The 143128-nt window shown below is 42.4% G+C and overlaps 9 protein-coding genes and 2 pseudogenes across 24 annotated transcripts; 7 read left to right on the forward strand and 4 right to left on the reverse strand.

Moving 5' to 3' along the window:
* The first annotated feature begins 571 nt into the window (after window positions 1–571).
* amigo1 (adhesion molecule with Ig-like domain 1) lies at window positions 572–7643 on the forward strand. The gene is made up of 2 exons (XM_056424232.1): window positions 572–902; window positions 2115–7643. Exon 2 carries the CDS (start codon window positions 2219–2221, stop codon window positions 3749–3751), a length of 1533 nt encoding a protein of 510 aa, XP_056280207.1. The 5' UTR covers window positions 572–902; window positions 2115–2218; the 3' UTR covers window positions 3752–7643.
* A 1402-nt stretch (window positions 7644–9045) lies between these two features.
* atxn7l2b (ataxin 7-like 2b) lies at window positions 9046–15859 on the reverse strand. 7 transcript variants are annotated; one of them, XR_008832841.1, is made up of 11 exons: window positions 15748–15844; window positions 15075–15146; window positions 14682–14979; window positions 14045–14289; window positions 13690–13772; window positions 13290–13492; window positions 12648–12825; window positions 12362–12483; window positions 10995–11606; window positions 10742–10811; window positions 9046–10323 (listed from the first exon to the last, which is right to left on the reverse strand). XR_008832841.1 is itself a non-coding variant. In XM_056422997.1 (11 exons), exons 2-11 carry the CDS (start codon window positions 15363–15365, stop codon window positions 10805–10807), a joined length of 1827 nt encoding a protein of 608 aa, XP_056278972.1. In that variant the 5' UTR covers window positions 15366–15492; window positions 15748–15831; the 3' UTR covers window positions 10518–10804. The 7 variants fall into 7 exon arrangements, 5 of the variants coding, with proteins under 5 accessions (XP_056278972.1, XP_056278969.1, XP_056278971.1 ...); XR_008832840.1 differs by having other exon boundaries at window positions 9046–10359; XM_056422997.1 differs by lacking the exon at window positions 9046–10323 and adding an exon at window positions 15359–15492 and having other exon boundaries at window positions 10518–10811; window positions 15748–15831.
* A 1548-nt stretch (window positions 15860–17407) lies between these two features.
* sypl2b (synaptophysin-like 2b) lies at window positions 17408–20691 on the reverse strand. Its single transcript, XM_056423070.1, is given in 7 exon segments — window positions 17408–18557; window positions 18559–18584; window positions 18670–18861; window positions 19363–19567; window positions 19679–19797; window positions 20354–20431; window positions 20559–20691. Coding segments are annotated over 7 exon segments (723 nt in total). The 5' UTR covers window positions 20577–20691; the 3' UTR covers window positions 17408–18472.
* A 6473-nt stretch (window positions 20692–27164) lies between these two features.
* sort1b (sortilin 1b) lies at window positions 27165–40506 on the forward strand. The gene is made up of 20 exons (XM_056422403.1): window positions 27165–27721; window positions 29206–29265; window positions 29454–29527; window positions 29622–29718; window positions 29828–29989; window positions 30341–30414; window positions 31216–31265; window positions 31581–31708; window positions 32332–32476; window positions 32726–32881; window positions 34201–34307; window positions 34456–34558; window positions 34656–34824; window positions 34997–35187; window positions 35326–35515; window positions 36188–36304; window positions 36777–36885; window positions 37017–37129; window positions 37272–37401; window positions 38309–40506. Exons 1-20 carry the CDS (start codon window positions 27449–27451, stop codon window positions 38321–38323), a joined length of 2463 nt encoding a protein of 820 aa, XP_056278378.1. The 5' UTR covers window positions 27165–27448; the 3' UTR covers window positions 38324–40506.
* Window positions 40312–42342, reverse strand: ngrn (neugrin, neurite outgrowth associated). The gene is made up of 3 exons (XM_056422410.1): window positions 41896–42342; window positions 41419–41529; window positions 40312–41327 (listed from the first exon to the last, which is right to left on the reverse strand). The coding sequence occupies exons 1-3, from the start codon at window positions 42162–42164 to the stop codon at window positions 40748–40750; spliced, it is 960 nt and encodes a 319-aa protein (XP_056278385.1). The 5' UTR covers window positions 42165–42342; the 3' UTR covers window positions 40312–40747.
* Window positions 42343–42732: 390 nt separating this feature from the next.
* On the forward strand, window positions 42733–48824 carry nfyal (nuclear transcription factor Y, alpha, like). Of its 6 annotated transcripts, none has more exons than XM_056422406.1 (10): window positions 42733–42824; window positions 43586–43687; window positions 43870–43956; window positions 44819–44965; window positions 45823–45954; window positions 46056–46158; window positions 46274–46419; window positions 47055–47228; window positions 47522–47632; window positions 47833–48824. In XM_056422406.1, the coding sequence occupies exons 2-10, from the start codon at window positions 43607–43609 to the stop codon at window positions 47896–47898; spliced, it is 1047 nt and encodes a 348-aa protein (XP_056278381.1). In that variant the 5' UTR covers window positions 42733–42824; window positions 43586–43606; the 3' UTR covers window positions 47899–48824. The 6 variants fall into 6 exon arrangements, with proteins under 6 accessions (XP_056278381.1, XP_056278379.1, XP_056278382.1 ...); XM_056422404.1 differs by having other exon boundaries at window positions 42736–42824; window positions 47519–47632; XM_056422407.1 differs by having other exon boundaries at window positions 42736–42824; window positions 47519–47632; window positions 47836–48824.
* Window positions 48825–52898: 4074 nt separating this feature from the next.
* On the forward strand, window positions 52899–68164 carry ahcyl1 (adenosylhomocysteinase-like 1). 3 transcript variants are annotated; one of them, XM_056422064.1, is made up of 17 exons: window positions 52899–53597; window positions 60157–60271; window positions 61090–61233; window positions 61975–62075; window positions 62158–62260; window positions 62634–62728; window positions 62867–62973; window positions 63812–63928; window positions 64038–64101; window positions 64211–64299; window positions 64478–64548; window positions 64831–64925; window positions 65576–65674; window positions 66021–66089; window positions 66174–66252; window positions 66457–66577; window positions 66703–68164. In XM_056422064.1, exons 1-17 carry the CDS (start codon window positions 53406–53408, stop codon window positions 66707–66709), a joined length of 1668 nt encoding a protein of 555 aa, XP_056278039.1. In that variant the 5' UTR covers window positions 52899–53405; the 3' UTR covers window positions 66710–68164. The 3 variants fall into 3 exon arrangements, with proteins under 3 accessions (XP_056278039.1, XP_056278040.1, XP_056278041.1); XM_056422066.1 differs by lacking the exon at window positions 52899–53597 and adding an exon at window positions 57627–57697; XM_056422065.1 differs by lacking the exon at window positions 66703–68164 and having other exon boundaries at window positions 66457–66581.
* A 51-nt stretch (window positions 68165–68215) lies between these two features.
* Window positions 68216–69449, forward strand: LOC130198947 (heat shock 70 kDa protein-like; annotated as a pseudogene).
* A 127-nt stretch (window positions 69450–69576) lies between these two features.
* LOC130198948 (heat shock 70 kDa protein-like) lies at window positions 69577–69949 on the forward strand (annotated as a pseudogene).
* Window positions 69950–71479: 1530 nt separating this feature from the next.
* On the forward strand, window positions 71480–92053 carry kcnc4 (potassium voltage-gated channel, Shaw-related subfamily, member 4). 2 transcript variants are annotated; one of them, XM_056422062.1, is made up of 4 exons: window positions 71480–72739; window positions 85123–86065; window positions 86876–87052; window positions 90145–92053. In XM_056422062.1, the coding sequence occupies exons 1-4, from the start codon at window positions 72131–72133 to the stop codon at window positions 90210–90212; spliced, it is 1797 nt and encodes a 598-aa protein (XP_056278037.1). In that variant the 5' UTR covers window positions 71480–72130; the 3' UTR covers window positions 90213–92053. The 2 variants fall into 2 exon arrangements, with proteins under 2 accessions (XP_056278037.1, XP_056278038.1); XM_056422063.1 differs by lacking the exon at window positions 90145–92053 and having other exon boundaries at window positions 85123–86091; window positions 86876–86955.
* Window positions 92054–107920: 15867 nt separating this feature from the next.
* Window positions 107921–120909, reverse strand: slc6a17 (solute carrier family 6 member 17). 2 transcript variants are annotated; one of them, XM_056424051.1, is made up of 11 exons: window positions 120609–120909; window positions 117295–117452; window positions 115659–115785; window positions 113437–113618; window positions 112617–112727; window positions 111685–111926; window positions 111394–111586; window positions 110030–110222; window positions 109782–109941; window positions 109266–109428; window positions 107921–109096 (listed from the first exon to the last, which is right to left on the reverse strand). In XM_056424051.1, exons 1-11 carry the CDS (start codon window positions 120907–120909, stop codon window positions 108734–108736), a joined length of 2193 nt encoding a protein of 730 aa, XP_056280026.1. In that variant the 3' UTR covers window positions 107921–108733. The 2 variants fall into 2 exon arrangements, with proteins under 2 accessions (XP_056280026.1, XP_056280027.1); XM_056424052.1 differs by having other exon boundaries at window positions 107921–109087; window positions 109254–109428.
* Window positions 120910–143128: the final 22219 nt, after the last annotated feature.

Consider the following 143128-nt stretch of genomic DNA (forward strand, 5'->3'; position numbering starts at 1 on the left):
TACCCGATGGACAAGGACATACATCGGTGTGTTTGTTTCCTGGTCAACGAATATATATTATACATTCACAGAAATCATCTTTGTTCCATAACCTTTGGCTGACAATGAGACTGCGTGAAGTCTTAATTAATATTTATAAAGATAACAAGGCATTACAAATATAGGGGAAAGGTGGCAGGGTCACCAACATGATGTATTTTCTATAGGAGTATGACTTCCGTTGTTGTATTGAATGAGCCTCTGCTCCTCGGCAGAGTTGATCATCACACTTCCTAATGATCGTGATGTAAACACAAATGACCCCACTACAGCTATCCAGACATTATGATGGACCATGAATAACATGTTGTCCATCTCAGCCCTCTCGTGGGTTTCCCGCAGCGCATCTCCGATGCGGCTGCACTTTATAACAGCGCCTCCTGAGTGAGAGCGCACAGCCTATGAAACACGCGTCAATCCCCGCAGCACCAGGACAGCCGCCGGCCTGCGAGGAGCCACGGGGCAGCGCGTTGCCAGCCACAGACTGCTCATTATAATGATCTCCGCGGCTGCTGACGATACCAGACAAGAGTCGGATCTGCTCCAGATGCGCCAATCATCCGCAGAGGACGACGTGCGCGCACAGGGCGATGAGCTCAGTTGAGAGCAAAGACAGTTGATTGCCGGTGGCTGTCAGCGTTATTTGCTCTTTCCGTAATCCTTGTTTGCGTAATTTTACAGCGGGTATTGGATGCCGCGTGGACCAGGATTATTTTGGCGAGGATATCTCTCGGGCTCTCCCCGCCTCCCGTGTGTGTCCTCAACATTCAGACGGGGGACTATTTGTCTGGAGCAATATTGTAATTGTAAACAGACGAGGAGCCGTTTTAATGAGATCCACCATCGCTGCGTCCCGGTTGGAGGTAGGTGGCTCTCTCGGTCTTCTTCTCCATCTCTCGCCTCACGTTTGCATGTTGTGCTCGTTTGTTTTCGAGCGGAATGGTGCAATGCAACGTTTGCACAGCTCTTCCACAAATGGATCAGGGCATTTCAGAATGCGGCATAAGCCATATTTGCATGATTTCACATGTGTAAGCACATTTGTTTTTAGTGTCGGCTATAAAACATGTTTAGCGTCTTAAAGAAATAAAGAGAGCGAAGGAGAGAGAGAGAGAGAGAGAGAGAGAGAGAGAGAGAGAGAGAGAGAGAGAGAGAGAGAGAGAGGAAAAAAAGAGAGAGAAAAAGAAAGAGGGGGAAATTAGATGAGGAAGACCAATCAATACATGTCTTCCAGGAGTGTGAATGGGTGAGTACTGGGTGTGTGTGCGTGTTCATTAGTATTAAAGGAAGACGTGCATTGTGCAAAGCGGGGTTTATAAAGTTAGTATTGTACACACTGTGGGCGAGGAGCCTCGAGACAGAGGCCGCTTCAGGTGTTTTACTGCATGTCCACACGGATACAGAGGGGATAAGGAAGGACATTTATCAAGTAGGCTATACTGCGCAGTATGTACAACACGGATACATATACAGTATAATATAACTAATATAAATATCACAATTGTCCTTTTGGTTGAATTTGCATTTGAGAGTTAGATAAGTCCGTCCATGTATTCAGGCTGAGCTGCACTCCTTTATTTGCATATCAAGCTTTTACTACAAAACGATTAATACTCACTTTGAATCATTTAAAAACGATTTGAAGCAGTTGTACCAAGTGAAGCAACATTACAATGCTGGTTTAAAGGGACCATTCTTCTCACATAATACAAATACTTTTAATACTTAAAACAGCTAATGTGTTTTACTTTTTGTTTATTCATGACATAATGCAGGTATATTTATAGTAGAATGATGTAAAAATATCAAGGGATCATATTAAACATCGGTATTATACTTGTGCTTACAGTCATTACTGAAGTAAACAAACAGATCATCTAAAACAGATTTTCATTGTGGAATGTTGGTATTTTTCTCTCTGTGGAATAACACGTGTTAGTTTATACAAAGCATGATATCCCCTTTCATCTATCTAGCTATTCATCTATATATGTATCTATGCAAAGTACAATGTATATTTATGTCTAATAATTACATATGTTTATTGTCTCTGTTTCTGCTTTTTTTAATCCCAGCCTTCACTTTGCGATGCCTGGGAAATTCTCCAGCTGCTCTTCCATGCTGTTCTCTGAAGATGGCATCGTCGTAAACATTTCTTGGATTTAGATCAACAGCTAGCATGTTGCAGCCTATCAACAGAACAAGTGACCGCCTGCTGAAAGCAGTGCCTCATTGGAGAGAGCGTCCGGGATGGGTCCTCTCCCTCTGCCTCGGCATGGCCCTCCTCTGGCTTCCGGGGGCAGCGGCATCGACCCTCAACTGCCACAAGACGTGCATCTGCGCCTCAAACATCGTGAGCTGCTCCAAGATGAATCTGACCACCGTCCCTACAGGCCTGCCGCTCTACACCGCCGTGCTGGATCTCAGCTACAATGAGATAGAGCGTCTGCGATCGGACTGGACCCCGGTCAAGCTCCTGAAGCTGCATAACCTCCTCCTCAGCCATAACGGTCTCCACTTCCTGTCTGCAGAGGCGTTCCAACATGTGAAGCACCTGCGTTACTTGGACCTGTCCTCCAACGACTTGCAACTGCTGGATGAGTTCATCTTTGAGCCTCTGGTCAACCTGGAGGTCCTCTTGCTGTACAATAATCACATTTCCCAGATTGACCGCTCCGCTTTTCTCGGCATGATCAACCTCCAGAAGCTCTACCTAAGTCAGAACCAAATCTCCCGCTTCCCTGTGGAGCTGGTCAAGGAAAAGTCCCGACTGGAGAAACTTAGTCTCTTGGATGTGTCCTCCAACAAGATCAAGATGTTTCCCATCGATGAGCTGCAGGCGCTGCCTGCCTGGATTAAAAACGGCCTCTACTTCCACAATAACCCTCTGCTGTGTCACTGTGGTATTTACACACTCCTTGCCCATTGGTACATTCGAAAGCTCAACTCTGCTGTGGACTTCAAAGACGACTACACCTGCATTCTGCCTGGCCCGCAAAAAAACAGAGTCGGCATTTTTGATCTCAGCGGCGACAGTATGAACTGCAGCACATTCAAGGAGGAAGATGAAGAGGCTTTTTTGGAGCAGAGGCTAATCCTTGGCTGCGACACCAAACACCGGGGGATGTTAAAAACCTGGACGATGCCTGGTAATGTGGGAGTGACAACTGGAAGCAACCAGACAGCCAAAGTCTTGCCAGATGGAAATCTGCAGATTGGTTCAGTGAGGACTGAGGACTCTGGGACCTACACTTGCTTTGCCGTGAGCTCGGCCTTCAACGAGACCATCTATGTGGTGCTGAAGGTTCACAACTTCACCATGCATGAGGACGGCGAGAGCATGAACACAGCCTACACCACCTTGGTGAGCTGTCTGGCCAGTGTGGTGCTTGTGCTCATGTATCTTTACTTGACGCCATGTCGCTGCTTCTGCTGCGCCAACACGGGTAAGGCTCGCGGCGATGACAGCATCCACTCGTCCATGCTCAGCGTGACTCACGAGGACACAGCGCTCAAGGCCGAGCTGAACAGGCACGTGGCCTTCATAGACTCCAAGGACTTGCAGGGCCAGAACGGCAAGCTGAACCCCAATGGGGATGAGGACGATGATGATCTGGATGCAGAGGCTGGTTCTCTTATGAAGGGGAAGAGGAAGAAGTCAGTAGCAAAGTCCATCAGCTCCGTCTTCTCAGACACTCCCATGGTGGTCTGAGAAGAGACTGGATGTACATGGTACGATGAGAGCCATGTTTTAGTTGACGTAAACTGTGACTGTGACTTTGTGGAAGGAAACGGAGGAAGGAAGTTCATCTCAAGAGGTGGGAAAGTGGAAATAAGGATCTCAGAGGGAGTAAAAAAACAAACGGTCTTGTTGCCCACAAAGACAATGAGCAGGACTTTTCCAGCATTTTAATCTGTAGCACTTAATATTCATACTGTGAAGGAATGGCAGTGTACATGAACAGTGGGAACGTAGACAATATATTGTTGATATGAGCACTCAGGAAGGGGTCCATCAATCTGCTAACATTTGGGAAATAGATATCATACAATGCACAGGGTGAAATTAGATGTAAGTAGTGTATATTTAAACCATGGCTGACTCATAATTATATTTATTACACTGACTAGAATAGATTCATCGTACCTAAACATTAGAGCATGTGACCCTCTATCTACACAGGGAACAGGCCGTGAATACATTAGTCGTTAACCTTGAGTCATCTGTAGAGAAACAGCACGCCATAAAAAACCCTCATTAAATGAGGTCTCAGGCTGATCTGTATAAGTGGGATAAAGAGAATGTGCACATTGAGAAAGCACTAACACAAACATATTAAGAGCCAATCGCAGGTCATTTCCATTCTACTTGGCTACACTCAGATTTAGGTCATCGGTCTAATCTTTTAAATATTCATAGTAGTGTATAGCGATATAGGAAAAATCGGTATTCGATAAAGAGGGATGAATTTACACAGAGGTATGGCATGAAATAGTAAACCAGCTTGAGGCAGATCATTTCTTATGAATGGACATCTACACTATAACCCCAAAAGCAACTGTACAGCATTACAAACATGGCACACAGCAAGCAGATACACATTAGAAATTCCCAAGGAATTAATTTGTCTTGAAAGATTAGCAACATATTGTCTCAGATCTGTACACAGACCGGTACCATGGTTCTTACAAGAACTAATAGGAGCTTGACTCTTCCTCTCGACCAAGTTATATTAATTTGTTTCTCTGTCACACGAGCAGGAAGTTAAAGACCAAGCTAAAAGCTGCCAGCTTGAGTTTATTTCATCCATTCTTGTATGTAAAATGAGCACCTTACACAGTATATACACCTTAATGTGTCCATATGTCATAAATGATGTCGTAGATTTAAGTATTTTGCTTGGATGGACAAGTGCATGTGTCACCCTGTTTTGTCCTGTGGTAGGTACACTGTGTACCTATACAGCCGACAGGGTTCCTCCAGAAGATTATGAGTAATGTTGATGGTACATTATTTGACAGGACAGAGATTATTCTACAGTTTGAAGCGACTGTCAGAAAACCTCGTGGAAAACTGGAGACTTCCGAAGATAAGTTGAATTACTTTCCGCGAGAAACACCTTGTATGCTGTGCATATTTCATGAACAAGGTTTAAAACAGGCACGCACCAGATAATAAATGGTGCCTTTTAAACAAGGCGTGCCCGGTGTAAATGCTAATTTCATCTTCTGATGGGATGCAGCGACCCTCTGCTCGGTCTTTGTCTCTCTCGCAGGAGATGTGTGTGTGTGTTATCATGAGCCACAACTACACAAAGCCTTCCTCTCTGGCTCGCTGCACACTGACGGCTTCAATTCAGTCCAGATGTTTGCTTTGTTTTGTGTACCTCTGTCATAACGTAGCTGCTCTCACTTTAGTTCAAAAACAATCAGGCAACCAGGCAATGAATGTGATGCCCTTTTAAGTCGTCTTTAATGTTCGCCACCTTCCTAAAATAATGGTATAAGTCATTTTTAAAGGTTTTTCAAAAAACACAAAAAACAGGGCCACATATTGATCATATGATATTGTGATATATTATACTACAGGGGTAGAATCACATGTGTTGTGTTCAACTGAGGATGTAGGCGATTTTACCAGAGGTGGGCAATATCATGAGGAGATGATTTAGGCAACAAACAAAAAATATTTGTTGTCAAATAATTATATAGGCCAATATTTTAGTAAGGTACTGATATGTTTATGAGGGAAACGCCGGGAGCTTTCATTCAACATTTGCTCTCACACTGGGAACTCTCACTCCCAATTGTGATTTCAAAGTATAATCATAGTATTATTTCAAAGTATAAGTTATTGCTCAATGCTTCTCAGTTTTCCACAACACTACATATAAGAACAGATAGCGTATCAAATCCATTCAGCTAGCAATTTAATGTCAGTACAGCTCTCAAATGTTAAGATGTACACTTTACCGAATGCAATTGGTTTTTACGCAAAATTAATGTTATATTCACAGTTGCAGTGTGCAACGCAGCATCTTCTGTGTGTGGGTGAGAAGAGGAAGTCACACTTAGCAGAGAGGTGGTGTGTGAATCATTCCACTCTCACACACACATAGGAATACCAGTTGGAAAAATGTAAAACCACATTTAGCACTTCTGCTGACGGGGTGCAATTGGTGAAAGATCTATCCCATTTTTAGGGCTCCAGCCTTTAGGTGTTGCGCTCGAGAATTTAAATATATGTGCTGTTCCCTGTTTTCACATCAGGGGATCAATCCAAAACCTCTTGGATTTTAAGCCCTGGTCCCTCAAGGCGGCATGAGAAAAAACGCCTACATGGCAATCAAAGAATCTAATATGGCAAAAAATAACTAAACTCACACAATGATCTGGAAGACTATCATGTGTTTCCCCCCAGTATATGAGTGTCAATTGATCTAAATTGGCACTGGCGAACGATTGGTCTTCTGGGTTGTCACTCAAAATACAAGTTGCATTCTGTACAGAGAAAAAGTGCTTTTGCAAAGCACCTATCATAGAGGAGAAGAGTGGCTTCATGGTCCCCAAAGAATCTGCCTTCCTATATATATCTATATATACAGTATATACAGATGTATTACGACTCTCCTTTCTGTGTTCAGTATTGATTAGTTGCGTACTGCTATGTTCTACCAGTGTACTGACGGTATTCTTGTATGATCGGATGTCATGGCATTACCTCTGCCGCTGTGCTACTGTTAGTCGTTTCAACATTCAAGTCTTGACCATAAATGTTTATTTTTAAACTGGCTGCGGTTACATTTTCTATTTACATAGGATGTATTTTACACTTGACTCTGTTGAACAATATGGTTAAACTGAAAATATGTATTGAAAATGTCTGTAAAACTGCAGAGGAGTGCCAGTTTTTAAATCATCGTCACCTCCTAATGGGCAGTGAGTATGTAGCCAGTAGTTATTCTCAGTCAATATCACAAAGCCATAAGAAATTCGAGGAAAAGCAGAGTGCTTCATCAGATTGGTGGCTATGTCAGGTGATAAATGGAGTTGTAGGTAAGTTCTCAAATAGATACAACGACAACAACAACTGTTCTGTCTAACAAAAATCAAAGAATATTTTTTATAAAAGCTGGGGATGAAAATCAAGAGACCTCTGCGCCAATGAATTCCTGAAAAACAGCATTGTTCTGAATGGATTTGAAGACAGACGGTGAATAAATCTTCTCAGGACTGTCATTTTTAAGTTCTCAATTTAATGCGACGCACAAAGGTTTTCACATTTGCAGCATGGTCTCTGCCCGAGATACATCTAGCTCCGCTCATCTGACTATGTAGTAGCAATTAAGAAACATCCTTGAGGGGGTGGGGCTAAAGTCTCTGCTTTCACAGTGTCCACAGAACAGGAATGCAGCTTTTAACAGCATTGAAAGCAGTTAGTTGACCACGGCCTCAAAAGGTGAGCTGGTTGGTCACTGACATAAAATAAAAGGTCTTGCGGCTGAAGTGGAATGGCTTTGCATGGTTTACTTTAGAGCTTCTCTGACTGCAGAATAGGTGCAAATTAATTTGACTTAATAATAAAGATCAAGATTTTCACTTTGTGCTGACTCGTACTTTACTGTTGTCTCTTACTATTTCCAGAAATCCTCTGTGATATATTCCTGTATTTGTTTTCCTCTAAATCTTTGCGGCTGATATCTTACGGAGTAGTTTAAGGACAAAGTTGTGATATTTTGCCAACGTTACTATGACTAATGTAGAGGCGCTAACACAGTAAATATAGAGTAGCCAACGGGGGATACTTGAGACGCACACCATGTAAGTCCCTGTAGTGACTGTCAAATCTGATCTACATAGATATGTATAGACACCATGGAAGTTATACATGTTCATCATGAACTGATCAAATCAGTTGACCTGTAATATAATCACCTTGCTGACTCACGACTGCAAAACCAGCTACAGCACCAATCACATGGTCAAGTTTGCAGATGACACAACATTGATAGGTCTCATCACCAAGGATGACGAGACCCTCTACAGGAGGGAGGTCAACCTTCTGACCACGTGGTGCAGAGCCAACAACCTCCTGCTCAACAACAGCAAGACCAAAGAGATCGTTGTTGACTTCCGGAAAGGCCACACCCATCACCCACCACTGACCATCAACGGTGCGGACATTGAGCAGGTCAGCAGCACCAAATTCCTGGGGGTGGAAATCAGTGAGGACCTCTCGTGGACAGCAAACACTACATCGCTGGCAAAGAAAGCACAGAGGCGCCTCTACTTCCTCCAGAAACTGAGGAAAGCAGGGAGCCCCCCATCCATCATGTGCACCTTCTACCGCGGCACCATCGAGAGCATCCTGACCAACTGCATCACTGTGTGGGGCGGAAGCTGCACAGACTACAGCAGGAAAGCCCTGCAGCGCATAGTGAAGGCAGCTGGAAGGATCATGGGTGCCTCACTCCCCCCCCTCCCATCCCTGCAGGACATATACAACACCCGCCTCACCCGCAAAGCGACCTCGATTGTGAGTGACCCCTGCCACCCCTCACACGGTCTCTTCAGCCTCCTGCCCTCTGGGAGGAGGTACCGGAGCCTCCGGGCTCACACCACCAGGCTGTCCAACAGCTTCATCAACCAGGCTGTCAGGAAGCTGAACTCTCTCCCCATCCTCCCACTCCGTCCTCTTTCAGACTCACATGTCTGAATGCTGCTAGCACAATTTATGTTGTCTATATGTTTACATGTTTCTTACTATTTTTGCACTTTATGTTGTCTATATGTTCACATGTTTTTTACTATTTTTGCACTCTATGTTGTCTATATGTTGCACAATTCACTTTATGTTGGACAGAAGAGAAACGCAATTTCGATCTTCTGTATGTTTGCACATATGGAAAATTGACAAATAAAACTGACTTTGACTTTGACTTTGACTATAACAGACAAAGTAGGTGTGTATAAAGTGTGTGCTTACATAACTTACTGGAAATGGCAAAAGGTTCTTTATGCTGCTTTTATTCAGAGGAGCAACATTAAGAGCTTAACAACATCTGGTGATAAACTGAGGAAGTGCATCGCTGAATATAAACACTGACATTAACTGGCCACGTCCAAACCATTTGACACCTTTAAACAAACAAAATGTCCCCGTTTTAAATAACTGCACTTTGAGGAGAATAACATTAAAGTAAATGTTTTCAAAATGTCCATATGAAACTACTTTTGATTGAATTTAAACATATTTTTCAGTCCACACAACATCATACATATATACAGCTATAAACACACACAAATAAACATAAATACACATATGTACACTACCGTTCAAAAGTTTGGGATCACCCAGACAATTTCGTGTCTTCCATGAAAAATCACACTTTTATTTATCAAATGAATATAAAATATAGTCAAGACATTGACAAGGTTAGAAATAATGATTAATATTTGAAGTATTAATTTTGTTCTTCAAACTTCAAGCTCAAAGGAAGGCCAGTTGTATCGCTTATATCACCAGCATAACTGTTTTCAGCTGTGCTAACATAATTGCACAAGGGTTTTCTAATCATCCATTAGTCTTCTAAGGCGATTAGCAAACACAATGTACCATTAGAACACTGGAGTGATCGTTGATGGAAATGGGCCTCTATACACCTATGGAGATATTTCATTAGAAACCAGACGTTTCCACCTAGAATAGTCATTTACCACATTAACAATGTAGAGAGTGTATTTCTGATTAATTTAATGTTATCTTTATTGAAAAAAACCGTGCTTTTCTTTGAAAAATAAAGTCATTTCTAAGTGATCCCAAACTTTTGAACGGTAGTGTATATAAATATATAAGCATACACACATATATATGGATAAGAATATATCTATATAAATATGTTTATATATGAATATGTTTCTATATATATATATATATGTCATAATAATAATACATTTTTATTTGTAAAGCACTTTTCATTCAAAAAGAATCTCGGAGTACTACAGAGCAAAGTAGATAGTTAAAAACAAATTAGCATAGAAAATAAAATAGCTGGCGTCTTCCTGAATAAAAAGGTTTTCCGGCCAGTCTTAAAGGAGTCCAGTGCCTGTGCTGCCCTCGCGTGGTCAGGGAGACTGTTCCAGAAGCAAAAGGCCGGACGCCCGTGGCGGAGCTTGGTGTTGCGGACCCGGAGGAGCGAGCTGTTTGTGGATGTGAGGATGCGGGTGGAGGTTTGGGGAGTAATGATGAGTAGTAGGACTTTGTAGCCAACCAGATAGCACCATCTGGTGTTAGAAAATCTAAAGATTATCAAAGCAGCACTTGGGACAATAAGAGAAAAAACATCAAATACGCACGTCAATTTTCCGAATTTCAGAAATGATTAACGAGGAAACTAAACTTATCAACATTGTGGTGTAACCATGTTTAATGCTTTATTGGTACAAAACCACAGTAACAAAAACAGAAGGCACAGGGCGAAATATGAATTGAGGAATTTTTTATTGTTTTGATAATATCACTTTTCATTTTAGCAGCATGATGAGTAGATTGAGGTATTTTAACATTTAGTCACATAGAAAAATTAACTGTAAAAATACATACATATGATAGCATGCAGACAAATATTTATTCCTGATGTCTGTGCATAACAATGTGAAGACCTAAACATGTGTGGACAGAAACATACAGACGCACACATACCATGCAGCTGCAGCAGCAGCAGCAGCACACTTCTTCTCCAAGTGTTTTTTAAGGCTGGATTCTTTATTGACTGTGAAGATAAGAGGTAAACAACTGTCACCTTTAAATGCATACATTGTTGTTAAAACAATCAATCAGGTTAAGGTCAAGAACGTCTTCAGTCACTGCCATTCATGTCATTTCAGACTTTAAGGTCAGAAATCATTGATGGCATGCGACCTGCAGTATTGCATGCCACAGCTAGTCTACTCACTCTTCATGAGTTGGATCTTTTCTCCAGGCCCACAGCATGCGCGACCCCGTTATTCTTTCCAGTCGCTCTCCTCTCTGGGAAGGGGAGGACAAGCGTTGACACTTGGTTCTGGATCGCGAGGCTCTGATGGTCTGAGGCTCATTGCTGCCTTTGCGCTTTTTGGCAGGACCTCTGTGGTCGTAGCCCACCACCTTCTGCTGAATCCCCGGGGGCTTCCCTCTGCTGCGGGGGGAGTGTTTAAGAGGAGGGCATGGCTTCTTTTTGTGTGGAAGGGCGCCGTTTACCGCTCCCTGATTGGAGGGGACATGTGGCTGCTGGCCCTTCTCATTGAGGGGGTCCCTGATGCTTTTGGAGGACTTGTCCTCAGCGCTGTGAGCAGCTTTCTGTGCTGCACTTGCATCCTGCACAAGTCTTGCAGATGTGGTGGAAGACAGCGCTTTGATACTGTGAGCGTTGTGCTGACTGGTTTTGGTTTCCAGTGGTCCCAGTGAGGTAGGCTCGAGGCTGAGGGAGCCAGTGGATTTGGTGGGTCTGGCGGTCCTGACGGGTGATCCTACAGCTGGAGGTGTGACATGACAGGACCTGAGACCTGATGATACTTGAGGCATTTTCCTGTAAATTAGAGGAAAAACATGAAGCAGATTACAAAATAAAAGACAGGTCCGGTCAGCTATTGCTCCTCTCTAAAGCTGATCTGTCTGGCTATCAACAGGAACAAATGGTGTCTTGCTTTAGGACCAAATAGAGCTCAGTAAAAGAGCATTCTCTTATCAAAAGTGAAATCTGAAACCACTGGGGTTATGGATGGAAATAGTATAGTAACTTTTTTTAGTGCTTGTATATCTGGACTGACTACCAACCCACAACCTGTGAAATAGGACAACTGTGTGTGCTGCACAGCGGACTCTTGGATAAATAGCTCAGTTGGGCTAAAAGATACTAATACAAAATAAAACTGGATATTATCACTTATACCCTCATTTCATTATAAGACAGCAAATGCAGTGACTGATCCTCCTGAATGTTCGCTAACATCCCTGTGATGACTGCACAACAGCCAGCTAAAGTTCGGCTCCATTAATGCAATTAAAGCAGGCAAATAAGTGTATGTTTTTTTTAAGTCTCTGTTAATGAAGTAAAAACTTGGCAATCAAACCTTTTCGTCCACTTTAAATCTTTTATTTATTTTTTATAAGAGTATCAAATCAATGTCTGTCCTTTTTCTCATTAGATAATTATCTTCAATTTAAATGGGAATGCACTTTTGATACTGGCTCGGTGACTCCCAACTCACTCAGGGATTCGTTTTCTTCACCTTGACATGATGACATGGTGGCATTTCTATAGTGTAGAGTAGTGACACTCACTTCCACAGGTGTGTGCTCACATGGTGCTCCAGCATGGCACTGAGGGCAAAGCGCAGGTGGTGCCATCGACGGTTGAAGGTGAAGATGCTGCAGCCCAATGTGCGGCATCCAAACGTGCATAGCTGCAGAACAGAAACAGGTTTAGTTGTACAGACACACTCATGTGTCCTTTAATTAAACTTAGCCGTGTGTTTTTCACACTCGAAATTCCAACTGCTTAACTTTTTCTCTCTTAAAACAAGCATACTAAACTACTATTGCATTGTACTACTTTTTCGGCACTCACCCCGAGAGGTTTGGGGTGCCAGGGAGTGGCAGACAGGTCTATGTCTTCCGCCTGCTCATCGTCTTCACTCTCCTCGCCTGAAAACAGGCTTTTGTTGAAGAGAATTTGCGGCTGTGCCTCCACTTCCCCAGTGCTGCCGCTCTGCTCCTCTGGAGTGCTTTCTGATGGGATTCTGGACCTGAAGGTAAAAACAGTTACAAGCTGCATCGGGAAGGGTGTTGATCATATACTTCCTATGTGTAATGTGTGTAACTAGAGGATTCCACAAGAGAGGCCACCGGAGGACTCGGCCGTATAGAAGAGCATATTTGTCAGTGTGCAATGACACATCACACAGATGCCAGTAATTGTCAAGAATGGAAGACTCGGTCTATTAGGTTATTTTCCGACATTTTCCTGCCTACTGACTCCTGACCCTGTGTTATCACCATACTGCCCCTACGGGTCATGTGCATGCACACCCTGCACTCCAAACAGATGCAAGATACACAAGGCAACCATCCTGCAAACAGAAAAAAAGCAGGTATAGCTCTGGCTTAGGTATGTAATGATGTTTAGCGTTCATGTCATTGTGTCCTTGTTCATCTCAACCAGCGATTTAGAGGAATACTTTAGCTCCAGAAAAAAAACCACATTTCATACCTGAGAATGTGACTGTTGCCGTTAAATGTTGTACTGCTCTGCAGTGTTATCTTCTCTTGTTGATGATGTTGCTCTTTGTCTTTTGATTTGACAGGAAGCTGCTCCATATCTTGACCTCCAGAGGCGGTGTTCTGCTCCTCTGTCCATTGATCAGAGGTCTTAGTACTTCCCAAAGCTTTCTGCTGCTGATGGATTGAATCCGTCTGTGTCGACATGAACAGCACAGGGGAGAAACAATGATAATCATGACAATCACATTTTTTAAATGTTCTATGTTCCTTTATCAAGCAACAAATGCAACCGCTACGACCAAAGCCTCATATCTGTCAATAATAAACATCAATAAAGATGATGGTAACAATATTGGGCAAAAGGCCATGACAATAAAATGAAGGTTTACTTTGCATAGAAGCTCCTGGCTGCACAGCTTCTTCCTCTCTGGATCCAGAACCCCATACGGTGTGTTCAGGTCACATTCTTTCTCTATGGGAAAGAAGGAAAACACAGTAGTCAGTGAGCAACCCAGACGGTCAACGTGATTCGCTGCTGGAAGAGAGACTACAGACCACCGAATTGTCATTAATAAGAGGAAACTATTATGCATACAATCTAAATAAACTTGCATGTAAATACTGCTGTTTACAACATTCCATACTCAGGCTAATGCACTCCATGTTTATCCTTGACAGTTCAGCGACATAGTAGAAAAGCAGTCAAGGAGGAAACAACAAATGTTTTATAAACAGAAGACTTACTGTTGATATTTTTGTAAGTCCGGCTGTAGGTTCTCGTTCCCCGGAGAGGACTATGAGACTCACTGGAATGCCCAGCTGTGGGCTTCTGCACTGAGGGTAACTCTGACGTAGACGTGGAGGCGGAACAGGGGCCAGGGGGCAGGGGTCCCGAGTGCCATGGAGGGACCCTGGGTAGAGGCGCGGAGGGGGACGAGTGGTGTGGGAGAGGAGACTTCTCCTGAGGGAAATTCTCCACTGAATGAAAACTGCAGAAGTAGATAAAGTCGATTTAAAAAATGTATGCAATATAGACTTGAAATGTAGACCTAAATCAGGTTGACGCAAGTTTCAAATGACATAAAAACAATTTGTAAGTGGGAGCATATTACAACACATTTTGTATGTTAAACGTAATACTTTGTTCTACTTTGATGTTCTGCATATTGATGAGTTGCTGCATTCAATTTAAGATGTATTTTTAAGACAAATGTTACGCTGCTGTTCCTGCCACATTACTTCTAACAGCTTTAGTTAGATTCAACAAAGCAACAATTACTAAATAAAAGATAATGGGCCACATTCTTCAGTTAAACAACGTCTAAACCTAAATAATTCCCATTCCGTGTGTTGCCATGAATCAAACAATCGTAAACAGTACCTCACTGCCTCCTGCTGGGCCTTGCTCGGCATGTGCTGGTGTACCGGTGATGCTGCTGAGGAGTGGGCACTGGCTTTCTGCTTCTCTCTAGAGGAGGAATGATTTGCTTGAGGGCGTGCAGGGCGAAGTCTGTGCTGTGAAGCCGAAGAAGAAGACTGTCCACACGTCTTAGTGAGAGGACCATGCCGCCTCTCGCAGTGCTTCTCAAAGGCCTGAGGCTTCACCACATGGCCACAGTGGCTGCACACCACCAGAGAGATCTCATCGTGTGCAGGGCATCGACCAAATGTGTGCATATCTATAGAGATGAACAGAAGACTTAGCGTTGACGTGATATTCATGAACTTGAGGCCATGCTGAACGTATTGAGTGTGATTGAGATTCATGTGTCACCTTCTTTCTTGAGGGTCATGGTCTCAGGGGGGGTTCTCACATGCTTGCTGCTGTCGTCAACATTAGACTCAGCTGCATAAAAGGGGGAAAAACAGTCAGCATGAAACATTGTCAGGGGACATTTTTGGAGCATCTTCCAAGAGGCAGTTGTACCAATAAATAGATCCGCTTTGCTGAGGAAACCCCGGAATAGGTCTCAATCAGTCCCAGATTGGAGGTTTTGAACGGATATTACGAATAAATCTAAAAGTTATCCGGATGAAATCCCCTTCTTGGACCCTCACCTATCATACGTGGATGGCCAGCAACTCCCTTGTTGTGTGGTCCAGTCGCAGCTGCTGTTAGCACACAAATCCTCCTTAAGTAGTGCTCTTTAGTGGGACAGTCGCGCGCACACTAACGCGAACGGGACACGCACCTGTCCAACGGGAAGGTGGTCACGTGGGATTTGTAGCGCACGTTAACAAATGCAAAATAAACTATAATTTTAATTAGTTTTTATGTTTGTTGCTAGTTAACATTCCTAGCGAATTGCCACTGCACTAGGACCCAGCAGGTCTTTTGTTTGGGTCTCCCTTCATGCCGCTCTGGGGATGTAAACAACAGATAAATCACAGGACGTAGCCACTGGGACGGGATGAAGACCGGGACCGGGGCAGGGAGGGCGACTCACCGTCAGATGGTAACATATTCACTCTTTCCACCCAACAACTCCAGTTTAATCCGACAAAATCGTCGAGATTAGGATTTTGCCGATCCAAAGCGGCCATTGCTGCTCTTGCGCGTTCCCGAGATGATCGCGTCACAAAGCTCGCGGCCGCGACTGTAAGACTAAAATAGGGAGGGAATAGATATTTGTAAAGTCGTCCTTAATACGTCTGCATTCACAGCGAAAGTCCCCATATTTATGAACCTCTTCGTTTTATAACAGCAGAATAACCACTGATGAAGACATTTCAGATTAAAGATATGTTGATAAAGATTGTACAGACAGGTTATTAATACTTAACTAATAAAACTGTCAACACAATACCTGAACGCAGCCGTTTCGTCAGTTAAATGACATTTTATTTTTATAAATGAATGACAAATAAATATACAGGACTGTCTCAGAAAATTAGAATATTGTGATAAAGTTCTTTATTTTCTGTAATGCAATTAAAAAACAAAAATGTCATGCATTCTGGATTCATTACAAATCAACTGAAATATTGCAAGTCTTTTATTCTTTTAATATTGCTGATTATGGCTTACAGCTTAAGAAAACTCTAAAATCCTATCTCATAAAATTTGAATATTTCCTCAGACCAAGTAAAAAAAAGATTTATAACAGCAAAACAAAATCAAACATTTGAAAATGTGTTTCCAGGTGTTTCGAGTTAATTAGACGATTCAAGTGATTTGTTTAATACCCTACTAGTATACTTTTTCATGATATTCTAATATTTAGAGATAGGATATGAGTTTTCTTAAGCTGTAAGCCATAATCAGCAATATTAAAAGAATAAAAGGCTTGCAATATTTCAGTTGATTTGTAATGAATCCAGAATGCATGACATTTTTTTTTTAATTGCATTACAGAAAATAAAGAACTTTATCACAATATTCTAATTTTCTGAGACAGTCCTGTATATACACACATATATATATACACTACCGTTCAAAAGTTTGGGGTCATCCAGACAATTTCGTGTCTTCCATGAAAACTCACTTTTATTCATCAAATGAATTAAAAATATAGTCAAGACATTGTCAAGGTTAGAAATAATGATTAATATTTGAAGTAATAATTTTGTTCTTCAAACTTCAAGCTCAAAGGAAGGCCAGTTGTATAGCTTATATCACCAGCATAACTGTTTTCAGCTGTGCTAACATAATTGCACAATGGTTTTCTAATCAGATATTAGTCTTCTAAGGCGATTAGCAAACACAATGTACCATTAGAACACTGGAGTGATAGTTGATGGAAATGGGCCTCTATACACCTATGGAGATATTTCATTAGAAACCAGACGTTTCCACCTAAAATAGTCATTTACCACATTAACAATGTATAGAGTGTATTTTTGATTAATGTTATCTTTATTGAAAAAACAGTGCTTTTCTTTGAAAAATAAAGACATTTCTAAGTGACCCCAAACTTTTGAACGGTAGTGTATATATATATATAAATAAAATACATTAATAATCAGTACTACTGAACTGTGACAAACCGTGAATGTGAGAGAGTTGTAAGATCTTATTCATCTGTTCGATAAGAACATTGCATACAGGATAGGAGTGTACTCCTGTCAGTTAAAAAGAATGTGGTGTCAAATCAGACACGCAACAAGTCCAGTTCAGCCTTTTAATGATGCACAGCATTACATGCCAACTTTTTCCTGAAATGAACAGGAACTCCAGTCTCATCTATGTAACAGTTATAAAAACACAATTGCGGCTCAAGTTTGAAACTGTGGATAAAGCAAGACTATATCAAAGTAGAAAATCATAATAATGGCAGGAACAGAGTAAACAGCTCATCATATTCTCACAATAGGGTAGATGCTAGGCAATAGCAAGAAAAACAACATTTAGTAAATTGTTACCAAAACAAGTCTATAGAGTACATAGAACACTAGCTTTGTCAGACGTATCTGGGGTATTAACACAAACATTATAAACGGAAAAGAATTCTGTGTAATAAATGGAATAGTTCAATGTAAAAAATCATAAAAGAGCAAACATGCCGTTAGTCTGAAAATACTGTATTAACTGCGGAATTAAGCCTTCCGTAGTGCGGCGAGAAGGCGCAACGTTACACAAAACCGATTAGAAATAATCAGGATTAATGTTCCAAAGAACAACTATTCAACATTTATTCGATATAACTACATGTTTTGATTCCTATTGTATGTTTTAGGTTTGTACTAAAATGTGATTTAGTCGAAGACTTATATTAATAATAAATGCACTTCAAGTATTTCATATTTGTTATCAATTTTGTATTTCATAAACTCAACCCTGAGGTTTTATTTTTTTAAGAAAATGCTGATGGTACAGAAATGCTGTTGGCAGTTGACAACGTGATGCTTCATTCTGATTGATCACCAACAAGTATGCAGAGTCCTCCTCTCCAGGACCATGTTAAATAAGGGTCACTTGGGGTATTTTTAAACACTCAAACTGAGCCTCGATAAGAAAAACATTTGAATGCTACAATTTCCTGTATTAGTTTGAAAAACTCAAGTTCTAATTCATTTTCTAATGGTGTTGAGACAACAAAACTCTAAATATAAAATGAATACTTAGCAAAAGAAAAAGGAGCTATCAGATTTGGATACGTATACCGTGTAATCTACAGCATTTTGACAGTACCGAAATGACTCATTACATTTTGAAATGAGGAAGCTGCGTGCTTACGATGGCCTGACTCCTTCCTGCACATCTGCAGGCGGGTTGGCTGATTTGTGAAAAGGTGTTTCCTTGTAAATGAACCAGCAGCAGGATGAGGTTGAGAAAACCAGAAATCTGCCAAAGAACAAGACATAAATCAAATAGCCCAGGCTGTTGTGCACACAATGTCTGAAAAAGATAAAAGTCCAATGCTACTTACCACGGAGGCATTCAGTCGGCCCATGTGAGGCATCGCACCTGGGGTGCACTTGTTCTTTACATCCTTGCACACATCGAGAAAAGTTACAATGTTTGCAGGACTGGTGGCCCACTTCACATCAGCCAAGCCTTTAGCCCAAGCAGAGGATGAAGCCAGCCACAAGATGGCCAAGGCGGCAGTCACCAACAGGTCCTGAGAGAAGAAAGATAATCAGTTTAAAACCAATAAACCGACCACAATGGTGGCTTCACTCAAGCAGCTTTCTTGGACGTGGACTACATAGTGCAGTATGCTCCCTAGTTGCTTAGGAACTACAGCCCTGCCCTCTTTTTCATTTACACAACTCTGTTAAATGCACTTTCTCTGACCTCCAGTCGGATTCCAGGACGAGGTGGACTCATTGAAGTCCAGCAGCTGGCGTTAGATGCAAAATGTTACACACAAAGCAATATACATATTGTAAATATGACCTGCAAAAATAAAACTACATTTATCTGTGGTTTCACTACTGAATTTGCACAACAGCTCAAACGAAATGCACACAAAACTCCTGCTTCAACACCAGCTCTTGTAAATCCACACTGTGTAATTTCATCTCACTCCATATCTAAGCTAGTTATACATGGACGAGGACTTGGCTAAGCATAAACATTCGCCAAAACTGCAACATATAGAGAAGTCAGACAAACATACCACAGTGGGACCACGACTGGATTCTCTATATACATGCTGGTAGCCCAAGTAGAGGACGAGTGTGGCAGTGGCGTAGAGAAAGGACAACACGCCAATGCAGACGTAAAACTGGGCCGAGGATGTGTGGTCTCCAGTCAGGAAGTACTCGGCAGCGGTAGTTTGATTGATTTTGCAGTCGGGAACATGATATGGATGCTGCATCAACCTGTGTAAACACATACCAGTTGAAAAGTATGACAATCTCAAGCTGGTTCTCCACTGTAAAGGAGTGTAAGACTGTTTGCTCACTCTCTCTCTCACACACACACACACACACCTGAATGGGTAGTTAAAATCAGCCTGTATCTCTTGACTGGCACTCCCTTGGCACTGGATGTTGATGCTGGTGGTGCCGCTGTAACCTCCAGTTGTAGCAAAGGCAAAGATGGCGAACACCTGCAGCCACAAGATGAGAGGAAACACTTTGGCTTAAGAGGGCTGATCCAACTGGCTCTCTCTCACACACACACACACACACAGTTCCCCTTTATTTGTATGCAACACACTTTTCAGGAAACAGTCTTAATCACCGGAGCAGAAAGTCCTCATCTAAAAGGCAAAGCTACAACTAGTAACGTAAGCACGGAGACGTTTCATCTGGGAAGTGGAAGCACGCACACCACAAGCAAAAGCCACATTTGGTATTATTAAGGTAGCCATATTGTCGACCTGGACAGTAGCGTCACACATCATTGCTACAGGTGCTACACTGGTCACGTGAGCATAGTTTATGGTTAATAGACGGTTGTCACGTTGACACAGACGCCCTCCTGCACAGCTCTAAAAAGATGGGCGTCACGGGCTCACCGGCTGCGTGCAGTGGGTCACAAGACCAACAACATAATTGATTCGCATTGAATTCCACCTCCCATGGATATGGAGCATATGGACCGTGCTGCAGACACACAGCTGGACCGAGGCCATATGGGCGAAAAGGTGCGGAAGAACTCACCCATTGGAGCAGCCGGATGAAGGCCAGCGGTTCCTTCAGAGGTCCAAAGTCAAACACGAATCCCGCAGACAGCACTTTCTAAGAGGGCACAAACACGCAACGTGAGCAAGAAGCTGCTACATCGCAGAGGAAGTCACGCGAAAATACATGAAACATACACAAGAATGCGCCATGAGGCGTTCAAGCTTTCTGTCAGCGGGACTACCTGGGCGACGGCTTCCATTGTGTCCGGAGATATGTACTATATAAGAATATATAAGAAAATATCATATGGCTCCTTCCCTCGATCTGCAGTCTCTCTCTCTCCCTCTCTTCAGACTTGTCAAACTTTTCTCCAACTTCAGCGAATCGCAGATCACGTGATCACTGACGTGCACGCGTCGAAAGGGGCGCTGCTGGGAAAGTGGTTCAGTAGATATGTGTGTGGTCATCGCATGTACGATAGGGATTAACGTGCATATTTATTACAAATACTTAATTTCATGTATACATAAAAATAATCAATACATTTCATTATTATTAATAGTGGTACAGACTACACCTTAGTGACATGTAGTGGTAATTTAGAGTAATTATATTCCATGCTACTTTATACAAATTAGGCAAATAATCTGCTTTTTATTCCACTACATGACAACTTTAGTTACTGGTTACTTTACAGAATGTACATAGATTATATAATATTAATACATAATGATACACTATGATAGGTGAAGCTAATATAATATAAAGCAAATTTGCCTCACCTTTAGCAACTGAAACATAACAATAATAATAATAATAATAATAATAACAATTACTATTATTATTATTACAATAATTATAATCCAGGAATATAATAACCATCTGATCTACGCTGACAATTTAGTGGTCCTGTCTCCTGAGCAATTCCTCAGAGTCTGCTCAAGGTATGGTGTGCACTGTGCACTATGATATTAAATTCAACTCTAAAAAGAGTGTCATCATGGTAGCTAAAACCAAGTAGGATCAGAAGCTACATTATCCTTCATTTTCTTTAGGGAGACCAGGAGCTAAATGTGGTGCACAAAGTCAGATATTTGGGTCACATCAGGAATAACCTCAGTGATGATGACGACGTGCAGCAGCAGTGTTGCAAATATGCAAAAGCCAATATGCTGGCGCGTACATTTTATATGTGTACAGAAGATGATAAAAATGCTCCTTTTAGAGCCGACTGTACTCCTCTCTACACAGCCCACCTGTGGTGCAGTTAAAGTAAAGGAAACACGATAAATATTCAGGTGGCATTTAATGATGCTTTCAGAATCTTGCTCAAGCTTCCCAGATGGACAAGTGCAATTAATGTTTGTGACTCATGCTGTGTTGAGGAATTTGATATTCAAATTTAAATGTTGATTAATAATTAGAATTATAAAAGCCTTAAGTGAGCCAACACAGATACGAGGTATTGTTCTTGGAACAAGTGTTTGTATGTTTGTAACCACGAGTGACTTTTTAACTGCAATGATGTTACCTGTGTCCTCGTATTGTATTGTATTGTATATATTGTTGTTGTATTTGTGTTTAAAACCATCAGCAGATTGACCTACTTTTTTTACATCTAACCTATTATACACTAAGGAAAAGCTTTTTAATGAAAATAATCACATCACCAAATACCCTTTGTACAGGAGGACTTGTGGGCTCTTTGATGCACATGTTTTGGTTTTGTAAAGATGTAACCCCTTTCTGGAAAATGGGTTATTTCTTTTTGACAAAGATCTTGAACTATGTAATTCCATGCACTCCTGCTGTGATGCTTCTAAATGATTTCTCCACACTGGAATTATCACAAACCCCAAAACGCATTATTTTAACCGGCCTGACCACCGCAGAGAAAATGCTAGCAATGCACTGGAGTCCCCCACATACTCTCACGAAACCCCAGTGGTTATCTAGCTATCAAGGAACTTTCAATAACTAAAATACACGGTGCTAAAGAAAGATTTACCATATCCTGGTCCTTGGCTTAAAGCAAAATCAAACAATCTATGTAATTGTATCATAATATAACACATTCCCTTGTATGCCGAGAGGGTTATTGGCTGCAATCTGCCATCTCTCCAGGTCCTGTTCACTTCTAGGTCACTGAAGCGGGCCAGAAAGATTGTCACTGACCCCTCCCACCCTGGACACTCCCTGTTCGAGTCCCTCCCCTCTGGTAGGAGGCTGCGGTCCATCAGGACAAAGACCTCCCGCCACACCAAAAGTTTTTTCCCGTCGACAGTCGGGCTCATCAATGGAGCCCGGGTCCCCCACTGACTGACTCTGTCACCCCCAGGACTACCTCCTCCTCTTCTTCCTCCTTCCTCTCTCCTCCTTCTTCTTCTGCTTCTTCTTCTTCTTCCAACTCCTCCCTCCTCCTTCTTCTTCCCTCCTGGAGGCCTTCTCCACACACATGTCACTTTAACATGCACTTTAACTTAAACACACGTCACATGTAACATACACTTTAACTTAAACACACATGTCTCTTGAAACACACACCTAAACACTTTAACGTTATTTGTTGTCCGAGCACTTTATCTTATCTTATGTTAATACACACATTGCACTGTTGCTGTCGCGTTGATTGTTGTTTGTCATGTCTAATGTTGCACCTTCCGCCAAATTCCTCGTTTGTGTAAACATTCCTGGCAATAAACGGTTTCTGATTCTGATTGATTCTGATTCTGATAATATCTGGAGATGTTTGAAAAAGCAAAGGGTCTTTGAGGGGAAATAGTTGCAACAGTATTCTCCCCTGGCATGTAACACTGTGGGGACTTTGACTAAACACGTGTTTTATTCAAGTAATTCTTCTTCTTCATTTGGGGAAAAAAGTATTACAAAATGTAAATATTACATTGAGTATCTGAATTTGACTCTTTTTGTCTGTAAAATATCATTGAAGGAAAGAAAAAACATTAACATACCAGGTAACGCAACACTTTTGAACAGCAGTGTATATCATTGATGATAATCTCATTTTAGATCAGAAAGTTAATACTTGCATTAGCATTTGCTAAAATGTTAAAAATGCTCAGAAGTACATCGTAAATGCACTGTAATGGTAATTACTTTTGACTAGAAGTTGCCATTTCCACAGGCACTATACCTGGACATTACTAAACTAACCCTTTTTACACAAAGCAAGCCATGACTCTTATAAGTGTGGGCTGAACTCATAGACACACAGACCGTCCATGTAATTCCCTCCTTTGGGTCAAATTAAATGCTTGGTAACAAAGAATTTGTTCCCTCCTTCAATGTTCCCACTGTCTCTCAACACACGGTGCAACCAAAATGGTGAATACGCAGAAAGACACTGTTCTCATCCTCACATTACATCTCAAAGGCATAAGCGTGGCTTTGTTCTCCACCTTTTAATAGTTGACTGAGCTGCGATGGGGGAGGGGCAGCAGCTCCATTGTACAGTCTTTTTGTGGAGGAATGCTACTCCCCAGATCAGATTGTTTGGCTTTCTGAGTGAATCTGGGAATCAAGAATTACAGAAGCAAGACTTGGTACATGCAAAGAGTTTTCCCGATGTTCCAATGCATGTTTGTGTGTAGCTATAAGTTGTGGGTTCAACTTAAAGATTTCAGGTTGTCGTCAGGATCATTTAAACTTGTTCAACAACTTTTTTTATTTTCAGCTGTGAAGAGATGACACACTTGTGTTGTGGTTGGAACCTTGGGGACTTGTCGAACAGGTTGTGCACACTAGAGGAAAAACATGTGCATATAGTTAAATACTCACCATGCCTGTCCAATTCTTCCACCTTCGACTAACAGAGAGTTAGTTTCAGTTATATTACTGGTATGACTTGGCAATTAAATCCCCTCCTGTCCAACTGGAAAATTTAAATGGAAACTTAAAACAGCATTCTTTGTTATGTTAGGATTGTAGTTGGTGGTCTGTATGAATCTGTTCAGTGAGGCTCATTGTGGCTATGAGTACAGGATTCAATTTCTCTGCATCACATGACCAGTTGTCATGGGTTTGTTAGGACCCGCTGTCTCATCACATGCGCCAATGTAATCAAGAACACATGTGGACTCATTGCAACCAACAACATTATAAATGTAAGAATAGAGCAGGTTACACAAAACCAGCCACTTTCATGTATTTACAGTTTTGCATATCATATGATAAAAAGATAAGTTTCTGTTTGACTATGATGAGCAAGCTCAAGCTATCTTAAACATTTTTGAGACGGCGGTGGCCGGAGCAGTTCACCCATTACCACAAGGTTGGCAGTTCAATTAGTCAAGTCAAGTCAAGTCAAGTCTTTTATTGTCAGATACACAGAATGACACAGGGTCAGACTGGGCACTGAAATTCTTAGGACAAGGCACCACACAACAACTACCATAGCCTAACATAATATAACATAACATAACATGACATACACACTGTACAAGAACTCTGAACATAATACTAACATATATACATATAATACACATAATAACTAGACTACAGACAAATGGGAGTAGCAGGAAGTGAAAGCAGGTTGTGCAATAGAAAGTGTAAGTGTAAGTACAAGGCTGAAAGTGACAGTGTATGTAAAGTGACGAGTGTAAAGTGTCGAGTGCAAAAGTGTCGATCGTGTGTCAGTGTCCATTGAGCAGCCTGATGGCTCTCGGGAAGAAACTGTTCTCCAGTCTCTGTGTGCGAGACCGGATGCTACGGTACCGCCTTCCAGAAGGCAGCGGGGTGAACAGGCTGAAGGCTGGATGATGGCAGTCCTTTAGGATCCTGCCAGTCTTCCTGAGGCATCGTGTGCGGTATGTGTCCTGCAGGGCTGGGAGCTCCGTACCGATGATGAACTCCGCAGTCCTGACCACACGACGTAGGGCCTTGCGGTCCTTGGCTGTGCAGCTCCCATACCACACTGTGATGCACCCAGTCAGGATGCTTTCTATTGTGCATCTGTAGAAATTGGTGAGGATGACTGAATCCATGCCAAACTTCTTCAGTCTCCTCAGGAAGAAGAGGCGCCTCCGGGCCGCTTTGACCACCTTGTCTGTGTGAGCAGACCAGGTGAGGTCGTTGCTGATGTTGACCCCGAGGAACCTGAAGCAGCTGACCATTTCCACTGCAGAACCGTTGATATGCAGGGGTGCGTGCTCCTCCACCTGCCGTCTCCTGAAGTCCACAATCATCTCCTTTGTCTTGCTGATGTTGAGAGAGGCTATTTTCCTGACACCATGTAGTCAGGGTAGCAACCTCCTCTCTGTAGGCTGACTCATCATTGCCAGTGATGAGGCCCACAATGGTTGTGTCATCAGCAAACTTGACAATGAGGTTGGAGCTGTGCGTAGCTACACAGTCATGTGTGAACAAGGAGAACAGGAGGGGGCTGAGCACACAGCCCTGGGGGGTGCCTGTGTTGGTGATGACTGTAGATGAGGTGCGGTCACCGATTCTCACCACCTGTGGCCTCCCCGTCAGGAAGTCGAAGACCCATTTGCATAGGGAGGTGCTTAGTCCCAGGTCCACGAGCTTCGAGACGAGTCTGGAGGGGATGATGGTATTGAATGCTGAACTGTAGTCAATGAACAGCATTCTCACATATGTATTCCCTTTACTGGGTTACTGTCGCTGTGTTGGAGTGTCTTTATGCAAAACAATGAACCCCAAGTTGCTCCCCAGACACTTTACAGTAGCCCACTGATCCTAAATGCTTGAAATGTATTAAATGCAGGTACATTTCATGTATGTACTTTTATGTATATAATAAGTGAAACTGAAATAAAGTTTTAGAACAGGGACATAAATGAGTTACAGTATTCAAGAAAATGTGTTTGTGTTAATGCCAATGAATTTATTTATTTTTTCTCCAAAAATATCTGCCAATAAAATGGACCACTAATTAGTTAACTAGTTACAGCTCATTTTCTCCAGTTGTTTTCAGGACTGTCCCACTGGTGGAGAGATCACTGAGATCCATCATAAGGTCATCTCTTCTTGGCTTTTCTTTTTTTTAAGTAACCTTTTTGTCCTATTAATTTGATATGTTGGTCTTAGATTGGATGGAGTATATACAGGACTGTCTCAGAAAATTAGAATATTGTGATGAAGTTCTTTATTTTCTGTAATGCAATTAAAAAAACAAAAATGTCATGCATTCTGGATTCATTACAAATCAACTGAAATATTGCAAGCCTTTTATTCTTTTAATATTGCTGATTATGGCTTACAGCTTAAGAAAACTCAAATATCCTATCTCTAAATATTAGAATATCATGAAAAAGTATACTAGTAGGGTATTAAACAAATCACTTGAATTGTCTAATTAACTCGAAACACCTGCAAGGGTTTCCTGAGCCTTGACAAACACTCAGCTGTTATAAATCTTTTTTTTTACTTGGTCTGAGGAAATATTAAAATTTTATGAGATAGGATTTTAGAGTTTTCTTAAGCTGTAAGCCATAATCAGCAATATTAAAGAATAAAAGGCTTGCAATATTTCAGTTGATTTGTAATGAATCCAGAATGCATGACATTTTTGTTTTTTTAATTGCATTACAGAAAATAAAGAACTTTATCACAATATTCTAATTTTCTGAGACAGTCCTGTATATATGATAGTATTGCTCAACCTAGCTTGGCAGGCTTTGACAGCAAGGTAATATGCAACTCCTCCATCTGACACCGCCTTTTCAGAATGTAACCAATCAAAACAGCGGATGGGTGGAGCAGGAATAAAACATCAGCCAATCACAGCGGCTCTTCACTGCACAGAGCATTGCAGCCCACAGAAACAATTTGTGTGATCCTGACAGTGTACATGTTGGCTGAGGAGTTGCAGCGCGAATGATTGGTGTCAAAGATTCCGATTAATTTCGCAAAATTGCATTTTTTTATCGGTTTTGTTATTTGTTGCTGCGAAATAATCGGAGCATTGAGGGCGCTCCGGATTTTGAAAGCCCGAAATAATCGCTGTCAGTCGGACTGCTGTGTTGATGTCATCCTCGGCAGAGCTGTAGCGACCTTCAATTTGTAGGCAAGACCGGCATAAACAAAGACTGGCTTTGGGGTGTTTCTTCTGTCTTTGTTTTGTTTTCTTTGCCACTGAACACAGAAACGATGATGGGACTTTTGCTGCACTCTCTCCTGCTGTTATCTCTCTCCACGTTCACAGCCGGTGTCGATTTTCAGCTGGAATCAAAACCCTTCGCACAGTCGTTCTTGAGACATTTAAACATTGAAGAGAGAGCCGTGAGCATCATAAGGAGAGCTCTGCCTGCATGGCTGTCTGCATCGCCCAACCACAAGAGAACACGAAGAAACGCCGAGCTGGGCGAAAACTGCAAAGCTCTTCAAGGATATGACACCAAGTTAGCAGACAACACGCACCGTGTAAGTTACCAACTGAGGTCCTGTTACTCTTCACACGTCTGGCAATTAAATGAGCCTCGACACGACGATGCGCAGGTGCTAACCAGGTGCACGTAGAGGCCTAATCAGCTATGCTCTGCGCCTAGAAACCTGCTACCAATGAAGGCCGAGATGACAGTTAGATACATTGCACTGTATATTTATGTATGTATATATATGTTGTAGGCTACAACAACAACACACAATTCAGGAATCACCATGACTGGCGGGGTCCAAGCTTCTTTACACCTGCACCTGTCTTTCTGTTGGCTATCAGTTTGGCCCTGCCATGTTTTTCGCTTCTTTCACATTTGGTGCAGTGACATACAGTGTAGTGAAACAGTAACAACGCCTATTTCCCTCATGCTTTAAGACCTACGTAGGCTCCACTGAGCTCTCAAGCTCCACCAGACCGGTTTACCTATCAAATGTTCCAGTAATGGCCATGACCTATATCTCATTCTTCTCCAGGATGCAGCTGCAGTCAGTGAGGACGCCACTTGTCTGCCTCACTGAGAGTGCATCTGTTTACTGGGGAATTGGCCCAGTGGGATCCATGTGACTGGCTGTGTGGTAGTTATTTTGTAATAAGCCTAATTAAAAGTCGTGTATGTGTGGTGGTGAAAGCAGTGAGCATTGACAAGCAGGCACTCTGTTAGGACACAGAGAGACTTCAGTATTGTTTGGAAAGATCAGAAGGCTATATTTGGTCTCTGTTATGGCACAGGAAGTAAAAAATATCCAAATTAACGCAGTTTATAAAAGATGCATCTAACTATGCAGAGCTCTGTGCAGCTTATTTGCCTAGCTCTTCATTGCCACGTGATCAACTTTGCATTGCAGTCTTTGTATGCGTGTCCTCAGTAATCTAAAGTCAACAGAATTCCTGGAGGCTCAGCTTTGTCTTTCCCCTTGAGGTTTCTGTGGCAGGTCCCATCGCTACTGGAGCTGCTTACAGCATGAGCGACTGAAAGAGACCTGCCTGAAACAGTTTGTGAATGTTCACATGGCTGGAGAATATTCAGCCACTGAATTAGTTTCAGGAATAAATACTTTTATATCAGAACAACACTGCTTAATTTACCTGATTTGCACAAACCTACGGCCAGAGTAAAGTCTGATCCCAGGTTGTTGGTATTCAGTAGCTGTATTCAGAAGTATTGTGCCTGATGGGATTCTTGCCTGGTCGGATAAGCGGTTCACTTTTTACACTTTGTCATGTACGCCCGACCGCATGGTGAGGGGGAACACGGTGCCAGGCACAGCGATAATTCAGCCTGGAGCCAAAATTCACAAATAGGTTTTGACTTGTGTGGTCAGTTCATCTCTTCTTGTCAGCTAGACTCCAAATCCTCACTTAATTTAGAAACGCAGCTATTTTAGTGACATGGCTATTTTGACCTCATGCTCAACATGAGCTGTGGTTTTCAACATGTTTATTTTGAATGTGTTTTACATTTCCTCAGTATAACTTCAATGACCTGAGTGGGTCGGTGTCGCTGGCCTGGGTTGGAGATGGCACAGGGGTGAGTGTTATATTCTCCTCTCACACGCTCTGCTGTTCCTCTGTGACATGAGTGAATTCAGTGAACGGTATGGAAGTGACAGGGTAGTAAACAACCTGCTAGATTACACAAGACTCGCATCAGGGTCTCATGCACGTTAATAAATGATGCTCCACTTTCCTCAAGCTGAGCCTCCTTTGTTTCGGCAGGTCATCCTGGCTTTGACAACTTTTCAGGTGCCCTTCTTCATGTTACGGCTCGGGCAGTCTAAACTCTATCGAAGGTGAGTCTCACGATTTCACCTGTTTTAACCTGTGAAAACAACATAGTTTGTATTTGTTTTACATCTAATTTGACTGGAACTATTTGTCTGCCAGTGAGAACTACGGGAAGTCATTCGAGGATGTGACCAATCTAATCAACAACACCTTCATCAGATCAGAGTTTGGCATTGCAATTGGTAGCTCTGGGAAAGTAAGTCATCTCCTCATCAAGAAATGTAATGTGGTTTCTGTGAGGAACCTTTAATGTCTTACCATCTTCTATGGTTTCATCAGTCTGAATGTTGGGCTCTGGCTTACAGGTGATCCTGACGGGAGAGGTGTCCGGAGGTTATGGGTCTCGGGTCTTTGTCTCCAATGACTTTGGGAAGAGTTTCACCCCTCGGGACCTGCCCTTCATCCCCCTGATGCAGATCACGTACAACCCAGATAATTCCAATGTGCTGCTGGCCCTCAGCAACAGCGTGAGTAGTGCATGTGGAAAAGCTATACTTTTAAGAAAGTAACTAGTTTGAATGCAAGCTAGTCTATATGAACTTGAAAGCTCAGAATAGTAATTAGTAAGAGTACATATGTCGTTATTTTAAAGAGGGCAAGTGACCTTTTTTATGGCAGGTTGTAAAACCCGCCATAAACAACTCCATCATCTTCCCCCTCATGGCCAAGGAGACCCCTGTTGATCAATCCTTTGTTTGCACAGAGTATTTATTAACATGGCTATCTTTGTTTAAGGGTAGCTCTAGTTGAGAAAGTTATGAGTGAGCCATGTAAACCAGAAGTTCATCATTGAACAAATCTATTTATTATCTTCTCAGAATGAACTCTGGCTGTCTGAAGATGTTGGCAACAACTGGAAAAAGATCCACGACATGGTGTGTCTTGTAAAATGGTGAGAGACACAAACTGATGATATTATCATCTTTGTCAGGTGATCGATGAACAGACAGGGATGTTATTTAATACCCCGAGGGAAATATTTCTAGTGACAGACTGATAATAAAAGTACACATTTGACTCCTTCACAATAATGCCACTTTGCTCTCCCTTACTGATCATTTTAGTCACCTGAGGTCAACTTGTGGGGAGCTTTTCTCCCAAGAGTATTATTGTTGCTCCACCTTTGCAAAATAGCCAGTAGAACTGCATTGCAGTCTAGCCAGAGGCTGTTTAACTAGCTGTGGTGTGGCCAAGCCCTCACCGCATTCTTGTTGTTTTTTAGAGGAACTTCCTGGTACGTATAGCTTATTAACCTTGACAGCTCTAGAGATCTGTTCAGTCACATTTAATGTTTTCAAGGTCTGAGAGACCTGAGAGAAATAGTCTTTATTACTAAGCCAAAGACGGTGATCTGAACAAGCTCCTGGAATATAGGTTATTCCAAACTGGGGCAGACAACACTCAAAAGACAGACAATATTTAGGAAGGGCATGGCTTTATGCTGGTTGTATTCGATAAGCCATGTCATGTGATGCTTACTTTCACAATGAAGCAAAGAGATTGAGAACACATAAAGAATCCAGTATGAGAGCTGATTTCTTCCATCCTGATTTGTTCTTTATTGATATAAAACCTCACGAGAGCTGTCGCACGCAGCCTTATCAACAAATATTTTGCTCACATCTCCTTTAGTCTACTGACTCAGTTGTGTCTGTTTATATGACATTTACGATACTTTCCACTCTGGTTCTAGGGGAAGAAAAGATACCATCTTCTTTACAGCCAATCACAACGGATCCTGCAGTAAGTGTTTCCCTCTTTCTAGCAAAACCTGAAATGAAAGCTTGGTATGTGCAACTGTGGTGTCCGTGTACTGAGGAGCAGCACACACAATATGATGTATCTTAAACATTCTCGAGGCAGTTCCCAAGATGAGCATCATTACATGTTTTTATTGAATTCTCTGTTTACCATTGATTTACCGGATTTGGATTGGATTATCATTATTCAAGATTTTCATATTCCTCTTCAATGCTATATGCAATTCATATTTAAACTTAGGAATCTGAATGATTTGGTTGCCCTTTCATTTCTAAATTGTCTTGTATTATTTTTTAGGTAATCGGGGAATGCTGGAACTGAAAAGGTCGACAGACTTGGGTAAAAACATCAAGACTATCGCCGGTAAGATCTACTCCTTCGGCCAGGGTGGACGCTTCCTGTTTGCCTCTGTTATGACAGGCAAGGTCAGTCTACAGTTGATCCACATCTCCCACATATACAGAAACATGATCAGGCATCCAGAGCCAAAATATTGTTTTTGTTTAGACATTTGTGTTTGTAAGAAAAAGCTTCAGTCTACTACTACATTTGAAATATGTGTTATGCTGTTGTGAGGTGAGACGCATTTGCTGTCCCTGTAGATCCTTGTTATGACATAGGGCACTTCAAATCAAGCATTAGGAAACTATTTTTGTCGAATTGGTATAATAAGATTAGGCATTTTTCCTATCTCCATGTTTGTTTTAAAGGTGAAGTCATTTGGCTGAACCGCTCATGAGTAAATATAAGGAAGTTTTGCTTCTTTTAATTGTCAGATGGAGAAATGTTCATAGAAAACAACAACTGACCATATTAACTTCAATGGTCAGAGTTGGATGAATAGTTTGCTGTGCTCCATGGCAAGCTGATGTAGATAGTGTTACACTCAAAATACATACATAGCTCTCATGACACATATTGTGGGCTGTTTCTTTCCCTCTGCCTTTTAGCACGAGGTAAATACTCTCCAAACGGATCTAATTATTTCCTCTTTCTTTCTGTCTTGCGCCCTGTTTTTTTTCTTTCTTTTCTGCCTCTTTCTCTGCAGGGCACTCTGAGGATGATCCATGTGTCAGTGGACCAGGGTGAGACGTGGAACATGGCCCAGCTGCCCCCTGTTGGTCACGAGCAGTTCTACTCCATCCTGGCAGCAAACGATGACATGGTCTTCATGCATGTGGACGAGCCAGGAGGTCAGGCCATACATGCATAAAGCTCACCTGTTTACTCCTCCTATTGTATAGAAATGCAGTAACATTATTTAAGAGTTTAGAGAATGCAATGTAAAAAAGGGGAATCATATGTACCTATGGTCATGTAGAGAACTCTCACCATATTAACTCAATATTTTATTATTTCAAATGACCAGCTGAATCTTAATTTTCTTTCAAGCAGGTGTGAACTAATTTGTGATTTTTTTTCTATTCTATTTCTGTTCACAGATACAGGATTTGGCACCATCTATGTGTCAGATGACCGTGGCACTGTGTACTCCAAGTCATTGGAGCGCCACCTTTACACCACCACAGGGGGGGATACAGACTTCACTAACGTCACCTCTCTGCGAGGAGTTTTCCTCACCAGTGTCCTGGCAGAAGGTAGCTAAAGGAATAAGGAACAGCAACATATGCCTCGACTCAAATTCTTCTCAGAAAAACATCCACATATGACTTCTCCATTACATACCAGAGGGAGGGTATTAAGTAAATATTTAATTAGATGTTCAGTGTTAGATGTGTCTATCTGATGCGGCTGGCTGACAATTCAGTAGAAATACAACATCACCAGTTAAAATCATGACTCCGTCATGTCTGCTGCTCGCTGTGTTTTCTGAACAATCTCCTCTGTCTTTCTCCGTGTGTATAACATTTTACTGTCACACGAAACAACAACAAAACTACTTAAAGCAGGATTTTGTTGCTGGCTGTAAATTTGTGATAGGAGAGATTTCAAAAAGGACATTTATCAGGACAACTTTTACATTTATCAGCAAAATCCAGTCAAACTATCTTAAATCTGAAACCGGGATGCACGACCATTATTATTATTATTATTATTATTAGTAGTATTATTATGTTGCATTATTATTGCCTACTCTTGCTTATTTGTAATTTTGGGCCAGTAGAAGTGAGAGAGGTGGCAGATTGTAACCATCTGAAACTTCTCCCATGTGTCCAGAACAGGGTTTCTTCCACTTGTCACTAGCGAGTTACAAGTGGCTCGCCACCTGTTTCTGAGTGCAATATGTACATACATCTGATAACTCCAAATCACTTTCTATCCCTGATTAAACTTCTATCCAATCATATGGCCCCTTAGGACACAAAATATGAATTGGCAATAAGCTGTCAATTAGACAAGTTAAAGAAGTTTGTTTACATACGGGAAGCCTGAACATTCGACGACGGGAGCAGACTAGAAAAAACGCACACCGGCTCTTATAATGAGAGCAGATAAAAAGCCCACACATAACTATTTGAATGAGTAATGGGTATTTCACATACTTGTAATGGCGCGTTCCAGCTGGTAGCACAAGTAACAGAACAGAAGATAAGAGCTGAAAACAAAGCTGAAAACGACCAAACTGACTGCCAAAGTAGCAACAGATGCTTCACTTAGGGGGCACATCGATCACGCGGATGGGCGTGTGATTAAAGGACCATAAAAATAAGACAGAATAGATGTCTGCTATTGGCGATGTACAATGTGGTGCTATTAGTGCTAATATCGGACTGTAGATATAATAGTTCCTCCTAAGGTAACAAAAACCAAACACTTAATTATTCACTGAATAAAAACATACCTTGCCTAAATAGATCCTCCGGAATGCTACACATTAGCCTGTTGAGCTTTATCTGCACACATTGTTTGTGGATATCTCGGTGCTTGGTGTGATGGCTGTGTCTTCCTGTTCCAGATAAGTCTGTGCATTCTGTGGTGTCCTTCGATCAGGGAGGGGAGTGGGTTCCCCTGAGGAAACCTGCCAACAGCAAGTGTGACGCTACAGCCAAAGACCCAGCCAAGGTAAAGAGAGAAACGGTGATCAATATAAAGTTGATCAGTCTTGATCAATGTGCTTTGTATCATGATTTATTGTTCATGGTATTTTTTTGACTTTCACAGTGTTTGTACGATGAACAATACCAAATGCTTCTTGTGTTGGCTCCTATAGTGCAGTCTCCACATCCACGCGGCCTACAGTACTGCCATGCGGCTGAACTTCCCCATGCTCCCTCTCACTGAAACAAACGCCGTGGGTCTCATCTTGGCTCATGGTAATTATTCCGGGTTTTTTTAAAAGATGAATTGGAAGTTATTAATTTGATACACTCGAGATTTTTGCCTTATCACCATTTCTGTGTACCTCCTCAGGGAGTGTTGGTGATTCGATCTCCGTGATGAAGCCTGATGTCTATGTGTCTGATGATGGGGGGTACACCTGGATTAAGGCGCTGATTGGGCCCCATCACTATGCTATTCTGGACTCTGGAGGGCTGCTGGTTGCGGTGGAGCACAGCACTCGACCTATCAACACGATCAAGTGAGTTCCAGTTGGAAGGAACGGATGAGTTTGTAACATTCGGAGTCTGTTTGTCTTTATCTTTATGTGATTTACATATAATCCGATTGCAAGCTATACAACTTCCTCACAAATGTTATTGCTTTACTTTGAAAATTTGCTAATGTTTGGACATCCTTTGATATCCCGACAGATTTTCTACTGACGAAGGACAGTGCTGGGGTGTTTACAACTTCACCAAAGACCCCATCTACTTTACTGGGCTGGCATCAGAGCCGGGAGCTCTCTCCATGAACGTCAGTATCTGGGGCTACAGAGACTCCCTCCTCAGCCAGTACTGGATCTGCACCACAATTGACTTCAGAGCGCTTCTCACCAGAGACTGTAAGTGGCATGACAATTTGTTTAATATAACAAACTGACTTTTGACACACTTGTGTGAATCTAAAGTTAATTTGTCACTTGTTTGTGATTTGTTCGAGGTTATATGTAAACAGATTAAAAAAATATGAATGATCATAGGTGGCGACCAGGATTACGTGCAGTGGTTGGCCCACTCGAATGACATCAGTGACCCCAAAGATGGTTGCATACTGGGCTACAAAGAGAAGTTCCTCCGTCTCAAGAAGGACTCTGTTTGCTGGAACGGACGAGATTACCAGGTCAACACCCTGCCAACCCCGTGTCTGTGCACCCTGGATGACTTCCTGTGGTAAGACTTGAGCTGGTTCCCAAATCCCCACTTGATACCAATTCTGTACAGAATATTCAACATACCAATTCCTATCATTTATTATTTTTGCACTTAGTACACCAAAGAAATTGACCTATGCAATAAAAACAGGAAGTGACGCAATCAATCAATTCATCATGCGATGTCAGGTGTGCATCACATTGTAGTTTTGAAAGGTTACCACAAGTTAAACTTCATAAACAGGAAGTACAATGTCTTTCTTAATTTAATAATTCTTTGAAACTGTTTGACCACAATACACACTTTATTATTTTGTTCCGCTCTGAGCGGATGGCCTTTGCACATTGCATTGTGGGAGAAAAGTATCCATTTAGCATGTCATTTTATCTCGTACACTTCTCTTCTGCCTAAACATCCTGTTGAGATAGAAGTGTTGCTAACGGGCTGTGATTGCTTTTAATGAAAGTAAGATTACTGGTGTAAAGGTTGTACTCAAATATGATTAACTTCCTTCTCCGACACTGACACTGCTCATTCTGAATGGATGTACTTTGACACATCAAACAGTCATTTGAGGAAGAGTTGACATTGAACATGGCCAATTGGTATTGAATAGCAGTGTAAAAGTTTCCTGGAGTAGAAATTAATTGTGGCTCGGGATATTAATTCCATCCTTCCTTGTCTTTGCAGTGACTTTGGATACTACCGTCAGGAGAACAGCTCAGAGTGTGTGGAGCAGCCGGAACTGAAGGGCAAGGTGCTGGAGTTCTGCCTCCACGGCAAAGAGGAGCAACTGCAGACCAGTGGGTCAGTGAACATGTGGACTCTCTTGAGTCATCAATGTCACATGATTAGCTGCAACTTGTCTGTAATTGTCTATTCTGCTTGATCATTTCTTTTGTTATTGTGTCTTGTATTGCCAAGAGTCTTATCAAAGCACTGAAAGCAGGGACTTCCAATATAAACATAATATTAATATTCAAACAGATACTGTGTATATTATAAATTGTGCAAAGCCATCCCCACTGCCGTATGTCATACTTTAGAAAGTGATGAGGAAGTTAGTGTCATGCAGAGATCAGTCAGAGGAAGCAGATGAGTGTTCAGGGAGGAAGACTGAATGCTGACTGTAAAAGCACATTCCTGGTGAAGGCTGCTTCACCGCACACAGTTTGACGAACATAAAATAAATACTGAAACTCTAAATTTCCATCAATTGCAATCAGTCGCAAACCTCCAACTAACTATCATAAACTCTTGATGTGTCTTCGGTCCACAGCTATAGGAAAATCCCTGGAGATAAATGCGAGGGAGGAAAGATGCCCGAGCGTAAAGAGATCGAGCTCAGCATGAAGTGTGTGAGTGACCTGGTGGCCCCTCAATTTCTGGTCAGTACCTGCCTACTTCTGGAGCGTGTCATGAACATAGGTTCATTCATGCGATGTATGGACTGTATGTTTTGCCGATAGTATGTTCCTGCACGACCGCTTTAACACACGGCCTGCTGTTATTTTTATAGATAGACACCCACTCCTCCAAGTTTGTAGGCATCACGGTGACAGTCATCATCATCATGCTGCTGAGCGTTGCAGCAGGAGTTGTCTTCGTCAAGAAGTATGTCTGTGGTGGCAGGTCAGTGTTTCTTTTCACACAGATCAAAAGTCTAGTAAAAAAACCAAAACCTGTCCAGAGTATCAAAGTGTATTTGTGTCCTTCATGTATGTTTCCGAGATGATTTTAAGTGGCCAGATAATATTTTGGATGTGCCCTTCAGGTTCTTGGTTCACAGGTACTCGGTGCTGCAGCAGCATGTCGAGGACAATGCTGTTGATGTGATAGACGACCCCCTGGAGACCAACCACACTCAAAATGGCAAGATAGAGTTCCACGACGACTCAGATGAGGTACAGTGGATACCGTTTCCTCGCTCATTCACGGGCTAAGATAGAAACATGGGTACCAGGACTGGGCCATTGTTTAGCAATATGGCATAAGTCTGTATCTTTAAAGCTTGCTTGATGTCATGTAGAAATGTAGAGAACTTAAATAGGTGCATAGAAACATAGAAAGACTTAGAAAACAACCAACCCGACCAAAAAGAATCTTCTACACACCTTAAAGCTGAAGATAAATAACTTGAATCAATGTTGTCAAAAACACCAGGGAATAACTGTTAAATCAACACGAACGGGGGCTATGCGTGGGTTTATGGATGGAGGAACAAAGCCTTTCCATGTCATGAGCCTCGTTTTCACTGAATGAAACACGAAGGACCCTGGTGATGAGGCCATGCTGTCCCACGGTGCATTCCTCCTGTACAGAGCCACGGCCTGCTGTGGCAGCTGAAACGGTCTTATAGAAGTAGTGCAGGTGTAGAAGGAAACAGTTTCTAAATGACCTCAAACTTTGGCATTGCTGAACTGCAATTTTTATTGTCAGCCGACATGTACGTGATTATCTATCGTTGGCTGATACCTCGGCCGGGTCGGGATAGGTCAAGTTCAAGACTGCTAAAAAGGAACAAACATGCGTTGCACATTATTGTCAACCTACCGCTTGTCACGTCATTTTCTGAGAGGTGAAACTTTGAGACAACAGTAATTGGTCCAAGAGTAAGTCAGAGTTTTGAAGCTCAAAGCCTGGTTTAAGTTATCGCTCCTCGGCCACGACATTATCATCCATTCCCCTACGACCAGGCGACCTGAGTAACCGAGTTAGGTGCGTGTGTGAACAGAGCCATAATGGTTTCTTGTTTGCTCACCTGTGCTGGTTCTGGCTTCATCGGTATGCCGTGTTCTTGTCTTTCCACAGGACATGCTTGAATAGCAGGTACAACAGGTTTCCAGTTCCCCCGAGGCCGGCGGCTGCTCCTGTCACTCTCTTGTCTCCAGCTACTTCTTCCTTTCACTTTCTATGATGAACTTTGGCTTCAGCTACCAGACATAGAGTGTGCGTCACTCTGCTGTCATCTATAAAGTATAATGAATGTACGTAGGCTTTCTGGGACGAATGCAGAAGAAGGAGCTGTTGTAGTTATTGATTCTGTTTGAGTCTCCGAGTTATTTATTCTAGGGAACAAAGAATTTGTGAAGTAATTTGAACTGCTGATAGAGCCAGAGCAATGGGTTTTGAAGCAACGCTGGATGTATAAATCCACCACCATTGCATTACGGGTCCTGCCTCTCCCGTCACCTGGGAGCGTTCCTGGAAATACTTCATACTTCTGTTGGAGATCTGTGTCCTTTTTCTTATGCAATTGTCCATAAACCTGCTTTTCTTTTTACAATTTTTGACATGGTATGAATTTGCTAGGTGTAAAAAAAGGTTGCTGTTGGTTAATAACTCTCCCAAAACCATTCGAGTCTTAATCCCTACTTTGAACAAAGAAGTCGTTTGTCAAAAAGTGTCCGCCATACGGCCCGGAGGATGTCAATGTGGGGTTTTCAGCCTGCTCCTCTCTGGGCACTGGTCTGTGAGGTCCCCTGTTGTCGTCTGTATTTGGAATACAAGCCAGCGTACTTTTACTCCATGGCATTTAGAACCACGGTTGAAGTAATAAGACAAACGTGCAAATGTCCCTTTGCATATGTTTAATAGCAATAACAATGTTTAGATTCAGTAAATTGTCCATGCAAGTTAAATAATCCTCATGGCATGTCTGGTGAATGGAGACGTCATTGTGTGAAACACCTCAATGTATCGGGGGTAAAGTGTGTCTGTTTCAAGACGGGAGTTCAAAGATTCATGTCTGCAGTTGTAACTGCCCAAAGCACAAGGTCATTCGTATGCTTACAGTTTGTAGATTAACATTTTTCCTAAATGTGACCTAATGATTAACGCGATAAGACTGTAATAATCACTGTCGTCATATACGAGTTGTGTTTATAATCATTTGAGCAGTTTTTGTACTAACAAACTTTTGAACTTGTGTAACACAATGTGGTTTGAAGATGTTCAGAAATGACAGAAATAAGTATAGTTTGATAGTAAATATCTGTCTATTTTTACAAAGGATTCAGATAACTGATTTACTGATTTGGAGACGGAAGCATAGGAGCAATAAGAAAAAAAAACTAAAATTGTGTAAATGGTGTATAGCATAATTAAAAGTGTCGTAGCCTTTTAGAGTTAAGACATGGTTGTTGGGACTGTTTTTAAATTGGTATTTGCATCTGAGGTGGAGAAAACTCGCACAACAAACAGGGTTGTTGGAAGTTTTTCGTTTCAGTGAACTGCTGTTTTTCTTTTTAATCCTGATACTGCTGTAATTTTAAACTGGATTGATCAATGCCTCAAAAGATCCGTCTCGCCATCACGCCAAGTCTTTTTTTTCTTTGAAACATTTGTTGCACAACTATTTCAGTCTTGTGTTAAATATGTTGCTTTCCTGGAGCTTTTATTTATTCATGATTTGCAGATTCACAGTGCAGTAAATTGGATGTGGTTATACAAGTGCCTGTTTTGAGGATATGATGCGAGGCCCTGCCGAGGTGTGGCCAGCATCTCTTTACTATAATTTATATCAACTAATGTGTAACCAGTTCCACCTAGTTTGTTAGTGACACCCTGAAGTTGCACTTGTTGCCTAAATTATATCCTTGATCAGTGACGTCCATGTGTTTCAGACGAGCTCCCATTGAACTGCATGTTAACTCTCACTCTTATTCCACAGAGCTTTGTAAAGATAAATAGCCCACAATAACCCGGTTATTATCTCTTTCATGTCTTGGTATGATACATAATTCTAACATTTTGACGATTTAAAAAACAGTGGATACAGGGTTATTATGTAGCTGCTATACACTGGGAGACACTTGGCAAGTTGTCGTATAATGGTTTATTGCATTAAGTGAAAGTAACACATTTCTTACAGTTTAAAACTGCTGTATAAAAGAATAAGTTATTATGTCTGTAAATATACAAGGTTTCATCTTTGTATCTGCTGTTTCTCTCTTGTAAATTTGAGGCAATTTTCTTTGGGTTTGACAATAAATTCATTAGTTCCTCTATTTTTGTCAGCAAACTTCTTTTAAAGCAACAAAAGAATGTTAACAAAACATTCTAGTTGTGAGATGACTACTTCGAGCAGGTTGAAATACTTTTAAAGTACAACTGCAGTTTCAATAGAGTGGAAAAATGCATAACATTTGTACTTAATTTTCCCTATTTAGTAACGGTTTAGAAGTTCACTGAGCATCATTGTCATAATGCCAACCTTGAATATCACACACGGTTAGGGACAGGAAGTCCTCAGATTCTATACAAAAAGTTGCCATCTCCGTCAAAGAATTCATTGCCAACTTCCACCACAGGGAGAGGCTTTTCTACTTCCAGAAACTCTTCAACTTCTTCATCCGTCAACAGCTGTCCATCCCAGCTTTCCTCCTCCTCAATGTCATCATTTGGAGGATTTGAGTTAGAAGTGCTGTCCTCTTCTTCTGATCTGGTCACAGGAACATCTTTACTATCAGCTCTGAACTGAGTGGCCTGAAGAGCAGCAGGGGCAGGAATCTTTGCCACGGATCCTTCACCTCGAAGGATCACCAGCTGGTCAGCCACAGGCACCACTGCACACTCTCTACTTCCAGGTGGGAGTGCAGCTGATGTGTGGTTTCCAGGCAGCTTCCGCCTATTTGGCTCCGTCCCAGCACCTGAACGCAGCGCCTGCTGACCGAGTCCAGACAGTACTTTGGCATCCTGCTTCGTTTTTCTATCAGGAGTGGAGACATGCTTGCTCCGGAGCACTCTCAGGATGACATCAGGGGTGACAGAGTAGCCCTCAGCCAGACGCTCTACTGTCCACTCATCGGGTTGCTCTTGCTTCAGATATCTACAAATGGAGTACAATGTGAAGCCTCATTGAAGACAGAACCGCTATGTCTTGGGTGAGTGGTTGAAGTGAGATAACAAAAGCAGCTCACCTGATCTGCTCCATAGCATCCCAGGTGAGCTTTCTCTGTGGAGCTCCAAGTGGAGTCATCTGCCTTCTCAGTATGTGATATTTGACATTCCTTTGACCCTTTCGCTCCTCCCTGAAAAATATGGAGGACTTAAAATGACTTAAGTATAAATGAATAAATGCCTAAATAAATGTATATATAAATAATTACAAGAATACATGTATAAATAAATACAGAAAATAAATATAAGTTATAAATAAACAGGACATCATTAAATAAATGTATTTCTACATTTCTTAATTTATTTATATCTCTATGTGTCCACACGTATTTTTGCATTTATTTATGTGTGACATTTATGTGTCCTTGTATGAGCTGAGGCGGTCCGAACCTCATTGTTAGAAAAACACGGGATGTATTTTAAAGTAACAAGACGGCACACATAAGAAGCATCCCACATTTAGTTAAGTTAGTAATACTAGAATAATGTCAACTTACTCAGCCAAGGCCTGTAGCTTGTCTTCTACATCCTCCAGTCCAAGTTCATGAACTGACATCTCCTGGCGGTGTCTCGGAGCTCCGTCTGACCCTCTGTCTGACCCTCTCTCTCTGTCTGACCCTCTGTCTCTGTGCACATGGGCCGGTCCCATCCTCGCCCTGCTGGCTCCTCCGCTCGCAGATCGACACGCGTTGACGGAAGCGGAGGGCATCGCGCACAGAGCACCGAGCCTGGAGAGGAGCGAGAGCACCTGCGGAGGTCGGGCCATATTCTCAGTGTGTTCTCTCGTCGCTTTTAGAGCTAGTTGTCCTCAAACAGTCGGGCACAAGTACCCTGACACTGACGCACTTCTAATAGTCTTTGTTTACCCAGAGTCCGGTCCCTTGCTTGCTGTGCTCACTCGAGTTGATCAGTTTACATGCACTTATTACAGACTGACCCTTCAACAAAAATAGACATTTCTGAAACGCGTGGAGGTACTTCCGTATACGTCAATTCGCGTCACAGCAACGCGCGGCACTGCCACCTACCGGTCCGGAATGGAGGTGCAGTTATGAGCTGGACCTCGACTAGAAGAAGAGTAGAAAATAAGTAAACAAGAGCACTTGTACAAAACTAATCGCAGTATTATCCATTGCACGACTAAACAGCTGATGGTGCCATTTCAATGCCAACCAATACGACGGAGGCCATCATGTGGCCCAGAGGGAGCTGTCAAAGAAAACCGAAAACACCAAAATGGCAACATCTGCCGGTCGCCCCCGGCTCTGCAGCCTGCTTCGTCCCGCGTGCATGTGTCACGCAGCTGCGCACCTCCTCCCAGGCGCCGTTTGTTTCATTTGCGCCATTTTGTCCGCTGACTTTGTTGATTGGGCTTTAGCGAGCTGTACTAGAGCCAATCAGAGGGAAACCGGACAGCGAAGACACGGTAAGGGAGAAGCGACTGAAGGCATTGGTAGTTGTCAGCACGGATTGGTTTGCCACGAGCCAACCAAATTACCAACCCGGATAAATGTAAAAACAAACGAATGGCAGTTTGGTTCCGACCGTTGCGTCCTCGGGCTGGTCGGGCTGCAAACACCGTCCGGTTCTCACCGTTGGCTCCTGGAAACATGATCCCTGTGGTCCACGAGCCTCGGACAACGTTAGCGGAGATATAGACTCTCACGGCGGGATGGGGGTGCGAGCCTCTGTCCTCCCGTCAGTACAACGTTGCCTCGTTCATGATCACGAACGTTCTCATCACAACGCAGCATAAAGACGCACAGTACATGTTCACTGCTTACCTGGTAACTGTTTACCTGCTAAGTGGCCTCCCGCCTCTGCTTGGTAACGTTCACCACGCGTAGTACGGAGCTAGCTAGCCCGACTAGCTCCCAGCTAAATACCCAGTAAAGACGAGCGTGAACCCGCTGTGTGGTTCTCCTATCGAGGGCATATTTCCGACGTAGCATTTTATATCTTAATGGCACACACGTTCGTTTGCGGGATGAGTTGAAATGGGGACAAGGCCCGACTTGAATATCGTTCATGCCAAACAATGAGCTGGCTGCAGTCACGTCAGACAGCGGTTGAAAATACCTTGTTTTTTTCTGGACGATCAATAAGGTTGCATGTACATTTACAATATATTTCCAAGAAACGTAGCGTTACATCTGTTGTCTCATACTGTACGTGTCTTGTTTCTAGAGGTTGTGACAATAACACGCTATGGAGCAGTACACCACTGCCACCACTTCTACTGGGGAGCAGATAGTTGTGCAGACATCCAATGGACAGATCCAACAGCAGGTGAGAAACAGGGTTTAATCTCCTTATTTTTTTCATAAATAAATCGCTTTTTAACACCAACAAATTAACAGCCATAAGGAAACAGGTACCCAGAATGACAGCGTTCCAGTAGATTACAGATCTGATCTTTTTGCTCCTGTTAATTCCTTGTCTGAGATTGTATTATCCTGCATTACCTTTAGACACAGGGCACAGTGACTGCTGTGCAGCTGCAAACAGAGGCTCCAGTGGTGACGGCCTCAGGCCAGCAGGTGCAGACACTCCAGGTAGTGGTGTCACCGCCGCCGCCCTGCGTCAGTCATGACAGTGTTGCGGCCTACGAGATTGCATGCTCCAACCAGGGCTGTTTTTCATGACCCTTCTTTGTGCCGTTTGGTTCATCCTCCCTCTCCGGCATGCCTTACAGCTGCCTGAACTGCATGTTCCTCAGCACAGTGTGTTGTGTGTTGGCCTCGGGTTCCCGCTTGAGCTCTCATGACTACTGTTAGTCTGAGCTGTGTTTGCAAGTTAAGCAAATGTAACGTTCTTCCCAATGAGAATGAAAGTTATCTGAATCATGAGTCATCTGGATGTGTTTTGCTGTCTGCTGAAGAACCAGGACTGAACAGCAAGGATCCATTTTCATTATTGGCTGTCACCTCATCATCCAGCTATACTTTTTTTTATTGTCGAGTGGCAAAATGTCAGTGGATTGTTCCCCTATGGTACAACTGCTGCCATAGGCTTTCAGTTGTCCATTGTGGTCACCTTCATAATGAATGGATGTCAATTGCACAATTTGTACATGTTAAGTTGCATAGTGAATGCAAATTAATTGACATCTTTTAGGCAAATGAAGTTGAAAATAAGCAGTATTTTTTGTTTTGTAATTGTAGCCTAATTGAATGAAAACCAATATTATAGAATATACTGTGCATAGGCTAGATTGGATTTACTATGGAGCCATGTAGTTTCATGTTTGTATCCCAAAACAGAAAGGATGGTAAATCATCATATGTTGTCCATGATGTGGTGTCTTGGATGTTCCGAATTTGATATCATTTGCTTGCGGTCTGTGAGTCACCCATAAGAGATATTGAGGGAACAAACACTGGCAGTGGCGCTGTAATGGCTTTCTGTTTCTCTCTGTAGGTCCAGGGACAGCCTCTGATGGTCCAGGTGAGCGGTGGGCAGCTCATCACATCATCAGGGCAACCCATAATGGTGCAGGCCATGTCGGGGGGTCAGGGTCAAACCATAATGCAGGTCCCTGTATCTGGAGCTCAAGGATTACAGCAGGTAAGAGATGAGGCTCAGTTACTGGATGAAGTTCCGTTTTCACATTATCTTGAATAAGGACATGTGTTCTCCGTGTAATACTATCGGCACATGTGAAAGGTGGGTGTCATATTTTAGGAAGAGTAGCATACTGTGATTGGGCTTTTGTTTAATTAGTCATCAGTTGCTGTACATGTTGCTGTTGCCAAATGCTGACTACTTTGGGAGGTTGTCAAATTGAAAGTTACCACAAGGAATTTCAAACTAGTTCATTTTAAAAACAATCAGTTTAAATGTAATACTAATGCCTCTAGATGACTTAAATACTTAGTAAATGGGACCATCAGCGAGACGATTGGCTATTACTATATAGTAACTTTGAAATGCCCGTCATAGGTGTCAGCAGACCGGATTCTGCATAAAATCAGAAGAACTCATGCAGGTTCACCAGAAACCCTTTCAGCTCAGACTCCAACACGGCCTCCGGCAGCAACCAGCCCACTCAGGACTGGTCCAGATTTGGCTTTACTGCCGCATCCAACCCACAGTCTGAGCTCCTGTGGGAGGTGAAGAGCTCCATGTGCCAACCGCATGCTGCTGGAGGCTCTCACCGTACAGCTGGGCTCACTGGTAGACCCAGGACTGTGCAGGAAGGACTGTTGGACTATGCTCCAGTAAAATAAGGGATTCTGGTGCCCAGAAACATTCCCACGTTTGTCCTCTGTAGCGGCCAAAATCAACGTAAAATTAAAGTTCCTTGATTTAACTTTAAAGTCCTCAGAATTGGTGTTTTCATCTCACTTAATTTGTGTAGATGTTTGAGCTAAATGTAAATTGGATGTTCTTGAATCTAGAGATGGTACTTTGTCTTTGTGTAGATCCAGCTGGTGCAGCCAGGTCAGATCCAGCTGCAGAGCGGACAGACTCTCCAGCTCCAGGGTCAGCATGGTCAGCCCCAGCAGATCATCATCCAGCAGCCTCAGACAGCCATCACCGCTGGACAGAACCAGGTGTTAAACTCCGACCAGTTGAACTGCAAATCCCATTAATCAAATTATTATTACATGATTAATGAGTGTCTTCTCTTCTTTCTTGTGGTCTACTTACACAGGGACAGCAGATCAGTGTCCAGGGCCAACAGGTGGCACAGACGGCTGATGGACAGACCATTGTCTACCAGCCGGTCAATGCCGATGGCACCGTCCTGCAGCAGGGTAAACTCAAAGTTCTCCTACATTTCTGTTTACCTTCTGCTTTGAAGACTTTATAAAGAGGAGTATTTTTGAGTTGTCATTTTGCATAAGAACTGTGATATTTATCTTTTTTCAGGAATGATCACAATTCCAGCTTCTAGCTTAGCAGGTGCCCAGATTGTACAGGCAGGCAGTACCAACACTACAAGCAACAGCCAAGGCACTGTGACCGTCACCCTGCCCGTCTCTGGTAACATGGTCAATGCAGGTGGAATGGTCATGGTAAGACCCTGTGCAGAGGTATCCAGCATCTTATTACCTTATCTTACCTATCTCCACTCGCACAGTGTGGTGGAGGTCCCTTTTTTAAGAGCACTAAATACAGTTTTGATTTATAATTTTTGTGACAACCATCACTGCCTTTCTCTATCCATTGTGAAACTGTCTTCATGTATTTATATTGTTTTAGTAGAATCATATTGGGTTGATATGATTACTTAATTATTTGGTGACGCATCACTATTTTTCTTTTTTTAAAGTGCTGTATTTGATGAAAAAGCTGTCAAAATAAAATGATTGGACTTTTCTTTCGTTAAATTGAGTGAATATTACTATTGAACACCCCTTGTCCTCCCACATAGGTAGTTTCACTCTCCTTAGGACTGTACTGGCGTTTACAGACTATGGTTGATTGACATCTCCCTCGCCTCTTCTGCACTTGATAGGGCCTTTTAAGTTCTTTATTTGTTAAGGACATTTGTTGACCTCATGCAATTCCCAGAATAACTCCACCCAATGTCCGCCGAATAGAGAAGTGGTATTTGCACAGTAACTACTTGTTTATTTCAGCATGCTGCTATACATGTGTCCTTTCCATGCCAGCGGCTCTAAACACTGTCTCTGTGTCTCTTTATCAGATGGTGCCTGGAGGTGGGTCAGTTCCCACAATGCAGCGTATCCCCCTGCCAGGGGCTGAGATGCTGGAGGAGGAGCCTCTGTACGTTAACGCCAAACAGTACCACCGCATCTTGAAGCGAAGACAGGCTCGTGCCAAGCTGGAGGCTGAGGGCAAGATCCCCAAGGAAAGGAGGGTAAGACACTGATTAACGTCCCTCACACGGGCACATTGAAGCTCCGTGTTTCTCAATGCCTGCTAAGTGCACATGTTTTGTCTATCAACCGCTTCATACAGGGCTCATTCTGTATTTGTTATTACGCTGTGATGGTGTCTGTCTTGTGATATTTAGCCAGGTAATCTCCGAGACGACAGGCAAGTGCGAAAAATGTATTGCGTATTTAACCAGTACTGTTGCAGAGGTGGCACAAAGTACTCTCAAGATGTTAAAATGCTCACGACCCGATACATCTGCTTCATCCTTAGCAGAAATACCTTCACGAATCTCGCCACCGTCACGCGATGCAGCGGAAGCGAGGCGATGGAGGACGATTCTTTTCACCTAAAGACAAGGAGGAAATGGCTTTGGCCTTGGCACAGGTGAGAACAGTGTGCAGATGTCGCAACAAGAAATATACTGATTCAAGCTAATATAGTAAATATGTTCTAAATTGTCAACAAAGCACTTCAGCAATTTCCTAGGAGCAAGGTGTCTTTTTGTTTGAATAGGAGAGAGCTCATTTTGTAATGAAACTCCTCATAATTTATGATGATGAGCTCACTGATCATTTGTCCTCCAGCAGCAGCAGGAGGTCGCCCAGGCAGCAGCAGATGAGACCGTGGCCCAGATGATCCGGGTCTCATAGCACTGTCGCCCACATCATCTCTTCTGTCTGTGAACTCTGCCCTGCCCGAGACTCTTCATCCCATCTGACCTGCTCTGCTGCACCATCTACTCTCCCTTTTACTCTCTCCTGCCATGGTGTCTTGCACCAATTCACAGCGCCGCCACTGGGTTTCTTCTGTTATCTCCCCAGCCCGACACTGGTCTTCCAGGGAGCCGGCCGTGTGGCTGCTGAGCCCGTTGACGGTTCTGGTCGTCTTCTCTGAAATTGACGATGCTTCCACCGTCGGCTTATTTGGTCACGCGTTTACAACCAGCTTTTAATTTCCATTAGAAGTTGTTGAGACAACAATGATGCATGCAGTTCTAGGTAACCTAGGCAAGTCACTCACATCAAATAACAGCTGATATCACATCCCGGTCTTTAAAAAGAGATTTTGTCACCAGTGAATGCTTTAAATATCTTTTGTAAATGGTAATTTTTTCAGAAACACTCGTTATGTATTTGTGTCTTGTATCTTGATGTCCTTTATTTTGACTTAGCATTTTTTTTTCAACCCATGTACTGTGGGGGCTGGGCATAAGTCCAACCTGCATCCACTGAGCAACAACTAATGTGAAGATATTGTACAGACATTCTTCTCTTCCCCAATGTTTAATCGTTGTAATTTCTAATTGGCCCAATTTTGTGGATGCATTTTATACAATTTTGTTGTTAGACATAGTGTTTGTAGGAAAACAAAGACTTGGTGTTTAATCACATTATTCTATCCATGTAGTTGCCTCTTCATCAGTCAGTCCACTTAAGTGTTTAGTTTTTTTCATTGTCGATAATAGATTTTTTTTTTTTACGTATAAGATGCTTCAATGCAATGTTTTTGTTTTTTATTATGTGAAAAGGTTGGACATTCTTGAGACCTGGCGATTAAATTTTATTATGTCATACAAGGTTGTTTGTGGTTACTTCTTCACACCCAGTTGTGGTTAGGTTAGTTATTAATTTAAGATGTTACATGAGTCTTTTCCATTAGCTTTTTAGCTATACTTTATGGAAGTTGTAGTTGTGCTTTTGGGTAGTTAAATTAACACAAATATAGCATTCTATATAAAATATGAATGCAAAATATTAAATAAATGTAAATTACATGATTTAAATTTGTAATATTATCGAAGTAAGAAGTAGCATAAAATAAAAATGCTCAAGTACAGGAACAAATGGAGGTACTTTGTTATCAAGCTCCTCTTTTATGGAACCAGCTTCCACTTTCAGTCTGGGGTCCGACAGTCACCTCATTTAGGAGTAGACATACGACTATTCTCTTTGATGACGCTTATAGTTATAGTGCTGGCTCAGTTTTGCCCTGGTCCAGCCCCTAGATATTCTGCTATAGGCTGCTGGAGACATCTTGGGATACACTGAGCACCTCTCTTCTCTCTCTCTCCTTTTTTGACAAATTCACATTTCTTTATTGCACATGACTAATTTGACTTCTTTCCCGAAGTCTTTATGCCTTCTTGCCTCACATAGTCCATTGGACCTGGCTCTGTTCGGAGCCGTTCCTGGACCCTGCCCTCTGAACCCTTGCTCCTGCATCCTGCCCCTTGGGCTGAGCCTGGCCTCCTGCCTCATTGGCCGTGCCCCCTTTGCCTTGCCTCCTGCCTCAAGGGCCTGGCCTCATACGCCATGCCCCCTGTCTCATTGGCCGGCCTCATGCCTCCTTGGCCTTGCCTCCTGCCATAGCCCTTCTTCTCTAAAGCCTTCTGTTTACATGGAGTGTGGAGGTCTGGATCATAGTCCATGCCTACTACTCATTATTCATAATTTCATATTCATTGAATGTGTTGTAACTGTGTAACGCTGTTCATTCTGTACACATGACATATATTGACTATTACTGGTGACTTTAACCACACCACATTGGATAAAGCTCTGCCAACCTTCCATCAGTATATAGACTTCCCAACAAGGAACAATAAAACTCTGGACTTGCTGTATGCTAATACAAAGGATGCATACAGTGCCACTGCCCTTCCCCCCCTCGGCAGGTCTGATCATGACCTGGTCCGGCTGACACCCAGGTATGTTCCTCTGGTGAAGAGGCTGCCTGTGACCACCAGGACTGTGAGGAGGTGGTCTCTGGAGGCTGACGACGCTCTACAGGACTGCTTCGAGTCAACGGACTGGGATGTGCTGTGTGGACCGCATGGGGAGGACATCAACAGTATGACCGACTGCATCACGGAATACATCAAGTTCTGTGAACACACCACCATCCCATCACGGACTGTGCGCTGCTTCCCCAACAACAAGCCCTGGATCACCAGAGACCTGAAGGCGCTTCTTATAATGAAGAAAGCTGCTTTTAGGTCTGGGGACAGGGAGGAGCTGAGGAGAGTCCAGCGCAACCTGAAGGTGAAGCTCAGGGAGGGCAAGGACTCCTACAGGAGGAAGCTGGAGGCCAAACTCCAGCTGAACAACACAAGGGAGGTGTGGTCTGGGATGAAGCAGATAACTGGCTTCAAGGTGGGAGGGAGACAGCCAGGGGGCTCCCTGGAGAGGGCCAACGAGCTGAACTGTTTCTTCAATAGGTTTAGTTCACAGCCCTCCCCCGTCTCCTCCACACATCACACCTCCCAAACACCTCCACCCTCCCCCCTGTTGAGCTGCACATTCACCGAGCCCTCAACATCAATGGGCTCCTCCACCCTCCCCCTCTCTCTGTGACTCCTGACCAGGTGAGAAGACAGCTGGAGAAACGACACCAGCGCAGGGCGGAAGGTCCTGATGGCATCAGCCCCAGGGTCCTAAAGACCTGCGTCACCCAGCTGTCTGGTGTCCTGCAGCACCTCTTCTACCTCAGCCTGAGGCTGGGGGAGGTCCCGGTGCTGTGGAAGACGTCGTGCCTGGTCCCTGTCCCAAAGAAGTCAACACCATCTGGCCTCAACGACTACCGACCGGTCGCCCTCACCTCCCATGTGATGAAGGTGCTGGAGAGGCTGGTCTTGGCCCACCTCCGGCCGCAGGTGAATTCATCGCTGGACCCTCTGCAATTTGCTTACCAGCCTCATGTGGGAGTGGACGGCGCCATCATCTACCTGCTGCAACGAGCTCAGTCGCACCTGGATGGAACCGGTGTCTCTGTGAGAGTCACTTTCTTTGACTTCTCCAGTGCATTTAACACCATCCAGCCACTGCTGCTGAGTGAGAAGCTGCGGGTGGTCGGTGTGGACGCGTCCACCATCTCCTGGATCACTGACTACCTCACAGGCAGACCACAGTTTGTCAGAATGGGGCGTGTGCTGTCTGGAACGGTGGTCAGTGATGTTGGAGCCCCACAGGAACTGTTCTGTCTCCTTCCTCTTCACCCTGTACACCAGTGACTTCCAGTACAACACAGAGTCATGCCATCTGCAGAAGTACTCTGATGACTCTACAGTGGTCGGGTGTATTAGGGATGGACGGGAGGAGGAGTACAGGGCAGTGGTGAGCGGCTTTGTAAAGTGGGCGATGAGAACCACCTGCGGCTGAACGTGGCCAAGACCAGAGAGATGGTGGTGGACTTCAGGAGGAAGGCGACAGCTCCTCCACCTCTGAGTGTCCTGGGCGTGGACGTGGACATGGTGGAGGAGTACAAGTACCTGGGCGTCTCCATCGACAGCCGACTGAACTGGAAGGCCAACATCAACGCTGTGTACAAGAAGGAGATGAGTCGACTCTTTTTCCTGAGGAAGCTTCGATCCTTCAACGTGTGCAGCAAGATGCTGGAGTTATTCTACCAGTCGGTTGTGGCCAGTGTACTGCACTTTGCCATTGTCTGCTGGGGGAGCAGCATCGGAGCCGGTGACACCAGCCGTCTTAACAAACTGGTTAGGAAGGCTGGCTCCATCATCGGCTGCCAGCTGGAGCACCTGGAACAGGTGGTGGAGAGGAGGACGTTGAAGAAACTGCTGTCCATATTGGACAACCCGGACCACCCTCTCCACCACCTCCTACAGGGACAGAGGAGTACTTTCTCCAGACGTCTCCTCACTCTCCGCTGCCACAAGGACAGATACAGGAGAACATTCCTGCCGACGGCTATGAGGCTCTACAACAGATCACCTCTTGCCAGATCGTAGTGCAATAACTGCAATAATAACTCCATATACACTATGTTGATCTGCACTTCACACATTTCATTTTCATTTACACTACACACATACACACACATTTCATTTTCATTTACACTACACACATACACACACATTTCATTTTCACTACACACATACACATACTTTGCATTTTGCACACTGTCTATATTTAATATTTTTATATTTAATTTAATTTGTCATTAGTATTGTATTGTGTATTGTGTATGCATATATGTTGTCTATATACATATATATTTTATTTTATATTTTACTTTGTATACTTCTTGTATACATCTATATCTTTCATCCCTGTTTTTTATATTTTATATTTTATTTTTTATTCTCGTGTGTTTTGTTTATTGGTGCTGCTACTGCTACGACAAATTTCCCCTTGGGGATTAATAAAGTATTTATCTATCTATCTATCTATCATATTGCTTCTATCCATCTGAGTAGAGGGATCCTCTGTTGCTCTCCTGAAGTATATGTGTACAGATTGTAAAGCCCTTTGAGGCAAATTTGTGATTACTGGCTATACAAAATAAACTGAATTGAATTTTATTGAATCCATTTAAAATGAATATGCTATCCAAGTAAGTGACCCTAAGACTATTTAAATTATAAAGCTTCATGTTTATCCATTTGAATAAATGTATATACAAATGCAACGCAATACATTCATTTAAATTGATGTATTTTAGATAAGGGATTAAAATGGCATGGTCTTTTCCGTGTGTTACACCTCCTAGGTCAAAGGGTCAAGCACTGTCCCGAGCAGGGTTAGTTAGGGTCAGGCCAATCAGACGCGGTAGAATACTGACGTTCGTAACACGGTCAGCCAATCATAGCGAAGAGGGCGGGACATGTCCTCAGCCTCCTGTGACGCTGAAGGGCCATTGAAATACGGCTTCTATTGAAACGGGACATCTAGGTTACACTCGCGTCGACTCACAAGTAGCAAACTGGTACGAACTGGTGAACGTAACCCAAACTCGCGCTACTCTTAATTAGAGGACCCGGACCGAGCCGGTGCTTCTCCGTATTCCTCCGCACCGGCTCTGGCTGGATGACCGCCGCCAACGTCACTCGTCCAGGTGACAGCCTCGTCTAACTGCCCCCTCCCCTCCGGGGATGCTGCCGCCTGCGGATGACAGCAGCTTCGAGGACCGAAACAAGTGTCTGTGCCGCTCTTCATAAAGTATTGAAGATATTGAACAGGTTCACCTCTTTTTAAATCAGGCTGTTTTCTGCTTCGCGCCGGGGTCTAGTGGAAGAAGAGCTTCCGCCACGGTGCGGTCATTTTAAGCCACGAAGCTTAACGGCGCTCGCTGAAAACGGTCCGATCTGAACTCTGCGTCTCTCTTCAGCCGACAAGTCTCAACATCTCCTGGATGCGATATGTCCGACTCGGTTGTGGACAGCAAGGCGGAGGTGAAACAAGCCACGAAATATGTCAAAGAGACCGAAAACGTCGCGGAGAAATATTCGGCGATGACCGTCAGCAAGAACAGCAGCGACGTGAACATGAACGTCGGGGAAATGCCTTCCGCCGCGTTCACCGCAGTGCCCACGCTGAAATCCGTCAAGAAGGTAAGAAACGCGACGCTCGCCATCACTCAGTGACACCGGCGGTACCGTCTGCACACATAGTTCTGCAGAGAAGCACCCGCGCACCGGGCCCGTGGATGGACCGTGTCTTCATACGCCACCGGCGGCAGCCTGATGGCGTGCTGCGTGTGATGCTGCAGGGGCACACTCTCCATCCCGAGCAGAGCTGCGACGTGAAGACGTTATATTATAATAACATTTGTGCTGTTCATACCCGACTGAGTTAGGCCACCAGGAAAGGCCGTCACGTGTGCTGTTTCTCTCCTCGATGCTTTTAGTGTGTTATTACTGAGGCTACAGCAGGTTGTGTAAAAAGGGATTTCATCCAGATTGGATTATTGTTAAAAACCTGCCTTCATGCAGCCTTCCTGTTTATGTCAGTCACAATGTCGACATCATGTCACATCCTGTCTGCAGGAAACAAGTAAAAGCCAAGTTGAGCTCTTAAACCTCGGATTTAAGGCCTCTGGAAAGTGAAGTAATACATGGCCTATAGCTGAACTTAGAGAGGGCGCCCGCACATGAGGTGTTCATTGAGGGGTTGGCTTTGCCTTCTGAAGGACTGGAGGATTTCAATCGGCCATCTATAGAACTTCGACTGTGTTGAAGGTGTAGGGGTCAGGGAAATTTCATTTGTAAAAATTAATCGTTCCTATATTTAGTTTTATATACTATATTGTTGTGTGTGTGTGTGTGTGTGTGTGAGGCGGGGGGGGGGGGGGGGGCACAACAGTCATTAGTAATATGAAGAGCATGATAGAAAGGTATTCGCAGCACAAGGCCCTGTGAGAAAATGCCTTAAACATCTTGGCGGTCGCAGAGCGGCACAGAGCAATCATCAGAATTAAAGAGTCCCTTGAGATGGCTGCTCATACAGATCCACCCCCATTTGTTCAGGCTGGCAACAGGCAGCAGATTAACATGGAACAGACGGGATTAAAGTGGATTTTATTTTTCATTTTCATTTCCCATCTCATTTGAGAAGCAGTTTTCTTTCCCTGAAGGTGACCTTTAACACCGGTCCTTCTTACCGACACACTTTGTTTGTGTTTGACACACACCTGAAGCAATATTATGCCATGTCTAGATATTAAGGTGTGTCAGCAGATTTCCTAAGTGGTCATTCATTTACACTTCTGCTTTTAGTTATGTGGGTATTTAAATGTGCTTTAATTCCATTGAAGCTGTACAAAATGTATTGTTATCTTTGCTACCACGACACTCTTAATACCAGCCTCACAATGTCGGTATCAGTTGGGTTCTACGTGACACATTACGTAATTACACGGTGCTTGTAGCTGCTATTCTGGGACCGAATACTGAACATTTTAAATGTCGAGTGGTCGCTACACCTCTTGATGCTGTGTGCTTTATGTTGGTCATGATTCCTTTGCTTTATTACACACTTTTTGTCAGGGCTAACGCCACAGGTAGCAAGGTGCAGGAGCTCATGCGCAGAGGAATTGAGGACTTAGTGTAGATTAACACAAAGATGCTCTTTAATGAGTCAAAAGTTTCCACACAAAGAAAAAGGGGCAGGCAGGGTCGAAGCAGGCAGGATCAGATACGACAGACAGGACGATGGAAAAAAGACAACAATCCAGCCACAGACAAGGGAAAGAGTGGCACAATATATAGGGGGGAAAACAGGTGTACGACATGGAAACAGGTGTATGACATGAGACATTCACGAGACGAGAGTGGCTGAGGGCAGGTGCAGGGAATGACACAATCAAGGAGACAGAGGAGACACAGAGAAGACACAGTAGACGCCGAGGAGACACAGAGTACACACAGAACAGAACCTTACACTTTTGGATGTTTGTGACGTCTTTGTACTTCTGCATTGTTGCTTTAAAAGCAACAGTATAGTTGTGAGAATTATTTGAGCATATAATTCAGTCACAAGCATTGCACAGTTATGAAATGTGGTAATAATAATAATAATAATCATTTATTTTATATAGCGCTTCTCAAGGCACCCGAAGTCGCTTTACAGAGTACAGAGTCCAGTAGTCACACACACACACCATCCCTGTGGTGGTAAGCTACATCAGTAGCCACAGCTGCCCTTGGGAGTCACAATGACATGTACCCAGCACAGGAACATTGCAGTGGCAGAGGAAGTCAATTAATCACAAGCAGACTGTCCCATTGAAGCAAAATGCTGAGTAATCAACAATGAGGCCTGTAAACTAGCTTTCCTTATATGCTTTATTGCTTGTCCTGTTTAACAATATTTATGTGGTATGGTCCCTGTTAGATAAACGAACAAACAAATAAACACAGCTCTAAGTAAACTTCTCTAACAGTATCAAATAGAACAAAATACAAAATGTGAGCTTCATCAAAATGGCTTTTATTAGTGCGGTAATATTTTACTTTGTAATCTAAGAGGTACAGGTATTGTTACAAGTCAGGAGTGTACATAAAAAAATATGTGCATTTGTGATTTGTTTGATTCAAAGTGGAAGTAGACCGATGTCCGAGAGGTGGACAAAAATAATCTATATTCCCAGCAGCGGGGTTTACAGACTTCAGAATATTAGCTCAGACCCCCTGTCTGACGAGGCAATAACGTGTGGACTGCGAGTCGCCTCTGGGAGCCCGATTGAAAACATATTGGATGGTAGGAATGTGCACTCAGCTTATGAAAACAGAGCAGTGTGTTATGAATAAATGTGAGAGCCTGGTGTCAAACGGAGCCACCTGTTTGCATGGAAACAATGAATAAATAAAACAAATGATTGGGGGAAAAAAACATACAACTTACTGAAATCCTTGTGTGTGTGTGTGTGTCAAAGAACACAACTACTCTGCATGCGTGCAAGCTCTCTCTCTCTCACTCTCGCTCTCTTTCTCTCTCTCTCTCTCTCAATCCATCCAGCAGTTACACAATCCTCTCCCCTGGGAACTGGACTTACTCACTGTGAATGTGTTCACGTATCATCATGCTTCTTATCTGATCCCTGTGGGCTGTGTTACATAGAGAAATAAAGAAAGGATTGTACCTTATTTTTGCTATCTCATCTTGTTAGTCTGTGAACATTATGGCAGAGTTTTGTGAAGGTCTCATTACATCTTTATTTTCCCCTGGCAGGTTTAAAGTGGGGAAATAAACAGTAGATGATGTGGCTCAACATTTTCCACACACGTACAGTACTGTGTGATATATATTAACATAGAGGGAAAAGTCACCATCAGATGAGAAATATAACACATCCATGCTGACTTGTTTCATCATTTCCCGGTTAGATAGCAGGGTTTTTCCTGGGTCAAAATGGGTCTTCGGTGTTCCCCCAAAAAACGTGAAAATATTGACTTTGACTTGTTGAACGAGTCCTCTGTGGTCAGGATACAAAGATCTGTGTGGATTAGACTGCACGTCTTCCCTGGTAGATGGTGCTGTCGAGCTCCAATGCTGTCTGGCGAAGTAGTTCATGTCCCCTTATGCCAGCTCCATATTGAACTCTTTACACGGCCGACTGACAGTCGCACCACAGATTAAGTCTGTGACCCGGCCGGCTATCTAAGAGAGAAAGGGTATTTTTAGCCGTAGGATGGGCTGCTTATTGATGCCGCTAATGGCAACAGGGTTTAATTCCTCCCGTCAATCCCTTTTCATTTAGCAGTCCAAATCAGGAGTACAGCCTGAAATGTAAAGCTCCAGCAGATGTTTTTGTTTGTTTGGTGTGTATGCGATTTTTATTTGTTTTCCTCCTATTTCTTGTTTGTGTCTACGGACAAATCTGAATCTTCCTACATTTGCTCTCTCGGCACTTAAAAAGCAAAAATCATGAAATACAACATATTACGACTTTAGCAGCTGGTTGTCAGGGGCAGAGGGAGGGAGAGAGAGAGAGAGAGAGCCTCTCTCTCCCTCTCTCTCTCCAGGTTGTCCATTAGAAATCGCGATAATAGGTGGAAACCTCCCCCTGGCTGTGCCTGGGAGTGTTCCGGGATAATCGCATCAGGGACACCTCGTGCCATCACACAGAGGACACGGGCACAGCAAGGCAGGCGGGACGACTGGGGAGTGACCGGCAGCCATGGCACACAAACATGGGCACGGGAGGGAAAGGGTGAGTCGCTACGAATGCAGCACCGGGAACTCATCCAGCACACCTTTTTTTAAAGATATTGTATATCCCGCACACAGATGGACCACATTTACTTTTGTCATGTCAGAAGTTTTCTTGTTTTGGCAGTTATGTAAAATGAGTCTGTTACTTATGCAACCATGCAGACCACACGCATGTGGTTCTCTTTTTTTTTTGCAACCCAATATTTGAGCTGAAATGCAGGTAGAAGTTAATCTTCTCCTCAAAAGGCCAAGGTTATTCATAAAGCTCACTTCTTGTAGTTTACTGTGTAAGAGTAGCCCAAACAGAAGCTGTCTTAAGTAACACTTCATCATTAATCAGATTAACCTCTTGTTTCCCGAATGCTTTAACCACAAAAGAAGCAGTCTCTGATTTTGAGAGACTGTGCAAAAACTAATGCAAAGCGAAGACAACATCACTATTTCACAAGTGTATGAGAGAGAGCACAATCTCAATTGTAGAGACGGAGACGTGTAGAGATCTCAGTTCACGCCGTCTCACAAGCGTCTCGAGTTCCCTTATACTGACACAGGAGAGATTGAAGGTATCATAGTTTTATCCATTAATGCGAGTACTTTCATTTTCAAATGTCAGGTGAAAACGTACCGATTTTGTCTCGCAAGGCAGAAGGAGTGTGGTGTGTCAAGCTATTTTTCTTAGCGATCACACATGATGTTGGGCTGGCCATACGAACTGGCCGCTACGTTTGTGTGGTGACTTCCAGGAAACTGAGTCACGCAGCGAGCTTACACTCACAATATCATGTCTGACAGAGCAAGTCGTATCTTTACATTTCACATTGCCGAAATGTCATTTCTCTTTAGTGTCATAGTCACTCGCACTAAGCGTCAGGCACTATAAGACTTTAAGTCACGCCTGTGGGCTGGTGGCATCTTACTCAAATGTTACCCAACTCACTGTTGCTAGTCTGGCATTTATGTGTTCCCGGATTTATCCTCTGTGTGTTGTGTCAACTCTGCTGGCATGCACGTTAGTTTTATGTCCAAACACATGGACATTTACAATAAGAGATCAAGGAAAACCCACAGCATTGTCACAATGCAAGAACATTCAATGGAGTTATCACGGAGGAGAACAAGGCTGTGAGGAAATGTAAAGGTAGTGCAGACAGTTGACGATAACGTCTGACCTCGACCATCAAAGACACAGAATTGTTCTGTCAATGATCCGGAATGAGAAAGTGGAAGCACCAAGAAGGCCTTTGAATGGGTTTCAGATGCTCCACCCATTGAAGCACAAGTTACCCATCAATAGACATGTATACATATTATGACAGCAACAAGACATTTTCACCCAGCAGCCATGACAAGGAAATAATGAAGGAAAACAGATGGAAATTCAAGAAAGGAATGTGCAGGTTAAAAGTCGAACCCTCTTCAGTGCATGACGTTATCCGATGTTGTGACATGAAACAGAGCTGGCGGAAAGTTTGAGCCCGGCTCGGTCTCTTCAGGCTTTTAGCAACGTCAAGGTAGCATTGGTGAAACGTTTTATTCATGCAGGAGTTTCATGTGAGTTTATCTGTTGCCGGCAGCGGTCAGAAAGCACTCGTGTGTCCGTGTTTACCAGATGTGATGTGAAGCTCAATTCAAGTCAAAGCTAAAACTAAAATAACTTTCATGAGGTCCAGACCTGAAACCCACCTGCAGGCTTCCTCTGTCAGCAACATGCTGAGGACTTCATCTCCTGATGTCTCACAGGACGATTTATGGAAGCAAAGTAGAAGCTGCAGCCCAACTGGACTTCTACATGTGTAAAAAGAAAGTATTTCTGCACTTAGTTTGGGACGTGCCATTTGTCGTCAGTGAGGATCAATGGAGTCGGTTCACTCCGAAGGTTTCTAGTGTTGCCAGCTGACGTGTGGTCTGCTCGTTACGGCCTCCGGGTGTTGAAAGTCAAACCCACAGAGGCATCGGTTTTTATTGAACACTGAATGATAACACTTTAAAAAAATCTTTTTTTGGTCGATAAACCCCGAAAACTGGACAGCCGAGACTTTAAAATAGCCGCGCTCCCCGTGTGCTGATCCACTCGGCGTGTTTCCGGGTCTTTGATCTTGGGCCCTTTTGAAGGGTCGGGGCGACACGGTGCGCCACACCAACAACTGAAGCCGATGTGTTTGAACAAAGCATACATCGCACAGCAGGAGGGCAGCATCTAAAACATGTGCTCCCGACTTCCTGACGCACCTGTGATTTACTGAAACACACTCGGGTGACTCCAAATATAAACCAGTGTGAACAAATAACCTGAAGCATAGAAAGGAGTGTGTTCAGCTGTGATGATGATGATGATCCTTTTTTTCTTTGCTCCTCGCTCTTCCTTGCTTTCATGCTTTTATTTTTGACACTTAATATCTAGATGTTGTGTGTCTTTTATGTTTACCCTGTGCACCATTTTGTTCTGGTTCTTCCCAGATTCAGTTTGCGAACACTGAGGACAAACAAGAGTTCAGCAAGTACCCCACCAAAGCCGGTCGCCGCTCCCTCTCTCGCTCCATCTCGCAGTCCTCCACAGACAGCTACAGCTCAGGTAGGTTCATTTCTATTTCCTATTCCACCAGACGTTAAATCAGCCGCTGCATTCGTTGCAGACAGACGATGCTTGTAAACGATTGTTGTTGATATGGAAGATTTATGCAAAACTTATTGTGTTTTTAAATTACATTTTACATACATACATACATACATATATACACTACCGTTCAAAAGTTTGGGGTCACTTAGAAATGTCTTTATTTTTCAAAGAAAAGCACTGTTTTATCAATAAAGATAACATGAATCAAAAATACACACTATACATTGTTAATGTGGTAAATGACTATTCTAGGTGGAAACGTCTGGTTTCTAATGAAATATCTCCATAGGTGTATAGAGGCCCATTTCCATCAACTATCACTCCAGTGTTCTAATGGTACATTGTGTTTGCTAATCGCCTTAGAAGACTAATATCTGATTACAAAACCCTTGTGCAATTATGTTAGCACAGCTGAAAACAGTTATGCTGGTGATATAAGCTATACAACTGGCCTTCCTTTGAGCTTGAAGTTTGAAGAACAAAATTAATACTTCAAATATTAATCATTATTTCTAACCTTGTCAATGTCTTGACTATATTTTCTATTCAATTCATTTGATAAATAAAAGTGAGTTTTCATGGAAGACACAATTGTCTGGATGACCCCAAACTTTTGAACGGTCGTGTACATACATACATATTTATATACATACATACAAAATGCACATGCAAGCTCCGCCCTACACACAATGAATTTGAAGTATATATTTCATAATTGTCTTTCTAGTATGATATTCCACAATAAGGGGCCTTTGGTGTTCTCCTGTTCACAGCCGCGTCCTACACCGACAGCTCCGATGATGAGACCTCCCCCCGGGACAACGCCCAGGTCAACACCCACGGCAGCAGCGACTTCTGTGTGAAGAACAGCAAGCAGGCCGAGTTCGGCCGCCGTGAAATACAAATTGCAGAACAAGGTATATCCGATCCAACGGGTGTTTCAAAGAGCATTTACTTTTTTATTTTGTTCCTATTTCTAAAATTGTAGCTGAGCATCTCTGTCGTGTTTCTTATGCAATCCCTTTCACTCATGTCCATGTAAAAATGGTTTTACATTTTAGTTGCGATTTTATTTGACATAGTCGGATCGGAGACTTTCTATGATTACATTGACACAAACAGAGCTTTGTGCTCCCTGTTACGACTCAGTTATGTATCGCATGGCATCTGTTTTGCTGCTGACACACTATTTGATAACAGCCCTCTCCTCCTGATTTCAAAATAGTTCATGACTAAAGGCTGAGGCGGTGTCAATATTATTCTTGAAACATGATCGTCGCTCTTTCTCTCAGTTCTATTCATCACTTCTTACTCATTTTCTTCTCTTACCTCTTCCCCCATCTCATCTGTCTGGTTTGGTTAATCCAAGGCTGCAAGTCTGTCTCCCTGGTTGTTTACATTTCCCGTGTGAGTGATCTGTAGGCGGCGTGCGTCCCCGTCGAGTGTTCTTCAGGCCTAAAGCCGGGGCGGCGACAGCTGTTGACGACGTTATTGTCTAATCAGTCTCCATTTATAGCCATTCCCTGCACATCCACCTCGTAGAAAGGGCTTGTTTTTACATTCAAAACTACCCATCATTCTTTTCTCTCCCAAAACAAAACCTGAACTTTACGTCCTCTCAGCTTCCACTAGCGTGTGCTCAATCCGTTCCTCCCCAGACATGTCAGCCCTGATCTCCTTGCGGAAGAGAGCCCAGGGGGAGAAGCCGCTGGCTGGGGCGAAGATCGTCGGCTGCACCCACATCACCGCTCAGACCGCGGTACGCCCTCTCATTCTGCGGGTTCTTTCCTTCACCTCTGCGACCGGTTCACGTCGCTGGATATTTTGTCGTTCCCTCTCAGGTCCTGATTGAGACCCTGGTCGCCCTCGGGGCCCAGTGTCGCTGGACCGCCTGCAACATCTACTCCACTCAGAATGAAGTGGCTGCTGCTCTCGCTGAAACGGGTCAGAGCCTCTCCTCTCTGGCATCACTTCTGAAACCTTTCCTTGCCACTTGGTTTGCGGCTAGCTACGTCTCATCCAGCCAGAACACATCCCCGGGATTAGTTATTCTAAGGATAGTCATGGTTTGTAGATTAACAAATACAATCTATATATTTCGGACGATTACAAAACTATTAATAACATGGCCAGGTCTACGCATTAACATAAATTTTTTTTGCATTTACTTTTGATTTTGAATGAAATATCTTGTGTTAATGTAAATGATGAATCTGGTGCATGTGTAATATTCCCGTGATCGACCTGTTGCTCGTGCATCTGGCTCTTCTCCGCTGTCTCTCGTTGCCATCAGGTGTGTCTGTTTTCCTTCCTGCAGGGGTGCCTGTGTTTGCATGGAAGGGCGAGTCAGAGGACGACTTCTGGTGGTGCATCGATCGCTGCGTCAACACGGAGGGCTGGCAAGCTAATATGGTATCCGCCGGTCAACCCCATGATGGCTGCAGCACCAATCTGAGACCGTTATCGGTTCTATGCCCGGGTTCTAGCACGCTGTCCAGCTGGTGTGGTGGTTGTGGTTCGTGTCGTGAACCCCGCTGTGTTCTTTCTTAGATCTTGGATGACGGTGGAGACTTAACCCACTGGGTGTACAAGAAGTATCCGAGTGTCTTCAAGAAGGTTCGGGGCATCGTGGAGGAGAGCGTGACCGGAGTGCACAGGTGGGATGGGGCTGAGATCTAATGACTTTGGGGCAGGAAGGAAGGAACTGTGGGTTTACACCATTGAGGCTCGGGGCTCTCTTTGATGAGTAAAGTGTGGAAGGTGGACAAAACTATCACCGTCAGAATAATAAAATGTATCTTTCTGCCCCCAGTAAGTTGTGGCACAGCTTATGACAACTCGTTATTGACTATACCTCATGGAGTATTGATCAAACACCAGGATTTACTTTATGGATATTTCCTGTGACATTAACACTGAACTGAAAACTGAATGAAAGAAAGTAAACAAAACAAAGTAAACACATCACAAATAAGGATGTGGTATTTAGAGTTGCAAACAAGGGTGGATCATGTTAGGTTTCATGCCATTTAATAGTATTTTCTAACCTCTTTCATAAAATATATATCCAAATTATTGTCAGATAGTTTGACCACGTGACTTCTGTCCCTCTTCTGTCAGTTCAGTTTGTGTTTAGCATACACAATATAATTTATTATCCTTGGAATTCTGATTATTGTTAAATTAGATATTATTGTATATATTGGCTAATTTGATAGCCATATAAGACTCACTGTTGTTGCACTGTTTTTAACCGTATTATAAATACATTCTGACACTATAGATTGAAAAGGTCACTGGCCTGATTGGACTGGAGCCTATTTGAGAAAAGCCACAGAGCTGGACTGCATGTTCGACTATCGATGGAATGAATTAGCCAGAAGGTCGCGCTCAGCTCAGCTTGTTTGTGTGTGGCGTGTGGCGTGTGGCGTGTGTCGTGTGGCGTGTGGCGTGTGTCGTGTGTGCCTGAACATGTTTCCTCATGTGTCCTCTCAGATTGTACCAGTTGTCTAAGGCGGGCAAGCTGTGTGTCCCCGCCATGAATGTCAACGACTCCGTCACCAAGCAGAAGTTTGACAACCTTTACTGCTGCCGCGAATCCATCCTGGACGGGTGAGGACTATTAAATCGTCCAGAGAGCCAGTCGTTATCTGCTAACTTTGGTTCCCTGCGTTTCAGTCGTGCATATGGATTAAAGTGTGTGTCATCTTGTCTCTGTCAGTTTGAAGAGAACCACAGATATAATGTTCGGAGGCAAGCAAGTTGTTGTTTGTGGTTATGGAGAGGTAAACGCATTCTTTGATTTGACTTTTAATGCAACGACTTGGCCGCAGACCTCTGAACATGAATTGTAGATTTCTGTTTCCAACTGTTGCCTCGCCCCGTGGTGCGTAGGTGGGGAAAGGCTGCTGCACGGCTCTAAAGGCCCTCGGAGCCATTGTGTGCATCACAGAGATCGACCCCATCTGTGCCCTGCAGGCCTGGTGAGCCACGAACAGTCAGCGCCGCTGCTCCACCTTGTGCTCCACGAGCTCCATGTTGTGCCTTCGATTACCTGTGGTTCCAAAAAGACAATGTATTTACCTTCATGTGCTTTGAGTTGTGGTAACAGTGTTCGTGCAGCTTCAACTAATGATAGTACCTCTGTGCGTTTCCACACAGCATGGACGGCTTCCGAGTGGTCAAGCTGAGTGAGGTCATCCGGCAGATGGACGTGGTGATAACTTGCACTGGTACTGCGCCCCATGCAGTGGCATCCATTACTTCTAATTTGGATATCACACTGTTTCCAGCAAACACAAGTGTGCCCCATTTAAATATCACAGTTTAGGTTTCGGGGTCAAATACAGACTTTACATCTGAATACTAAAATGCTTTTTGAGTCTGTTATCACAATTTAGCTGTAGCTGTACATCTATTAATATAACAGAAACTAGTGCAGTAATGACTCACGCTCACTCGTGCTCTCACAGTGAATCTGTTTACAAATCTCATTTTATTTTTATTTTTTCTAGGTAACAAAAATGTCGTCACTCGGGAACAGCTGGACCGAATGAAGAATGGCTGCATCGTCTGCAATATGGGACACTCCAACACTGAGATTGATGTGGTAATGTGTCTTCTTCATTGCACCAGTGTGCAGACCAATGCAACTTCATTAAATATGTTGCACAACTTCTTTTTAATCCTCCTTGCCGAGCGCTTTTGGCTTCCTTGCTTTCATCACGGTGGCGTCTGAGGCCGTTTCCGGTTTCCTTATCCACAGAATTGATCAGTCATGTGATCTAGAGATAACCATGAATTATTCTCATCCATTGCGAAATGCTATAGATTAAAAACAAACATTCTTCTGTATTTTTTCAGCCTAATGTTTCAAAAACAATTTTCAAAACAGAGTATGTTTAAATATCTTCCATCTGTTAATATTGTGTCACGTCAGTCGGTGGCTCATCTTAACACATTCAATGGACATCATTAAATCCTGTTCTGACCAATTCTAATCACTAGTTATCATGCCTTATTCCTCACAATACCATCTCAGGTTTTAGGTGCCACATTAGGAGAGACAGAATAAGAAATGTCTACATCTTAACCCGTCTTTGACAATATATGTGAGACTGTTCTATGTTCTGCTCTGCTTTGTTTTCACTGTTTGAATGTGAACACATCGATGACACCCCTTGTGTGACATTATCTGACCTTTGTTCTATCTCTACGTGAAACACAGTTGCAGGACTGACCTGTGTTTTATGTGCTCAGGCGAGTCTGCGCAGCCCTGAGCTGACCTGGGATAGGGTGCGCTCTCAGGTGGACCACATCATCTGGCCCGATGGGAAGAGGGTTGTTCTGCTTGCTGAGGTAATGCACCTCGACAGTGCTACATCTATAATCGAGTGGGTTAAAATCTAAAGATTAGTTATGTCACATCTCTTTTAAACCCACACTCGTACCCTATAAACTAACTAAAATATGTTTAAATATTGATATTCAGAATCTCATGATGACTGCTGGTCATCTCTCATGCGGTTTAAAATCCTGAGTTCTCTCAGTGAGTTTAACCCGAGTTACATTGAATTACTCTAAATCAGCCACCAGCTGCTGTGTGCTCAGTGTCATAAAGCATCTGCATAATTATACCCCTTATTGTGTGTATTTGTTTCAACTTCGACAGCGCAATTCATGTCTGCGCTTTGTTATTTCTCAGGGCCGCCTCTTGAACCTGAGCTGCTCCACAGTGCCGACGTTCGTGTTGTCCGTCACTGCTACAACTCAGGTTGGTAGTTCACACTTCAGACGTGTAGCTTGTCATGGAGGAACTCCTCGTGAGTCCTCACGCTGGGCTCTGTGCCGTCTGTAGGCCCTGGCCCTCATCGAGTTGTTCAACGCTCCAGAGGGGCGTTACAAACAGGATGTCTATCTCCTGCCCAAGAAGATGGGTGAGAAAGAAACCGGCTTGGTTTGATGTGTTTGATCGATAGATTTAGAATACAAATAATCATATACATCAGTTTAAAAGGCATGTTTGTCACCTTGTGACTTGAGCTAGAACTGACACCATCCAGTGAGCCAAAAATGATGTACACAAGAACAAATATCTGTCTAGACCGCTTTGATTCCAATCCGTCTCTTTTCCCCTCCAGATGAGTACGTGGCCAGTTTGCACCTCCCGAACTTTGATGCCCACCTGACGGAGCTCTCTGATGAGCAGGCCAAGTACATGGGTCTCAACAAGAACGGCCCCTTCAAACCCAATTATTACAGGTAGACTTCACCATGTGCATGTATCTTATGATGTATAGTAAGCCTTGGCTGTCTGGCATCTCATATATGTGTATGCTGTATTCACATATGCACATGTGTGCAATAACACTGTATTTGGTTCACAGGTATTAATGACAGCGTCTGATGCTGTGATCCTCAACACACAATGGTCCTGGGATGAACAAAGATATCTATTTTAATCTGTAAATTGCTACAAAATGGGGGAATTATTTTAAGTATGCTGAATGTAACTTATTAATAGCACTTCGGACATAGTGTTAAATATGACGCATAAGACTTGTAGGAAACATACAATGTATAACCAACTAACATTTACATGTCTTGTCACGTGTTTAAAGAAAAGCTGCTTGCATGCTTTCATGTGTACGTGCTTATTGAGTTGATAATGCTTCTGTTGCTAGATCACAAAGTCGTTGATTTCTTTGTTTATCCTATTTATGCACAGTGCAAAAAATGATGGCTGTCAGAATGGAACAGATACCATGTTTTGTCTGTCGAGGACATTAAGATTTTATTAATACATTCCACGGGTTTGGGCTGAACCATAACAAACTCTGTATTCCAATGCACATTATTTTAGAAATTATTGTTTTACATTCGTGAAATAATCTCATTGAATGGTATCTGCATACATGGCCGAAAAGGTATCATCCAGTCACACTTTTTATATTGTCATTTAAGTACAGTGATTCAATATAACACTTGTTGTTTATTATACAAATGCAATAGTCTGTGAAAGGTTGAGTGAAAAGCTTCACCTGAATACATGTAAACCAACGGGATGTTTTATTTGCCGACAGAAGAAGATGTTCTGTTATGTTGAAGGTGACACGCTGTGTGCGTTCTTAAAAACATAGAACTGGAAAGGTTGAGGAGTAAAATATTTTTAAACTAGGACAATTTTCTTTATTTAATTCCAAGTTTTCATTGGCTCACTGAAGTTGCAGCAGGGATTACATTACATTACATTACATGTCATTTGGCTGACGCTTTTATCCAAAGCGACTTACAGTACTGTTACATTCATTCACTGTAGACGCAGCTACAGGGAGCAACTCTGGGTTAAGTGTCTTGCTCAAGGACACATCGACTAGGGCGGGGATTGAACCTCCAACCCCCTGATTGAAAGACGGACCTGCTACCCACTGACCCATAGTCGCCCATAGGGATCTGTTTCTCTGACTGCGACGAGGTCGGTTATGAAGTGTTTTGACTGGATGCTGCCTTTAAGGCCATGGTATGAATGTGCCTTTTAAATAATTTACAACACGTAATAAATATAAGCACTGACCTTAATTAAATGAACATTCCTTTTTTGTAAAACCACATCTATTAGTGCTGCGTTTAATGTCTTCTTTGCACCGCTTCTGGTATTAAAAATAACTCCAAGAGAAAATAATGTATATTAGACTTTTTTGTTTGCCATATGTTCGCTGTCTTAATTTGATCCAATATGGTTCCCTAAAGTAACATTTTATGTCATTAAAAAGCATAAGTGTATACAATGTAAGTAAAATAATGCATTAAATCAGCAATAAAACTACTTCTTTTAACAGAGAAAAGTAACTTAAAACATGTCAGAATGTTTTTTGAACCAATAAAGCTGAATGGTAGTGCATGTGTGAGGTCTGGGAGCTTCTGGAAGCTTGGCGACAACGATCAAAGCAAAGGGCCCGAGTCAGGTCCGGGAACAAGCTGCCACGAGGAAACTCAACAGAGAAGTCATCGCTGAAAGTAAGTAGCAATTGATTTCCATATTTTTGTAAAAGGTATTTATAAGGAAACATCAGTGCAGACTTGCTGTTATGACATATCTGTGATGGTATCCTCAGGTGTTGTTTTAAGCCACTAGTTCCATAACTCAAAAACACCATTACTAATGCATCAATTCTGCTTTATGTATGTCTTTATTAATGGTGGTATGAAGTTAATTTCACAGTGCATTAGAGAAGCAGTTGAATTTAGTACGTATTTATAATAATAATATAATTACTTCGTGTGATATTGGACATTTATTATATATGTTGTCAAATAGAAAGAGGTAGTATAATTGTATTATTACATTTAAATAACTAATTAAATGAGTTCATATTTATATAAATGTATACATTGATGTTATATTTTCATAGAAGAGACATTTATGAGATTATAATGTCAGTCAGTGGCTCTTTAATTTTAACTGCACATTTTACCTTTGTCTGATTACTATTAGATCAGTTTTATAATGTTTAGGAACTCGAAAGCAACAAGCAACATGTCTTCAGCTAGGGGACTATCTATTGGCATTGATCTGGGCACCACCTATTCTCGTGTCAGTGGAGATCATTGCCAACGACCAGGGCAACAGGACCACTCCCAGCCACGGCCTTTACACACCAAGAGGCTCATTGGAGCTGCTGCCAAGAGCCCGGTCCCCATGAACCCCACCAACACAACCTTTGACGTCAAACAGCTAATCGGGAGAAAGTGTAACGACGCCGTCGTCCAGTCTGATATGAAACTCTGGCCTTTCAAGGTGATCAGCGATAACGGAAAACCCAAAGTCCAGTTCGAGTACAAAGAGGAGACCAAGTTCTCTAACCAGAGGAAATCTCCTCCATGGTCCTGGTTCAAATGAAGGAGATCACCGAGGCCTGAGATCACCGAGGCCTACCTGGGACAGAGAGTGTCAAACGCAGTCATCACAGTTCCAGCTTATTTCAATGACTCTCAGAGGCAAGCCACCAGAGACGAAGGCGTGATCTCAGGACTGAATGTTAGGATCATCAACAAACCACGGCAGCCGCCATCGCCGCCCTACGGCCTTGATAAAGATCTGCTGGATCGTGGCTCCCCTGTCTCTGGGCATTGAGACCGCAGGTGGAGTTATGACACCTTTAATAAAATGGAACACCACCATCCCCTCCAAGTAGATCTTCTCCACATATTAGGACAATCAGCCAGGTGTACCAATTCAGGTGTTCAAGGGGGAGGGACCCATGACCGAGGACAACAACCTCTTGGGCCAGTTTGAGCTCACGGGTATCCCTCCTGCTCCCCGAGGAGTGCCACAGGTGGAGGTCACTTTCGACATCGACGCCAACGGCATTCTGAATGTGTCCGCCGTTGAAGCACCGGCAAATAAAACAAAATCACCATCACCAATGACAAGGAGCAAAGTAAAGAGGAGATAGAGCGGATGGTACAAGACTGAGGACGATGTGCAGAGGTAGACTATTGCAGTAAAGAACTCACTTGAGTTATTCGCCTGCCACACAAAGCAGTGTCGAGGATGAGGACGTGAAAGGAAAGGTTAGCGAGGAGGATAAGGAACTGGAGAAGCTGTGCACGCCGGTTGTGGCCAAGTTGTAGGCCTACCAGCGAGCAGCGCCAAAATTATGTGATGCCTTCAATAAATAATAAAAAATAAAAATACTTACGATTATATGACTCTCTTTACTTTGTTCTTGTAACGCACAATTTACGTGTGTTGCACATGTTGACCTATCAAGCTGTTACTTTGCGAATTAAAAGCTCTGCACACCCACACAGGTGTTTTCAATAAGCTGGTTGATTAGACCTCAGGTGTAAATTGGGTGGAGCGATACTGGGAGTTAATGATGCCACACACACAACAGAGGCAAGAGGGAGAGACATGTCAACAAAGAGCTGTTTGTAAGGCCAAGTGAAAACACCATGCAGTGTTTGTGTAGAGGAGCTTAAAGTGTTACACATCATCAGTGGTTGCAGATCAAAAGCTAATATGTCAGACTACCAGCTTCCACTCTGCAATTCATTATTTTACTTTTGGCATACTTTGAGGATTTCTTTCTGATAATATTTACGTTCTCAGAGAGAGAGCACCGACTCATTGCTATTATAACACGATGCACAATTTAAGAAGTACATAAATCCAGAGATCGTCTGTTTTTTTAATTATTTCTTTTTACAACGTTAACATTTCCTCCAAACTTCTCAAAGGACTGAAGTTTAAAATCAGTCAAGTTCCCCTTTTTATTGTGTGTTAGACGTATTATGATACTTTTACTTTCACTTTTTTACTGTGGTATTTCTACTTTTACCTAACTTAATGAATTGGACACTCCCTCCCCTCCTTGTTATCTTGCCTTCTGAATGGTTCAGCCGGTCCCCTGTGTTGTTCACTGAAGTGTCCAGTAGGGGTCGATGTTGGCTCGTGTCAGGAGCATCAGGAGTCTTCTTTACACTGGAGGCCTACCTGTTGGATCTCACTTTTTTAGTTGCTCAATAACAACATTATTTCTAATAATCTTGGGCTACTCATTAAAATCACACCTGTTTCTTTCACCTGAACTGCAGCTGGAAGTTTATGCTAACATTAATCCGAATACAAACAGTGATGAAATGGCTTAATTTAAAAGGATATTTAGCTGTCATGCAGTGAAACATCAGCAAATATTCAGCCCGGTGCAGGCCTATTGAGTCCATAAGTGGGAGCCTCCTAGTCCTTCAGTCAGGTTGTGCACGTATAGCAATAAGCCCTTTTTGACATGCTGGAGTGGACATGCCATTGACAAACTGTACCTGAACTATCCATGCAATAGCAAAAGGTACAATGCAGTACCCCACAATTCCAATATTGTCCACGGTTTGTACTTTTTTAATGCCATTGGCTTTCTTTAGCACATGAATCGTAATTTTAAGATTTGTAGTTTTGTAGTCTCCAAGAAGAGATTACTTGAGGGCCTCTCTCACTTTCTCTCTCTCTCTCTCTCTCTCACACACACACACACACACACACAAACGCACACACTTCATCAGCCCTTCCTCTCGCTGTAATTAGAGGGAGTGGTTCGATAATGCTCCAGCCTTCGCCAGCAGCCAAAGGGTTAAACTGTCGAGCCTGTTGTTGAACGCACAGTCCATCCTACCGGGCTGTCTCGCTAAGGAAGGTTGGCCACTTGTGAAGAAAGCAACAGATCCTCAGCTGGAAAACAACCTCGCCTCTGGCACGCGAGCTGAACTGGAAGAATTGGTGGGAATATGTCAGCGCGCGATTAAATGCGCGGCTGGATCATCGGCAGGCTTCATCATCTTGTATGGAGGAGACACAAGTTGTCCGAAATAATTGTGGATTTTGGCGTTGCAGAGTTTGGATATGATTTGTCTAAAAAGGTCTGAGAAGTGACATGTTTCTTCAGGTTCATCTTATAGGCACGGACTGTAGCCTATACGGCGCGTAATTGGTCAATTATTGTGTCGCCACAGTCTTGTTTTTGTAAGCGGGAAATAAGTTCAACATCTGGAAGTATTAATCGAAGTCACACTGTGTGATCTATTCGACCAAAACATTGAAAATCACATCGAGTTTCGCAACAGGTGGTTTGTGTTGTGCCGCTGTTTAGATTATTAGGCTGTTCCTTTTTGGGAGATGCTGAATGAGGCGCGCAGGTCCGTATGTATGAGGACTGGGCTGAGAAATGAGGGCGCACTTTGAGTTCATTTTCTGATCGTTTTGCGAGTGGACAACCGCTTCTTTTACCGGAGGGCCGAGCAGCCACACGGTCCGTCTCGATGATCAGCTCGGTGTGCGTGTCGTCTTACCGGGGCCGCAAATCGGGCAACAAACCTCCGTCTAAAATATGTCTGAAGGAGGAGATGTACAGAGGGGAAGACAAGGACAAAATTATCATCAACGTGGGCGGAACCCGACATGAAACCTACAAGAGCACCCTCAGGACCCTGCCGGGGACACGCCTGGCATGGCTGGTAGACCCGGACCCGCAGGTCAGCTCGGACTCGGACGCGGCGCCCCCGAGCGCCGAGTTCTTCTTCGACAGACACCCGGGCGTCTTCGCCTACGTGCTGAACTACTACCGGACCGGCAAGCTGCACTGCCCCGCCGACGTCTGCGGTCCGCTGTTCGAGGAGGAGCTGGCGTACTGGGGGATCGACGAGACCGACGTGGAGCCGTGCTGCTGGATGACCTACCGGCAGCACCGGGACGCGGAGGAGGCCCTGGAGACATTCGAACCGCCGGACCCAGAGGCCGAGGATGACCGAGAGATGCCGAGGCGGTTCGGCATCGAGGACTCCCCCAACAGGTCGAGGGGCTGCTGCGAAGTTTGGCTGCCGAAGGTCTGGGCTTTGTTTGAAGACCCGTACTCGTCCAGAGCAGCCAGGGTGAGTCCAACAGGTGTCTTATCCGCGTTAGGGAGCGCGTGTCGGCGGGAGACCATAACACCAGCAAGTGATTTAGTTGTTGATCAACAGGTGTTGTACTACTCAACAGTTGTTGTCCTAGTCAACAGATGTTGTCCTCATCAACAGTTGTTGATCAAAAGATGTTGTCCTAGTCAACAGATGTTTTCCTAGTCAACATGTGTTGTCCTAGTCAACATGTGTTGTCATAGTCAACAGATGTTGTCCTACTCAACAGATGTTGTCCGAGTCAACATCTGTTGTCCTACTCAACAGATGTTGTCTTAGTCAACATGTGTTGTCCTACTCAACAGATGTTGTCCTAGTCAACATGTGTTTTCCTAGTCAACATCTGTTGTCCTAGTCAACATCTGTTGTCCTACATGTGTTGTCCTACTCAACAGATGTTGTCCTAGTCAACATGTGTTTTCCTAGTCAACATCTGTTGTCCTAGTCAACAGGTGTTGTCCTATTCAACATGTGTTGTCCTAATCAACAGGTGTCCCTATAAGTCCAGTTACATGTTCATCCTCAGGTCGGTTTAAGTGTGCTGGATGAATTATCTGCGTTTGTATTTACACTTTTCACGTCACAATTTTTACCATTGACTCCTCTCAATTAGGATTTCTTCACACAGTTGTTTTAGTCCAACTCATAGTTCGTTGTCCACAGGGTCAATTCAATTATATTTAGATGAACTAAAATCAAGACAGGACACAATGGATCACATGACGACATAGCATTACTCCGTATGGTCTACCAGCCCAGTGCACTCGTTTCTATTTACTCCTCAGTGGCCTGAAGGTTACTGCTCAGTTATTTAGTTGTAAAATCATCCAACCTAATAACTCAACTTCACCAATAAGTATAGGAATCGTATTAATTGCTAAATCATTTGAACCTGGCAACAATATCTATGTGACTGTGACTTTTAATTTTTCAAGTTAGAAAGAAGGCTCAAGTTGGTTCTTCTGTATGGAAAGGGTTTTATTCACTTCTGTTTTCTGCATCTTTCATATCATCTCATCTGTTTCATTGACTATTTCCAGGAACAGACATTTAACTTCCCCCACTCATCAACTACGAATTCAATCTGAACATTTGTTCAGATGTTTGATGTTAACAGTCCAACAGAAAATCAAACACCAAACAAATAGGAACAACACAAAAGATGGAGTGCGTTACTGATAAGGGTAAACATGATAAAACAAAGAGAATAAAATGCAGAATACTCTTGTGACCAAACTGCTTATGTTCTAATGCATTAAGATTAAAACACAAAAACACTATATGGCCGTAAAGTACTGCTCCCTATCGACATACTTGTGTGTACTTCTCGTCTGGACAAAGGAAGTCATAAACGATTGCATAAAACATGTTGAACCCTTTGTTTGTGTAAGGACGCTTAACTCGACCCCATCCAACACCCTTGGGTGACCTGGAGCTCCGACTGTGAGCCCGGCTGTATGACCAGCAGCAGACGTGGACCTCAGTGATGCACTTGTTGTTGATTGAGAGCAAATCCCATTTCTACTGGTTCCACATATAGTGGAAATCCTAACCACAATAGCGTATTGATGTTCAGGACAACAATCACATACTTAATGGGTGGATTGTTCAGGTGTGCTGTAAATGTTGGCTTAACTTCCTCATTGTTGGGTTCACTCAGAACCCACTGCTGTATGTGTGTAAAATAATAAGAATTGCGAAATCAACCAATTTGCTTTTCTGAAATTGTTTTGATTTCTTTTAATCTGTGAATTAGTTTTTTTGGGTTTGGGGGAGGGGGGGGGGGTCAGGTAAACCCCGGAGAGGTCTAACTCCCTATTTATTAAACTTACAATTCCCAATTCTCAATTGTGGTGTTGCTGAGGGGTAATGCTGTTTCTAAAGTACTTACAAGACGAGTCACAGAAAAGGAGCACCAATAGATTTGACCTTGTTCTTGGTCCATGCCTTCTGAAACATGTAATCTGTTCAGAAATATGTTAATGAAAAACAAAAAGTATGAAACTTATAACAAATAAAACAATGTAAGGGCTTCTTTGTGAGCTGTTGAAAAGGACTATGGGCCCCCAGGACCCCAAACAGAACATTTAATATAATGCGGTGTATCTTTGTGCTCGTTCAGTTTCTCATCTGTTACTCCACCCGTCTGTTTTTTAATAGTTAGAAGTCATGACACATGTGTTTATTTAGATCCCAGTTGAAGCTGTTGATTATTTATTTGTAAAATGTGTCACTCTCTTCCAAAAACTAAATGTTGCTTTTAGTCATGTAAATATATATATTTTTCAGTTCTTTCTTAAATATGTGTCGACATTTTACCAGAATGCTGAAAATAGAGAAAATGCTGTTTCATGACAAAAACCCTGTGGTGCTGAAGTGTTCCCACACATCCCGTTCAAGGGTCGCTCTCAAAGCTTCTCTAATCACGAAGGTTTGCAAGGCAGCAGGAGTGTGCATCATGTGCAGTAAATCATGCTTTATGTTAAACAGAAGAACGGGGTCTAAAATATATGCATCATCCATTTATTACAACATTAAGAAACTAATCTACAATGTTGAGACACTCAACATTGTAGATTTCATTAAAGATTGCCATCAATTCACAAGATGTACACTCCCCCAAAGATCAATCTCCCTTTATATTTAATTGCGCTGAACACGATACACCTCTGTTTAGTCGTTTGATGAAATAAATGCTTCTATGTTGTAAATAAAAATAAGTTTTGGTCCAATGTCTTCCACAGCCATTTCAAAGCATTTGAAAGTAAGCTCTGCCTAATGGCTTTGCAACAAAAGCAGCAGAGCGCTTAATGAAGTAAACATGAGGGCAAGTATCGAGTGTCACGAGCAGGAGTCGTCGGGCAAAGGGCCAGGAGCTTTCATCGTTAAAAGAAAAGAAAAAATGCTTTTAGTCCAGGAAGAGAGAGGCTGATGCTCACTCTAATCTCTGATTGAATGGTCTATTGAGAGGCTCCCGCCGTGTTGAGAAGGTTCTTACTGCACCCCAGTCACAATACAAGTGGTGTTTATTTTAGCTTGCCGTCCAGGTGGCATTAGCCGGCTGTCACTGGAGAAGTCACAGCGTCCATCTGAAGATGACCGCGCTGCCAGATCATCACGTCTGTCTCTCACCGCTAAAAATGTGTAAATGAGTCCGTCAGGACTGTCGATGTTAATCTGGACCAAAGCAAGGACGAGCGAGGACGGATCCATCTTGACCCGCTCACAATGCTCTTTGTCCATTTCCTCTGCAGCTGATTGTTGCTCGTATGTTTGCTCTGGGTGCATTCGGAGAGGAGTGCATTCTCGACTCACGTTACCTTTATGGCCTATTTATTTCAAAGAGCCTCTGTGCTCAGCTCACTTAATGTGATTCTTGAAAGCAGGAGGGAAGGTAATCATTTCAGCCACATCCTCCTCACTGTTAACCAAGACTGGAGGTGCAGCTCTGGGGAAGTCTACTCATAGAGACAGTTCTGATGAAATTAAAAGACGTGAGAGCATCATGTATACAGCATGTGCTAGAGCAGGGATTGTTTTAAGATGAAAGTGCTCAGCTTTAATTTGAGGGTGTTTACTTTCACATGAGATGAACTTTGTATGATGTGACGTCCTTGTTGGACGTCTTGGGCATCAGGAGATTTTATGGTGATCCCCGACTTTTTTTTGTGTGTGTATGAAATGTCTCCGCAATGAATTGCCGATGCCAGATTTTCACGTTGCTGATCTCCTGACTTTACGAGTGCCATCGACAGGTCAAACTTAATGTTTACAATACTTCTTCTATATGATCAAATATCTGCAAAACTAATAATATTCCCACCAACCTCATGCGTACTTTGTGTTGGCATGCTCCACAGCGCTGCTGCCTGTAATTATCCGTTGCTCTGGTAAAGCGCGATAAGTTGTTATCAGTGGTGAGATATTAAAACTGCCTTTCCCACAGAAAAGAGCAGCGCATTTCATCCCACAGAGAGAGAAATCCATTTGTCTTTGTTGTGAGACCAAGAGATTCACTGATGTGTGATTGTTGAGGTCTGATTCATATTATCTGGAGTCGACATTTCCAATAACCAATCAATTTGAGAATAGAAATCGCTGTTGTGTTTTTGTGTGTTACGATTTTACACTTTCATTTCTTATTGAATGACATTTGCATTCTGATTAAGTAACCGGATTACATATTTTTTTATGGTGATGAGCAGAGAAGGAAGTCACGTGTGTGTGTGTGCAAGTGTGTGTGTGTGTGTGAGAGAATCTGAGTTTGTATTAAGCAACATTAATCATGTTTAGATTAGTTGTAGACGTACAGATTTTAATAATGTTGTATGAGCCAGGATTTTATACTTACAACCGTAGTAAGAAATAAAAATGGCCATTTCACCTTTTGTCTTCAGGGAATCACATCAGTCACCACATCCTCATCAAAAGCTCATTTAGTCTTTCTTGCTAAATACAAAACCTATTCTCACACATCCCATTTCGTCTCCGTGTGACACCCAGTTGATAAATAATAAAGGAGCCTTCCGGGCTCGACATTCACAGCACCGACACCTTTCTCTGCTGCTCTGTGATTGGATCACAGGATTTGATTCTTTAACACATCATCAAAGCAGCGCAGCCTCGTTAGGAAACTGTTCTCACACAGTCTTCAGTGAAAGAGGGATGTAATCCTGTGAGATTATGTCGGCTGTTTATTCTGTCAATTCTAAACCGTTGGCTGAAAATAGTTTGGCCATGTTTTATTGTGAGTTTGGCGTAGAGAAAATCAAATCAATACATACATATAACTGAACATGTAATCTTAAATCAACCAAACCAAAGATTTTGCCTTTTTTAAATCCTACCCTTAAACAGCCTGAGTATTTATCCTTGATTACACAATTATTTTTCAGATTGAGCATTAAGTAACAGCATATTCAAGCAGATTGGTCAGAATAAATATTGTTTTATCAGCTTCAAACCACAGAAGGACTGTAAACAGTGTATTGTATTATTTTATGTTTGAGAAGGAGAGATATGTCAAATAAGTATGAAGTATTTAAATGTGGATCTTTCTCCAGTCGTCCTCTAGCTCCTGGTCACTGGAGGTTGAAGTGAAAGTACAAGTCCAACATTCAAAACATTAGTAGGTAAACGTTCTGATGGTCTATTTGCAAAATGTATGTATAAAATGTGAATATGAAAAATTCAAATAAGTTCTGCGTAGAAATGGGCTTGGTGAGAGATTAGTGGAACTATCTATTGTCAATTTTTTTCTGAAGCTTTCAATCAGATATCATGGTCTTCATCAGCAAATGTAGATTGTTCATCAGCCACTTCAATAGTGATGGAGTGAAATGTATTGGTAATTAAATCAGATCATCAGGCCTACTAAGAGCTGGAACTGTAAAGATAATGTAGCAAAATACACATTTAAATAACGGACATGTAGCATGAAACGGAGAACCTCAAATGTTATTGTACTGAAATAAATGAATCAGCTTTAACCTTCACAAAAACCAGAAGATTGTAGAAGCTACATTTACATTCCCAGGATATTAAAAACAAAAGGCTGCATGTTAACATGTATCACCTTCAGCCGGCTCAGCGAACCTTCATGGAAACACTGGTGGCAAAGAGAGATGATGGCAATCACTCACTCACTGTGACTGTGTTTAAAGCAGTGGTGCCAGGGTTACGGCCCTAGGGCCGGACTCGGCCCCACTGTACGTCACACCCGGTCCGCGGGTGATAAGGGGAGAATATATATTTTCATTTTAATATAATTTTTAAAATTTTCGGTGGAATCTGTCAGTTGGTCTGTTGCTTCTTCCCGCCTCAGCTGAAGCAGCCCCGGTAGTGCTGATCGAGATGTCGTTTTCAAAAAAGAGGAAGGTTGACACTGAAGGTTGCATCTTTCAGGAAAGATGGAAGGAACAGTATTTATTTTGGGAAGTCGGAGGCAAACCCGTGTGTCTTATTTGTTCTCAACAAGTGGCTGTAGCTAAGGAGTATAACATCAAAAGACACTACGAGACTCACGCCGAGAAATACAAGGAGTACACAGGGCAACTTCGGACTCAAAAGCTAAACGAGCTAGCATCATCGCTACAGAAACAGCAAGCAGTATTCTCCAAATGTCGAGATACACACGAAGGTTTGTTTTATTTTTATACATATCTTCTTCAACTATTATTTATTTTTTACTGCACCGTTTCTGAAAGAGGAGTGTCTCAATTTTGTTATACCTATAATGACAATACATTTCATTTCATTTCAAGGGGCAGTGAAGGCAAGCTACATCATCGCTTGGGAAATTGCTAAGGCATCCAAGCCTTTCTCAGAGGGTGCATTTGTCAAGACCTGCATGCTAAAGGCAGCCGAGCTAGTGTGTCCTGACAAGCGACAAGCTTTAGCTAACATAAGCTTATCGAGGCCTACAGTGACGGAGAGAGTTGAAGAACTTTCTGGTGATTTGAAGAGTCAACTAAAAGACAAGTTAAGTCCTTCATTGATTGCATTCTCTATTGCTCTCGACGAGAGCACTGACGTGACTGATGTAGCCCAATTAGCGATATTTATTCGCGGAGTGGATGCTTCCCTGAATGTCACTGAGGAGTTTGTGTCAGTCGTGCCAATGACAGACACCACCACAGCTAACGACTTGTTTGTTAGCCTTGTCGGGGCCCTGGACAAACTGGAGGTGGACTGGAGTCGCGCTGTCAGTGTGGCGACGGCGCGCCTTCTATGATAGGAAGGAAGGCAGGAGTAGTTGTGAAATTGAGAGAAAAGGTAAATGCGGCTAATCCAGAGCAAGTATTCTGGAACTTTCACTGTATACTGCACCAAGAGGCTTTGTGCTGCAAGAGTCTGAAAATGGACCATGTCATGCGTGTTGTTATTGAGACTGTGAATTTTATCAGCCAGAGGACTTAACCATAGGCAATTTGACGCTTTTGTATTGGAAAACGACATTCATCACGGCCTTCCCTATCACACCGATGTGCGTTGGTTGAGCCGAGGCGCAGTGCTCAAACATTTCTACAAACTACACACAGAGATAGTCGAGTTCATGCAGGGTAAAGGGAAGCCTGTGGTGGAATTGGACGACCCAGAATGGACCAGGGATCTTGCCTTTTTAGTGGACATTACGGAACACCGAAATGTGTTGAATGTTTCTATGCAGGGCCGCAACAAACTCGTCACAGAGTATTATGATAGTGTTCGTACTTTTCAAAGTAAACTGGAGTTATGGAAGACGCAGCTCTCCAAGCACAATGCAGCCCACTTCCCCTGTCTAAAATCTCAGCCTGTCAATCACCAGAGTATGGACAAGTACGCAAACTTGCTTTCCGGACTCAGGCATGAGTTTGACAATCGATTCACGGTTTTTACTGAACTGGAAAAGGAGTTTGCGCTTTTTCGCTCTCCATTCACCATTGACGCTTCCGAGGTCCCAGAGGCGATCCAAATGGAACTGATAGAACTGCAGTGTTGCGCACCGTTGAAGGATAACTATGCATCTTTTTCAATCGAATCATTCTATCAATCCTTGCCACCACAGTACCCAAGGATCACGGCTTTTGCAGGTAAAATACTTTGAATGTTTGGGACAACATATTTATGTGAGCAGGCCTTTTCCGTGATGAATATTAACAAATCGAAAGTGCGCAATCGAATGACGCACGGACATCTGAATGATGTTATGAAAATAGCCACTGCCCAGAAACTGTCCCCCGATATGGACAAGCTGGTGAAAGTTAAAAGGTGTCTGGCTTCGACAAGTAGCTGAAGTAGGCTGGTCTCCCCATTTATCATAATCCAGTGTGATATGGGTGGGAGGGAATAAAAGGGGTTGGGTTGACTGATGGCAAGGCTGGTGCCATATAGGCATATGGGTGTGTGTAAATATGAGTTGGGGTTGACTGGTGATGACTGGCAAAGTTAATGTGCCTCATCTGTTGTTGAGCCAATTTAATGTTTTTAGACAGCTGATGATATGAATTGTTATATGAATTTGATGACATCAGTGTGCTTTGTTGATATGAATTGTTATATGAATTTATCTCATGTGAGTGTGGGGGGTTATGATATGTTTGGGATATGTAATCCCAATTTAAACCAATACAAAATAAAGACTAAAAAAATATAATAAAACTGTTTACACTTGTGTTATTTATAGGAAATGTGTTTTGTTGGCACCTAGTCTAATTTGGTGCATTTCTAATTTATATATGTAGGCTACTTGCATGGATAGGAAAATGTTACGTTTTTAGAGGGTAACTGTCTCCTGCTTTAGGCTATGTAATTGTAGGCCTCATTGTGAGGCAATTTTGGTGCCAATGCAATTTCTTAATGATGTGTAGGCCTTCATGAATAATTTCAAATAGCCTACCTATCCATGTGTTGAGTCAGTGTTTGGCCTTTTCAGTCCGAAAGTGTAATCCAGCCTCCTGAGATTTCACTTGAAAAACATCTGGCCCCCTGTCCAATTTCACCCTGGCATCCCTGGTTTAAAGTCTCCACCATTCAGCTGTAAACATTTGGTCACATTGTGGTCTCAGACCTTAAATTAACCATACAGACTTTGCACAATTTACTGAACAAGAAAACCACTTGCATACATGGACTCAAGCAAATAAATATGAAATCAAACAGCTGGAGGGACAAATTCTTCACTACAAACGCCAACATACTTTCAGAAAAAGAACTGGCACCCACTGAAACACACACACACACACACACTGGCTTGTGTGAGGTCAGGCTGTGGTGTTATTGTGATGACTTTCTTGTTCAGCCTTTTATGAGCAGAGCAAGTTGTCCTTGTGTATGCAGGGCCCTCCAGCCTCTTCCCTGCAGTGGTGCCCCTGGCTGCAAATATCGTGCTCTGTTCAGCACTTGAAGAGGCCGTTTTCATTTGACTGTTAAGGCCCGTTGGGCTCATCACAAGCAACTGGTATCAGTTTTTATTTTGGTGGCTACTGATTTATTCTCATATACCGAAGGAGACTTTTTTTGGTGTGATGTGTTTTTGTCAAAGCCCGAAAAGTGTGATGATGTTTATTTATACCCATCGAAATAATGAATGTCACTTGTGATGATTACAGAGATTGAGGAAACAGCTGGACAGATTTTTTTGAAATTACACAATGGACTCATTTATTGAGGCTTTTGTTTTCCAACAAACACAAGCGCCTGTCTTTGCAAGTGTGAAAGTGTCCAGACTTCAACCTCCTGGATGTTTGGTGGGTGGAAGCTGAATCTGATATCATGGAGGTCCCACATGTTGCTTGCTGTAGCTCGTTGCTGGCAGGTGAAAAGAAGTGTCTGCTGACACCACTGTGTCACAGTCCTGTCTGTCTGCTCGGCCCCCAACAGAACTAGCAGAAACAAGGACTGCAGTGCATTGAGGGACGATTTAAAATACTTTAAATTAGTCATGTGACACATTGAAGATGTGAAAAAGAGGTGTGTTTAACCAAACACACAGTATAAATGTATTTGTACATATTGGCACTGATTAAGAAATGTCCAATTCCTTATTGCTCCTGAGCTTGCATCGATTACTCATCATTATATGTCTGACCATCAACTTATTCCTGCAAACTCCTTCTCTAATTTCTTCTTTGGATAGTAACACTGAGCTCCACTATTCAGGTTATTATTCAGCTGCAACAAGTAAAGAAGCCATAGTGGGACTAGTAGTCCAGACATGACTGATGATAAACTTGCTGAATATCTTGAATAATTGACTCCATAATTTGTCTTACTGCGGTGCTTCACCGGAGGCCGAACCCTCCTATTCGCTGGAGCCCACCTTAATCATCTGGCGATGACTGTATACTATAATTGTGCGAATGTAAATGAGTACTCTCATTCATTTTCGCCGAAGAAAGGCTCTTCAAACTAATTCAGTATCGCAAAATCCTTCTACAATCCTTCCAGATTCCTTGTATGTGCAACTCACTCGGCCAAAAGATGATTCTGCTTCTACGTGGTGACGATCCTCATCTTCAGCCGCTGTGAGGTGCTGCATAAGTAACTCATCCAGCTATGTGCTTCTGTTTCTGTTTGCTTGTTGTGATATTCCCTGAGACTCAGCGCCACAGTTGGTGGGTTTAGCGATGCCCAGGGGGGCCGTGTCCATTCAACAGGGGGGACTCTGAGCTCCTCCTTCTTGTCTTGCAGCTCAGTCCTCAGCATCTTGGGGGATCAGAGCTGTGAAGCACCTACGAGCTCTGCAGGAACAGAGTTAAAGAAGCTTGTCATGGTAGAAAGCTGCACATTATCTGGGTGCACACAATAGAGATTCGATCAGACGCGTGCAGACCGTACCGTGTGCAGTCTTACCGTTTTGAAACTGAGCTGGTATTTTTTTTTCAACTCCATAAGCTGTCCCATTCGTATTGATTTTATTTGTTCCACGGTGAGTTAGTATCTCCATTGGACATCGCATGCTTTATTTGTTTTCTCTAACCCAAACACGATAGAGCAGATTGATATGTGAGAGGGCCCTGGGGGGGAAAGGTAGCCGAGTGCACGCAGGGTACAGGTACATATTTATCCAGCTGAAATATTCTAAAGGTTGGAGAGGCGTTGCAATTTGTCACGGCTTTAGTAAACAGTAAAGGCATATCTGGTGTGAGTTGGCACACAATATTAACACAGACGGGCATGGCCATTGGGATCAAGAGGATGCCATGCAGCCACATTGTTCAATGTACTATGACATTTCACCATTTTGTATGGATTTGTACTTTGACAGCGATCATTTGTGTTTTTATATTGTAATTGCGAGAGGCAACACTCAGTGAAATATGTTTGATGAACCTGTCGACAGGACAGTTGACTCCAGAGTCTCTTTTTCCGAGCCGCTCTGTGTAGGCAGGCTGCGCTCATCCCTGCGTGATATATGTGACACACAATTCACACAGAAGCACCATGGTCTGTTTCATAAGTCAGTGTTGGCGCCATGTGAGCGCCTCCTGCTGTCCGAACCCATCTCATGGGGTTCATGCTTCCTCTCAGCATGATTCAGGGGATGTGTTCGTGGCAATAATTGAGTTGAAATTGGTCTGTTTTCTCAAAAGGAAATGATCCTGGCTCCCAAGTCCTTAAAACAAAAAACAAAAAAACTATAGTGGCAGTAGAACATTCCTGGCAGGTAAGAGGATGTCTTGAGGTGGTGTAGTGGCAGTGTAGAAGGACAAAGGTTGATTATGTGTTTTCTTTTTTTGAGGGGGCTGGTCCGTCCAGATGGGCATCATAAAGACAGTACCATGGTTGCCTTTTCTTTTCTTAATTATCAACAACACTCATTTGTTTTGGATTCAGGGAGCAAACAATGTGTGGTGTATTTTTGCATTTTTACATTCATTAATTACTCATACTTTTCTTATTGCTCGTGGCTCATTGAGAGACGGCTTTGTCAGTCGACCAGCTCATTGGTCCAGACTATTTCAAGGACTTTGTTTGCTTGGGATTAATTTCCTCCTCAGTATGAAATGTCATAACTTTGGTGGACACCAGATTTCTCATTTAGCGCCATCATTATGTCAATGTTTCTAATTTTCCAACACTTCGGACACCTTAATGGCAGTCCAATCAATCTCAGCTGTGCTTTATGTGTCGCGCTAACTAGCACATGCCAGCTAACCAGCGAAATGGAAATGGTGAACATTGTAAACACTGTCTGCTGAACACTTTAACACAGATTAAGGTGTATTTTTCTTCCCATTTGGAGAATACTGGCATCTGCTGGCATTTGTAACGGTTGGTAAAGTGTTTCCATGTGTAGCCCTCCACTGCTGTATATTTTGAATATGGTATATTTATATTGAAGTCCTGTTGGTTTCTGCACAGTCAGCATATTTAAAGATATCAGGGGTCAATTTCTACACATCATATGAGTTTAATTTACATTCTTTCATTCTTTTAAGTGAAAAACTAACTTCACATTTAATTATTCATCACAATTAACATGCATCCTTCCTTTGATATTGTCAACGCTCGTGTCTTATCATAATGTCTTTGTGCTTGACGTAAGTGTCCTCATATCAGTGTTTATTCTTTGTTTGCTGTCCATCATCTCACACCAACTGCCTCCGCCTGAAAATAATCCCTCAAAACATGCTGCTTTCACATCAATGTCTTTTCATGGGCGATACTGTAATTGAGATAAAAAGGAGTCTGATAATATAATTACAGAAGGAATGGATGGAATAAAAGTTTTCTGGAATCAAATGCCACGCAGCCAAAGGTTTTCAGCCTTTGCCCAAAACAATATCTGACATAATAAACACACAATTGATTGCATATTAATTTATTGGAAGCATGAAATGTTTTTACTTGTTTGTTTTCCCCGTCTTTTCCAGGGAGTGGCGTTTGCCTCTCTCTTTTTCATCATGCTGTCCATCACCACCTTCTGCATGGAGACCCACGAAGCCTTCAATGAACTGCATAACTGGACGGAGCTGGTTGTCGTGGACAACGTCACACACAGTGAGGAGAAGCATGAGATGGTTACCAACCCCATCCTCACCGTGGTGGAGGGCATCTGTGTGGTCTGGTTCACGTTTGAATTCTTCGTGCGTATCATCTGCTGCCCAAACAAGGTGGTCTTCATCAAGAACACGCTCAACATCATCGACTTTGTGGCCATTCTGCCGTTCTACCTTGAGATGGGCCTGAAGGGTCTGTCGTCCAAAGCGGCCAACAACGTGCTCGGCTTCCTCCGCGTGGTGCGGTTTGTCCGGATCCTCCGGATCTTCAAGCTGACGCGGCACTTTGTCGGCCTGCGCGTGCTTGGCCACACGCTGAGGGCCAGTGTCAATGAATTCCTCCTCCTCATCATCTTCTTGGCACTGGGTGTACTCATCTTCGCCACCATGATCTACTACGCGGAGCGCATCGGCGCCAACCCCAGTGACCCCACGGGCTCAGAACACACACACTTCAAGAACATCCCCATCGGCTTCTGGTGGGCGGTGGTCACCATGACGACGCTGGGCTATGGAGACATGTTCCCAAAGACATGGCTGGGCATGATAGTGGGGGCCCTGTGTGCGCTGGCCGGGGTGTTGACCATTGCCATGCCGGTCCCCGTCATCGTCAATAACTTTGGGATGTACTACTCGCTGGCCATGGCCAAACAGAAGCTGCCGAAAAAGAAGAAGAAGCACAACCCGAGCCCAAACCCAGACGCCCCGACGGACTCGGTCTCGTTTGGGAAGTCGGAAACAAACTCGCACAGAGACAGCACTCAGAGCGACACGTGCCCGCTGGCTGCCGAGGAGAGCGTCGGCAGGAACCGCTCAGGTCAGGCTGCAATGCAATTTTAAAGGGTCAGTTCACCCAAATTATAGAAGGAAAAACAAAATGTTCTCGCTTGCCTTGTGGTACGGAGCCATGCCGTGGTTTTGACTTTGTTTTAATTCTCAATTGTTGTGCACTCACATCATTGATTAATTACCTTTTAATTTAAAGTATAAACGTTGTCCTAGTAACTTAGTGAAAGAATAATCCAAAGACCATCCATAGTCCATACTTTGAATCATGTAAATATTCTCTTTTCAAATTGTTATCCATGTTTTTGCTGGAGAGAGATATTGAAAATGTTTTCGATTTCATATTCATAATTTATATTGTATAATAATTATATATACAAAATGACATTCACCTTCATGGAATTAAAGCAGAAATGTGGGTAAATAAAACCCCAAACTATCTCCATGACTAAATACTACTGGAGGTAATTTACAAAATATTTTCTTTGTAATTTGGATGAAGTGACCCTTTTCCGTCTATAGAATGTATCCATCAAGTTTTTGAATTTCGAAGATTCATTTGTTTATGCTGTTTGTTTCATCAATGATAAATATAGTCTTGAGCTAATTATAACATAGCAGCCACTGTATTTCTCATCTTTTGTTTGTCTGACAGATGAAATGTGCTTATTCATAGAGACAGTCGCACACCACAATCAAGTTACATCTCAGACAAATTGAATTTCATCACAGAGAAATACAGATTTTATGCAATATACCTCTGCCTTTGTCTGCGCACTCGGGGCGGTCTCAGTAAAAGCTTTGGCATTTACGTCTCTGTGTGTTTTTGTCTTCCTGTCAGACTCCAAACAAAACGGGGATGCAAATGTGGCCCTTTCAGAGGAGGAAATCTGCAGCCTGACCCAGCCGCTGTCCCCCAGTGAAAGGTGGTCCCTGCGGTGCACTCGAGGGCGAGACAAGACCAAGATGGAGGCCACCTGCTTCCTCCTAACCCCTGGAGACCCCAACGCCCATACTGGTAAGTTACATACCAGTACACATCTGGATATACACATTTACTGTTGGTACGGTTGCTTTTTTTCTGCACTGTGGTTTCAATGTACTTCTCTGAGAAAATTCAAATGTGGTTATATTAGTGTTTCAGAAGGTGTTTGTGTTGTCCCTCCACTGGTGCTCTCTGGGAATTAAACAGTTTATTCAACAACGTCCTGTTAGTTAGTAAAGATCCTGACAGATTATAGATACTTAAGAGGAGTTGTTCACTTTTTGAAAACCATTCTCACGTCTGTTTTCCAAACATGAACCTCCAGCCAGAGCACAGTTAACCGAGCTTAGACCTGAAGCGGGAAAAACCAGCTAGCCTGGCTCTGTTGAAAGGTATGAAACAATCATCCTACCAGCTTCTCTAAAGTTCACTAATTAATAGTTGTCTCTGCAATATTCAGAGCATTAATATAGCAGCAAATAATCATTTTCTATGTAAATATAAAGTGGGGTAATATTTCCGTACAGAGAATAAAGTCGCTCTCCCTCTGTGTGTGTTGTAATCTGAGCTTCTGCTTGTTTTATTGACACAGCCAAGCCGCCCGCACAAGCTTTTTGTTCATGTGAGAGTTCCCCACTTGTTAGCTCACGGCCGTTGCTCTCACAGCTCTCATACGGCTGTTACAGCTTACAATGACGTCCCAGCAGATAATGGAAGCAAATCATAGGCCTTCTGATCCCCCCTCTGGTAAACACTGTTATTAGCTCCGTTGGCACTTTAGCTATAGTTAGCACTGTTAGAGACCGTAGCACCATTAGCTATGTGCTGTCGGCTGAGCCTCAGTGGCCATAGTGAGAGCCGTGTGGAGGCAATTGACGTGCTCTGAAGGTCAAATGTAGCACCTTTAACATGTTGTATCTTATTACAAATATCAAAGTGCAAAAATGACACATTTGTAGCTTTTACATTTTGATACCAAACAACCTGTTGTGTCTAAATGTAAGAAAAGCCCTATTTAGTCAAGCATATGCTTTGAAGTTCATGTACAGGTATCTGTAACACAGGTTGGATTATCCTGGTCATCCTGTAGACATTCAGATTGCATTCTACACTTTTAACCCCCGACTCTCTGTGATTACTTATATAACACCAATATTCTTTAATTTTTGACTATTTGAGGAGCTGTCTGAAGCAGGTAACGTGGGAAAATAAATAAAATAAAGCTGCTGGATCTCACACCCGAGCTTCCTAAAGTATCCAAAAGCCTCTTGTGGGAAGAGGGTCTATATTTGTTGTGGTTTAATTCCTGACATCCTGAGCACACATCCCACCCCGTCAACATCCTGCCTCTCGTCCACAAACGGCACAATGACACTGCAAAACGGCACTTTACAGAGATGCATTTGTTCTCCCAAAGGTCATTAGCACATCACTGTGGAGGAAGAAAACGACACATAAATGGAGCACTTACTGCAGCTTGGCTCCTATAAGATTATAGACTCCTCCCCCTTTTTCGACAACCCATTACAAGGAAATTGTATTTGAACATATTCGTCGAAAGCCTCGCCAATCGCTGAATGTGTTGAGTGTTGGAGATTGGTGTTGGTTCATGGTTCTCACATGCAGATGGAAAAAAACAAAATAGGCTCAGCTATATCAGATTTCTGATAAATGAGAAAAAAGGATGTTTGTCAACATGTTATGATGCTCAGGGGAGGAAATAATTTGTCAATATAAAATTCACTGCCTCAGTCACAGTGGGAAAGACACAAAAACAAAGAAACACAAATCATCACACGCTGACTTCTCTAGTAATACGCTGAAGTATCTCATCAGTTCATGAAATTGCCAAGCAAGCTTTCTTCTGATCGCAGAGACGAAAACAATAAGAAGCTAAGCAAAGCCAGAACACCTCAAAACTAATTTTAGAGAGAGAGAGAGACAGAGAGACAGAGAGGAGGGGGTAATTCAATCCTGAGCCCTATGTCTGGTGACATGTGGATAATGACATCCCCAGTCTATTAGGGGAATATTTTACAGACACAACACATTGTAGTGCACCTGCAAAAAAGGCTCAAGTCGACGTTCACTGCTTCCTAACGGTGTTAAAACTGTTGTGTCAGAGTTCAAAATGGAAATCTCCTTGTTTCTGTCCAACATGCAACAGGCTGCCTTTTGTGATGGCAGCCATTTTGAGCCGGTCGGATTGGAGATGGATTATGACACAGTGGCGCTGCTCTTCAGAGCTATCCCCATAAGGGATGGTGTTAGCTTAATTCCAGGGTTACGGGATATAAGATATGGATCATATTTCACCAGAGCGGTATGGCAGGAAGCGGAGAGACGGACAGATGGATGCAGCAGGTCTGAAGACGCTCAGATGGTTCTCAGTGACAGGAAATGGACGCTCGCCTTGCAGTGGGAACAGAATGCTGGTGAATTTGAAGCGATTAGGGCCGTCACAGAGAATCATGGAGCATTGTTGCAACACTCGCTGTCACAATTTATACGCGCAAGCACCGTCCTGTTGGGGATGTGCATTGCCTTCGCGATGTCACAACCGCCAGCCCGTCTGCTTATGATGCGTGTGTGAAGGTGTGGCAAACCGCTCAAGTGCTGCTAAAAGGAAGCAGCAGACGAGCAGTGCAAAGCCTCCTGAACTCTGATGGGCCGCCATATTCCCGAGTGAATCCTCTGGATGATTGCCCCTAATACGGTTCCATTAACAACATGGGTGGTCAGAGCAAAAGCCTTCTGCTGGCCTCTGAAGCTCAGATCAGTAGCAGTAACGTCTGTGGAGTGAAGGTACAATAACACTCCTTCAACGGGATATTTTAAACAACCATTTTTATCTTCAAATAATCATTCTTTTGTACATTTTATTTCATTGGGTTTTGAACGGCTTTTTTCTATCCACTATTTTATGACATTTTACAGATTAAAAGCATCGATTTGGGTTTTTAAAACTAATAATGAGAGGATTCATTAGTTGACAGGGACACCAGCATGAACTGGGTCAGCGTTTATTTCGCAGAGATATTTCATTACACTACAACAACATTATGTTCTATTGGTCTGTCATGCTCAGATCATAAATCGCCGTGTTTCTTTGCGTTCCTTAACAGAGCCGTGTAAAGACATCCTCGCTGCCACTGGGAGCTACGCTCAGCCGGAGGTCACCACGCTGACCTGATGCTGATTGGCTACGAAAAGGAGAAAGAGCATGAGCTCTCGGAGGAGCACATGCTGTGCGGAGCTCCTTTTTCGTCCTGGATGAAATGCAGAGGGGGTTCTCTTCATTCAAGACAAGGTTTTTTTGTTCAGTTGTATCGGAGATTTACCACATGTGTACACTCATTTGTATGTTTCGGAGCATTTTGCATGTGTTGCGCGATCTATCATTATACAATGTAGTGGTTACCATTTAATGTTCAGCATTTAGTGGACGGGTCTTAACAAAGGGCTTGATTAATCAGCTTCCTGTTGGGTCTGACATGAACACACAGGCTTCTGCCGTCGTTGGAATAGTGTGTAAGTTTGAGGGGGGGGGGGAGGCTCAATTAGAAAAATATGATGTCATGTTTTTCAGTGCACCGATCAGGATTTACAATTGAATTGGATGACAGTTTGTAGGTTGTTTGGTCACTGTCAATCAAATCTGACCAAGTCTTACTCACACAGGGCTGATGAAGAAGATTAATAGTTTTCAGTCGTAAACTTTTAATGTATATCATAAACTTTATTTTCTATTATTGGTCAACTTTGACTGCTACTTATATAGTCATGAATAGTCAATATTGGAGAGGAAGACTTTTCATGGGTTTTAACTGACAGCAAGTCTCCTCTAACCATATGGTAAATTGCTCATGAGATTTGTTTGCGTGATTTTCTCAATCTTTCACCTTTTGGATTCGTACGGTGTGTACAGAAGTGTCAGTTTGAGAACTATAAACAACATACAACATAATCGTCATTTGGATTAATGTCTTTAGTCTATAAATGTTACCTGTCATATAAGAACACCCAAAGACTTGTGAATATGGGTTTGTACAGAAAAGCTGTTCCTGTGAACTCGGATTAGAGGAGAATTTAAAATCACTGTTTGATCCTGAACCAAACAGAGCCAGAGTTCTTCGTTTGTGCCACTGCTTTTTAACACTGACCACTGGGACACAGCAGGTCCCCAGAGGGGTATGAATGCTGCCCAGGCAACACATTGTTTGTAAATCCTTGTACAATAAGAGTTTAACAAACGAAAAGAAAACAATGGAACAGTATTGTTTGTCTGTTACGTTAGCTGTATACAACCGAGGCTTCACTGCTGGTTGAGTCAAGACCAAATGTAGATTCGAATAGATCACATGGTACATTTTTAATTCTATCGTTAGTCCAAAAAAATACAAACAGTGCAATGCCGTCAGTTCCACTCATGTTGAGTAAAAGAGCTTAAATGTGTGCGCTAATGTTATTTGTACCTTAACACTTGTGGTTGTGTCGGATCTTTAGAAACCCTGTTACTCGTTTCAGCAGAGAAGCGGCAGGAGTGGTGTTTCTTTCACTTAATATATTCCTCATGGTCTACCAGAGTGGCCTTATGTTTGATAAACAAAGGGAAAGTTCATTTCATCTTCATTAGACTCCAGCTCCGTTTCTATGCTGACTCAGAGGTCTGTAAGTATGTATAAGCACAGTTGTACGTATGTAGCACAGCATATTCTGGATCCTCCATTTAACTTTTTTCTCTTCTGTATATGACATGTTTATGCACCATGAAATGGCTATTCGCCAATAAGGAAGCATTATTATTTAGATAATTAACCTTTTTTGCCTAATTTCCTGTTTTCCCTGTTGTAACTTAGATGCGATGAAGAAGGACACTCCGTTTCATGTCTCCCCATCATGGACTGTATAGCTGTGATGGAATTTAACCCACTCCAACTGTCAGATGTGTGCGTGTGATGTATCATATATGCATGTGTTTTTTTTTATGCAGGAATATAAATTAAAATCCCCCTTGCGGTGTTGAAGATAAGACCTTGTCGTTTCTGTCCATTTGTATTTCATTCACAGCTTACGTTATGGATTCTGCCTTTTTCCCCAATAACTGCACATCGGCTGTTTGTCTCTCTGCCGCTGTAACACCTACTTTACGGCTATTTATAGTGGTGACACAAGTGTAGGCTGGTGGCCTGTCTTGTGTACCAGCAGTCACAGCCTCCTGCTCGCCTGTGCCTCCATGATTATGTACCAAAGGTGTAGATGGCATACAGAACACATCACCATGGAGATTTGGGATGACAGGCAACACTAATTACTGCTGGGCTGCCTTCGTCTCCCCCTCCCATCTTTCACAGGCAAAGGAACACCACTCTCTCATGCTCACACATACAAACTCAGCTCTGCGTGATCATCCTGACTGTTGCCCATGAAGATCGTTTTGATGTGCAGGGATGAATGTGCGGTGCTCGGTGGCGACGGAGGGAGGGAGGAGGGGGGGGGGGGGGGCGGCAACATGTCACGAGTCAGTCTAAGCCATCATGGCTGCATGAATATGAAAGGAGACACGGTTAACCAAGTTGAATGTGTACTGAGATACTAATTGGTCAAATAGAAGCATGGAGATGACATGGAGATGCTCTTACTCTGTCTGTCAGACACAATATTGGGCTGCACTGATAGTAAGTGATAACTTGGGTCAGGATGTAAACGTGATGAAAAATATACAGCTTTTCTCCATGAATTGGCAAGTTATTGGAGTGTACATGTGACGACATCTTAAGACCTGCACTTAAAGGCAAAAGACATTCAATGTGTTCACTGTTTTCTTTACAGGCTCACGGGGACCACACTATACTTTTGTATGTGGTGTTGAAGAAAATCATATTTTCAGAAGAAACAGTTATGTAACTTGTTATGATACTTTGTTGTGTAACAGATGTTTCCTAGAAATGGGGATGTGGGCAATAATAGAAGGAATAATAACTGCATCATAAACTTCTCACAAATGACAAGCGGGTTCTGAAAAAGGTCATTATTGACCCAACCGGAGTAAATCGTGTGCCAGGTTCTTTTGGTAAGCATGGTCGTGAGGGACACCCCAAAAGAACATAACATCTTTTAACAGCTTAGGGCTCTGCTTACTGACTTCAACCACTGATTTGATTGATGAAAGGTCTGATAGGGCTGCCTTTACACTACAAATATATGCTAAATATTCTAGAAAGATGGATCTGTTTAACTTGTTGCATGTCGCCTTGAGCTCATTAAAATACTTCCCGCTGGGTTGCTTCGCCAAACCAACATCTCTCTGCTCGTCATTTTGCGACAGCAGTGGTTGATAACAGTTTTGCTCATTTAAATGGCTGCTGTACCGTCCGGTACCTTATCAAATAATAAGTTATTTCTCAATACTGTGGGCACCCAAACAAAATGCCATTCCACTCTCTTGCTTTGGGCTGAAAAGAGATGGATATTTAAAAATGCAGACAAGTAAAACAATTGTCTTTAGCATAGCTTGATACCATCAAATGTAAGTGTGAGAAAACATGTTTTTTTTGTACTAACCCTAAAATCCACCGACACTTTGAGTGACTTTTCCTTTGCATAATTAATGAAATCAGATTTTATTTCAGAGTTTGCATCAAGTCCACATCAGCGTCTCACAATGTCCGTCTGCTATCAGATCAACAATCTAAAAACTGTTCTGAGAACACTTGTTGGATGTGTTTATGCTTCAGGTTTCAAATAAAGCAGCAACATCCGTACGAAAGATGTGAAGTTTTCCACAGTGGACTTTGGGTGATGATTGAAGAATGAATGAAGGCGTCATCAAACTGTCATGATGACGTCATCAAATTTGACAGTCATGATCTTACATCACAGGTATCATCACAATCACCTGGCTTTGCATAACCTCACCACTGCAACAGACACACTGGCAATAACAGACAACCCTCATGGTCCTCAGAGGGGAATCCTACACTCTTAAACGTACGTCTCTGAGCTCAGAGGTGATCATTTCCCACCTGGGTCCTTTGATTTGGTTGAATGTCCTATTTTGATGACTATCAACACAAAGCAGCCACCATGCTCGTACCTGTTGGTTTTCCACACTTGAATAACTCCATTACTGAAGCAGCATCTCCCGCTCAAGGGCGATGATTGACAGATTTGCGAAGCTGTGATTCGTGAGACAAGGTGAGCAGAAGAGAACGAGCCGGAGCCGGACGTTCAGAGAGAGAATCCGTCATTTGCGATAACTCCCTTTCATTTTTCCCCTCATTCCTTTTTTTTTCTTTTTTCTTTTCTTCCTTTGTTGAAGGTTGTCATGACAATACTGAACACAGTTTCCATGGAGAAAGGCTGAGCCCGAGCCATTTCACCAGTTCATTGATTGGTGCGGCGCTGTAGGAAAGGGGCCGTCTTTTCGTCTTATTTTGTCTGGTGGAATTACAAACTTTCACAAATGTGTATCACTTCATGAGGATGTCATTTAGAGGGTGGCTCATAACAGGAGTTTAGGGTTTAAGAGCTTCCGTGTAGTATATTAATTATGTATATCATGATTAGATTGTTGTGGCCTGCAAACTCTTATGTGCAAAGTGAGATTGTGATCAGTGTATTGAACTTACTTTGTGCACTTTATAATGAAACAAACACTGTTCATGAATATGTTTGCAACATATTAGAGGTTAGGGGTTTGGGCTTTTGACTCATCTTTTAAAGCAGGAAAATCAGAATCCATCCACGGATAAACCACGAGATGCCATGTCAAACATGTCTGAATCCTGAGCAGCGTGGATCCTGTTTTACTGTATCGAAGGGCTTTTGTAGGTCCAGATACACCAGGCACTTAGAGACAGAAGACACGATGTGATATGCAGATGGGGGTTTGGGGATCTTTCTTTTGTTTTCTTCCCACTGTCTTCTCTCCACTGTCCAAGTTGGACAGTATTCCCCATTAAGCCAACCTTAATGAGACTCCAGAACTTGAGTGGATGTGGAGCCACAGGAGTTCTTCACTGCTGTCATCACGAGGAGCAAGAGATGCTGTGTCATGTTGTTTCTGGACTGAGCTCACACCTCATTCATAATTACGGTTTATGACGCTGACTTCCATAGTCGTAACAATATTGTACTTTCCAAGTTTATTGCAGAGATCTTGTATTTCAGTAATGTTGCTAAAAAAATAATCTGACTGGGTGATACTTTTGAGTCAGAGGATTATATAGAGAAAAGAAAGATAGTTTATCATTTAAGCTTTCTATAACAATTCAAAATAAATCCATCACAGTTAAAACCTTCCATGTTCCACTTTGACCTGACGTGCATGCAAATAGCAAACAATAACATCATTTGAAATGATGGTAAAGAAATCATGAAAATGAAAGACAAGCTGTAATAAACCAGAATATCATTTAAACAAGAACCAGTGTTTGCAACTAAAATGTTGTCAGGGCACCAAATATCAACATTTTCCACAGCTGCTTTGCCCGAGTGCCTCATGATCATGACTGTCCTATAAATTAAAAAACCCACTGACTATAACAACAGAACCCCAAATAATAAGTGAAAGCAATCTGTGAGCGTGTATGAAGACACAATGATCTGTGAAGAGCAGGAGAATTGTTCCTCAGTCAACTATCCTAAAGAGTTTCCTCTCACCACAGAAGCATTATGTGTTCAGCACAAGGCCCGTGTCTTGTAGCCCACTAATGGACAACACCCCCAGCTCTCCTGTGCGCAAGTGTGTGTGTGTGTGTGTTTGTGCACTCAAAGAAATGACTCATTGGATGAACTCAATTAAATTTTTGGCAGGTTTTCCATCCAATAATTATATGCAACTCCAACTCAAATTTAGCACATCAGTGCAATAAAATGTAATTAAGTTAGTCCAACTCATTTGTATCAAATACATCTAAAATAAAATAACGATATTCATTAAATTAAATTAATTTGTGTTTGTCCAACTCAAAATATAAACTAACTAACTAACTAACAAAATATGCAAACTCCACACAGAAAGAACGCCCCGATTGGGAATTGAACCCACAGCCCTCTGGCTGTGAGGCAACAGTGCTAGCCATTACACCACCATACAGCCCTGAAAGTGTCTTCACCTCATGTAAACAACTGATTTTCAGCTGGCGCATGCACAAAGGGTAGTCCTCAATGAAACACATTTATTTTGAGTTGATATGCAGACCATCTAACCTAAATAAATCTAATAAATGAAAGTATTCATACATTTTGTGTTACACCCATAAAATATAAATATCTATTTTTGTAATTGATTTATTTAAATGTATCAAACAATATTTAAATGTGTCACCTCGAAGAAGGGCTTGAATCGTTTTTGTGAGTGTAACCTAAATAAATCTAATAAATGAAAGTATTCATACATTTTGTGTTACACCCATTCAATATAAATATCTTCGTTTTGTAATTGATTTATTTAAATGTATCAAACAATATTTAAATGTGTCACCTCTAAGAAGGGCGTGAATCGTTTTTTTGAGTGTGTGTCAACATTGACCCTTCACATAATGATCACAACATGACACACTGTAATCAGAAACTATCTTTAATCCTGGCTGGTTGATTTTCTAATCTGGTAAAGGGTCCATTCATGTAATAAAGGACTGCCATCATCCAGCCTTCAGCCTGTTCACCCCGCTGCCTTCTGGAAGGTACCGTAACAGAGACTGGAGAACAGTTTCTTCCCGAGAGCCATCAGGCTGCTCAATGGACACTGACACACGATCGACACTTTTGCACTCGACACTTTTGCACTCGACACTTTACACTCGTCACTTTACATACACTGTCACTTTCAGCCTGTACTTACACTACACTTTCTATTGCACTACCTGCTTTCACTACCTGCTACTCCCATTTGTCTGTAGTTTAGTTATGTGTATTATATGTTAGTATTATGTTCAGAGTTCTTGTACAGTGTGTATGTCATGTTAGGTTATGTTATATTATGTTCGGCTATGATAGTTGTTGTGTGGGGCCTTGTCCTAAGAATTTCAGTGCCCAGTCTGACCCTGTGTCATTCTGTGTATCTGACAATAAAAGACTTGACTTGACTAATACTAGATGGCACTTGGAAGTTAGCGATAGCTTCTTTAACCCTTCTTTCACATGTTCTGTCAGAATACACTGTAGATGTTAACCTTCGATATCAGATGAACTATATGTTTGACACATTTTGTGTTGTGTATTTGTGAAATTACAATCTATATGAAAGAAGAAGAACATGCATTGCTACGTCACATAACAGAAACGTATGAGCTAAATAAAATGTGACCCAAAATGTGACCCATGTGAAATTCATATTTGACCTCTCACGTGTCCTGAGTGTTGAGCGTTTGGGTCGTGACGCTGCTCTGGAAGTCACAACAATCAACCTTCACCAAGTGACCCAGATGATTGGATTTGTGCCAGCTGGCGGGAAAAAAACCCAGCTGCTTCTAAGAAGCCGACATTTCTGATGCAGATATCTCCAAGCGGATTGTGTATGTAAACAGTTCGACAATAATAAGGTCCTTTTCCAAGAAACGTTTATGTATCCTGAACAAACTTACAAACAATATCTTCATTCAGCGTGACAAGTAACTCGCTGACTGATAATGTTGCAGTGACATTTTAACTGTGGCTTCACATCTTTGTCCTACTGCAGTCTTGTGTAGGAGCTTGGCCATTATGTCTGAAGACAGGCGGAGAAATACCAACGCCATTAGCCGCCTGTGTGCTCTGAAATACTGGGTTCATTTAGATACCCATGCAGTCAATTCCCACCGAATTCAGTGGCAATAATTAAAAACCTTGGTAAGTGGAAATATGAATGATTATTTATCACTCCTTTGGCTTCCCTCAAAAACGCGTTGTCACTTGCTGTAAAGGCCTCTGTTATTAGACTCTATATTATCTTTGCAGTAACAATACATGGCAAACCTTCAACCATACAGCTGGTCGCCACTTATGCATAATGAAGTATTTACATCGTTCAAAAATCTATGAGGAGTTAGAGGATACGAACATGCCCTCTTTCTCAGCTGCGGTTTAATCAGTGCCTATTGCTCTTCGGCTGTCAAGTCAGAGCTGCACTCCAACAGAATGGTTGAATGGGTGCAATCACCCCTCTTGACGGCCAGCACACACTGAATGGCTAATGCATTAGTGATGAAGCCTCCCCAGGTAGGTGTGGCATCATTTAGACGCCACCATTATTCTGCATGGAATTATAGTGCTCCCTTAATTGAGCCTTTGCTTGCGTCTATGTGAATTATCTGACTTCAAACTGTATTTCAGGAGATTCCCTTGAGGCTTGGACTTTATGGGGCTGTTAGCCATGTTAGTAGCTCAGTGAGGCTGTCGTGCTTTGAGCTAAGTGTTTACATCAGCATGCCAACAATGCTCTCAATGATAATGTAAACATGCAGATGTTTATCAGGTATAATGTTTTATGGTTTACCACAGTTTAGCGTGTTGTCATGCGAAGATCAGCTAATTAGCATTAAACATCAAATACAGCTGAGACTAATGGGAATGACATTTGTTGTTTCAGGTATAAACTCATGAATCAAAATGTTGAATGAATTCTGAAAAGTCAGTCATCAAATTTCTTTTCATGTTGTCCTTTGGATATTTGTTACAAACTTCATGCAGATCAATTCAAGTAGTTGTTGTCACATTGTATTCAAAGCTACGAATGTCAATCTCATGGTGGCACTTCAGGGATTTCCAAATATAATTAGGTTACAACTTTTGGAAAACCGAGTAGAAAGTGGATCACCAGGGCACTTACAAGATATGGCAAGCTCATGTTCTCTCCATTTCTAAGACTCACTCGGAAACCCGATGAGAGCGAGTGCAATGGGACCACAACAAGCACGTCTTACGGTAATATCTATGTGCTAACATTAGCCATCATAAGCTTCTGCTCTGCCGGAACAATTAGCAGACAAAACCCTTAAGTTGACATGGTGACACCACTTAGGCAGGCCTTGCATACCTATGCAACTTGAATAACTAATAGCTCTGGAGAAAAATCAACAACTCCTTAACACAGCTATCACTTCTTCTAGACATGCGAGTGTACCTACACATCCATGTCTGTACACCAGTCATCACCATCTGGGTTATTTATTCACTGATGGTGTTTTCCCTTCCTTCATTCATACCAACCTGTCTGGTGTGAGCAGAAGAGTGGCAGATTCAACAGATGGATTCGGCGTAGACCTGAAACCATAGCAACCAATGAGGATCTCTGTAGGACCAACTTCAATCAAGGCAGGAATAAATTCAACAAATTTGCACCCTCAACCATCTAAAGACTCACAAAAGGGAACCCTCGCTCTCCCACTGTAGGACAATAGTCTCACAGCTGTGGTGATCACTCAAAGATATGGAAAAACATAAATTCTTTGTGGATGGCTCATGTTTGACATGAAGTCCTCATTCAGCTGCAGTGCTGTGTGTATCAGTGTTTTCCAGCACAACCTCAATCCCATTTCATGCAGTAAAATTATATTTCTCATATTTCTAAAGAGGTGCCCTCCAGAAAACCGGAGGTAAAGATCACTCAAGTGGGAAATACAACATGTCTGCCTTTGAAATTGGTGTGAGCCATCAATGTCACACCAAGTGTTCGTATGTTGTATTTTCAGTAAAGGGAAATCAATATCACAACATGGATTCACAAGATTCCCGCCAAGCGCTGCTGAAGAAGAATCTAAGACAATTAACTGATACCAAATATTTCCAGTGAACCAGCGTCTGCTGCCAGATCTTATCCCAGGAAGCTATGTCGATGTTTCCATCTGCTCATCTGTTTCTTACTCTTTATGAGTATGTCGGTGCAACCTTTTTCACTTTTTCACTTGTCTCTTACCAGCAATAGTTTACATCATAAGTTGTAATGTTTTACTTTAAAACAAGTGAAATAACACTCCACAAACTTGTGCCTTGCAGATTTAAGTTTGATTTACATTTGAATTAAGGAAATAAGGAGTCTTAGGTTTGAATATTTCACTCTAAAAATTAGTTAGCTTGGATTAAATGATTCAGTGAGAAGCCAAAGGGATGTTCCTCAACTAAAAAACAAAATGTTGAACAAAAAAGGATTCAATATTTCGGCTAGCTAAGAAGAAAGAAAGCACTGTACCAGAGTAAAATAACGTTAGCTAACCTCTGTTGGTAGCACTCATTTATTTTACAATTATTTTAGTTTCTTTTTTAAACTATCTGTAAAAACATGTAACATAATGTATGTGCATGAATTAAATTAGGCTCAAATGTGTCAGTTAAATATCAATTATACATCAGTTGTATGCCAGTTGAGGCTCTTCGTTAAGGTTAGGTTACCTTTGTTATTGTAATTTAAATAAAACAAGTATCAGGGTTTAGTAATGTAGAAAATACTCAGCATGTATACCTGCTCTCTGTTTTTATTAAATATATACCAAAGCAGCTTGCTAACGTCAAACATTTGCTAACATTCGCCATTAGCCGGTAAGACAGCAAAGCCGGAGGCTATCCTCATTTAAATAACATTACATGGCACCTACATTACAAAATAGACAATACAAGTCAGGAAAGACCTGGCTGTAGATATTAACAAAACTAAATACATTAATTTATTTTTCATCTTATGATTGTGGCTCAGTTCGAGCCTGTGGATGCTTTTTCTTTTTGTCAGTTTCCTTGTTTCTTAGAGGCATGGAGTCCCTTCACTACCAATGCTATGATACATAAACCTGTACAATGAGCCTCAATGTAAGCATTCAAAGAGTGCCATGTATGAACCAACATATAAAACCAAAAAGGCTTAAATGTGTAGAGCTACATCTCATCTAGAAATGGTCAAATGGTCTTATTGCCTCAGTTTCACAACAAGTGTTTTCCAGATAAACTCCATGAATGAAGCAGTCACATGGCCGTGTTTGTCTATGACTGGTTTGAGTTTATTGTATTCCTCTGATGGATCCGTGACTCCTGCTCTCCCCGTCTCTTCCTGGTGGTTTTCAAACATCTTCCTGTTTACCTGTGAAGTTCCAACCTCACAGACACAGCTTTTATTCCAAGATGAACATGTACAACGCTCTAAGATACATTTGGATGTTTCTTTACATTGTCTCATGGTTCCTGCTTCCCTTCACTCTGCGTCAGATAGTTGACCTCTACAGCTCCTTCAGCAGTCTATGCAGCTCTGCTCACAACTTGTCGCTCATCTAACAGGAAAAAACAAATGGAGCGGAAAAAGCTGCCTCCCGTGACCTGCTCTACCTGTTTCTCTGAGTCCGAGTCGTCTCTCAGCTGATTATGACTGCTATCTACAGAACATCCATCAACACACATCAACATCAGAGTATTTTCAAATAGCTTGCCAAGTTCAACAATTCCTAAAAATGGGTTTCATTTGACCCTGCTAGAGTCCATCTTAGTGTAATATTATTGGTTCAAATATTGGTACAATGTAAGTATTTGTTGGAGTGAAAATGAACATGTCTTACTTTCTAAGAGACCAAGAGGACATTTTCGATCTTAAAGATGTATTACATAAGAATTATACAAAACACAGAAAAACTGCCTGTCTTTTGAGAATGTTCACTGTCTTGATTCAAGAAACTCAAACAATTAATATATTATAAAACTTGATGCCGATTCATTTTTGATGTGAGCATCCCCAGCGGCGTATGGCTCAAACTAATTAATTTAGGGAGGTTCACTGAAGCTGCTTTATCTTCACAAGGTTAGAAACCAGGGTGTTTAAGGATCACAACTACAGATCGTTTTTGTTCACATCACTCCAACCTGCTGTTACCTTGTGATGTAAAAAAGAAAGAACAAGAATTAACTGAGGATCTGTGTGAAAATAGATCAGATTAAAAGTGAAAGAAAAATAATATCTCCAAAGCTTCTCCAAAGCTTCCTTTCTACAGAGCAACATGTGGCCTCCCACGCTGGGAATGCTGTGAAAGCTCAGCGTTGTTTGCAGTGAGACTAGCTGGTCAAACAGTAATGAGCCGTCGTGGCTGTCGGGTCAGGCCTCACAGAGGACCATCTGGCCTCTACTGTGGAGGCTGACAGCAGCCGAAAGAGCCATGTGAGAATATGACCGATGGATCTCTGCCCACGCAATCTCAATTTGCCAGGAAAATACCCCTAAATGTGTGAAAAACGTCCATCGACACAGTCTGTTCCTGGATCAGGTGGCGGGGCAGTGGGAAAATGGGAAACGGCCTCTTGGCTACATGTGCTGTTTTTGAGATAAACATCGGTAAGGGATCCTGCAGGTGGGATTGTCATTAATGCTTGTGCATAAACTGTGTATGTGTGTGTGTATTATCAAGTCACCTCAGCCTTTTTGTGTATCTCATGTGTTACAATGTTGTGGGAAAAGATTTGTTTACAGGATACAGATAGTGAGATGTTCTTCAAAGTGCACCGGACGGCCGAGTCAAAAGAGGATGTGTGACGCAGCCTGGGAGACAAATAGCTCGACATTTACACACAGCAATCTGTGAGGCCCAAAACAACGCAGCAGCATTGGTCTCTGCTTTATTGGAACTGTGGGTGCATGCTGTCCAATATCAATTTTAATAGCATCACTCCGTAGACACCACATTGACATGTGGAAGTGGGGCAGCGTCTTATCAAATCCACGAATTAGCTGAAATTAAACTACAATTGGACTGTCTCTATTGTTTTCCAAGTTCAAGTTATATAAAGACAAGAGCAATGTCGATGTTCACACCATTGTGAACACTGATGTTTAGCAAATGTGTCCGTTGCATCATGAGTCATGACCCTGATGTGAATCTGAACCATCTGACTGCACTCAGTCTCCGTGAGCAGCTGCAAAGAGCGCCAGCAGGTGATGGATCTCGTCCCTGTCGACAGCCCATAATAAGTCTGTGTTGCGATGGCTGCACGATGTGTCAGTGCTATTAGAGCCTGCATCTGTGTAGCGTAGCTCATGGCGGTTTGGCACAGGCTGAACTGGACATAGTGCAAATGGCTGTGTGCAAATGGCTGTGTCCATTTCCGACAAACTGTCTGCCACTGAGCGGGGAGTGTGACAAGCAAATTAAGCAATCTAGTTGTGGGAAGATGAACAAAGATAAAAGCTGCATTAGTGAAGTCTTCCAGAGGTGCAACATATCTTCCTTGATTATTAAATAGAGCAATTGATTGTCGCAAATAAACAAAATAGAGTGAGCTAATAAATAGATACAACTGAAATTCAGACATGCACCTCTCTTAAAAATGAGATATGTTAAATTCATGAGTAAAAAAGTACTTCTAAAAATGTGCCACAGGGATAGTTTTTGGTGTCTCTTTCACCTTCTTTTAACATAAAGTAACTGTCCACTGGGAAACAAGAAACACATTTACTTATAAATGTCAATGACGATAACAAATTAAGGAGTTAAAATCTATCCACATTGAGATTTTGGTTGAAAATCAATAGAGCTCATGGCCAAATATTATATTACCTCCTGCCTCTCTTATTGAGCCTATAGGTCAGACAATATAACGCAGTGACACAGTTTCAAGAATTATTGTCTGATTTCAAACTGTGTTTCAGGAGATTCCCTTGAGGCTTGGACTTTATGGGGCTGTTAGCCATGTTAGTAGCTCAGTGAGGCTGTCGTGCTTTGAGCTAAGTGTTTACATCAGCATGCCAACAATGCTCTCAATGATAATGTAAACATGCAGATGTTTAGCAGGTATAATGTTTTATGGGTTACCACAGTTTAGCGTGTTGTCATGCTAAGATCAGCAAACTAGCATTAAACATCAAATACAGCTGAGACTGATGGGAATGACATTTGTTGTTTCAGGTATAAATTCATAAATCTAAATTTTGAATGAATTCTGAAAAGTCAGTCGTCAAAAAGTTTCAAGAATTTCTTTTATCTGAAATCCATAATTCACAAACATATATGTCTGTGTTCAGTCACGTCAGTATAAACAAAACATTGTCCTGAAGAACACATCTTTGTATTTGAACTTTCAAATAAATCAGAATAAATCAGACTAAATGAGACCAACAACATTATTTGTTTGATAAAACTGTTTATTTTAATTTCCTGTTCGCTCCATCATGTTCCACACTCTTAAACTCCGGTGTCTTTCTCGTTAGACATTTTCTTCTGATTGTGTCGTCAGTTTTGTGCTGGAAGCTGCTGCCGAAACACAGACTGTTTACATTAGTGGTCCCAGTTCACTGTCACAACAGGATTTTATCTACTGAATTAGATCAGCACCACACAACACTGAGGAGAAAAAATAACACATTTAAACACCAAAAACCTACATATACCCAGACACACACACACAAACACATTTTTACACACACAAGCAAAGTCAATCAGATATTTTACAACCACACACTAACAAATAACACCAACAAACAACAAAGTAACATTTAAAAAATCAAAAAATATTTCAAAATGTACAATTATTATTTACAGCTCACTCATACTGTAGATACTCTGTGTGAATTCATCAGAATGTACATCAATATGTACAGATTAAATACACCATCTTAAATACTATAAATATAACTATGGGTTTTGTCACATAAAGACTATTTGCACGGTTAAATAAATACACTATTAATCTGTTTTTATTGATTTAATCACAGTAATTCAACTGAGTTAACCTCTAGAAGTGGCTAACAGTACACAATGCAACACCGCTGACACATGGACAAGACAACAAGATCCTGGAGTCTTTGTTTTCAATAATGAATATAAAATATCGAAACTAAATGCCAATATCTCATTACTGAGCACATTTTAACTAACGTGAGAAGACATTGTTCCTCTGTGCAGAGTATTTCCATTGATTTTAAACGTAAGAGGCAAAGACCTGCTGTGCCTGGAGAGGTGGGACTTCCTTGGTGAAATGTGATAAACTGTGCATCATATATTGAAATAAGCCAGTGGTTTAAAAATGAGGATGCGGTTTCCTAAAGACGATATAACTCTGTATTTTGTGCTCTCTCCCAACCCTCTCATTTAATCATTGTGCGGATCAGCTACAGAGCAAAGCATTGGTGCTGTTTATTTTATTGTGAAGATTGAAGTGCATTCAAGTGTGCAGATCCTCCAGTGACCCCATGAGGATGCAGGAATCAAACCCAAACTAACATGATCTACAAGTTATATCATCAAGTTTATCCACACCGGCTCTATTTTCACAGCTCATTGACTGGTGTCTGCTCACTGAGGAATGCAACTCCTTTGTGCTCACTTTCCTGTGCTTCTTTTAATGTGCTGTCGCTCTAAGGTGAGTCCAGATGAGTGCCCTCACCTGAGGTCAAGTGTCGTTCATGTCCCAGGTTAATTGACCAAAAACATCTGGTTTCTTGTACATGTTAACACAGTAGTTTTTTCCACTCTCACTGTTAGCTACCGAACAGGTTATTATCCAACCGGGGCATGTGTATGTTTATTTATCTTGACACATTTAGGATGGAGTACAACCACTGTGCCTTTATTTAGACTGGTGCAGAAATACCCCCTTGTTTCACTCATAGTAATATATTGCTGCTCTTCACTCTGCAATGCAGACTTTGTCTCCTTTACTTATTGTTACAGCATTCGTAACAACAGTACTTTGAAGAACATACCAGGATATGAGAAAGGAGGGAAAATAACTAATATAGAAGTAATATTATTAATTACTTCAGTATATACCACACAATATACCACAGCTACTGTGGGCTGAAACCTGAGCTGATGCCATGAAAGAGGTCACATGACCACATCGGAGAACAACATAGGTGTTGGTCTAACAATAGGTATAATAGGGAGGACCGCGCGGTGCCAGCCAATGGCAGGGAAGCATCGATCAACACAGGTGAGATAACAAGGCAACACTCAACGCATCAACCTGCTTCTAACGTCATAAGTTGAAACATTACAACTTGATGAATGCTTACATTTTAAAGGCATAAAGGTCTGCAGTACTAACACTAAAGAAATGTTGTAAGATGTCTTTGCAAAGTGGCTTGTGATACATTTGTGTATTTGTGCCTTGTATGGATATTCAGCCCTCCATCTCTCATAGAGGGCTGAATATTACTGATATGAATATTGCTAACCAATACATATTCTGTGGGAAAAAGTCAACGCTTTTGTTAAAACTGAACTTAACAAACGACTCCAGGGTCTCTACCTAATTAAAGTGCTCAAGTGAATGAGACGAAACATTGGCCCAAACTCACGACATCATCGAGAAAACCAACTGACGAAAGCACAAGGCAACCAGACAACGGGGACGCTGTTGAGGCACCAAACAATGTGACTGACTGTGCTTCACACGACATCTGTTCAGGCTCAAGTGCTGGTGTTGTTTCAGGGAGGGGCCACAGAGTCCTCGGCTCCTCCGCTGGCCAGCAGAGACACCCAGTGGTGAAGTCTGTGTACTACCACTTAGTCCCAACCTTTATATCCCCTGCACATTTTCCACATTCTACCCCTAAACATACACGTCATCCAAGATTATACATTAAAAAAAAGTTTTCCCACCTCAGTTCACAAAAATACAGCAAAGTGGAAATTGTAGTGCTTATTAAATGATGTCCATAGTAGTCATAAATTGAGGAATGTATAACAATTAAACCCGCACATTGTATTGTAGGGGTGACAAATTTAAAACGCGGCACGAAACTGAACCTCTAATCCAAAGCACTGTAACAACACTAGAGATATATTGTTGTCTCATCTGTGTATTGCCGAACAAACAGCTGTGCAGGTGGAGCAGACAAAGCAAGGTGTCTGCTCTCTTCCTCCTACTCCACATCAGAAGATAATCTGTATCTATTGTGCGTTGCCACGGCTTCCCCTGGGTAACGCAGCTCTATTTTTAAAGCGGCAAGGTCACCAGGAGCTCTCATTCAGTGGCAGACGGCAGACACACTGACGCACACACACACTTGCACATCTGTACGTATACAAAGACAGAACTCACATTTTCCTATCCCTTCTGGCTCTGCCTCGCACACACAGACAGACGTCAGCCTCTCTGCGTGTCTCTGCCCGTGCACTGCCACCTCTGCCCGTCTAAGGCATTGATTCAAATGGAATCGCTCGATTCAAATGACTGATTCAGAATGGAAAAGCTTGGTCTAGACCAGCTACAACTGGAACAGCACAGGGACAACGTGTGCAGCGCTGGTGGCAACAGCTCCAGCACCTCGTTTGTCGAGGAGAAAGGTTGATTAAAAGAAAAGTGCTGCTCTGTGTTCAGGCTCAGAGATGCTCGAAAACAATAGCAGGAGATTGTGCTCCGGTGTTCACCGACGAGAAATGAAAAGGTGAAGGGGTTCCCCTAATTTTGTACTACTGTGGTGTATATACACGATTTACGGCGACATCTCAGACTATTGCACAACACGTATGTACAGTATTCTACATGGGTGGGAACAGGAGGGATAGAAGGAGATTCACATCTTTACGAGGACCCTACATTGACTGCTTATTATTGCTGATGCATGAGGCACAATAAAGATGTAATGTGCTTGAAACACTGTTTACACTATCATAATCACTTGTTACCTTCGCATTGAAAATGCCGGAAGGTTATGTTTTGATCGCCGTGTATTTATTTATTTATTTGTATGCGTGTTATTCGCAAAACTCAAAAAGTATTGAACCGAATCGCATGAAATTTGGTGGGATGATTGTTTATTATCCGGGGACCAGTTGATTAGATTTTGGGATCGATCGGGTCAAAGGTCAAGGGTCATGAACAGGTCAAAATGTTCTTGAATCGCATGAAATTTGGTGGGATGATTGGTTATTATCCGGGGACCATTTGATTAGATTTTGGGATCAATCGGGTCAAAGGTCAAGGTCATGGAAAGGTCAACATCTTTTTTTTACCATAGCACGGTCAATTTCTATCCAATTGGCATGCAACTAATGCCAAAATGTTCATAATTCAATGCCCAATCTTGTGATATGCGAAGGTATGCGCTCTACCGAGTGCCCATTCTAGTTACATACTGTTATGGATGCATTTGTAAGAATTTTGTTTTCTAAATGGGAAATTTTCTCACACAGTGATACAGATCATGAACATATTTTTCTTGTCTGAGTCTCCTTCCATCCTAAACTCACAAGGAACAATCTTCGACAACTGAACCAGAAATAAATGAAGCTCTCCTCTCTCTAGGAACATCCAACCGTCTCAAAAATAACCTTCCCCACAATGAACGCACGGTTCAGTACAATGTAAAGCATTTAGCGCTGCACACACCTTAACCTCGGTCGTAGCTTATTACAAGAACAGCCTCTATTGAAGCCCTCAGTGGACCTTTCCTTGCTCCCTCTGGTCTTGTTCTGCCCCTCTCTCTCTGCCCCTTTAATACATTGACAGATGGAAAAGGTTGTCACATCTGGTGGTACTCACATTCCCACGATCCCTTCATTTCAACCGGGATTTGGCAGCACAGATTTGGCAGCACTGATCCTATGGCGGGTAAGAAGGTAAGACGAGGAGCATAGGGGCAGAACAAGGGGGGATAGAGGGACTCAGTTCTGGGGGTTAAGGTGTGAAGAGCGCTGCAACAACCGGCAGTGTATTTTCTCTCCCTATTGACTTCCTCTGTTCCTCCCTTACATCCTCTGTCTCCCTCTCTCCAAGCAGGGTTGGGGTTTAACAGACGGGAGGATCTATGAGCTCAGTGGATCATAGCCCAGACTCGGGCGAGCCGATGTTCTGGTAGCCCGTCTTGGTGCTGGTGCCGTAGTTGGTGTTGGTCATCTCCTGGGTGCCGCCCGGGCCCAGGTAGGCGCGGTGGGCGGGCATCGGGGAAGGAGTCTCGCTGGGGTTCTTGTTGAGGATGAAGCGCTGCTCGTCCTGCTCTTCCAGGTTGGAGATGTCCTTCATCATGCCTTTGCGGTAGGAGACGGACAGCTTGTTGGAGCCATCGGAGATGAGGTTGAAGTGGCGGACGATGAAGACAATGGGTAAAGGCAGCATAGCCAGCACAATGAGGGAGTAGGCCATGGCTGAAGCCCAGGGAGGGTAGCTGTGGAAACGCTCTGCGCCCTGGCAAAGCAAGAGTTAAGACAGAGGAGTATGAAGAAACAGACAAAGAGGTATAAAGACAAGGGAACGAGGAGAAGGACATGCATGGGTTAATTATACAAGTCTGATCCAGCTTTCCCTCTTTGTGTATCTCCTTCTTACTATGTGTAAAAGACACAACAGCACTGACCTCGGCCTCAACCCAGGCGTTGTATCCTGCAGGAGAGACGACCATCTCGATGACGGTGGCGATAATGAGAACCACCAGGATAGCTGGCGACACGTACCTCCACATGTAGTAATAGAAGGCGTACGGCTTGAAACCAAGCATGTCCTCCAGGTCCTGCATGAACCTGCGAGGAAGTGAAACAAAGACAGAACGAGTTTCTAAGGGGCCCAGTTGGCCACGCTAATGATGAATGCACAATACCGGGCCCAATCCCAATTGGCCTTAAACCCTGAAACCTCAGGGACCTCCCGACGTCACCTGGATTGTGTGAGAGACTGTAAACGCTTGAAGCTTGTAAATACGAATGGGGGAGCGCACCTCAAAGTCTGTGAAGGTTAAGGGCTCCACTGTCACATCATTGAATGATTGAAGGCTCTCATTCAGACATTACCAGTAACTTGGCAATAAACGGTTCTGATTCAGATTAAAAGGATTTCTATCTAAATATGGCTTTGTCGACATGTGCAGTGGAGTCACCTCTTAGTGCCGTAGATCCAGGCCACAGAGATGTTCTCCAGGATCACCACCACAGTGAGAGGCAACCCAGCTGAGTAGTCGTCAAACATGGTGACAAAGTAGTTCCCTGAACGCTGCACAAACAGCAGGCCGAGCAGGAAGGCTACGATGCAGCAACCCACTGATTAAAGAAGAAGAAACATCCAGTGTGAATCACAAGCATTTTAACTTCATGTACAACATATTGAAGTTTGATATAGTCAACTCACCACACAGGATCTCTTTGCGGATCTTGAAAGCATCCAGAATGGGTGTGGTGATGCCGGTCATTGTGCCGATCATGCTTCCCAGACCCAGGTTGATCAGCATGAAGAAGAACATGACAGACCAGAAGGGACTGGCAGGGAAATGCGTCATGGCCTCTGTGAAGGCGATGAACGCCAGACCAGTGCCCTGAACCGACTAGAGGACGAGAGGGGGAGGTGGAGGTCAGAGGCGGCTGAAGATGGAGATAAGTGAAAAATCAACCGCTTCACTTCCATTTCTAGATTTAGTCATTAGTGCAGCCCCTTAAAGGGCCAGAGACAATTTTAATGAAGGAGTGAGCACAGTTTATAGGGGTAACACTCCAACAGCACACGGCAAAAACAAGAAAAGTATGAATGACGATGCCCTAACAATATTCCTGTGACCTCTAAATGATCTGTGTCTTAAAAGGTTCTCTGAATGGGGTTCAAAATACATATAATATTCTGCATTTAATCTGCTAAGTGGTCAATGTGGGGGGTGCAAAAGACTGACTCAGTCGAGAAACCTCGGGCTGCAACTCACGATTATTTTCATTATCGATTCGTCTGCCGATGAGTTTCTCAATTAATTAAATAATGTTGAAACAGTTTAGCTCCACACCTTCCTTTTATTAGTTGTTTTCATCCTGTCTGCCTGTTTCACTAACTATCATGTCGTTCCAGATCCTGCTTCCCACCTCGTCAGTCCAACTCCCTTCACCTGTTCTCTCACCTGCATTTGATCACTCCCACCTCATTAGTCCCTCATTCCCTTCACCTGGTCCTCATGCCCATTTCACCTGTTGCCCATTCCCTCATTAGTCTGTCTACCTACATCCCCTCACATGCACTTGTCCTCTGCCAGATTGTCTTGTGTTTTCCAGCCCAAGCCCTTGTGCGTTAGAGATTGTGTTGATATTTTTCTGTTCCTGATTATTCTCAGAGTAAAGATAATTATTTGCAGTTCTGTCTCCTGAGTGGTGCTATTGGGTCCACCCTAATACTCCCGTGACAAATAACTTGATGTGTCATTACCTTTGACCAAGGTCCAAAAGGATTCATGCTTGTTTTATTTGACCGAGACATTTAATTAACTTTTTTTTTAAATGAGTGAAACAATTAATCGATTGCCAATTTAATTGATTGTTTGATCTAATTTGTGCAGCTCTAGAGGAATCAGTGCGTTACTTAGCACCCTGATATTTTAAACCTATGTGTTTAAAAAAAAAAATAAGGACAACTTGTTGTGGATCATCACTCAAACACAATCGTTATAGCTAAATATGACTATTCTCAAATACTGAACAATCCCATTCCTTTCAGGTTGTGAATTCTCCTCTTCTGACCTTGTTAAGTTCGTCCTCCAGTAAACAGGCATCCAGCCCCAGCTCTCCGAAACTGTCCTCCTTCACCGCCTTAATGACGCCGTACATCTCGCTGTAGTCCTGGGCGGACAGCTGGGAGAAGTTGATGTGAGGAGGGATGAGCTCTTTGCTCAGCACACCTGTGTTTAGGAAGCCCAGAATTGTCTCTGCATTACTGCACATAGAAAGATGTGGAGAAAGACGAGTTAGTGAGTGAAGTTTATTGTAAAAAAGAAAGATCGGTCAACATGTTTTACAGTACGACGCACTTACTCGACGACACACTTCTCGTTCATGACATTCGCCTTGAACCCCAGGACAGCAAACACGACCAAAGTGGCCAAGATGGAGGTAACAAAGTTGATCGTGGAGACCAGTAATGCGTCAAAGTGGCAGTTATTGTCTCGTTTGTTGTAGCTGGAGAAAGCAATGACACCTCCGAAGCCCAGACCGAGAGCAAAGAAGACCTGCGTGGCTGCTTCTCTCCACACCTGCGGCTCCAACATCTTCTCCAGCTACAGACAAGAGAAAGAAAACATGACATTTTTTATTTATTTTTAATAACCTTGAACCTTGTTGTTATATCGTCAAGAAGCTTTGTGATAACTCTTGATTCATATTCTGCCTACTTCACATTTGATCGAAAAAATATGTTTTGTACATTATGTTCTATTATGTCATCCCTCTGTGAATCAGTATATCTGGTATATTTGGAATCTTTGGGTTAAAACCATATCTATCTGGTGTTATCTTTAACTTGCAATACACTGCGCTGACGTGTGATGTCAGCAGATAGCCCGACTACAAAATGAATATTGCATGATCATAAAGAACAAATAGCAAAGTGCAGTTTAAAATTTTCCATGTACTTAGAAATATCCACCACTAGAGGGGGTCATCAACCCAACACGTGACAATGTAGATATTGATGACATTTATGAGGGGATCAGACCATCAACCACTCATGGCTGAGCAGCTTGCAGAGACAAAGTGTCTCACATGTCAAATATCTGTTTGGCTGACAGTGAAGAAGTGGTCAAAGAGACAGAAGCGAGCTTAAGACTACTCGTTCCCCTCCAGCACACCACAATAGCATTGTAGACAAACTACTACATATTATATAATTTGTTGGGTGAAAATCCCAATTCTGCAAAGGTAACCTTGTTTTAGAGTCAGCAATTTATTGTTTGTTTTATTCCTCTCACCTTAGGGGTGAACATGTGAGCGATGCCGTCCACCGCTCCCTTCAGCATCAAACCTCGCACCAGGAAACAGAAAAGCACCACATACGGGAAGAGAGAGCTGAAGTACATCACCTGAGAGAGAGAGAGAGAGAGAGAGAGAGAGAGAGTCCATTACACAGTGTTTCCATGGACACGCTGTTCTGAGGCCTCACACATGGGAGAAAACCAACAAACATAAATGTATGCACATGCACATACACACACACACACACACACACACACACACACACACACACACAGCTTTGTGTTTGCTTGGCACTGAATCTGTGAAATCTCACCAAATGTGGAGAGGACTCCTTGAGGTTTAAGAGAGGAGCTAAATATCCTTCCAACAGCATTTCTGGGAATCATTGCAGTAAAATGTCGAAGATAATTGGATTACTACGTTTAGAGAATGAAAAACTGTGTCATACCATGGCGATCCATTTATTTTCCTTTTGAAAAAGTGGGCTGATGTTGCTCTGTGGTGTGTGACTCACTCTGAATATAGAGTTTACAGGATGTTGTTGCAATTGTTGCCAAATTGCATCCTGAATCCGTTTTTGCTTGGTTCACATTAAGCTTATTAAAGTTGCATGTGTGTCTTCTTCCATAATATAGATGAGATTCAAAAATAGACACGTGTTTTCAGGCGGCAGTAGAATCTCACCTTCCACTAAAAACCAAGTGAATAAATCCCTCCCTGATAATGAGGAATCATTCATTGTGAAAACAATGCATCTTTGTATGCCGTAATCTCTGAAGGCTCTGCCCCTGCTGTGAAGCTATGGAGACCCCGTACCTTCCCAGAGGACTGGATGCCCTTGATGACAGCCAGGCAGACCAAGATCCAAGCCACCAGCAGGGAGAGGACCATCTTCCAGTTCAGGCCACCCGTGTCGTCGATGCTGCTGGTGATGTTGAGAGTCTGGCGGTACCAGAAGTAAGTGGTGGCCGAGCTCTTCTCACACTCCGGCACCACGACTACAACGACCAGAAGGAGGGAATGGGCATGAACAGTGCTGCGAGATATCACATATCAGATCATTTGAAGATTGTCATCATTCTGAATAGTCAGGTAGACCAGATCAGTCAAAAAGGTTCCTAATTCATTGTCGTATTCATTTATTTATTATTACCTTCGCATTGAAAATGCCGGAAGGTTATGTTTTGATCGCCGTGTATTTATTTATTTGTATGCGTGTTATTCGCAAATCTCAAAAAGTATTGAACCGAATCGCATGAAATTTGGTGGGATGATTGTTTATTATCCGGGGACCAGTTGATTAGATTTTGGGATCGATCGGGTCAAAGGTCAAAGGTCAAAGGTCATGAACAGGTCAAAATCTTTCGCAGAACTCAAAAAGTATCGAACCGAATCGCATGAAATTTGGTGGGATGATTGTTTATTATCCGGGGACCAGTTGATTATATTTTGGGATCGATCGGGTCAAAGGTCAAAGGTCATGAACAGTCAAAATCTTTCGCAGAACTCAAAAAGTATTGAACCGAATCGCATGAAATTTGGTGGGATGATTGTTTATTATCCGGGGACCAGTTGACTAGATTTTGGGATCGATCGGGTCAAAGGTCAAGGGTCATGAACAGGTCAAAATGTTCTTGAATCGCATGAAATTTGGTGGGATGATTGGTTATTATCCGGGGACCATTTGATTAGATTTTGGGATCAATCGGGTCAAAGGTCAAGGTCAAGGTCATGGAAAGGTCAAACTCTTTTTTTACCATAGCACGATACATTTTGTCCAATTGGCATGCAACTAATGCCAAAATGTTCATAATTCAATGCCCAATCTTGTGATATGCAAAGGTATGCGCTCTACCGAGTGCCCATTCTAGTTAATAATGCATTCATGTGAAATATTGATTGTAATGTTGATGTTTAGCCAATTGCTGTGTGCTTAGATTATAAGATTCATATTTCTAAACATACATCTTGCACGGCAAACACCTCCATCTTAACAACTAGTATATGTATGTTAAATAAGTAAAAACCTGTAATGTAATCTTTCTGATTAAATGCAGCATATTCCTTATTATTTCATATTACTGACCCTGATTTCTAGAAAGCTTCCTTTATTCATGTTGGAGGAGAGTTGAAAAGATCCGATTTTGTTTCACTTTTCAGTTTCAATCATTCACAAAATAAATACTTACTAATATGGAGATGTTTCAATGTAAAAGGCGGAGTTGCATTTCTTTCATTCTCAAAGTTTTGCAAAGCCAGTTTTTCTTCTCATCCCTCTTTACTAGTCCGATGGAATATTGTGAAACCATTGTAGGGAATACGTATCGTGTCACACGGTGCGTGTGCATGTTTATCTAACATAAAACGGGGCCGACTGACTGAACAAAACATCGCGCCACTAGTCAAAAACTCCAGAGTTCCTTTAATCTGCAAAGTAACAAATGCCTGTAACTGTTTGACACATATAGTGGTGTATAAAGAACAACACATCAAATATACTCAAGTAGTACTTCATATTTGTACTTGAGTAAATGGACTGACTTGCTGTGCTTCTCCACTGCACGTAGCTTAACAGAATCCTGTAAGACGCTCCACATCCCCGCTGCATTCATAATCATAAGCAGAGTGGACATCCTGCCCTCTCATGGTAAGCTGATGCCCTTTACTCTGCCAGAACCTGCATCCCCCCCATAGGCTACCAGCTGCCAGCCATTCGAGATACGGAGGTATGATCGTCGGATCATACCATCTGACAGGCCTCGCCGATAGAGCTGCACTGTGGGATGGCGTGCAGGGCCAACGCACCTCTAGAGACGGCTCACATGTATCTTCTGTTTGCCTGCAGCGAGCCGAGCTGTTACAATGCAAAGGCACGTTCTGCAGCTTCAAGCCCTGAATTGTCTTGCAGGCATTAGGTTTTCCTCTCGGTGGTGGGAAGGTCTTCAAAATAAAAAAGCTCTTTTGTACGGGCACCCTGTCTTGTGCCGCACACCTCTGTCATAGCTGTGTTGTGCGGTGGCATTGTGTTGTGCACTCACTGGCTTGGGTTCCATTTATTTGCATGGGGCATTCAGCCCAAGGCAGTGGAAACTGGAAGGACTGGAAGAAATAGAAGATGCTCCAGCCGATAATCACGTTATAGTAGAGACCCACAAAACTGCAAACCTGAAGGGGGAATGAGAGAAAAAAGGCTATATTTATCGCTCCTAAAGAAACAATCACAAAAACACCAGCGTGGATAACCAGTTTGTTGAGGTGGACGTCTCTTCTTGACTAAGAGCACAGACGTGGAGCACACAGCTCAAGTGGATGAATTATTGAGCTGTTTGCTCTCAGCAGCCATGGCTGGGTCCTTTATGAGGAGGTATTTATAGCTGCTGAATCTCCCTCTGCCACACGCCTCACTGTGCCAGGACAGGCCTCTCCCTTCCCTCGTTTGCATTAGATTGATGAATTCGTGATCAAAAGGACGGACCAACACAAAGACAGAGGCAGTCAATCACTGACTTGGAGGCCGATGACGCTGATGGGATGGGTGCATGAAGGGTCACCACTCCTGCAGATGATGGGGACAGATTATGACAGCATTCTACGCCGGTCTTTGCATGCTGCTCGCTGTAAGCCATCCAGAGGAACTAGTGGTAGCAGGCAGAGGGGCGGCCAGTAGTCTGAGGTCTCAACATTTATGACTCAAGTCAAGACGTGAAAGTGAGAAAATGACCATTGGTTGGTGTTTCAGGATCTTAAATACAGATTTCATTTCTTCAAAGACTGATATTATCATGTGTACAATAATTATGAAACAACATTACTCTTCATGGCATTTTATAAAAGGGATCATAAATGTATTAATGATGAAAAGATCAGTGGTAAACTAGGAACACATGGTTGACAGTTGTGTGTACTTTTGTTGTTTTACAGTCTCAATTGCGGACTGGAAAAATATGTAATGTGTTTTTCCAGTAATAATAACACATCAAATATTAGCTCGTCATTAATTCCCTAGAAGGTAGGGACTCAACCAGTTTACTGGGACAGGTTAATTTAAAGAGACAGGTGAGTGGAGAGAATGGTTGTTGATGACTTGAATTCAGTTCACCTACAATATATTCCAGTTGGAAGTTTTTCATGGTTTTTAATCTCCAATCTTTTCTGCAGCTAAATAAACTTCCCCACTGGACTTTTTCCACAGTGAAGACCACCTGATGACACGGTCATGGACATGATTTCATGCTTACCTTGTGATTGAAACTTCTTTTCAATCATAGATCATTTCATATGTTTTGTTACAATCTGTGGCAAATGTTTTAATTATGAAGAAATAACTTCTTATTTCTGATCTGCACATAATTGATCAATTCTACAGCTTTCTGTACAGCGCCATGATCAGGTTCATACTTTATTTGATCCAAAACTTTTTTTTATAACCAAATACATCCAAAATGATATATCCCATCATCCTCAGCTGCACTTTGTAATGATGATGTGTTATGATGATAAATGTCAGCCTCCTTCTTTGTTAAGAAAGAATAGGGATATTGTTGAAATATAACATTTAAATGGGAATACATAAAGAAGAAACACCTTTCCAAAACAAGTACCCTACTTCTGCATGTGGTAAAGTGCGACCAGTATGGCATTTTAATTGGTTAATGGGCTCATGTTTATGCTTACGATCAGACTGGAAACCCCGATGCCTCCCAGCTTTGGGTTGACGTAGTTCCACACCCCGATGCTGCCACGCCTGATCCTCTGACCCACTGCCAGCTCCAGGAAGAACAGGGGGATGCCGATGAGGAGGAGGAGAATAAAGTAGGGCACCAAGTATGCACCTGAGACAGCGGAGGGGCAGAGGAAAGAGTGTACGGCGGCTTTGGTTATCTGAATGTTGGAAATCCATGTATAGTGAAGGATAAAAGCTCAATGTAAAACAGCACAGGAGACATTGTTATATTCTGTCAGTGAATATATTCTCTTCATTATGCATCCCACTCTCCCTCTCTCCCTCTCTCCCTCACTTCCCTCTCACAATTTGCATATTTTTTGGGATAATTGAAAGGGAAGGGCAGGCACTCAAAGACACAAGTCACGTCCGGTCCATCCTGCTTACGTCAAGACATGAAGGGGCACCATGGTGACAAACCATCCGCGGCCAGAGAGGACGGCCATACTGACGGGCAGCTGGGAGGAGCAGCTTGTTCCCAGGCTGAAAACAAATGACGCTTGCCTCGATCATACTGATCCCGATGTGAGTGGCTATTAGAGCAAGCAGCAGACAAAGGAACCACAGATCCAGTGTTGTGTTGCACAGTGGTATTATTATCTGGACTGTTAGAAGTGACTTCTGTGTCTGACTACTTTTACTGACCTTTGATGTCTATCCTGAGTGGACAACACACAGAACAGAGGGAATCAAAACGTGACCAGGATTGGTCAGAATGGTTACCTGGAGGATGACGCTGTTATTTTAACAACACATTGACATTTGCTACGGCTCTCTTGATTTATAAGTTAAACTATATTCTGAATGAAAGTATTCATGGTACAATTATAGAGATATCAATCAAGAAAACAGTCAACTTCAAGTTAACTTCATACCCAAGGACAGGCACGTGCACAGACATTTTGGGGGGCAGGTGCTCAAACCCCAAAAAAGGACACCCATTGCCAAAAAAATAAATTCTGACAGAGTTGAAGCATAAGCAGCATTACACTAGTGAAGCTGTCCTCGACCTGCGTTTCCTCTGGGCAGGATTAGAAAGCTATCTTACATTTTCTTTATGAATAAAGATGAATTATTATAGGGCAACAACAGTACAAGTGTTCTGATTGGATAATGGATCTTCTCTTCATGCCAGCCACGTATTGCCCTCCTCGCTGATCTGATACGGATCCGTATTGCCCTCTGACCTCATTTTCAAAATGAGCGATATTGATAGACATCAACAGCCAAGAGGAAATTCAGAAGCAGCGAAAATGTGTTTTTGAAAGTGAAGAAGACAAGAAACTATAGTTTGGATCACTTGAGTTGTTACTTTACTGTAAATTTAAATTTATTTTAGCTGAGCCGTGTTGTCCGTTCGTGAGCGCCGTGGAGCACGTCGGGCGCAATTCTCACAAGAACTCAAATAAATGCCCTGTCAGATATCAAAACACATTTGGGGGGAATTGATGACAGAGAGAGTAACTTTTATTCTTAAATCCTGATGAATGAAAAAAATGTGTCTCCAGCAAAAAGGGCACTTTTCTCATCCAGGGCAAAAGGGCTGGTGCTTGAGCACCACTAGGGGTCTATCTGTGCACGTGCCTGCCCAAGGATATAGATCTGTATGATTGGAAACATTAGGTCTATTATAACCTGCGGTGTAGCAGCTGCACACTTTAAGACTTGTTTTATTTGTTTGTGTTCGGAGCTAATCTGTATATATTGATATTGATATTATGTTAGTCATAGTCTGCCAAATTCAACTATTCTTTGTTTTTTATTTCCTCCTTGATGGGTTCATGGATACATGTTTTCATTGCTAGATGAGGCAAACTCGGTGAGATAGATGAGGTGCGTAACTCTGTCAACATATTTATTTTGTACCCTGTTTTTATTGTGGACTATTTAACATTATTTCGTGACTGATTAAATAAAATAGTGTAAACCCTCACTTTACTAAAAATGGCTGAAAAAGAGACAGAAAACAACGAAGTTATGGACGAGGATGGACACAAATGGAGACAGTTTGTCCTCGTCTCTGGAACAAGCCCAGACAAGACAATGCAACAGCTCCCATGGTGTCAAAATCCAGCAGGGGATACACACTCATTACTGCACACACTCTGATTATTTTTAATTCAGCTTTGTTATATCATGCAACTCAAATACCCTCTCTACACACACCTCCTATTCGAGGTAGAACCAACAATGTCTGAAGGCCCAGGAAATCGATATTTACTCCTCCACTTCCTCCACCTTAGTCATCAGGCCGTTATCATCTTAACATAAACCAGTAGATCATAATACCAAAGAGATAGGACAGAGAAACCGGCAAGAGCAGCAAATATAGACGAAACAGGAGAACGCTGCAGCGTGCAGCAAGCCCTCGACATTACCTCGTCATGATGGGGAGAAACAATCTCATCTTGTTGCTGCTGACAACACAAGCCTGAATACGCTGAAGAGACGACCTGATGACTGAGATGATTAGTCGGCTATCTTGTTGACAGGACGCAATTTGTCAAAGAGGAGGAGGCCGCAGAAAGTCAACAAGCAAATTGAGCAGAACTTTTATAAGAGAACGGGCCATGATATGGACTGGAGATGGATCATTAGGATGCAAATATACCCGAACACTTGGGTTTTTATTGCAATGTGGTTGAAATATATATATTTTATTAAAGGTTGAAACTGAAAGACAACGTGATATCGCCTTAAAATAAGCAACTCTTGGTTTACTTGAACAAACAACATTGGTATCAACTCATTTAAACAAATCCTGCTCTTCCTCCCTAAGAGGAGTGCTTTTTTCTATTTAAGGCAGCTACATGCACTATTTGATAATAAATGACCCCAAAATCCTGCATCATATTTCTGCGTAATTGTTTTCCAACAGTCAAGCCACCAAATGTTGAGGACGATATGTTTTTGCTCCTGCCACTAAAGACCCAACTAATTGTCTTACGTTTCTTTTCTTTTTTTACTGTCTTATCTCATGCCCAAACCAACGGAAGCAATCAAAATGGTTCCATACTATTAGGGTAACAACTCCCATCTGGCCACTTATTTTTTTGAGGATTTTATACTAATAAAAAAACATTTCTTTGCTATTAATTAATGACTCAGCACCCTGAGGGGACACATATTCACCATGGGTGGCCCAATTAGGAACAAACTTCCAAACCCAGGAAGTGTTTCTACATTCTGCACATTGGACTGCCCGTTTCTGTAATTCAGACTGATAGTATGCACCAAAATCATGTCAAGATATACATCCACATACCTCCTCCGTTCTTCTGGCACAGGTAGGGAAACCTCCAGACATTACCCAGGCCCACTGAAAAGCCCACCTGGGCCAGGATGTACTCCAGCTTGTTGTTCCAGGCCGGTCGGCCGTCCTCTGCGTCTGGGTCAGGGGACGGTATCAGGGCCTTCACTGGAGCAGTAGAGCCGGGACTCAGACCCATACTCATCTGACTGCTCTTATAGTCCATGGGGTGCTCCAGGGACAGCAGGTCAGCCACCGACTCAGTGACCGGCTCATTGCTGTGCTCCCGCTGGGTCACCTTGGTGTTCTTTGGCATGGCTGCAACAACGAAGCTCCTTCAGGTTGAAGGTAGAGGAGGAGGAGGAGGAGGAGGAGGCAAGGAGAGCCTGAGGTGTCTGACTGGATGAAGATCAGGAGGAATTAAGGAAATGAAGTTGTGCTTTTTTTTTGATCTGTGAAGAGAAATATTGTAGACAGACAGGAAATTAAGTGTTTAGAGAAGAAATCCTTTTTTTGCTTGGACCATAAATTGCTAAACTGTGATTAGCTTTTCCCCCAATAATGAATTAAGAAAATAATCATATTAATTATTAATGCAAAAAAACGTTTGTAGCAGCAAACAGTTCAGGACGGACTTGTGACCGGCGACTTTACCCATTTCAGTTCAGAACCAAGTACGCTGCTTTTCCTGTTTGCTACTAAACACATGGAGTATTTTTAAATGGACATTGAACTGCAGCATTCGAGAGACATGAGTAAGATATTTCAGTCATCCCCTTCATTATGGAGAAAGAGACACTAATATTGAATTACAATCAATTTCCCAGCAGAGCCCATTATAGCAAAGTTGAGTCATGTGAATAGTATGAAGAGCAATGAACAGTCTGTATGTGTGACTGCCGGTCTCATGGTGAAAACTATCCTGGTGATAAGTACTTTCAAGAGTCCAGTGGTCTTGAAAAGTAACAAGCTGCCTGGAAAGTGAGTCCCTCCGAGTTCTCTGGTATGTGACACCTTTTCAGAGGCCTTTTGCTAATCCAATGCTCTAATAGTCTTGTGTGCTAATAACCACACACAATAAGAGCTACTGTGTCCATTAAAGAGGATTTCACTGTTAGTTAGACACCCAGATAGCTTCAGTTAAACAAGACATAAGGAATAAAAGAGTACTCCATTCATTTAGCATTACACTCCTGTCACAAAAAAAAAAAAAAATTCTCCTTTTTAAAGCCTATAGTGTCTACATTAACCACAATGCAACTTGACCACTGAGAGATCGAATATAGAGTCTGGTATGCTAACGGAGGCTATGGCTTCAAGTGGAGCTCACTTATTTTCAACTTCACTCTCCCATATTATTTTTATTACACGGCTCCAACTAAAGCTACATCTATAGTGAAATCACTTGAGGTTATTTATGCTCTTTCTGTCTTTAAAATACTTTTTTAACATTTACATTACTACCAAGACCTGAGAGACTTTGATGTGCAAAAACAGTTTCCTTTAAAGTAATAGTAATTTACAGATGAAAAGGCATCTTGGCCCTTAAATGATGTTACAGGAGGTGCTCTTTAATTCCTCCTCTGCTATAAAACACTGTGGGCAACCCTGTAAACACTGTAGAACTAATCCAATTAAATTAAAATGGAAATGTGTAGCTGAAAGCATTAAACACTCGACATGTCAAAACTATTGACCCTCAAAGACTGGCATTTGAAATTTACATGAAAACATAGTGAGATAGTTAGCATTTACTGCAAATAAACTAACTGAAGGTCATCTCAACAGTTGCATGAGGAGGACACTCTTGGTTAAATACCAAAGAAGCAGCTCCAGGAGCAGAAAATGACACAAACCAGACTTTGAAGACATATTTTAGGTACAGCTGTCTGACTTTTCACTCTGGGAGCTCGAGAGCAGAGCAAGCAGAAGTGTTTGATCAAGGCCACTAATCTGAAAACAGATGCAGCCGATGGAAATCCTCAGATGGGGCTTTTATTCACAGTGACTTCTCAAAAACGAGAAGCCGCACCAGCAGCACACACATTACATTCCTGAACATCGGCGCTGAGCCCCTGCAGTCACGACGCCCAGCACCCTGAGGCTCAGAGCTCCACACAGATCTCAGAACAGGAGTACACTTTCCCACAGCAGTCTACAGATGCACAATAAGAGTCATCATCGAACGCTCCCTGAATTTGGGGTGAAACGATGATCTGCGTGTTTGCAAACAACATGTTTTGGCCACGATGCTGAGTTTTGACGGACTGCTCACCCAATGTTTTGCCCTACTTTTCTTATGAATGGAAACGTTGATTTAGTTAGTAACAAACTGTTCCAGTCATGGGTTCGGACGATGGCTGCCCGCTACACACAAATGGCCGATACAATTCTCACTCCGACTGTCTAATCATGTGTAGTCAAAGTTTTCACAAGCAACTTTCCGAGTTTCACAGTATGTCCTGACACAGATGGCAAATACAGAGACAGCAGGACTTCATACAGTGTCGGACTGTTACAGATCATGACTCAAGGATCAATCTGAGGGAAACATGGCGAGTGGTGGAGAAGCATACTGAGGAGAAACATACATGATTGTAGGAGGAATGAGATAGATGTGTGAATCAACTGCATGTTCCTGTAACTCTATATTTCCTAATTCTCCATAGATCGTTTGGTGTTGATGACGTAACATTTCACCATTTCTCCTGCAAAGATTTGCACCACTCTTATCTTGTCTGGTTGCTAAGCAATGGCTATTCCTGTACAATTGAAATCCCATCCCTGCAGCATCAGTGGTCGCATATCTCTCCTCACCATCTCAAACAGGCCGACATGATACCCCCAGAGGGTCTCTGCAAATAACAAGGAGCTGCTATGGCAGGACTGAGGGGGATGGTAGATTATGGCAAAGCTGGAAGTGAACGGTCTATTGTGGGATCTATGGCGGGTCAATCAGGCAGCCATCACAGGAAGAAAAGTGTCATTGTAAAATACAAGATGTGTACAGATGCCATTAAGTAATGATGAATTACTTTCCCGCAATTTGATCCTGAACGACACAGGGATTCAGACAGGTACAAAACACTACCTGATGGCCCTGTTCAGGCATCTTTCAGACACGATGCACGGCTCACGTGCAGCTACACTCAAAGAAATGACTCATTGGATGAACTCAATTAAATTGTTGGCAGGTTTTCCATCCAACAATTATATGCAACTCCAACTCAAATTTAGCACATCAGTGCAATAAAATGTAATGAAGTTAGTCCAACTCATTTGTATCAAATACATCTAAAATAAAATAACGATATTCATTAAATTAAATTAATTTATGTTTGTCCAACTCAAAATATAAACTAACTAACTAACAAAATATGCAAACTCCACACAGAAGGAACACCCAGACTGGGAATTGAACCCACGGCCCTTTGGCTGTGAGGCGACAGTGCTAGCCACTACACCACCATACAGCGTCTTCACCTCATGCAAACAACTGATTTTCAGAAAGCGCATGCACAAAGGGTAGTCCTCAATGAAACACAATTATTTTGAGTTCATATGCACACCATCTAACCTAAATAAATCTAATAAATGAAAGTATTCATACATTTTGTGTTACACCCATTAAATATAAATATCTATTTTTGTAATTTATTTATTTAAATGTATCAAACAATATTTAAATGTGTCACCTCTAAGAAGGGCTTGAATCGTTTTTGTGAGTGTAACCTAAATAAATCTAATAAATGAAAGTATTCATACATTTTGTGTTACACCCATTCAATATAAATATCTTCGTTTTGTAATTGATTTATTTACATGTATCAAACAATATTTAAATGTGTCACCTCTAAGAAGGACTTGAATCGGTTTTTTGAGTGTAGAGGACTGACTGTAGGGGGATATAACCTTAGATGCATCTTTCAAGGTCAAATGAATCGCATACATATATAATTATTGCAGAGACGCAAACCACCCGAATACAAGTCCGCAGGAGATGAACACCCGCGCAGAATGTGTCACGTATATCAGCCATATTTGGACACCCATGGCGCGGCGTCGTCAAAACACGGAGGATTAACGAGCCACGTTTCCCGTCAATGTTGCGGCCAAACACCATCTGTCAGGATCATCTCTATCAAATAGATACATCGGGTTATTTTAGGGGGCGGGTGGGCGTACATCGCTGGTTATAGTCGAACGATTCACGACAATACGGTTTATTTGACCCAGTGAAGGAAACAGATCTAATATGACCAGATGGATGAAAGGACGTTATTCTTACCGTGTGCAGTCAGCAGAGCGGGTTGTAACGTCCGAGTCCGCGTGACAGTATGGATCCAAAGCGAGTGGACGGTCTCCTCATTCAGCCACCGTCTCTGGATAAAACATCTCTGCGAGATCCGCGTCCAGTAACACAGGGCGCATGGTGCGTAAATTAAATCTGACGCAGGAGCTCGACGCCTGCCTCAAGTTTGCTTCCTGTAACAATAACGTGTGCAGGTTATGGCGACTGTGTATCCCTTTTCCGGTGGTCTGCAGCACTGCGTAATACCTGCCAACACCTCTCGTTTCCACGTGCTTTTGGATGTGTTTTGGGGTAAACGAGCTCTCCATAGTATTGAGAAATTACCATGGAAAGTCACGACGAAGTCTGACGCAGGTTTGAGTCATCAAATCGTGCGCACGTCAGCAGTTGATCCACAACGCGTAAAAAAACCATCTGCAGTATTCCCAGGACAAGCATAAGAGAATCACACAGTATCACTCACTCATGTTCATCAAAGGAATTGATTGTATAGACTGCTAGTGAACACGGTGTTTGGATGATGAGAATGTTTTCTACTGACAATGATGATTTTATCTTATTATTAGTATTACTAAATTACTATTATTACACTATGATTATTATCATTACTATATTATTATTATGCTACTATTATTATTATTATTATTATTATTAGTAGTAGTAGTAGTAGTAGTAGTAGTAGTAGTAGTAGTAGTAGTAGTATATTAGTATATCTGCCGAACTAGTTTAAGAGATGTCCATGCCTATCATTTCATCTTTACATTAATGGAAGCTATATACCTGACACAGTTGACCTTAGTTACAGAGGCAGTGCTTGATGTTAATAACATAGTACGAATTTGCCGTTCATGTAGACTGAAATACACGTGAAAAGACATGTGCTTCCTAATGGATGTCTCTCAAGTGTAGATCATTTATGGCAGTTACAGTCGTCTTTCTCTCTGACTCTGACTCTGGTTCTGTCTGCCAATGCTCCACTCTCCATATGTTTTCTTCATGGCCTATTGGCTTTTTATTTTCACTAAAAGACACAGATTCAAAGAGTTTGCCTGATTTTTTCACTTCCTTTATTTGTAGGCTGTCAGAACGTTTGAGTCCAAGAAAGACACAGATATGTTTGGGCGATTATAGTTTTTAGAGATGCAATCGTCACAGCCTTTAAACTACATGTGTAAGCGTCAGATTATCAATGAAGGTGTTTGATGACTATTATCATCTTTCACTCATGTGACCTGTAACATCTTAGAAAATACATAGAGGACATCTTAACTCTGCTGTTCGTGCTACCCCTGGGCAATTCTCTGCTTTCATCACAAGACACCCCCAACACACACACACACACACACACACACACACACACACACACACACACACACACACACACACACACACACACACACACACACACACACACACACACACACACACACACGTAACCGAGTAGTACCAACAACGTACACTATGCCTCCTGTCTTCTTCAATTCACTCATGTGACTCACTTTCCAAGGGCTGACTGCTGGGATCAGTTGCCATGGTAACCACTGATCATATGAGGGTTGTGAGCATTTTTTTCCCTTTTTTCTTCTTCTCCCCTCTTGCACCTTTACTGGCATTCTGCAGAACGGCTGTAAATGAGCCACTGAAGTTAAGTAATCGCCATCCTCCAAAAAACTCACAAGTTATCACAAGGTTGGTTATCCATCATGTGTCTGATGAGTGACTCGCCTCATGTAAACATCTAGTTTATCACACCTTTAAATTATGCAACAGGAGACACAATGGGCCGTGCCTCCGTCTGTCACAGCCAGAATTCTGCTCTATTGCTCACCTTGAAGCCCTATGAATATCCAGAATGGGGCTGGGGGGGAGGGGCGGGAGTTATATCTGATAAATGGTGCCACAGGAGAAATGTCCTTCCCAGTGCATCATCAAACACAGCTCTCCATCTCTTGACCTTGAGCCGGGTGCTTTTTTTTCTATTCATCTCACACAGAAGATTTGAGAGAGAAGCTGCAGTTATGCCACCAGCTTTAATATTTCACCTTGTTAAATTAGAGGTAATGAGCCATCACACTGGGCGGTGATTTACAGAGTCTTTTATTTATAGTTCTGTGGACTCTGACTGCTAAAGACCCAGTAAATATAGAAAAGACCTAACCGCAAGACTGATTGCAGCCATGTGCAAGAACACAATCCAAGAGCCACCATCAAATATCGGCTTTATTCTGAATGTGAAATCTGGCTTTGGAACAGGTGGGAGATAACATGTATTGTAAGAACCCCATTCACATCAGTGGAACACCAGTCCTTATCTCCAACCTCACGGGAGCCAGGTTACCAGGTCACAAATTAAACATGCTGACAAACAACGGCGGGCGTAATTAAAACCGCGTCTCAGGGGTGTTTCTGTGCAGCTGAGCCTCCTCAGCACTCACCATTCAACTTCCTCTCTCTGCTCCCCCCTTTTCCAGCTGTAAATGGTGCAGTCCCAAGTCTGTCAATGTATTAACACCTTGGCCCACTCCCTGCCATTGGAACGAGATGGACTAATGAGGAGGGAGGGGGTGCTTTGGCTATTCCCCTGCAGACTGACTGCTGTTCTGAGCATGAATAAAAAGGACGAGGAGGCTGTAAACTGAAACTGTAACACTCCAAGAAATGCTGTGGTGTTTTTCACATTTGTTGACTAATATTTTGAAAATCACTTCACTGTGATGTTCCCGGACAGATATCTCATTGGTAGTCGTCCCCTGCCCTTCGCCTATTTCCATTTAATTGCCCATCCTGTTCAAGTGACAAGGGGCTCATTAGCACTCGCATCGTGTCTTTTCCCTTGATAAAGAAACAGACACAAAAGTCACGGCCGCAGGGGGAAAAGCTGAAGTATTGACCCATGTGATGAATGTGCAGCGGTAAATCGATGCCAGAGATGTGACTTTGAGACCGTTGTGCAATAACCACAACATTAATCTGGTGACGCATTATGGGCGAGATGGTTCGACACAATAAGCCATGTAGACAACAATAGCATCTAAATTCGAGGCTGTGATTCCGTACGATTATACGTGTGGTCTCCTCTCAGAAGAATGACAGTAACCCTGTGAGAAGAAACACTATTCCACAAGGAGAGTGGATTTACTACCTAGGCAGCTTTTATGAGCTCAGTGAAGTGACATTTTGCCTTTTATCATCAGTAGCAAAAAAAACAACAATAAAATCCTGCCACTGGCATTTCATCATTCACACATCTGAGTCAGCATATGTGTGCAGCTCCTCGTCATATTGTCCTTTCATATCAATCATAAATGTGGAGATTGTGTCATATTGGTTGAGTTCTTAAACAGTGATTCTTCACGTGATGAGGGTTTCTTTAAATGAAGAGTAAATACTAAACTGCAAATGACTAATGAATTCCTCCATTAGTGCCCTGGTGTGTAGACACAAAATAAATAAGCAGAAATAGTTTAATATTACTGTTTGACATAACTTCAGACTATGCCAAATAGGCTGCATTAAAAAAGGTCGAAGCCATTATAATTTTTGGACTCTTGGAATGTGGGACAAACAGTAACATTCTCACAAACTCAATCTCTAAACCATCTATTTTTAATATTTCTTTGTGATATTCTTTTGATAGGCCTAACTAATGCCCAAAAATGTCACTTTCACTCCTTGAGCCCTCCTGCAAGTGAAACCCAGCACAACAAAACAAGGTAAATATAAATTAATTAAGTTAGAATTGCATACTTGTTTGTTGCGATTAGCGTTGGTAAAAACATGTGCACACTCATTCCCATCCCCCTTACTGAAATTAACAGGAAGTCTTGCAGTAACGTTACAGTTTGCTCGCACGAGGTGGACGTAGGCCATGTTGAGATGCTCTCTGTCAACGTTGAGCTTCACAAAAGTTGAGACAGTAGTTACTAAGAAAAGACAGTTATAAAGTTGAGTTGTTATCAGATGAGAGTAAACCGCTCTCTCTCCAGAAGCCACAAGGCGATACGGTGCCGGTTTACGTTAACGTGAGTTGACCTTCACGTGCCTCGGTAAGCTAACGTTAGCTTACTATTTTGCTCGCTAACAAAGTTTGTTCTGTTGTGTTTCCATTTAAAGCCCCAACGAGCATTTCATTGGGGTTTGTGAACATCAAGTGTCTAAAGGGAATACCTTTCATGTTTGTTGAGTAATTTTCTAAACAGTATTCACCACGTTGCGTTACGGTAATAAACAACATGGGAATCTTATGCATCACTTCTAACGTGGAGTTCTTTATCACTTAAAGTTACTCCGCGTATTGCTCGTATACAGTACAGTGTTTCTACAGAAAAAGATTTTTTTTACAGAGAGTATGGTTTGTATTAGTTTTGAAGAGTAAGATATATTTACCTTTTTGCTTACTCGGGTATTGGTGAAGCTAAAATGGTCTAATTCGATTTTCATGTTTGATATTTGTATTTCTTCATTGTAGGAAGCATATGTCGTGCTTTGGTGTTGTTATGATACTTATGATACTGATATTTATGATACTGCACAACATGAGAATCATTTTTTAAATATGAAACATGTTGTGTTAATGTTGCACTAAAACAAGGTGTACTCACTAAAGAGTGGGTTACACAAGTATTGCACGGTCGGTTTTTAGAACTAATAAGAATGTTAATTTCCAAAATCAATGAATCGTGAAATGAAATAAATGCCACAATTCTTGTTTTTATTGTGCAGCGCCTCCTCCAGCTGCTTTGACATTACATCTAAAGGTCATACTATAGAGTAAGACACAGAGATATTTAAAGTGATCCCTGTAGGTTTTGGTGATGCAGTGTGGACACTGGTCCTCCTGGTCCTTCACTCCCACTTCAGACCCGGACGTCCGAGGCTGTAAAGTAAAACAAAGATGTCCTCTAGTCCATAGATCAATGTACATTCATCCTTATCATCAGCCAGTTGGCCCTAATAGAAACAAATACATGATTTATTTAAATCCTGTAAACTGAGCACTAACAGTGCTAACTCACATAATGTATATTTATAACAGCTGTTTGCTTTATATGACTAAATATAGAATATAAAGCCTTTCATACCTCAGTATTCCAGTGATATGAGCCACTATGACTAGAGGAGCGTTTCTAAACACAGTGACATGATATACCAAAACCCCACACACCCAGTAAGTGACCCGTGAAAAGTCCATCTCAGACTGCGGACCCTACTCTGCCACCTCTACATGACTAATCTGCAGCGACTTGTGCCAACAGGGCCGAAAAGGGCTTAAAGAAGCAGAACATATGCCATCTTTTATGTAACAACATAAAAGACTGAACGAAATGCTTGAAACCTTGTCGGCTGCATTCTTGTAAAAACTCAGCACTGCCTGGGGAAGATCAGAATTGTTCATGTGTCTGTGTTGCGGGTGTCTACAGTAATGAGCACTGAAATAACCAATCTTTCCATGTTCATACTGTCTTTATCTCTTGGTTATCCAGATTAGGCTGTAATTATAGGAGCAAAGGATGCAACGTCTTTCTTTGTCATATTTCTCCGTTACATCCAGAGCAGTTACAAGTTCTGATGTTGATGAAATGTCCATAACTACCCTGTGCTGACAATGCATTGGATGTTTACTGCGAATAAATCTCTCCCAGCTGCCATGCCTACAGAGAACGTTTGCAGTGAGGCTTATTTATTCATGAGTGAACTCCTGATGGACCAATGTGATGCAAAGGCCACCGCTCACAAACACAGTGTTTCTCATGCTCCCCTATGGGAAGGAACCAACGAATCATCTCCAGAATACACCAGACACCAGAAATGATCGAAGGTTGATCTTGGGATTTGCAACCCAGAACCATAAAAAACAAACAATTCCAAAGCCATGTAACATTAAAAGTTACAAGCTAAATAATAATCATAGTTAAATTAACTTTTTTGCCACTAAAATGTATTTTTAAAAGCTTAATAATGCCTATTCATTTTAAATATTCAAACAGCAAAACATGCATTCACATAAATGAATAGTGACTGCGAGAGAGGATTTTCCGACATAAACAACACAGCTAGACATGACCCCCGATTACCACCGTATGTGTGTGTATTCCACACGCGGAGGTGGAATTCATGGATGAGCTGTTGTATTGGATTACATTAAAGTTTAATAGTGTCCCTGATAATGTGGCCACTGAGTGTAATGTTATGATGGAAGTTTTGATTCTGAAAGATATAGTGATACAGTGATATTATTGCGCCCTCTACTGGTTCACATTGTAGCAGCAACAGACAATGTGAATCCCAACCAGGAGAAGAACTGATTTCAATACAGGTCGTTTCATCTGGATATGAGAATAGGGGAAGTGCTCAAAGAAAATCTGCACACATTGATATTATTTTAAAAAAGGAAGTTTACTTTGTAATGCTGTTCTGTTTACAGTAGTTAGTTTAATCTGCTGTTCTACAAGATCAGTACATAACAAATATTGATTGATTTTCCACAGGTTTGCACAATCAGTCTCAAGTCTCTGAACGCTTAGCATGGTACTCTTCTTTCATCCCTCCATCTCCACTCCGGCTGACGAGGCCGGCTGCTGAGAGCGACCACTGCCATCTGGGCTGCAACAGGGAGCGGTAACCAGGACACATCTTCAACATTTATGCTCCATCAGCAAGACACAAGATGGAGGAGTAGCCTCTTTTACATTGGAAAAAAAGAAGGAGAAGAAAAAATTATGAAGATGTAAGTTTGGATAAATCGAAAGGCATCAACACTAAAAACATTACAACTAAATAGATGCTTAATGTCCAAAACTGTCCAGCTTTGCAGAGCCCTGTAGCTCCACATGGTCTGTTGTGAATTATTCTGCGATGACTGGCAGCACGCTGCAGGCCTATGTTTACTCTAGGAACATCCAGAGAAAAATGCTGTTCTTCAAGAGTGCGGTCTGAAAAGCTAAGGTAGTGTGTTCAGAAAAGCTCAATAAATAAACAAAGAACTAAGCTCTTCTCAAATAGAACATAATACAGTGGTTTATGCCATTCAAATCAAGGCTTATAACGGGGAGCATAATGAGCACAAATGGATAAATATGACTAAAGTACAGTGAGACTCAATAAATGTGAAGTTTTACATTTGGTTGTTTTTAGCTGAGAGTATGGCAGGTACACCACACAGGCAGAGAGGAAGGCTGTTCAAAGAGGCATGAGGACTGCAGAGGATCACAGGGACAACTCTTCCTTCCATGGACTCCATGTATGTGCAGCGCTGTTGGAAAAGAGCAGAGGGAATCATTGGAGACTCAAACACTGCACACACAACCTGAGACACAGCCGAGCGGACGGCATCGTCACCCACAGAACACGTTTTCTCAACAGCTTCTTCCCTGCCACAGTCAGACCGATGACAAAACAGAACTATTGAAAAATGTGTACTATCTGAGAAAAATGTGCAATATTCCAATCTGTGCAATATCTCCACATGACCTTCCCCCACCTCTCAAAATGTGCAAAACTGTCCCCTTTCCCCTCTTTCTTTTACAAGCTAGGAACAGCACTCATTATTTATTAACCTCTGCCCTCTCCTTTTTATGTTCATAACCGTTTTAAAAAAACCTGTACCTAATACTGTATATGTCCATATACTGTACATGTCCACACCTTATGTACAGCGTGTTTATATATATTTCTTATTATTATTGTGTGTTTGTACCGCTGTTGACTCGGAGAGCCCTGCAAAAGCCTGCAAGAGCCTCTCGTTCTCTTGTTCTCTCCTCCCTCCCTCTTTTACCTCTCTCATTTAATCACTTGTTTTCACCACACCCGATTTCACCATCGATTTTCTCTATTGGAATGCAGGGTGGCAAGAGCTTGATGTCTCTTTTTGCAGTTTGCTCTTTTTATGTTCAGCAAAGCCTGCAGAGGGACAAAGATAATCACAGCAGGAGCCATTGATCATATATTCACGTGCTTTTCACAATTGTTGGTTTGACGGGATGGTTCAAATGATTAAGTAAGAGTGTCATTCTTGCTGTAAAGTAGCTAAGCTTTGGGGTCAGCTGCATGTTGCCTGAGTTAAAATCCGCCATCGCAGCCATGAATGCTGGCAACAGTCTGCCATTAAAACCATAAACAACAGAGTAAAGGGTGAAATGACTTGGTCATAACATCTGGCTAGTCACTGGGTTTGATATACAGTTCTGGGCTCTTCAAAAAGTGCCTTTGCTCTGAGCTCCATGGCCATTAGTGGGAATGATTATCACCATATATTTTAACCTGTAGTCGCCTACTGAAGTTTTAGGTAATAGCAACTCCAAGGTCTCGCTCGTGACAGGAGGGAAACAAATGATTATTATAAGAGGTTAAAGGTAATAGGACATAATTCACCAGGCCGGCAAAAGAGTTTCTGGCTGTAATCAAAGCTGGTTTTCATACACTGAAGGTGCCTGTTTGACAGGCTGTTTGTCTGGCTGCATAAAGTTGTTACACACTGCTCTCCATACATGTGACCATTTTAAGAGGAACAATATTTTGAGTAGCATGATTTTGATTATGATTTAATCAATCACTACAATATCTAAAAGCATATTCAGGCTTCAGGACAATTATTAATTTCCATATCTTGTTCTCCACATTTAGAGAATATAGAGGTGAAACACTTGAGAAAACATTCAGAGCTTTTACTCAAGTAAAAGTACAACTAACTTAAATGTGCACTTAAGTAAAGCACATGATTAAATGGTTACTCGCATTACGCCACCGGTAAAATGTTTAAAGCTAAATACCTGATTACATTTTCAATTGCCAAATTAGTACACCCTCTAATAATTCACAGAAGATGATACTCAGCCTAGATATGTACAGTGAAGACAAAGTAAAAGACAGAGACCAGTGGCAAACACGTGTATTAACTGGTCAGTAATCATAAGCAGTGGATAGAAGTACAGGACATTACATTCTGGTTGACTGTTAATCACTGGATGGCATCATTAATGTCGCTGTGCTTCCGGAGGTGATATGGTGATGATGACGAGTCGGCTTGAGACTAGAAAGTCCATCCGCATTGCACATGTCAGTTTGTTGCTGCACATTCGGGAAAAACACAAGCTGCACGTTGCACTGGAGGACAGTTGTCTTTCTGCAAAACCAGGATGTCATCATAGACACATAACACACATGTCAGCTTCCTGTAAAGATCAGTGTGAATCTTCAATTAATGCCGTGTCAGACTGTGTGTTTCACCATATAGCGAGTGGACTGTAGGGCCAGACACTCTGATATCTGATATCAGCTGGTCTTCCAGCAGTGAAGTTAACAGGCCAGATTAAACAAACACTGGTTTCTGGCTGTAACGATAGAGAAGCATGAAATGAATTGAAGTCGGATCACTTGTGACCAGGAAATATATTCTTAATTCTTAATGAAATAAGAAAAACACTGCACAAAGCCCACACAACTTTTCTGAAAGTCTTAAAGGTAAAGCCACACAGATGTATAGTGGCTTTAGAAGAAAATAACACTTTGTCAAAACACACAGACTTCAACAGTTGCCTGTTTGATACACAAAGGCCGCTGCTCTTTAGTCTTTTTCCTTGGGGTCAAAGGTGAAGCCTGGCGAGGCCAACATGATCTTGTTAATAAAACAATAAACAGCAGTCTTTTCTCAAATACCCCCCAGTCAGCACCCTCACCAGCTGGGTTGGTTCTCTGAAACCTGCACTTTCATCCCCTTACTCCTCACTCAGACAACAACTAGCATCCAGGCATGCACTGAGGACCTGAACATACGAATGCTAATACAATCATTTTGAACATCATTTCTACCACAGGAATATCAGTCTCATTTCTATCATGATGCATGCTAAATTCTGTTTACACATGAGTGCTAAGAGGGTGTTTAATAAGACTTTGTTTAATCTCTGCCCACCATATGTGATGTTCCTGCGTGTTTGAAATCTAAGATCAGTCACAGAGGGGGGCCCTGTGGCTCCCAGGACACCTGATACTCTGCGTGCTCCAGGGCCGGTGAGAAGAAAAAGAGCACAATTGGATTAGATACCAAAATAGGGTCAGTGTTTGCTTTAATCAATCTGGTGACACAGGGAGCTCTTGAAAGCACTGGACGAAGAGAGCCTGGAGAGAGAGAAAACGAGAGAAAGAGAAAGGGAGAGGGAGTAATGGAGACAGATAGTGAAAGAGAAGGAGAAAGGGAAAAAGAGAGACAGAGAGGGCAGCGGGGGTGATTGGTCCCCAGGCTATGGCTGGATAATGGAGACTAGAGGCTGGAGGGAAGCTGTCTGTGGGGTGGCTGGTCTTTCAGAGTTCACTGTCAGGTTTCCAAACCAAGGGGACAGTGGTCACTTCCAGCATTCGGCAAAATGAGCTTTGACAAACGTGGTGAAGCCGGTTGGTTTCCCACTCAACACCAACACATTATCTGATAAAGATCATCCACGAAACTGAGGTGTTGTCTGTTGAAGATGACTCATCTCCACCGTTGTGTTGATGAAGACTCAAACAAAGTTATTGTAAAAACATTTGAAATCTGAGACTAGGAATCTCAACTTTATTGTCTCAGCCTGTGCTATCTGAATACCAAACATTTTTTGTAATCTAAGGCACAGTTCTAAGTTTAGAAAGTGAGAGTGCCGAAGCTTCTGATTAAGGAAGATATTGTACACTATCAGGCAGGAAAGATTGAGTGTAAGTGCAAGGCTTTGGCTCTTTTTCCATCTAGCTCGCTGCAAGATTACACTCCCTCGCCAAGTCAGTGGATTGTGGCTCTTGGGGAGCGAATGGTGCGGTCGCAGCTCACTAGACTTTCCATAGCATGCCAGGCTGAACATCCTTACTGGGATACACAGCTGAATTTCAGATGTCAAAAATAATTTGCCCATTCCTGGGACAAATTCAGTGTGTATTGGGGGTAACTATCGTTTCCTACGGAAAGAAACAAAAAGAGCAGTATTCTTCTGGCCTATAATTTGCGATCTCACATCCCAGCTCCATGAAACAGAAAAGACAGGAAAGTCTGTGAATTACAGATCTGGTTCATTACCAACCTCAAAGTCTGTCTCAGATTCATGTTCAGTGGAGTAGCTCCAGACTGTGGATCTAAGTGGTATTACAGATTAAGGTTTTAGCTGTCTGGCCTTGCGAGTTACTTTAATTAGTTCTGAAATACCCGTTGAGTCATGACATATATTACATTCTTAAAATGAGTGTTATTTCCCGTTCAACGCCACCCTTGTACAGTCCACTGACCTGAGAGTATTGTTGCATACAGAGTAGGGACAAAGAATACAAGAGCACCCAGGTGAGAATAGTGTGGAAACACAAATCCTCACGTTATTCCTGTGTAACGTTACACAAATTGACGGCTAGTGTGATCTTTTAGTCTAGTATGCAGTTGTTCTGCTGTGTGAGCGTGTGCATGTTGGTGTGCATCTAGACATACACTATTTGTGAGTCGAGGAGCAAGAGGGAGCGTGTCCCAACTCCTCTGCATATCCATCAGCCTTTGGTAATGGTATCCCTTGGTCGGAAGTGCAAATCCAGCTGCAGCGAAGTGGCCCATAAATTCGATTTTCTGAAGACGTAGTCTCCAGTGTGTCGTTTACTGAAGCGCTCAAAACCCACTCGTCAACTGTATAGCATTCATTATCATTACATAAATCCACTAAACTTCATTGATGCAGTGTCACATACCTCAAATGATCTCCGTTGCGCATCGGCCCTTTGCTGCTGCATGGCTTCGTCCCGATATGTCAAAGCAAAAAGTTAGTTTCAGTCTAGTTGAACCTCCAGCGCGGCAATTTATCTATTTTTAAAAAGTGAAACATGTTGAAAACATTACAACTCAGGCTCTTGCTCTCTGGGCCCAGAGATTACTGTGATGTGCCTGCTGAAAGCTTTTCCAAATCACAGAGAAATCAACTGAGTAAGTTCAGATTTCTGCAGCTGCTTTCTATTCCTCAATGTGCAGAGTAATTCCAAACAGTTTATTTTCTATCCAGCCACTTCAGCCCCCAAGGTCATTGGCTTGTTCTCTTTCTCAACAGGCAGCATTCTCACAGGTCCTTTCTTGGTGGAACTCCACTCAGTCTAATTTGCTGGTCTGCTCTTCCCCAGAAGACTTGTGACCGCCTCATTCAGATGAGTTCCTATAATTTACAGACCTCATCTTTTGCCTGAGATCTTCTGATAACGACACAACGGGGCCACTTTCAGCTGCACGAGGCCGTTGACACAGAACAGAAGAACATTCATTGTGTTGATTGAAAAACATGTTTTCTGTGTCTTTTATAATCTTTTAGAGATTGTGCAGACAACCAAGTAATAAGCCAGTTGTGGTGCCTAAATGTCCAACAAAACTGTAACTTCAGCTGTGTCCTGCACAGTAAACATACATAACATTAACATGTCCATGTTAATACATTTGAAAGTGGAGGATGGGTCACAGCAGAGACAAACCCCTCGCTGCTCACTTCAGCTGCTGTGGGTGAAGTGGTGCATTATGGCCAGTGTCTGGGTGGCTGTTTGAGGGGTCGTGCTCTGTGCCCAGGCCCTCGGGGCCCCAGTAGCAGGACGGGCCCGAGCATCCGCTGTGACGATGACCCCAGCTATCCCTGTGGAGTTTGGCTTGTACAGCTGTATCTTATTGGACAGGAACAAAGGGCTGTGGGAGTTTGGCATTCAGCAGATATAATAACTAAGAATATTATACTCTCACTAATATTCCTGAGTGTGTTGATCTGTATTTCTCAAAATGATGGGGAAATGCTTGAAGGTACAAAAAAGGTGTAAATATGCAAAATGTGATTTTTGTTTGTTTCTGTAAGACATGCATAATATTACGGTCCTAATGGACCTATGTTTTAAGTATTGTTGTTTAGGAGATATAGCGTATAAACAATAACAGTAAGATGTCTGTGTCTTTCACAGCATGCCTCATTTGTTAATCCTATTAAATATCATCTAAAAAAATATTCTGACACCACTGATAGGAACATAAAAAATATGAGCACGACCCGTCATTATTTTGCAACTGTCATCCCTTCATTCAGCTGAACTTGCAAAAGCAGACGGATTTATTGTGAAGCACTCAGAAAAGATATCGAGTTTGTTCTGCCGTGGACTTTCATAAGTATTTATCCAGAATTTAGCTGACAGGTTTCTTCCAAAAAATATCAAAAAGCTGGTAAGCTATAGAGACCTCGTGTGCGTCAGAAGTCTTCATATTTGATACGCTGGAGTGGAGGCCGCTGCCAAAGCCGCAGGTCTGGAGCCTCCGGATGTGTGTGTGTGTGTGTGTGTGTGTGTGTGTGTGCGTGTGTGTGCGCGCGTGTGTGCGTGTGTGTCACAATGCCAGAGCCATCAACACGCTGTCACACACATTAATGTAGACCTGCAGTCTGACATATTTATGGACAATCCCCAAAATCTCAGCAAAAAGTCAATTTGAAAAGTAGGTTTTCCCGTCGAAGATTTAAAATCAATCGTTACATCACAACGATCAATTTTAAATGTTTATTTAGGTTAGCAGTAGTTAGTATAAAAAAAGTTGTTCCTGCCTAATGTGTATAGGCCTGATGTTCTGTAAAACTGAAAAACTAAAGAAAATATAGGTTATATTAAAATATAGGTTATTTTCCTAATTTAAAAACAGAGAATGGGTTGTTGTAGTTTTGCAATGTCCTGATTCACGCAGAGCACGAATATTGTCGCGTGTTTTGTATTTAGATAGGCTAGAATTTTCTCAATTTAAATGCATTTCACTGTAGGCAACAACTGAACGGCAATAACATTATTTTTATTTTTCGTTTGGAAAAACTACATTTAAAAAACGAATTAAAGAAAATATCCAATACAAATGTATTGTTTATACTTCATTCATTGAATTGCTTTATTTGATTGTTACAAAATGGAAATGCGGCCTCAGAAAAGTTGGATATGATATGAGAATTACCAATACGGCAGAGAACAAATCTGAAGACAACGCGTTCATTTAAATCATCAGAAATAAACGATTTTAATAATTCCGGAAAATAATCCCGATTGGCTAAACGCGCTGGAAGCAAACGCTCGCACCAAATATTCTCTATTTTTCGCTGATGTAGAGGATTAAATAAACTGATCAATAATGTTAAGTATTAATGGCCAACATAATAACAAGGGCGATCTATTTAGCTGAGTTTATGTTATTATTTTGTCTACACATTCCAGCGTCATTATAGCATTTTCACTCCATGTCATACTTTACAGCGGGTTGGAGGTTAACTTGATTTATGAAGAACCACATTAATTGATTATCTAAGGAGATTATTTTAGGATATACCATAAATAGTTTTACAAATATAAATGACTTATAATAAGTCTAAATTAGCTCCCATTATATCATGATTAATTACTATTTTCTACTGTCTTTTTTTAATGGATATTAATGTCAATGTACTTTTCAGTATAGTCTACTGACAGATATTATATTTTCTTCGAGGATTTCTTGATAACATGGACACGATTAATATACTTACCGGAAACCGTGTCCGTGGGACAGGAAAACCGGAGGAGGTTCACGTCCTCTGGCTCTGGGAAATTAAAAGCAATGATATCCAGTTTGCGCTGTTTACCGCCGCTTGACAACCTGTAATGCAACCCGAGACCGGCAGTGTTGGACAAAAAAAAGCATCAATACGATTTAGCTATTAATAATGATCCCACTCGTCATGCATTTAAAGTAATATAAACCATGCCCTTAATATCTTAAAATGCATTCTGTCATGGATAATTCTTTCGGGCCGACCTCAACCTTAACCTTGGCCAATAGGGTCACGGCTGACTTGCTTCCCCTAAAGGAAATAGCCTTTATTTTCCATTTAAAATATAATGGTATCTTATTCTAACCTGCACCGATGTAAACGAGCTATATTTATAGGCTGCTATGCAGATGAGATAATGTGGGATTTTAATTGGTCTATATAACTATTAATTTCAACAACACATTTACATATGCAGCCGTATATGCTGACCGTTAGCAAAAGCAACACCCTAACTATACATTTGTTTTAACGGGAATTGGCATTGGTGGTTGTCTTCTCCGTTACGCATGCGCGCCTTATGGGCTCTCTCGGCCCGCTCTTAAAACACACTTAGGGATTATTTATTTGTAGCTGGCGTGTGTCTGCTTATCGGAGCCGGAGCTGATACTTCCAGATGGTTCTGCTAAGATACGTGTTTACGGATCCCTGCAGCCGGTGAGCAGGAGGAGGCTGCGCCGGTCTGTCCTTCATTAGCAGCCGGTCCGAGCTAAGAGGCACCGACAGGCCCGGTGTTCCCTCACACACACACACCGGCAGCTTGTCTCTGGTTCAGCTACTGTGCCGAGCCTTCTCATTCAGCTCCGGGACTTTATCTAAAAAAAGGTTTAATAAGTCATATTAAACTGCTAAAATGGCGTAAGCTCGCACCACATGCTCAGCTGTTGCTGTAGTTTATGTTTTGGTTTGTACAAAACTGTTTTATAGGTCTGGCATAATAGCGGCCTCTATATTCATGATGGAAAAAGTAAATGTGCAACAGAAACAATCTGGTGAGTTAGGTCATCTGGGCCTTGTCAGCATGTTTGGGATTTCAAACATCCAATGTCTAAAACTACAGTGAGACAACAACACCCAGCATAACTATACAAATAATATTACAATCAAATGTAATAAGGCTTAATTAAGTAACGTTAGCTCATGTCACATTATTCAGAGTATAGGGCAGTGAAATTAATCTTCAATGTTTTATTATCTGTCAAAGTTAAGTGTGGAAAATGATATCTTGATACAGTCAAATTCTACCACAACATGAATGACATACATTTTTTCCTTTCGGATGTGTAGCTGCTCATCTGGCGTGTTGCGGCAGTGGATCCTGACTTAACGCTCAGTGGGCTCCATGACGCCTCATATGAGGTCAGACAGAGGACAGCAACCCCACTTCCCATTTCCCTTTTGAAACCTCAACCCCCACCACTAGACCAGCTTACGCTTCCCAGAATGCACCTCTCCAGCCGGCTGACCCAAGGGTCGGCAGCTGTCAATCACATCCTCAGCTGGCTCTTCAGCTTCTGGACATAGACTGGAGATTGTGAGGGAGGCCTCTGAGAGGAGCCCTGGCTCTGCATATGGGATCATCTCTGTGCATTCATGGCGGGTAATTCAATTAGCTCTCCTTCTCCTATTCTAATGCAAACCTCAGGTTGAATCACCACCCTGTACGTGAAAGGAAAGGCCCCAGGCAGAGATGGCCGACAAAGACAGCCAGCTTATGAAGTGCAGAGTTGTACTTCATTCCCGCTCGCTGTCAACGTTGCTTATAGGTCGATCATAATAACTTCTTTTATGTGCTGGTGGAGGATCACACAGATTGTCATTTAAATTGCAGGTCTGTGTTTACTCTCTCCACACATGAAACATTATTCACAATTAGAATGTGACCAAGTTATCATTTACACTTTAACAAAATAGGATTGTATGTAAAAAGATAAGTTAGTTGTGTCTGTGTCACATGCAAGCCATTGAGTCATGTGTGTGTGTGTGTGTGTGTGTGTGTGTGTGTGTGCGTGTATGTGTGTGTGCACGAGAGAGGATGTAAGGTGTAACAGGGTGTGACAAAGCTATGCAGGCTGACAGGCAGGTCCAGAGGATGTTGTGGAGGGAGGGAAGTGGCTCTCCAGCCCGAGGGCCGCTGGGTGCGCGGTGAGAGTGCAGGGTCACCTTTATCCACGCTGTCTGTGCCCAGAGCCGGGAGGCAGCTGGAGACCTGGAACTCCCAGCAGGCTGAACTGATTTCCTGTGCAGGGTCATGCCCAGGACAGGCTTGGAGGACAAGAGTTTAGGACCATGGGGGGAAACTGGTCATATATGGACTGCACGTTGATGCTATTTTCTGCCATTTCCCTGCTTTCCACCATGCACCACACCCTGTGAGTGGGTTAAGTAAAAATGCACAAAAATCTGTGTCTGAGACAATATCTGAAAGTCAGAATTTTTGGTGCATGAATGAATGGACCCTCACTCCTTGTGTATAATTAAACAAACCAGCACACAGACGTCCACATGACTCATGAGGCTTTGATTCCTCAGCAAATAGCTTATCCATAATCCTCTACATGTTATGCTCTCTTGATGCAGTATTCATATAAACACTGTTACCTGCGGCTGCTCTGAGATCAGAGCGAAGACGTTCTTCCTCTTGCCCACATTTCTGGAATGCATTTATTCAGCTGGGTTCACGCTTCGCTGCTCCGGGCTACAGAGGACAAGCTTGTCACGAGATTTCAGAAACATATCCGTGTCCTCCCTGTGTATACATCTTAGAAACGTATACTCCCCTCTAACAGAATTATGATGTTTTAATGGTGGTCAGCCGACAGTTTGATGAATGTTGGCGAGTACATGCAGGCTGAGGTTTAGGGGGATGAATACCTCAGAGTGTGGGAGGGTGAAAGGTGGCACTGTGGTTGTGATTAACATGACAGCGTGGCCTTTTTTAGCCTCCACGCTCTACTGACTTAAACATGTTAATCTAAGTCATGTCACACATAAATGTCATTAGGCCTTATATCCAAGGTCACTAATCATTTTAAACCAGCTCTTCCTCACCGTGGAAGCTTTCACGTCTTGCAATATGACTGGAATTTTCATTTTTTTCATGACTACATTTTTGTTAGTCTTATATAGAGAAAAGAACAGTTTGTGACAATTATTGGAACATTAGCTGTGAATAAGAGTATCATATTGGAGTTTTTTTGGGACAAAAACAGTTGCAAGGTTACTCAGCTTTTCTGTATTTGTCATTGCAATTCTGATGCTATAGACTTAGAGCATTCACATCTGAACTGCAGATTTGTTGTTGCACAGCTTTTTTTCCCTGTTGGATCTGTAACGTGTTCTGTGGACACTTTGAAATTTCAGAGCTCAAAATGGAATCAAATGGGGCTTATGAGGCTTTTCAGCGCAAATGGAGCCCATGTTTACACACTTGTCCATCAGCTGAGCAGCGTGCAGCCTCAGGTATCCAAGAGATGTCGAGATGTCCCCAAAACCAGCGGTACCGTGTCTGAACTGGTAAGTGCACATGTGTTTAGAGAGGTTTATATAGATCGGAGATAACATGTCATGTCAAACAACCCTGTATCACAAAAATTACGTTCCCCCAGACCTAAAATGCAATTTGCAGTTACGTTTGACTGAAA

Source organism: Pseudoliparis swirei, chromosome 9 (assembly GCF_029220125.1).
Source record: "Pseudoliparis swirei isolate HS2019 ecotype Mariana Trench chromosome 9, NWPU_hadal_v1, whole genome shotgun sequence".
Lineage (NCBI taxonomy): Eukaryota > Metazoa > Chordata > Actinopteri > Perciformes > Liparidae > Pseudoliparis > Pseudoliparis swirei.

Coding starts and splice junctions, on each gene's coding strand:
- amigo1 (XM_056424232.1), top strand. CDS start 2,219: ATGTTGCAGCCTATCAACAGAACAAGTGACCGCCTGCTGAAAGCAGTG.
- atxn7l2b (XM_056422998.1), bottom strand. CDS start 15,844: ATGGCCGCTTTGGATCGGCAAAATCCTAATCTCGACGATTTTGTCGGA. Junction 15,147..15,747: donor GAATATGTTACCATCTGACG/GTGAGTCGCCCT, acceptor CCTTTTATGCAG/CTGAGTCTAATGTTGACGAC. Junction 13,493..13,689: donor GCCAGGAGCTTCTATGCAAA/GTAAACCTTCAT, acceptor ATGTCGACACAG/ACGGATTCAATCCATCAGCA.
- sort1b (XM_056422403.1), top strand. CDS start 27,449: ATGATGGGACTTTTGCTGCACTCTCTCCTGCTGTTATCTCTCTCCACG. Junction 31,266..31,580: donor CAATCACAACGGATCCTGCA/GTAAGTGTTTCC, acceptor ATTATTTTTTAG/GTAATCGGGGAATGCTGGAA. Junction 32,882..34,200: donor CACCAGTGTCCTGGCAGAAG/GTAGCTAAAGGA, acceptor TTCCTGTTCCAG/ATAAGTCTGTGCATTCTGTG.
- ngrn (XM_056422410.1), bottom strand. CDS start 42,164: ATGGCCCGACCTCCGCAGGTGCTCTCGCTCCTCTCCAGGCTCGGTGCT. Junction 41,530..41,895: donor AAGCTACAGGCCTTGGCTGA/GTAAGTTGACAT, acceptor CATATTTTTCAG/GGAGGAGCGAAAGGGTCAAA. Junction 41,328..41,418: donor GATGCTATGGAGCAGATCAG/GTGAGCTGCTTT, acceptor CTCCATTTGTAG/ATATCTGAAGCAAGAGCAAC.
- nfyal (XM_056422404.1), top strand. CDS start 43,607: ATGGAGCAGTACACCACTGCCACCACTTCTACTGGGGAGCAGATAGTT. Junction 43,688..43,869: donor ATGGACAGATCCAACAGCAG/GTGAGAAACAGG, acceptor CATTACCTTTAG/ACACAGGGCACAGTGACTGC. Junction 47,229..47,518: donor AGATCCCCAAGGAAAGGAGG/GTAAGACACTGA, acceptor CTTCATCCTTAG/CAGAAATACCTTCACGAATC.
- ahcyl1 (XM_056422064.1), top strand. CDS start 53,406: ATGTCCGACTCGGTTGTGGACAGCAAGGCGGAGGTGAAACAAGCCACG. Junction 62,974..63,811: donor AGCGTGACCGGAGTGCACAG/GTGGGATGGGGC, acceptor GTGTCCTCTCAG/ATTGTACCAGTTGTCTAAGG. Junction 64,549..64,830: donor CGTGGTGATAACTTGCACTG/GTACTGCGCCCC, acceptor TATTTTTTCTAG/GTAACAAAAATGTCGTCACT.
- kcnc4 (XM_056422062.1), top strand. CDS start 72,131: ATGATCAGCTCGGTGTGCGTGTCGTCTTACCGGGGCCGCAAATCGGGC. Junction 72,740..85,122: donor ACTCGTCCAGAGCAGCCAGG/GTGAGTCCAACA, acceptor CGTCTTTTCCAG/GGAGTGGCGTTTGCCTCTCT. Junction 87,053..90,144: donor AGACCCCAACGCCCATACTG/GTAAGTTACATA, acceptor GTTCCTTAACAG/AGCCGTGTAAAGACATCCTC.
- slc6a17 (XM_056424052.1), bottom strand. CDS start 120,909: ATGCCAAAGAACACCAAGGTGACCCAGCGGGAGCACAGCAATGAGCCG. Junction 113,619..115,658: donor AATAAATGGAACCCAAGCCA/GTGAGTGCACAA, acceptor TGGTCGTTGTAG/TCGTGGTGCCGGAGTGTGAG. Junction 109,942..110,029: donor CCGCAAAGAGATCCTGTGTG/GTGAGTTGACTA, acceptor TTCTTTAATCAG/TGGGTTGCTGCATCGTAGCC.